This window comes from Apodemus sylvaticus, chromosome 5 (genome assembly GCF_947179515.1).
Source record: "Apodemus sylvaticus chromosome 5, mApoSyl1.1, whole genome shotgun sequence".
In the NCBI taxonomy this organism is placed as follows: Eukaryota; Metazoa; Chordata; class Mammalia; order Rodentia; family Muridae; genus Apodemus; species Apodemus sylvaticus.
In genome coordinates this window covers 139,160,012-139,303,789 of record NC_067476.1, presented here as the reverse complement: position 1 = coordinate 139,303,789, position 143,778 = coordinate 139,160,012, and the positions used below count along the sequence as shown (strand labels likewise).

The following is a 143,778-nucleotide window of genomic DNA, read 5'->3' as shown; positions in this document are numbered from 1 at the left end:
CTCCCTTCTGTCTCACTGATTCACCTGGGACACAGACACAAGTGACCTGGGAGATGTTCTCCTACTCTAGAGCCCCATATGACTCCTGCTGACCACACCAGCACAAATACAAGGCTCGGAGCCCAGACCAACCTGGGGCTGGTACCAGAGAGGTCTGGTACCTATGGATCTAATGGGCCGCAGACACCCCAGGTGTTTCTGGAATAGCCCTGCCTCTGTGCCAATGCCCCTGACCCCGATCTCAGAGGCAGAAAGAGTGGGGCATCCGAGGTTGCTGATGCCCACGCTCAGCATCAATTTGCCCACCATTGCCCAAGACCAGGACCTTTTGCACACTCGTCACACAGTGAAGAGACATACAAATATTGACCAGTGCCACTCTCAGTGTTTGCTTTCGACATGAATACTTCCTCTTCTTCAATGCTTCCAGCACCAGGGACACTTGGGTAACATCCAGGTGAAACAAAGGAAGCGTCTTCACCAGCACCTTCTCCAGAACCTGAAGCTTCCAAGCAGCAACGGCAAGCCCTATTGGCCAAGCACCTCCCATATACAAGGCACTCTGCCGACAGCCCCAAGAGGGGAGTCTCCTGATCAACCTCATGCCCTGAGCTGGGACATATTGAATGCTAAATACCATTGAGTAAATGAACTATTAGAAAGCCTTGTAAGAAATCGTAATAGGATTTGAGTTTCCCCTTCACTGAGCCTTCTCAGGGAGCTGCAATGACAAATCATCACACACTTAGAAACCCAAAGATCTATCATCTTTCCTCTTCCTTTTTAAATATAGGGTCTCATTCTAACACAGGCTAGCCTCCAATTTGCTCTGTAGACAGGGATGACCTTGAACTTCTGGTTATCCTCCCTCCACACCTAACAAGCTCTGGGAGTAGAGGTACACATCTCATTTTGTTGAGCACTGGGAGGTAGAACCCAGGGCTTTAGGGACACCCAGCAAGTAGCCCATTAACTGAACTATGCAGCTCTGAAGGTCAGAAGTTTAAACAAGTCTTACTAGGAGAGAGTCGGATGTCGGCAAAGCTGTCATCCTATGCTAAGGCTTCAGGACAGGGCTGTTTCTTGGTCTTCTGGCTCCTAGCCCCTCCTCCATCTCCAACCAGCAGGACTGGAATGTGAGTTTCTTGTTCTGACATGTCACCTATGAGGACCTTGGGGTGCCCCTGAGCCTGCTGGGTAATGGAGGCTACTCTCCCCATCTCAGGGTCATCTGACCAGCTGTTCCATCCGCTAGCTCCAGCTTCCCCTACACCATGCAACTTAACAGATCCATATGGTCAGGTCATAGTGAGCAGGCCACTTATGGGGACCTGGGATGCCATCTCCCATGGGTTCTTAGCGGGCAATTCTGAGTCATGACCATCAGGGAGTAAAAGTGAATTATCAACTTCACAACTGTAAAGATTAGGCTGTTTTCAGGCAAGAATAAATAAGGGAGAAGTGGGGTGGGGATGGAATCTAACCAGACATTTCCACTTATGGTGCTTTCTTTTTCCCTAGTAAAAAGGTGGGACTTTATTAAAGCAGCATAAAGAATGTTATTTTATGTGATGCATACACCAGCCAGTGAGTTCAGCACTAGGCAATCTATTCGCATGCAGTCTGAGAAAGCAGTAATCCCAGGAAGGTTGAGGCAGCAAAGAGTCTTAGAAGCAAGGAGAGGGGCTTGGTTGTGGGCACCTCCATTCTCACCCAGCCTCTGCCCTGACATGGCCCTCCCTGGCTTATAGCCTCAACCTTCCCACACTCCAAATGGAAAGTAAGACACAATGGCATCCTGTGAGGGGAGGTTGTGGTGCTTTGAAAACCTCGGCCCAGGGAACGGCACTATTAGGAGGTATGCACTTGTCAGAGTAGGTGTGGCCTTGTTGGAGGAAGCGGGCCACCATGGGGGTGAACTTTAAGACCCTCCTCCTAGCCACATGGGAGTCACTCTTCTCCTGTGTGTCTTTGGATGAAGATGTAGAACTCTCAGCTCCTCCTGCACCATGCATGCCTGGATGCTGCCATGTTCCTGCCTTGATGACAATGGACTTAACCTTTGATCCTGTAAGCCAGCCCCAATTAAATGTTGTCCTTATCAGAGTTGCCTTGGTCATGGTATTACTTTATAGCAATGGAACCCTAACTAAAACAAAGGTTCAGGAGACAGGTTACAGACATGGGGTTTATCCAAGTGCTCTATGAGGTCACAGAGCTGACAGTTCCACCTGACCCGGTAAATTCCATGTCACTTTCCAGGGAATACTCACTCAATGGTGGTGGCAGTGGCAGCCACTTCCTCCTCATTGACTTCCATAGACCTCCATCCTCATCCTCGGCCCTTACAAAAGAAAATCAATGCCCCGGACAAGGAACACTGGGGTCTTGTGTGCCCTACCTGAAGACTCAGCCCACAGTGCCAGGCCTAGGAGGTGAGGCCAGCTCCTGCCTTTCCCCAGCTCATTTAGAGTTCCTTGGGGGAATGCGGGCCTTGTCAACTGTCCTTACAGAAGTAGCTGCTGAGAACAGAGAGGAGCAAAGTAGCTTTCTCTAGGTCTCCTGGGCAATGGCAGAGGGCAAAGCAATCATTTTAGCATGTATTTACTGTGTCCCTACTGTGTGCTGCAGCCTGCACAGTGAGCAGGGAGTGTGGGATTGCACCAGCCCCACCTGCTCACGGCCCTGCCGTACCTCAGGCTTATGTTGGGAACAAGGAAGCAAGTATCTGTACCCTCTCTTTCCAGAGCCATCCAGTTGTAGGCAACAGGGATTCTCATTGAAATGATAACTTTTTCCAAAAACAGACCATGGGGAAAGGAAGAATTTCTTTAAAACCTGGGCATTTTAGTTCATCCTTTTGTATGGTCGTCTCCTCCCTAGTTTTTAAGTGGGTGTATGGTTGTTTTGTCAGGTGCAGTGTGGTAACATGGTACATATGATACATGTGTGATGGTGAGGTCAGGGTAAGGAGCAGGTCTTTGTGTTGGGAAGTTACAAACGCCTCTATTCTTGTTATTTTGGGGTGCGCTGATCACCCTGACATGCCACATAGGCCTCAGGAATGCATGAATATTATATTTGGGGAAGGTCAGTACTATGTTAGCACAGCCGGGCACCATGTGAGACTTCTATCACTATAACAAAGCACCTGTGACAATCAGCTTACAAAGAAAAAAGGTTTGGAAGTTCTAGGCCATAATCAAGAACCTAGTGTTTGTTTGTTTGTTTGTTTGTTTGGTTGGTTGGTTTGGGTTTTGTGACAACATGACATGGCAAAAGTATGGAGAGAGCAGTCACTTCATGAGCCAAGAAGCAAAGAGAGAAAAGGGGAAAAGTCTGGCAACCCACAGTCCCTTTCCAGGATATGTACTCAATGGCCTAAAGACCTCCTACTAGGCCTCTCATCTTAAAGACTTACTTACCTCCAGAAACCACCACACTGGAAACCAATTCTTTAACCCAGCTGGAGACATTTAGTATCCAAAATACAATAGCTAGATGTATGATTTCTTAGTAAAAACATGCATAGAGAGTCAAATTTAAAAATATTTAGGGATTGTTATCTTACAAAATGAAGATGGTTCTATCTCCCTAACCAAGAGGAGCCAAGAGAGTTCTCTGGTGTTTCCCCAATCCCAGGCTCCCGCTACACTGTGCTCTTCCTTCTTGTCAACAGGCTGACCTCAGGTGTAGTGTCATGGAGAACCATGCCTAGGGAGGAGGAGAGTAGGCATGGCCTCCTACGGGCCTCATTTTGGTCAAGAAAAAAAAATTTTTTGAGATCAGCCAGATCTCATTTGTCCCTGGTTCACAGCTTCTCAGTCTGGAATGTGGTGGCACCACAGTTCTTGTGCGATGTAAAATATGATTGTGAATCTTGTCGTCCTCAGGAGTGCCCAAAGAAGCTGTATCAGCAGAATGGCAGAGGCAGCCCCAGCAGACATGAGTGAGCAAGGACAGAGTCCTGGGACTTCACTGGTACCTGGTGTGAGAAGCTGGGGGTGGGGGCAGCAAAGATCCACATGCCAAGCCCGGGAATGCCAGGTCTCTGCAGGCCCATGTCCTGAGGCTGGCAGGGACCTTATAATCTGTGTTCTCTGCAGATGACCCTCTCCTGCTGCCTCTCCAAATGAACGCCCCAGGCCTCAGCCTAGCCCAGTTCGTACTGGGCTATATGTGTATGTATCTATGGAATAACTGGCTTGGCCACCAGGGTACAGGGGATGGGTAGCAGCTTCAAACCAGGCTTTTCTAGAACTCAGGCTGCCCTGGATGGCAGTGTATTCAAGGAGCTACAGGCTTCCCCACCCAATCTAAGTAGGGCCTCCTTAGAGGGGGAAATCTTGCTGATGTAAGAGGAACACAGTCCCCAGAACCTTCCTCACCTCGACTCCATTACCCACCCCTCTGTGCATCCATCATCCTTCCATTACCCACCCATCTATGCATTCATCATCCATCCACTACCCACCCATCCATCTGTCATCCATCCATTCATCCATCCCCTATCCACTCAACCACTGGGACACTCACCACTTCTCCCATATTTTCATCTATCACTATAGACAATCAACCCTCTGTCCACCCATCAGTTCTCTGGCTCTCCATTTTACCCTGAGCCCCACTTCCTAACTTAAACCATGCTGCACTCCAGAGATGAGCCCTACAAGAACACGGCCCTCTCTAGGCTCCCAGTGTCCAGGGATGACATTAACACACACCATCTTGTGTGCTACCTAGTGTGCCTAAGTGCCATCTTCAAGAGAGGCTTACTCATAGGGCATGAACTTCTGGCAGTTTACATGAGCTGAACCAGGGGCTATCCTGGGCTCAACCACCAAACTGAGAGAGTCAGGGTAGCCCCAGGCCCAGGACAGACAGTGAGTGTTCGCCATGGGACCCGGATGAGAGTACAACACCCCTGCCCCCGTCTCCTCTTCAGCTTGGCTCACCTACCTAGCCTGCTTCCTGAGGACTCAGGCCCATCAAGTTTTCCTAAACACCTGCAGGTAAGCAGGGGGGGGGGGGCATGGGGATGGTGACAGTGCCTTTGTTAATTGTTCTCTCCCTACTAGTCAGACCAGATGAGCCATCCTCAATCTGGCTTTTGTCACATTGCCCATCCCAGACTCGCTGTGGCTCTCCATTTCTCAACTCTCCAGCATGAACCTTAGCCCACCATTATCTTCCTAGACACTCTCATTCTGCTTCCTTCTGTGGACCTATGGGGCCTGCAAGTCTAGGGTTCTCAGTCCCCGAACACCACTACCCAGGTTCCCACGTGATTCCTTTGCCAGTGTTCTTCCTGTCCAGAATGGCTTCGCCCCATATCCGCTTGTCTCCCTGAGCTTGCTTTGTCTACCTAAATCCCTCTTCTGAGATGTCCACTCATTCCCCTAGTTAAACTTTACATCTTAAATAGCTCCTTCATGGCTCCTCTGGGAGCGTTGCCTCCCTCCACCACCACCATGGGCTTCCAGCCAGGCTAAGATTGCAAGGAGAGAGAGGTAGGTGAGTCTGGAGGGCCTAGAAGGAGGGGGCACTAGAGCTGCTCCCTAAAGGACAAGTTCTAAAAGGACGGAACCTGGAAGAGACGAGGCACAAACAGATGGAACCGTGGAGCAAGCACAGGGGAAGCTGTCAGATGATGCCGCTGGCCCTGACCGTGGCCATCCCTCTTCTCAGGTGCAAGATGCTCTGCCAGAAACTCATCGAAAAGATGGGCCTCCTGATCCTCTGTGTTTTTGGTGAGTCTCCAGGGCCCTGCCTGGGTGGAGGTGTCCCCAGGCTTGGGCCCAGCGTGGGAGAGGGGGCCCCGGGCTCTAGCACAGTCATGACTCTGTCACACATGCTGCCAGTTACTCCACCTGTCTTGCAAAGGCTTCCCTGCAGCTTAAGAGAAATGAACATTTAGTTGCAGGGGCCAAGAAATGCTTTGAAAACTTTATAAAATTAAAACAACAAATATGTTTTAAGGGCTTTTAAATAATAAACTCAAGCCAGCCTAGAGCTCATAAAAATGCAGATACGATCCACCCTGCCTTCTCTTACCCACTAGGCAGCCAGGCTGAAATACGAGGTGAAAGGAGGTGTGTGTCATTTAGCTTGTGTGACACACATATCACAAAGGACATCATTTGAGCATGATGCGGATATTACGTTGTTTCTATCTTACAGTCGAGGACACTGAGCTATGCAGAGATTAACTTCTCCCAAAATTACTCAAGCCTAACCTAGATGCCTCAATTCCTGAACCCAAGCTTTCAACCTTTGAGTTAAGTGGGTCATTCTTATTCTCGTGACCCACAGGCTTCTGGATGTTTTCCATGCACTTACCATCAAAAATGGAAGTCTGGCAGGTGAGTGTAAGGACCCAAGGCTGACTGACCTCCCCAAACCAATCAATATCCCCTCTGCAGTTTCTCTTACTCTTACCAAATCTGGATGATGGTTCGTTCTTGACTCATCCCAGATCCAAATAGCTACGGTTGCCACTCTAGCCACCATGAACCCCTCTCTCCTGCACATGTGGCTCTCAGGGACTGCACACAGTCATCTATCCACCATCAGATGGCTTCCCTATCTGTCACTCAGTCCATTTCCCCTTCTCTAGACCCCCCACCTAAAATAAGGCTGTAAGGAACCACACTGCTACCTCTACTCTCTCTGCTTTAGTGAGTCTCAACAGGCTGTTTTCTGATGAAAAAGAAAGAGAAAACAAGTAGCCAGAGCTCCTGATGGAGAAAGTCACAGAGAACTACAGAGACTGAGGGTCTGAGGGAACAGTCTCTACTGTGTTCTCTCTCTCTCTCTCTCTCTCTCTCTCTCTCTCTCTCTCTCTCTCTCTCTCTCTCTCTCTCTCTGTAATTCTTTGAGGTCTATCTGAAAGATCACAACCTCCACACATTCCAAAGGAGGTCACATTTTCCTCACTCCTCTGTTGTCTGTAACCATGAGCATCTCCCAACTGTACTGGCAACCCCTAAAGAAAGCAGACAGGGTTGGTTGATACAAGCAACAGCCATGTCCGTGCTAAGCACAGGGAGCTGCCATTATCAGTTTTTGGAAGTTACCAGATAGGAGTGTGTGAATAGAGGAAGAATGGATAGGGGGATGGATGGATGGATGGATGGATGGATGGATGGATGGATGGATGGATAAGGAGTGGGGAAAGCTTCAAATTTGGGTAGCTGGTGAGTGGATGGATGAGAGAGTAAAAATGAAGGTGGATGAGAGAGTAAAAATGAAGGTGGATGAAAGGATGGATTTACCACTATGATAGAGCACAGAGATGAGGCTCTCACCAGGCTCAGATAGACCACCTGACAAAGACCCCTCCTTCCTTCAATACTCCATCAGGATGACAGCATAAATGGTCCACTGCAGAGCCTGAGGTAAGAGAAAACTAATTAGTCCTATGTTCCTCTAAAACGCTCAGCTATAGTTGGAATCTGGGGTTTCTCCTTAGACAACAATACAGGGAAAACATTCAGACCAGCTTGGACTTAAATCCTAACTTCTGTGAATTGTATGTGACTGAACTTAAGCAAGACACCCCTTTTTTCTGGACCTTTGACTCATTTGTAAGATGAGGCATAGCTTTCTTGTTGTTCTGGGTATATAGAATTTTTTTTAAAGGTGAAACATCCTAAATAGTTCCTGGCTCACAATCAGTGCTCAGTAAATGGTTTCTGGGAAGAAATGATAACTAACAAGCTGTTACCTGGACAGTGTTCTTGCAAAAATTACTCATGAATGTTTTGGAAGGATTGAGCTGCACTTAAAAATATTCCAATCAAAAAGAAGAAAGGGAGCAATGTTTTAGTAATAAGAAGCTGAGATTTGTGAGTGGTAGACCCAGGAGAGTGGAAGGTTTTAAAGGTTGTTCTTTGAAAGCTTACTCTCAAAAAGGTACCAACATCATAAAACAGTCAGTTCTTGTTTACCTCCTTGATAAGGATGTACCAGGAGAAGGTACGACATCACACAGGGGAAATCCAGGACCTAAGAGGCAGCATGAACCAGCTCATTGCCAAACTCCAGGAGATGGAAGCCATGTCTGATGAGGTAAGTTGCTGCCATTAGGCCCTTTACCACCCAATGTCTCTGTTGATTCCCTGTTTTTTATACCCCAAGTTATCTGCTTCCTTGGTTTCATCCCTCATTTTGATCGAGTGTACCTTCTCCCCATGAATAAATTCCTGCAAAAGAGTAAAAGAGAGTTACATATGTGTGTGTGTGTGTGTTTGTGTGTGTCTGTGTGTGTGTGTCTGTGTGTGTGACAGAGACTTGTGTGTTTTTAAATACCCTTATTCTATCCTTTTACCTAATTGATAGTTGTGTTGGGTATAGAACTTTAGAAAAGAAAATTTCTTCTGAAAATTCTGAAGGAAGTCCATCATTATATTCTACTGTTACTGTTGCTATTGAAAATTGCACCATTCTTAACCTTCACCATTTGGGTCTAATCTGTTTGGGTTTTGGCCTTATTTTTATTCTAGAAATATCTGTAATTTTTTTGTGTCTGTTCAGTATAACCTGCCTAGGAGGTTTTACTTTTATTGAATATGTTCATTGGTATTTTTCAATAACTTCTTTAAAATCTTAGCTTTTATGTCTTAAAATATTTTTTCTTATTCATAAATTCTTTTCTCTCTTGTATTCTGATTGTATCTGTGCTAGACTGTTAGAGTAGCTTCCAAATGCTTCCCACATGATTCACTTGTGGTAATTTCCATTCTTTTTTTCTATTATCTGAGTTTTGAAAGTTTCTTCTTAACTTTTTTGAGATGCATTTGTAATAGTATTCTGTAAATAAAATCAACCATTCATCTTATATATTGAATATGAATTCTAAATATATAGTATATAGATTTTTAAATATATACTATATATTATCTATTTAGAATTCATATTCAATAGATCTTCACTTCATAGATTTAATTCTACCATCAACTCATCATTTGTCTGTTTTCTGCCTTTTCCTTTAAGATATTAAAACATAGTTTTTTTTAAGTATTTGTCATATCTTCAATATATGAATTATCTATGGTATTCTGTTTCTGTTTTTCTTTTTCTCATTTGGTATCTTGCTACTTAATGTCTAGTAATTTTAAGTGTTTTCTCAACATGATATAAAAGAACTCTGTTTACCTCACACAATTGCAATTATCAGTCAGGAAATTCCCTTTGCTTTGTAGGAGAGATGAAGCAAAAGTATCACTTCTTTCTTGGTAGGTATTAAGCTGGTTTAGGTAAACCTAGATTGAACTATTTTATAAGATTTATTTAGAAGTTTCCATCTTATTTGGATTCATACCCATTCATCTTCAAAAACTTACCAAAAATCTTAATGGAGAGTCCTAACAACACATTTGAGGGCTTCTAAGACTTGAACTTTATCTTCTAGTCCCACATGGATATAAAATCCCTGAACATGGTGATATTTTTCTTACCAGAGCATTTCTGTCTTCCTAGACTCTCTGATGCTGATCAACCTTCAGTCTTTCACCTTCATATATCAGCCTGGGGATTCTGACTCCACCATACATTCCCTAGTTTCCAAGACCCTCCTTTAAAATCAGGGTGGAAACCTCTGTGATTCTGTAACTCTTGCATTCTGCGTATTTACAAATCAACATCATACGGATAGTGCTTGGTTCTGCTGCTAGCTCCAGAAGAAGCCAAGCCTCCTTGGACCATGGCTATTGTGGCCTCTGAATGCTTAAGTGGCTGGACATATAAAAACCAATCCTGGATAAACACTTTTTTATGCAATCCTTTGTGATCAGGGTATCCAGAGGCACTTTCTTCTTAAGGATAAATCTTTAAAATAAATTCATTCTTTCATACCCCTGTACCTGTTGTGGTGAGGTCTAGCCAGTTAAGGTATCCTTAGGACACCATTCCTATTATCCTGATGGCAGGTACTGTATTTTTTTTAATGGTGATAATCTATTTAAGATCCAGCGCTACTCTTTCCCACAACTTTAAGTGTGCTCTTTTTCTGCACAAATTAAATATTTCTGCTCTGTTCTCTGTTCCCAATTCTTTCTGCAAGCCTAGCTAAAAAGCAGCCAGCAATAACTATGCCATTGCTTAAATACTGAACTTTCTTAGAACTTTCTCTAAATAGATAAACTATCCCATCACAGTTAAACTCAACCTTCCATCAAATGGAAGTTCCATCGAGTAAACTGTGGGGGAAACAGACACATTCTTTACCAGAAGGCAACAAGAATGTCCTTGGCCCAAATCCTGATAGAGTCTTTGTCCCATCTGAACGCTCAGAAGTCTGGCCAGATTCTTGTCTTCAATATTACTAAGCTCCACTTCTGCTGTAAGCCTTATAGCATTCTAGGGTTTCTCTGGTCCATATTGCCAAATTCTTTCAAATTCCTCCCACAAACCAATTTCAAAGGCTTAAGAACCATATGGTCAGGCTTAGCCACAACGACCTCATTCTTCTGGCACCAATTTCCAGTGTTTATTTTATTGTCATTGTAGACTGAATACACAATGTGACAACTTAAAAGGAGGAGAGTATTATTTTGGGCTCAGGGTTTCAGGGGACTCTACTTGCTTAGCCCAGAGTGCTTAGACAAAACACCATGCCAGTTGGTATCCATGGCAGAGGATGTTTAATTTACCTCATGGTCAACAGGAAGCAGAGCAAAGTAGCAACAGGAAGAGCCAGAGCAGAATATAGTGCCCAAGGATACACCTCAGTGACTTACTTACTCCAGTTAAACCCAACTGGTGTCACCTGCTTATGGGCCATCACATCCATCACATCATCACGTGAGCCTGTGGGGGAAGCTTCATGTTCAAACTCTCATCCCCATCACTCAGAGCACCCCCAGACGGCCTGTCATCTAACCTGACTTCTTCACATGTTGACTTTGTGAGAGAAACCCCAGAGACACAAGCAACGTTCTAAACCCTTAGGACTCAGTCACAAAGCATCTTTTCTGCCCTAGTCCAGTCTGATGGGCAGGGGTCCTTGTATAAACACACACACACACATACACACACACACACACACACACACACACACACATACACACACACACACACACATACACACACACACACACACACACCTCTGTGAGAAGGTATCAGCATCAGATTGAAAAAAAAAAAAGCTTGGGACAGGAGACCTTATTGCAGCTGTTATGGAAGCAGAACTGGCCTCCACTGCAGTTGTCTTAAAGGAATATCTAGCCATGGCTGACCAAGCACTGCCTGTACACAGAGCTTTCTTTGCAGTCTTCCTATATCCAGCCAGAAGAATGCTCAGAGGCCCAGAACCTGTAAGCTGCTGGCTCTGCTTCTCACAGCTGGGTGGGCTCCAAAACTTTATTCATATGTGCCAGGGCTATTCTTACCTTGAAAGTGGAGTGACAATTACCCAGTCACTCTGGAAAGTGATAGAGGATGACAGAGAACACAGTGGGCTGAGAACAGTTCTGCACATAGTAGGGCCTCACACAGTTCTCTAATCCCTTAAAAGAATTCCACAGTCATGGCTGCAGGGAGGATTTTTGCCCCATCTTACTGACTTGGGAGAAGTAAACTTAAAGGCACCACATTGCCCAAGTGCCACAGCGGTAAGGGTCTACCTTCTTCCAGAGGTCCTGACTGGAACCTTGCTAACTCTCCAGGACCTCTACAGGACATCTTGTACCATGAACTTGAAAGCTCACAACTGTCCCAAAGGGTAGGGGTGACTTTGTGTCTCAGGGCTTTCTTGTAGTACAGCAACTGTATCATCCTATTTGGGGCCATCCACAGCCTCTGAAGGTGGCCGAGGTGTCCAAAAACCACTTGTCATTTGCCAATGATGCATGACTGTGTTTTCTGCCTTCTCAGCAAAAAATGACCCAGAAAATAATGAAGATGATTCAAGGTGATTACATTGAAAAGCCGGACTTTGCCCTGAAGTCCATAGGTAAGTGACCTGCCTCCCTGAGTAGCCCACCACAGACCTATCTCAGAAACCCTTCATAAGACACACACACACACACACACACACACACACACACACTGATGCTGCTGCTGCTATTGTGAAGTGCAGCTTTAAAACTGACCACTGCTCCCACCTGGCTTCCTGATGCAGTTTCCCTTCACTGATGAGGTCTCGGGAGGGGGGTGAGGAGGGCAACAGGAGTCCATGGCAGTCAGAAATCAGCTTCAGGAGGAATAGAGGAGGTGGCTAGGGAAGAGGAGACCCCTTTCCTTGGGAGGCGTTTGGGTTGAGACCTAATGAGGGAGGAAGGACGACGTCCCAGCCAGGACAATGAAGGTGTAAGTTACCCATGGGACGGGGCTAAGAGCATTTTGGGATGCTTGAGGGTAGGAATGGGGCCCAACAGCAACTGGCCCAGGCTCCTCAGACCTCAATGAAATGTGAGATCAGAGGGAAGAGTGCCTCCGCAGAAACACCATTCTTCAAGCCAGCCCTCCACCTCCGTACCCTGCACGTACATGCAGTTGTTCCCAGCGTACCAGCCCAGTGTCTGGGAAAAGCCAATGCATTAGTTCCCTGGCACACAGCCTGGGCAAGCTGCTCTTACACTCCTTACTACAGTGTCCATTCCATTGCCCAGAGTGGCAACTGAGCCCCAAAGATAGCAGAAAGTCAGCCCAAGCAGGAGTGTGCCCTCAGAACAATCTCCCTCCATACAGGGGCCAGCATCGACTTCGAGCACACGTCAGCCACGTATAACCACGACAAGGCTCGCTCCTACTGGAACTGGATCAGACTGTGGAACTACGCGCAGCCCCCGGATGTGATCCTTGAGGCAGGGGCAGGGCAAGGGACAGTAGGAGATGGCCAGGAGAGGGCTAGTAACAGGAGCTGGCAGCGGAGGCAGGGCAGGGTTGAAGCTGGCAGCAAGAAAGAGGGATGGCCAAGGTCAGCTGGGGAGCGGTGGACAGGATGGTAGCTGGGGCAGAGGGTGGACAAGAATGGAGACCAGGAGCCATGCGGAGGGCTCTGGCAGGAGACGGCCATAGTAACCCCACCCAACTGTGACACTTTGGGGTCTGGGAACCCTCAGGCAACCTTAGGGTGGGGCTTGATATACTTCTTTTGCAAAGGAGGATTCCACGCCACAAGTCAGATCACTTGTGTATGCAATGCAATACTCAGTAGAGCCAACACTCAAACATTCACCCCTCTGCAGTCCTGCCTCACAGCTGGGGGAACTGAAGCCCAGAGAGGTTAACAAGCCTGCCCATGCCCCCAAAGCAACTACGAAACATTAAGTTCCCATCCTACCCATCACCTTGGGGCAGTGCCGCAGCCAAAGAGCATCTGTCTATAGGATCTATCCTCAAGGAACCCCTGGGTCCATCTACAACAGTGGCCTCCCAGGAGTGGGGAAGCCTCCTATTGGGGTGGACGTAGACAAGCAAGGTCCACTGGGCAATGAGTTGGCACTGAGGGCCTGGGACAGGACAAAGGAACAACAGAATATAGAGATCACAGGCCAGTGAGACAGGTGGTGCAGTCCAGGCAATAGAGAGGTCGAATCTGAATGGGAAACACTGGCTGCAGGCAGGTCTGAGAGAAAGCCCCTGCCAGGCTTCTGTCCCTGCAAGCGCGGCCAGCTAGCTCCAGCCTCTCATGCCGCCAGCCCTACCTGACTCCTCTGGGTTAGCGTGCTTTCCCCCAGCTAAGTGCTTTATCCCAGCCCCTGCAGGAGGCACCTCCTAGCCTGCTAGCCTAGCATCACAGCTCCAGATCAGGATGGGCATGGCATACTGTGTCTTCAAGAAACCCAGCACCTACTGGATGAATAGCTTCCCTGTGTGCTGTGGGGCCATCCTCCTCTTTCCATCCTGGGCTTCTACTTCTCGCTTTATGGGTCAGATCATGGCAGTTAACAGCAAGCCCGTTGCTGCGCCAAAGTACCAAGTTACACTTACAGCTCTGTACAATCCTAAGTCGCTCACTCCCCTGTTCTGTGCCTCAGTTTCCTCCTCTGTAAATGGAAGACACATCTAAGTCTAGGAGTCAGGGTGACAGTGAAAGCAGGTAAAGAATGTTGGGAGCAATGAATGAATGAATGAGGGAAGGAATGATGACTGAGCAGGTACTGAGCAGGGCACCTGCCTGAGCTGCTGGAGCCAAGCTCTGTGAGAGAGAATGGGCACCTCTGGGTGGCCAAGGACATGTGGGAAGCAGGGAAAGAGGGGCCCCATCCACGCAGCACAGCCTCCTCAAACCTGCTTCTTCTAGCCCAGTGTGACACCTGGGAACTGCTGGGCCTTTGCCGGTGACCGTGGCCAGGTGACCATCCGTTTGGCCCAGAAAGTCTACCTGTCCAACATTACACTGCAGCACATTCCCAAGACCATCTCGTTGTCGGGAAGCCTGGACACCGCACCAAAGGACTTCGTCATCTACGTGAGCACACGATGGCGGGGAGCCAGGCCAGGATGAAGGGACCGCCTTGGAAGGCGGAAGTGCAAACCTTGAGAGTGCCCATCCATAAAGCTGGGGGGTGTGGCTTAGTTAGGTTGGGAACTGCGGGATTGTGGCACATCCGGGACCAACATAGACAGCTATGTAGTCCAACTAAGGCTTTTCTGAGGAAAGAGAGCCCCCTGAGCTTCATTATACTGCGGCGTCCTGTGGAGTTATCTGTAGCATGGGGTCCAGAGAAGGACTGAGAAGCAGCCAGATCCTTACTGGTGACGTTAGACTCCAGCTTCCACCTCCCCGGGGACCTTGTTCCTTCCTGTCCCAGAGCCCCTCCCCCACTCCAGGAGTTTGAACGCCCTAGCCTGCTGTTTGGTCCCACAGGGCCTGGAGAGCCCGCCCAGGGAGGAAGTGTTCCTGGGAGCGTTCCAGTTTCAGCCAGAAAACATCATCCAGATGTTTCAGCTGCAGGTACCTGGGGGAGCATCTGCTGCGTATACCCCATGTGCGACTCCCCCAGTCCCCTACAGCCCCAAGAGGTGCACAGTTGTCATGGGCCTGTTTGAAAACTAAAGAGACACCGAGCAGCACCCAGTGCCCAGAGTAGCGCCCAGGGGAAGCCCTCTGGCCCCAGCTAGTCTTCCCTGATTTCCTGTCCCCCCAGGAGTCCACCTTGTCACACACATGGCAATCTCAACCTTGCCACATTTTTGGACTCCAGGCCTCAGGGTCCTTTCTGGAATTACCTAGGGGGATAAAATGTGCCCTGGATTTTGGTTTGGGTTTTATAGCAGAATTAAGGCTTGAACCTAGGCTCTCACATTTGTTTGTCAAGTGCTCTGCCACTGAGCTATATCCTTAGCCCTCTTATTTAATTTTGAGACGTAATTTTACGATGTAGCTCAGGCTGGCCCCACCAGTAGCTGGGATTATAGGCCTGAGCCACCAGGCTGGCCCTGCCTTTCTGCACTGGGCAGGGAGCTTCAGAAGCACCATCTCCACCCACGCTGGGCACAGGGAATGGAGGGGCTAAACCTCCAGAGAGGCCATGATTGCCAGGGACTGAGGACCCAGCCAGCTCCGAGAAGAGCTTTCATGTCCACAGCGATCCTGGTGAACATCTATTAGCACTCCCATCCTACAGAGGGGAAACTGAGGCCCAGAGAGGCCCACAGGCAAGGAACTGCTGAGGCTCCAAGGCTGAGGCAGCTTCCCTACAACACTGTGTCTGTGCTTTCTGGCCTCAGCACCTTCCATCCCAGCCCCCAAAGTACTGAGTTGTTGTGTGGCCTTGGGACTGTCCGTTCTCCACCCTGGGACTCCATTCTCACACCTGTGAAATGGGAGAGTTCCCTTCCCCCAAGGCCCCTCTGCTGAGCAGAGCAGAGCAGAGGCCTGTGGGGGAACTGCCACTCTCTGGCTCTGTTCCAGAACCACCCACCCAGGTGCTTTGCTGCCGTCAAGGTGAAGATCTCCAGCAACTGGGGGAACCCTCGCTTTACCTGCCTGTACCGTGTGCGTGTGCACGGCTCTGTAACCCTGCCCAAAGACTCACACCTAGAACCCCTACCCTAGAGTAAAGTATATTATTTGGTCCAAGCCAAGTCTGAATGCGCATGAACATGACCCCATGACCCCTCCCAAAGACTTGCACGTAGAACCCCGTCATAGAGTGTGAAGTATATTCTTTGGTCCCAGTCAAGTCTGAGTGTCTTTGGGCCATGATGAAGTAGAGAAGTCTGGCTTGGGATCACCACCACGGGTCATTGATTGCCTGCCAGGCACCCAGCCATCCTCATAACAGCAACCGGAACTGTCCCCTTTCTACACAGTGACCCATCAGAGTAATCAGGTGACTTACGGGAATTCACAGTTGGCGAATGGTAGTCCCAGGAACAAACCCCAAGCAGTCTAGCTCCTGCCAGACAACATCTCTCTGGATTCAAACAGACCTCTGTCCCTACCTATAGGTTACCTTCAGCAAGACCCCACCCTCATAGGGCCTCAGTCTCCAGATTTGTACAATAGGGACAGGCTGACAGCTATTTCAGCATATGAGGTGGCACATGAGAGGTCCCAACCGTGCCTACCCTGTGATGTTTCAAGATCTTACAAACTACCTGCTGTGTGCTGCTGGGTCAGATACATACCCACTCTGGACTTCATTTTTTCCAAGTACAGATATACCTACTTGGTCCTCAAAACTTCCTCTCTTGCCTGTGTATCCTCACCATGGCTATTTAGGCTGCTTCTGTGTTAGCATTTACTCAAGAGCATATAGAAGTACTAGGAATAGTGCCCACTGTTGCTGTCTACTGTGACTCAGACCATACAACCCCCAGCCCATATCACTGGGGTGACCATCAACTTCTGGCTGCAGGCAAGCAATAAAGACTCAGAACAGGGTTCCAGGAGAATGGAAGCAGTAGCACCTGGAGCCTGCACACAGACAAGGGCAAGAAGGCAAAGGCTGGCACGGGCCCAGCTGGGCATTAGCATGGTAGAGAAATTGGAATTGGCCTTGTATCCAGGGATGGCACCTTGGGTAGCGCTGCCCTGCTGGAGAGTCTGCCCCTGGGTCATGTGCCAAACCTCTGAACAACTTAGTTTCTCCAGCACCAGCCTCAGGGTCCTTGGGGTCTCCACAGTGGAAGGGACTCCTGAAAACAACTCTAACATCTCCCCTGCCTTGCCCAGCAGTCAGCCCAGCAGCAAATGTGTGAAACATTTTTTTCTGACTCCTTGGCTTTTCCCTGAAATAAGTTCCCATGGTTGGCCTTGAACTTGCTACACAGCCAACGATGACCTTAACCTTCTGATGCTCTGTGTCCTGAGTGGTGAGATTACAGGCACTCCTGGTTTGTGTGGTGCTGGAGATGGAGCCCTGAACTTAGTGTGTGTCGGGCAAGCACGCTACCAACCGAGCTACACCCTCAGCCTGTGTGCACTGTCCATGTATGGCAAACACGCAACTCTGAGTGAGTGTCACCTGGAAATGTGTCCCCACCTGGACTGGAGTGAGGAGCCCTATCCTTCCAGCACCTTCTTGGTGGTCCTTCTGTGCCCTTTCCAGACAGACCAAAAGAGGCTTGCGGCACAGCTCGTTAGATTTTCGACATCTTTTAATAAAGGTCATCTCTTGCTTCATCTAAATCCTGCATTTTTCCTGGCAGGTTGAGTCCTGGCTGTCTTAGATGTTCAGGACTGTTGTCAGCAGGTCTTCAACCCTCAGTGGCACTTTCCAAGGAGCAATTCCTACTGCTTGTCACCACTGTGTTTGTCCCACCTTGGTTCCCACCTCCTGGGATTCGAGTTCAATTCCTGAGATGCTCTAAGTGTGTCTCACATGATCCACAGACAAGCACCATCCACTGGATGTTCATAGCCCACGGGTACAGCCCTTTCCAGGGTTAGCCAGCGAGCTGTGGTGTGGGTGCCAGTCACCTTGCAGACCCCGCCACAACTCCTCACAGTTACAGAAGACTCCAGGGAGTTGGGGGGGGGAGGTTACGGAGCTGTGCACATAGAAGACAGTGGCTCACCCTGCTCCACCCAGCGCCCCAGACAGGAGGACACAGGCCACAGCGAGCGGACAGTCTGCACTACACTCAGCTCTGCCCAGGCAGCCGGGGTTGCTGATCCCCCTCCCTCCAGCTCGCTCCCTATCATCTGCCAGAGCCAATGTCCTGGGACGGAAGGCACAGGTCACCGTGCAGCTGGTGTGTCCGCCGAGGCACGGGGTAGGCCTTATTTTAGGGAACACCTCTATCGGAGAAACGAAAGTGGCCCCTAAGGCTCCCCCTGCCTTCCTTATCCCAGGTCCTCACCGCTCAACCCCACAAGCCTGAATCAGACACGTGGGCCATGAGCCAGGGCAGCAGGCAGGTGTCCCCAAGCCACTGAGACAGACCCGGAGGTGTAGGATGCCAAGTCACCCCAAGGCCCCCAGAGTGGCGCCTCTGATAAATCCAGATCGAGTTTGGGGATTTAGCTAATCCCCTTAATCTCTGGAGTGAAGCCAGTGTGATTGGAGCAGACTGAGACACACACTCCTGGACAGACAGGAGGCCCCTGGCTCCCCACTCCCCGCCCCTCAACCTTGCCCCCCCTCCTGTCCCCTCTCGCTGTTACCTTGAAGGTCACCCTCTGGCCTTCAGCTTCCCTGGCTGAACCTGAGGACCTGGATCCCTGGGTGTGGTGTGAAAGGTCCCTGGCAGCTGCTATGGTGAATGGTCTGCTTAGCAGGACTTGGGAGGTGGAGGCAGGAGGATTGAGAAGTTGAGGTCATCGAGGTCATCCTCAGCGACACAGTCATGTCAAGGTCGGCCTGGGCTGTATGAGACCCTATCTAAAGACAGTGACTGAGTTGCCTTGAACACAGTGAGGAGATGCCATGTCTTTGTCCGCATCTGAGCCCGCAGGCACCGATCACAGCAGGAAGTCCCCTCCCCACCACTTCTCTAGTCCCTGTCCCCTCCACGCCAGCTTTGGACAGAGACCCTGAGACTACTGATTACCTGCCCATCATTCTCACGGAAAACTCGAAACTCCAAGCTCCTCCAGGGACTGTGGTCACATGAAACAGCTTCTGCTCCCAGCAGCCTGTGCCGTCCACCCTGATACCCCAGCCCTGGGCAGCCCCTGGGGTTTCAGGGTCTCTGGTTCTAAGGAAGAATGACTGTGACCAAGAGAGATGAGACCCCGAGGCCTTCCCTAGGAAAGGCCAAAGGGACCCCCTGGCCCGCGTGTCCTAGGAGAGCTGGCCTAGACGGGGAGGCAGGAGTGAGTGCCACCTAAGAAAGGACACTGTAATAGTGCCACTGTGGAGGGCCAGGGTCCCTCTCCCAGAAAGGTGTGTGCCCAGGTGGGCAGGCTGCTTGGGAGGATAGGGCTCTGTGGATTTTCTTTCCTGGTTCTGAGATGGCCACCTCTCCTTTTGGAGGGATTCCGAGCCAGAGGCTGGATAAGAGTACTACTACCCATTTCTTATTTTAATCATCTGAATCACCAGGAGGGGCTGTCCTTTTTCTAGATGAAACTCAGAGAGGTCAAAACACCAGACCAGTGTTAGCCAGTCTGTATGGGGAGCCGGGAGGGCACCTAGTGAGTTTAAGACCAGTTCAGGGACCTGCCTGGCCTGGGAGGTCAATCCTGCTCTAGGTTCTACATGTGTCCCCTTTCCTCTGCTGTCCCCTGTAGAACAAAGGAGAGTCGTTCACCCTCAGATGTCCACAACAGGGCAACAATATCCCCACAGGAGGATACCATGGGCTAACAAAGAGCCTAGCCCAGGAACCGCTTACCTCTCTGGGAAGCCATTGGCCATCAAGGTCCCGTAGACTGCCCTAACATTACAGAGTATTGTCAGTACTCTGAGCTACCTTCCAAAACTTAATGTAGGGTCCTGTTGCTGAAGACACTACATACTTGAGTTGTCACAACTCAGAGAAATCAAACTGGTACCCACCCGGAAGCCTCATCCCTACTGGCTAGCTTTCACAGTACCGGAGGCGGCTGTACACACTGCCAGAGCAGAAAAACAGTCACCCCGTCTCACCCGCGTGTGAACCTGTGGTAAAGACTGGCCTGACAAGATGTGCCCACTGTTGCAACGGTGGCATCGATGTCATGAGAGTAACCAATCACTTGCTGGTTGGATTTAAGGTCCGCTCCACAGGTCGAAACACATACAGGCTCAAGAAGCTGTGGCAGGACAAGACACAAGCCCAGGGGAGAACCTACCGATGTGATTCTGTTAAGTGGGCCTAGCGTCAAACCAATGCTTCTGTACACACACACCTCTCGGCTCTCATTAGAGAAACTTCTTTTTGCAGCATATGGAGATTAACACAGACTCTCAACTAATCAGCACTCAGGAAATAAAATACCAGAGCGCTCAGGCCTCGGCGGGATGTCTGCGACATACTACCGCTTCCACAATGAGACAGTTGGTTGGTTTGTTGGTTTGTTTTTCTTTTCTTCTTCTTTGCAGGGGAGGTTGACAATCAATAAAAAGTTTTTTTTAAAAAAAAATATATGAATGAGCCAACTGACACTGGAAGAACTAGCAGCTAAAACAGACATGGTAGCTTGCCCACAATGCCAGCAAACTCAGGAGCTGATGCCAGAGAACAGCAGGTTCAGGACTCAGCCTAGGTTATGTATGGAGAGCCTAACTTATTAACAAAAATGTAAACACGGCAAAACAAAGACTAGTTGATTAAATTTCAAGGCCAGACTGTATACTTCACATATAGAAGCAATGGAAGCCTCCTTGACTCTCTCTTTCCCATAATTCCACTGAAGACTAAGTGTCGCACACCTCAGTATGAGTGGGTCACCCCAGAGGGCCTCTTTGGCTTCTCAGCATCCCCAACCTCTGAATCCAGCGTGCGCTGTGGGGTGAATTACAGATGCCCTCGGAGCTTGTCTCCTAGTTCATAAAAATGATCTGTGGGGAATGTAGGTCAGCTCATTACCTGATGAGAACAACAGCCACCAGGTGGCGCTAGAGGCCAGCAACTATGAGGCTGACCAACTCCTCCAGGTTGACCACAAAAGCTTATAACCACAAATAAGAATATGGAAACTCCAGGAATGCAGTGGGAGGGAAATGTAGCTGCCTATCTTGCCTGGCGTTCTAGTGTTGAAAAGGTCCAGATAATTTGGCTGAGCCAGGAGGCATAGAGCCATCAAGAGACACCAGAGAGCTATTGGCAAACAACCCTGAGAGCTGGATGCCCCCAGGTCAGTTGTCCTTGTGAGCCCAGCTCTGGTGCCTGCCACATCTCTGGTCTGACTTACTGTAATTTTTTCCAGAAAGGATATGGCTCCCTCATCTGGCCATGTGGAGGAACTGTAACACCCTTGGCTGGCTGAGCACAGAGCAATCCAAGTTTTGGCTTGATGCAACTGTGCCCTGAAGTCCTGTGCTTGTTATGTTAGATTGTCATCACAACAGCCTGTAACTGTTGGGCATTTGCCTACCCACAGCTACACCCCCTTCCCATCCCTGAGCGCTGCCCCAGAGTCAAGACAAAGACACAGACTGTAAGTTTTGCTTTTTTTGTAGCAACTGTTTTAAGGTTCAGGGGCTCAGTGGTTAAAAACACTGTTTGCTCCTCCAGAGGATCCCAGATTCTCAGCACCCACATGGCTACTAACAACTGTCCAACTCCAGTTCCAGAGGACCCTACGCCCTCTTCTTGCCTCTTCAGGCACTGCAGTGACACATGGTATACATGTTAGCAAACTGAACATACACATAAAATTTTGAAGAAAAAATTTTTTCCAGACAAAGTTTTTCAGAGGTGTGGCCCTGCATGTCCTGAAACTGTTGACCAGGCTGACCTCAAAGATCAGGCTGCCTCCTGTGTGCTGTAACTAAAGACAGGCACTAAAGACTGGCAAAGATTTTTTTTTTTAAATAGGCTCTGCAGTCAGTGTTCTTCCTGAGTTCAAACCCCAGCCTTACCCTGAACCACCTATGTGAACCTTGGGCAAAAGACTCAGTCTCTCTGTGCCTTGGTCTCGTCAACTGGCAGATTGGGACAATATCAGACCCGATGGCTAAGATTTGTCATACAGTAAGCACTCAGTGCCTGTCATTATTGTCACCACAGCTAAGACTGTTGCTTATTCCTACCTTTGTGAGAGCTTGTTCCCTGGGCCCTATGGCTCAGAGCCACACCCTGATCCAGGAGAACCCTACCCTGGAAAAGGTAAGGACTCCCCAGTGCAGCCAAGGCTTGAGTGAGAGCAAAGATCTTGAGAGGCCAAGATCTCCACAGAGGAGCCAGGAGGAACCAAGAGACAGAGGCTGTAGTCAGAGCCGTCCATCCCTGAGATTAGCCACGCCTACCTGTCAGTATCTCTGCCAGGGACAGATGGACACTGGGGCTCAAGGAACAGTGGTCTGGACCCCTGCAGGAGGTCTTGCTCACCTCCTGTGATAGTTGGTTCTAAAAGTCAACTTGTTACAATTTAGAATCACCTCATTAAGGAGCCTCAATTGGAAATTTTCTACATCCTGTGGGGAATTGTTTTATCATGCCCTGAATGTGGCTTCTCTTAGAAGCCCAGATTTGAGAGAGAGAGAGAGAGAGAGAGAGAGAGAGAGAGAGAGAGAGAGAGAGACTATTCTATTGCTGTATAGAGACACCATGACCAAAGCAAGTCTTGTATTAAAAAGCATTTAACTGGGGCTGGAGAGATGGCTCAGCGGGTAGGAGCACTGACTCTTCTTCCAAAGGTCATGAGTTCGAATCCCAGCATCCACATGGTGGCTCACAACCATCCATAAAGAGATCTGACACCTACAGTGTACTTACATATAATAAATAAATAAATATTTAAAAAAAGAAAGCATTTAACTGGGGACTTGATAACAGCTTTAGAGGGCTAGTATGTGATCACCATGGTGGAAGGGGAGCAGAAAGTGTGTGGCCCTGGAGCAGTAGCTGAGAGCTTTAAAATCCTGATCTGCAGGCAGCAAGCAGCGATCAAGAGACAGACTGGCCTGGCCAGGGCTTTTGAAACCTCAAAGCCCACCCCTGGTGACACACTTTCTCCAAAAAGGCCACACCTCCTAATCCTTCCCAAACCATTCCACTAACTGGGGACCAAGCATTCAAACATGAGAGAATGCCGTCTGGAGGCCGTGCTCATTCAACCCATGACAAAAGGGGAAGGGAAGACTATTCACATTACTTCGCCTTTCCTCCCGCTAAGGAGTTAATTTACTCCCACTGTTCCACTGCTGGCTCCTCTGCTGATATTAGAAGCAGTCTTTCTGGTCAGCTTCCAATGTGGGGTGAGGACCAGTGGCTCTGCAAGAACACTCCAGAGCTTTGGTGACAGAATAAGACACTTAGCCTCGTCAACTGAGTAACCACTGGGCTCTTGGTCTTTCAGCAGTCAACTGCTGTTGTTGACTATTCTATTGCACAAGCTGATTTAATAACTCTCTCTCTCTCTCTCTCTCTCTCTCTCTCTCTCTCTCTCTCTCTGTGTGTGTGTGTGTGTGTGTGTGTGTGTGTGTGTGTGTGTGTGTGTGTGTGCATGTGCTGGAAAACTCTAGTACAGCAAATTATAGAACCAGAAGTGGGATGTGGTCCATCTCCCCTTGGTTCACACAGTCTCCCTCACCTTTGCGGCTTGCTTAGTCTGAAGTCTGGTTACTGGTCTAGTGGTAATAATGGGTGGGGTCTGAGGAAAGCAAGAATTCACTGGTCTGGCGCCTACTTCAGGGAGGCATTGCCTGCTCTGCAGACACATAGGATTTGTTCCCTCAGGCAAGTGCAGAGAGCTGCAGCACTGCAGGAGGTATGAAGTGGGGAGGGGTGGAAATGCATCCTCTGTGAAGAGTGGGGAGATTGTCTCATTCAGCAGGGGGAGCCCATCAGACCCACCTCCAGCCTCCTCAGAGTCCTCCCATACATCCCCAGCCCCAGTTCACAGGATCCCATTCTTTTTCAATCAGTTTAACTGCAGATATCCTTTGGTGCTGAGAATTAACTTGCATTGCATTGTAAGTCAGCCAAAACATATGTTGTCTAATGAGGGTTTGGGTTTGGTGTTTGGAAACTTGGGATCTTTAAGTATTACAAAGATGACTGTCTTCCAGGGCACACTTAGAAACATTTAGATTACTTATGACCATGTGGAGTCAGTCAGTTTTATCACCACACTCACTTCTTTTTACCTACTTTGTCCAGAGATGTGAAAGGGAGCCAGTCAGTGACCCGGAGGCGCGTGGACTACGCTGGCCCGTTTCTGTCATGGAAGGGGCAGCATTTCATCCTTTCTGGGATTGATTCCTATTCTGGTTATGGATTTGCTTTTCCTACACACAATGCTTCCACCATGAGGCACAATAAACACTCTATTGAAGCAGAGGCTAAGACTGCCTCCTGGACACTTTGGGCTCATAGTGCCCTCAAGACAATGGTGTTAGGCAGTGCCATTGATCCACACTAACAGAGTGTAACTGGCTTATTTCTCCACACTGGAAGGATCTAGAAAATACAGTTAAAGTCACTGAAAAACTAGAACAACCCAATTCAGGAAGGATGATAGATAGTCTAGACCCTTTAAGGAATGAAGATTTGAGTAAACTCTCCAACTAAAAAGCCAAGACCTACTGAGGTGCTTACAGGGAGTGGAAGGAATGTGGAATAGGTCGTAGAAGATGGAGGCATAAATACCAGCTAAGGTCACGTGACCAGTTACAGAAATGAGGACTGTGACATGAATGTTTCTGTCCTATTCATAGAGAACATGCTTACACATACATTAAGTGGATGGTTGTATTTTCTTCTGTGTCAACATTATGTGATGTTGATCAAGACATCAGTGGTTGTGTTGTAAAATTATATAATCATATTTAAGTAAGTTATGGGACACTAAAAGGCTAAGCACTTCTCAAGGGATTTAGAAGCCAAGTTCTCTGGCGCCTAGAACATTATATTCTAAGCTGCAGTTGCTGATTATCGGAACAGCAGTATTTGGTCTTTTCCCTGCTGGAATTTCCTTTGCTTTGGTGTTTGTTCGTTTGCTACAACTTTCTTTTTCTCTTTTGGAATAAGGAACATAATTTATTTGGTTGAAAGAATGTAATTTGTTCCATATATATGTATATATATATATATATGTGTATATATATATATATATATATATATATATATATATATATATATATATCCATAGGAGCTTATAGTCGAGAACATCTGGGGACCTTTTAACGTTAGGCTATGTTTGGGGCTGGAGAGATGCCTCAGCAGTAGGAGTGCTCACCCAGGTTCGATTCCCAGCACCCACACAGAGGTTCCCTACCACCTCTAACTACAGTCCTGGGGCATCTGGCCTCCATGAGCATCACCCACACATGGCACACAGAAGAAATACATGCAGGCAAAACATCCATCGATACATAGTAATAACTTGTTTAAGTTAGACCATAGTTTACATTATAAAATAAACATGAGATTTTGGGGTTGAGGCGTGGAAGGCTGTGGTTTTTAAGGTGATGTGTCTCTGTGTCAAGTTGGCAAGGGATGGGCTGTGATGGTTTGTTTTATATGTCAACTTGTCACATGTAGAGGGGCCCATTGTCTACATTAGGTTACCCTGTGGGCACATCGGTGAAGAACTGTCTGGATCGCCTTAACTGGTGTGGGAAGACCCACCCCAGATGTGAGTGACACCTTCTCACAGCTGCCCAGATGGAGGAGAGGAAAGAGAAACTGTTCGCTCCTGCCTCTCACGCTGAGTTAAGCCCCTGCTTGTTGATGCCTGCTCCTTCAGTGATATTAGAACCAGCTTCTTCCAGGCGTCTAGCTTGGGTTGAAAGCCAATGCCTCTCCAGGAACCCCCACCCCAGGCCCTTCACGATAGATCATGACTGGGAAAAAGGGGGTTCTGGGGCACTCTCGTATAAGTCAGCTATTGCTGGACAAGTCTGCCTGCTGAGGCACCCGTTCTCAAGAACCAAGCAACTAACAAAAGCTGTCAGGTTCTCAGCTCCCTCCAGTGTGAGTGAGCTGTTGTTGGGCTATTTCGACAACATTGAGTAAAACCATATATAAATCGTGTGAATGTGTTCTATTGGGGCTGGGCCGCTAATGCAGTGTTTCTCAACCTGTGGGTCCCGACCCTTTTGGGAGCTCAATCGACCTTTCAAAGGTGTCACATGTCCGATGTCCTACATATCCAATATTTAAATTATGATTCTTAACAGTATTAAAATTATAGTTATGAAGTAGTAACAAAAATAATTTTATGGTTGGGGGGTTACCATGTCATGAGGATCTGTATTAAAGGGTTGCAGCACTAGAAAGGTTAAGGACAGGTTCTAGAGAACTCTGATATACCTCTATATGAGGAAGATGTTTCTAGATTAGTAATTACTTATGAATCTGTTTGCACACATGAAAGGGAGGGCAGTGCAGGTCAGTTTGCTCCAAAGCGGATGACTTTCAAGCTACTGCTAAGGCACAAGCCGCCAGTGCCCTGGGCCTCGTTCACAGAATCTATTAGCATAGACTTGCCTTCCTAAGCAACAGTCTACAATGTAAATGGCCCCTACTCTGGACTTGGAGTATAAGCTGGTCTGCCTCAGAGTACTGCCACCCTCAGGCACTGAGGCTGCTCAGAAGCCCCCAGGGCCACTTGGTATGCTAGCCAGGAGGAGAGTTTCGAACTTCTGTCCCAGAAACCCACTCCTACAACACCTGACCCAGGATCCAGTATATTCCACACATAAGAGATATACATGAGGGGCTGGGAGATAGCTTGGTGGTAAAACACTTGCCATGTGAGCATGGGGTCAAAGTTCAGATTCCCAGGACCCATAGACCAGTGAACTCTGGGATGAGTGAGCAACCTCATCTCTACATGAAGGAAGGAAAACGCCTCATCAACCTTGGGCCTGCATGTGCCCATGCACATATGAACAAGCATTGGCACACATATGTGTGCCTATATACATGAGAATACACACACATGTTCAAAACAAACACATATAAGAAGTTAAGAAATGTACATAAAGGGACCCTCTGTGAGGAGCTTAGCGACCTAGGTCCTCCAGTCTGTGGGTTGTAGAGACCCAGCCCACTCCCTGAGGCCTAAGAGGTTCTAGTTTCTTTGACCCTTCCTTCCTGTGCTACTGCTGAACCTCGAGCCCACTGCCTCTGGCTGGCTCCAAAGAAGGCCTCCGCTCTGCTAGTTCTGATGTCTGGGGCTGCTAAGAGGTGGCCTGGCGCCACATCCCTGGCAAGGATAGGCTCTGGTGACTCTGCTCTGCACAGTCACAAGCCATGTTCCCCCAAAGGGCCCCTGTTCAAGTTGGTGCGACCTCAGGCTTCATGGCCTTTGAATGGAATCTTCTGTGTCTAGGATTCAACATACGGCCCAGAGCTAGCCTTCTGAAAGGGACAGACCAGGCAGAGCTTGGGACAGGTGCTTCTGGCCAAGAAGGATGCTTCAAATCCAGAGTTGGAGCCATCTGCTTACATACTCAGATATCCTTGATACGAGGCACAGAGAAACTTCCAAACTAGAGCTGGGGGCTGATGGCCAAGGAGGACAGACATCAGGACAAAGGACAAGCAGTCACTCAGCACAGAATGACTTCTGTGAGGTTGAATCAGGCTGCTGAACTATCGCGCACCTACCATATGAAGCCACACAGAGCCCTAGTGGGGTCAGCCTGAGGTATGGGCCCCTCGGTCTGCTCAAGGCCTTTCCAGGCATTGTGAGCTGTCCTATAGCATAGCAGGGACCTAAGAGGGTGAGAGACATAGCCCAGCCATGTCACCTGTAGGACTCTAACTCAGGAGAATATTTATTTTCTTTTCTTCTCAAGAATTGTGCAGAGCCACAAGACAGCTGGAGTTATCCAGAGAGAAGCAGTATGGGAGGAAAGGGCTGCATCCTCCCGGTCCGGCAGGAAGTGAGCCAGGGACATGCAAGACCCTATAGGTCCCCTGCTACAGAATAGAGAGAAAAATGAGCACACCTCAATACATGAGGTGGGAGCTCCACTTCACAGAGGACATGAGGGTGGCTCCCCAGGGGTTCGGATGCTGCAAGAAGGAGATAACATCTGGCCTTGGGATCTCTGACCTCGTCGGGGTAGACCCAAGGTCTGCGGTGGTGTAGAAGAACTAGAATGGACCGGAGAGGCTGATGAAGGCCTCAGGAAGGAGGTGGAGGAAAGGGGCTTTAGGGAGGTAGACCAGTTGGACGGTGATTGTCCCACAGAAACCATGGAGAGGGAGGAGTGTGTGGCAGCAGGGGAGCTGCCAGCTGCCACGTCTGGGACCATCTGACCCCGGAAAGACTCCATATCACTCCGGATGTCACTGGCCACCCAGCGGATGTGCCGGCCTTCTTGATCCAGTATCTTGTGCATCAGGAAGTCAGGCTGTTGGATCGGCGTAAGATCAGTGAAGGACAGGCATTGGTAGATCTGAGGAGAGATCTGGGAGCAGAACAGGAGGTGAGACCAAGAGCGAGCTTGCAGCAAGGGTGTGCCCACCGGTCTTCCCATGCAGAGTCCAATCTCTAGTGTTGTGGCTGCACTAAAGACCACAGCTGTGGGCCCCACAGAGCCCTCAGCAGCCCCACCTCCTGACTCTCTCCTCCTTACACTTGTCTGTGAGGTGGTTCTGACACCAGGACTTTTCTGAACTTTCAAGCAAGGCCATGAGTTGGACCTCAAGTGGGGCCTGACACACACCTCCCTGGACCTGCCTTAGGTCTCCCCAAGCTGGGTAAGGAACCTCCAGGACCCTCTCATACAAACCTATACAATAGGCATGTAGTCTTTGGCATCATGAGAGCGCCCACAATGCCTAAGTCACATAGGTGGGAGAGGTTAGGCAGGGTCTGTGCAGGCAAGAGGTAAGAGTTTGACTGGCTTTTTAAGGTCTCTGATTCCCCCTCTCCACTCCTCTGTATCCCACTGTGCACTTGGTGTACCCATATGCCTCACACCTACTCTCTGTCATCTACACTCATGCTTTCAGGGCCAGTTCATCTGCTAGTGAGTAGCCAGACTATAATGGTGCCTAGGGGCAGCAAACAGAAAAGGCCAGAGGAAGACCACCCCTCCATAAGTCCAGTGGCCTGTGTCTTCAAAGACATGATCTCTGCCAACAGAAAACATCCCAACCTGACCAGTTTATGTCAGAAACAGAAGCCACAGGCCTGGTGGGGTCTGCTGGCCTCCAATGGCCCTGACATCTCGGAGGCCACCTCACTTCCTCACCTGCTGCCTCATCCAGTTAAACTGCGCTCTGGAGGTCAGGAGTTTGGGGTTCCGAACGCGCACCTTGGGCTTGTATGCTGCTCCCACAATTTTGCTTGCCTGCCAGAGTCACAAGGTAAGAACAGTAGCCACGAGCCAGGGTCCCCCTCCCTCACCAGACTGTCTCCACCTGCTTGTCCTTGATCCATCGATTCCAGCTCTCCTCGATGTCTTCGACAGAAGACTCTCTGGTCCACGGGGATATGAGGGACATCTGATGTAACCTGGACCATGCCTCAGTTTCTTTCTCAGCTTTCCCATGCAGAAGGGCCATCAGCGCGGCCTGTTCGCGCCGCTGGTACACCAGGGCTTCAGCCAATTCCTTGCTATGAAAAGCTTCCTTCACAACATGCGCTTCCCAATTCACTACCATCTGCACCCCAGCACCCCTGCAACCACCACCACCCCCCTGCATGCACATACACACACACACACACACACACATACACCATTCATGCAGAGGACCTTCCCTTTCTGGGCCTGACCTTCTCCAACCTTTCCTGCCCTGCCCCAAGCCCCAGAACTGTATGCAACATGAGCAAGACCCAGATGGACTGGCCCAAGATTTTCTGTGTTTTCTTCCATTCGAATTCAACTAGACCTCCCTGGTGGGATATTTAAACATCTCCAACCCAGGGAAGCTCTGTCTCACCTCTCTAATCTCCCACAACAAGCCTGCCCCTCCAAAGACAAGTACACCTTGGAGAAACCACAGCAACCGTAAAGATGCCACAGCTATCTGGAAAATTCCTACTCACATATCAAAACCAACTCTGCAAAGTTTCCTAGGAAGGCTTCCTCATCTAATCCAGTCAGGCCCACTGCTACACAACCACTGTTCTTACTATTCCCAATAATTATCAGAGGAACCTCAGCTATGAATGCACACAGCCATCTCCCCCTTGTGGCTTCTCTAAGGTTAGGCCTATGTGTGATGCCAATGTAACTGAAGGCCTTGTCATGAGAGGCACTGTGCCGCAATTCCAGTCATCAATAAATGAAAGAGAGGGGAAAAAATATTGAGGCTGGGTCCCTCTGTTGTAGCTCTGGCTGTTTTGAAATTCTGTAGACCAAGCTGGCCTTGAACTCACAGAGATCAGCCTGCCTCTGCCTCCTGACTGCTGGAATTAAAGACATGCAAAACCATGCCCAGCAATTAAAAAAAAAAAAATGTGAAGACACTGAAATCATTTGAAATTTGAAGAATAAGAATGTAGTAGGTGGTGGGAAGGAAGCCAGAGGAGAAGCAATATCTGGAGGAGCAGCCTCCTCTCCCCCACGCATCACACAGATGTCCCTCAGGACTTTGTTAGGCCTGGGCAGCCCCCCTGTGGTAATGACCTCTACAGGTGCCACTCTGCAGGGTTCCAGCTGGGCTGCTCTTCCTTGTTGGCATTTAGTCTAGGCTCCACCCCACAGCTGCCTGGCAACACCCAGGTGGGCCTGACTCACTATAAAAAGGGCTGCTTGCCTCCCTCCTCTCTCTCTCCTGCTCTCTTCTCTTCTCCTCTTGCTCTTGTTCCCTTACCCTCTTCCCTATCTGTCTCCATTCCCCTCCCTTCTCTCACCAGCCAGCCTCCTCCCCTCCTCTCTCCTCTCCTCCCCTCCCCCCTTTCTCTCCTCCCTCGACTCCCCTCCCCATGCCCTAAACTCTAATCTATACTATTCCGTGTGGCTGGTACCTCAGAGGGAAAGGAAGCCTCAGCATGGGGCCGGCAGAGGCACACCCCCTCCCGCCACACCTTACCACACCACCACTACACATATTCCTGGCCTTTCCTTTCTTTTTATAAAACACAACATTCCTGACTGCTTGGTTTGGGCACTGGGATGGCTAAATGGGGCCCAGGTTGCCTTCAGACCCTAAGCTTCTCACCCCGTGCCAGGCTGGGGCCAGGGAGCCCCGGGTTGGCTACAGGGACTCACTCCAGCTCCAGGAAGGAGTGCTTGAGGGTGGCGTCGGTTAGGTCAGGCTTCTTCTCCAAACTCGCTGCCTGCTCCAGCCTATCCGTCACCGCAGCCTCTTGCAGTCTGTTCCAAAGAGCCAAGCCAAATGTTCCTGTCATGAGACCAGACCCTGTTCAGAACCAGGACTCTGAACCCCACTGCCCTGCCCCCCATGCCACCCACTCAGCCAAACACTGAGTGTCTGCCCGGATGGCAGGTATCACGCTGGCGATACCAAATCTCTAGACTTGCCAGGCTCCAGTTCTAGGAAATACCTGGAGCTCAGGCCTAAAGTGTCCTGAACCCTGTGTAGGCTGATATGGGAAGAACACTGTGGAGAAGGCCCAGTGATCCTCAGTCAGGTTCCTGGCAGCTTATGTGTGAAATGACAAGGGCATAATAAGGCTGGGACCTGTCTAGGTGAGATCTGGGGTGGAGCAGAAGAAGAGAGAGATATTAGAGTCCTGCTCTGGTCCTGACATGGGTGACCAGACCTCAGTCCCCAAACCCATGTGACAGAGAAAGAATCAACTTCTGTGAGTTCTGATCACCACGTGTGTGCAGTGGCACAGGTACGTCATGTGTGTGTGATCCACCCCTCCCCAACACACACAATAAATAAATAAATAAATAAATAAATAAATAAATAAATAAATAAATAAAGGCCATTCTCCTGCTATGGAACTGTGAAATTAAGAAACAGAAAAGAGACAGGTTGTAAAATCCCATTTTGGAGAAATTACGAAAGAGCTAGAGCAGTAAACATTGCTAGCATTTTGTCTAGGCTCCACCCCACAGTTACCTGGCAACAGCCAGGTGTGCCTGACTCACTATAAAAGGGGGTGCTCGCTCCCTCTGCTCTCTCGCTTTGTTGCTTCTACTCTGTCCTCTCACCTCTTCCCCCCTCTCTCCATTCCCCTCCCCCTCTCTCCACATGCTCATGGCCGGCCTCTGCTTCTCTACTCTCTCCTTCTCTCTGCCTTTCTCTGTCTCTACTACCCTCTCAACTCCCCTCCCCATGCCCTGAGTAAACTCTATTCTATACTATACAGGTCCTGTGTGGCTGGTCCCTCAGGGGAAGGGATGCCTCAGCATGGGCCCACGGAGGCACCCCCTACCCCACTCCTGACTACACCTCCACCAAACATATTCCTTCTCTTTTTATAAAACACAACAAATACAAGAGCAACTAAAAATAACAGAGAAGTCTTTGCAGGAAACACGGGTCTGGACATCACTCTTGTCAAGAGTTCCTGGTATGTGTCTTGGCTTCGAGAGAGCCAAGCTTGGCCTAGACGGAAGGATGCAGCTGTGAGACCAGCTGAGCTCTTGCCAGCCCCACAGCTGGCAGGCTGAGTCTCCATCCAAAATGTACAAAACCCTGTGAGGAGTGCGGTGAGCACTCAGGGTCATAAAGCTGAGCTGGAATGAGATGGAGAGAGAGAGACAGAGACAGAGACAGACAGAAAGATACAGAGAGAGAGAGAGAGAGAGACAGAGAGAGTCCCCAGAAGAAGCCCAACCAAGTCTGCTTTGAAATACCCAAAAATATGGTAAACCAAGTCTCCCTAAATCCACTCTCCAGTCCCTCCAGCTCAAACCCAGCTGAAAGAGGTGAGAAAACACATGCTGGGGGGTGGGGGGTGCAGGGGGGAGAGGAGGGAGCAATGCCACCTCAGTCTTCAAGGATCAATTGCACACATCCAGGAAAACCTCACTGAGTTCTGTTTTTTAAATGTTCATTGGTAAACTGTCATTTTGAGCTCCCTGAAAAGCCAGCTCTGAAAGTGGGGTGACCCACTCCCAGCTCCCTGGGTTGTAACTCAGGTGTATTTATCTTAAAAGATCCCCTGTCCTGGTTCACACTGGGCCCCTGACTCTGCAGGGAGAACAGGAAAGCAGCAAAACAGTCCAAGAAGCCCACACAGGCAGCATTGCTCTGACAGAGCCAGAGACAGAACCACATAAAGAAACAACTGGTCACTCTTCCTGGTGAACAGACATGGAAAATCCCTCCACCTGCTCAGAGAGGGCTTCCTCAACCAAGCCAGTGTTCACTGCATGAGCATGAGCACCAATTCAACTCCCAGAACCAATGCTCAACAGTGTGCTCCTAAATCCTCCCTGTGTGGGCAGGGTGGGGTGGGGTGGGGTGGGGTGGGGTGGGGTGGGGTGGGGTGGGGGTGAAGCTGAGGAAGGCAGATCCCTGGGGTTGGCTGGCCAGCTGACTAGCCAAGTGGCCGAGCACCAGACCAATGAGAGGGTCTGATTCAAAAGACATCTGTCCTCCACGTGCATGCACTCACATGTGCACATTCACAAACACACACAGCACACAAGAACATATCTTAGCGAGCCAAGAAAACAACCAGGGAAAGTCTTCAGACGTTGGTCTGAGTAATGACTCCTTGGCCGCAAGTCCAAAAGCACCACCAACAAAGGCAAACACAGAGCAGCAGAGCTCTGGAAAAGCAGGATTGCATGGAACTAAAAGCTTCTTGGCAGGTTAAAGGCGACCTATGAAATAGGAAAAGACACCATACATCTAACACGGGCTAGCCACTAAAACACGCAGTTCCTTCTGCCTAAAAGCAGAAAAAGCTGACTTTAGACCAAAGGACTTGACTGGACATTGATCCAAATGAGATATGCAAGTGGACAGTGGGCTGTGGAAGATACTCTGCTCCTCCACACAGGAAGCCGGCTACACCTCACACTCATCGGCATGGCCATCATCAGAAAGACAGGAACCGGGTATCAGAGAACATGCAGAGAGACCAGAGCGCTCGTAAGAATGTAAACCTGGGTAACTACTCTGAAAGCTGTCACACTCCTCAAAATTGATTATTAACATGTAAACAACCAAAAGATGAATTCGCCTATAATGGGATGTTCTTCAGCCTTAGAAGAGAAGAGAATTCTGTGACTAGGACAACTGGGATGAAGCCTGAAAACACAAGGCTCAACGAAGTGAGCCCGACACAGGGCAACCTACAGAATCTCATGTCTAAAATAAACTCACAGAAACCGGCCGGGCGCCGCGGAGAAGAGAGATGCAGCAAGAAGACAGAGCTCAGGGCTGAGCAAGTGTAGCTGACGTAGTAGATGGTTGGGATGAGTTTCCCAGCTTGAATGTTTAGAGAAAGAAAACAGGGGCAAGTGCATCACATGATCCAGAATGAACAAAGTCCAGAAATAATCTGTGAATTTAGAAGCCAGGCCAAGAATAGTGGTGCTCACTGGGACCCAGTATGGAAAGGACAAAAGGATTGAGATAGTCCAAGGCCAGCCTGGGCTATCATAGTGAAATGCTATCATTAAAAACAAGACAACAGTAACAACAACAACAAAAGCCAGGATCCAGAAAGATGGCTCAGCTGGTAAAGTACTTGCTACAGAAACCTGAAGAGTAACTAGTCTCAGATCCCCACCACACACACTAAAAGTCAATACAGCAGTGCACACCGTGCCCCGTGCCGGGGCATGGAAACAGGCAAATCCCTGAAGCTCATTGTCTAGACCCTGCTCGGCAAATCCATGAGCTCCAGGTTCAGTGAGAGACCCTGTCTTAAAAATAAGGTGGACGGCAAGTGGAGACCCCAACGTTGATCTCTGGCCAATACAGGTGAGTGCACCCAGGTGCATGGACCCACAAACATGTGCACACAACCTGTATACACCTGTACACACGCTGCCACACATACACATATACAGAAAAAGGGAAAGAATGCCAGGGCCTGGCGAGCGGCCCAGTGGGTGAAGGTACCTGCCACCAAGCCTGCTAATTTGGGTTCCACTTCAGGGACACACACAGTGGAAGGAAGAAGCACCTCCCACAGTTGACCTCTGACCTCTGCATGCATTCCCTGGCATGTGCCTCCCCTAATACATAAATAATTGAAAAAACACACATTTTAATTGGGTTGGTAGTAACAGAAAAGCTGGTGGCAACCAAGATAATGGTGGCTGTACAGATATATGTATGCTCTGGAAATTCAAAGTGGCACGCTTTCAGCTTTTGAGCTTTTCTTTATATATAACACCAGAACTCTTACTTATTTTGTTTTATTGGGTTGGTTTTGGGTTTGTTTGTTTGCTTGCTTGCTTGTGTGTTTGTTTGTTTGAAACAGGGTCTCTCTCTGTTGCCCTGGCTGTCCTAGAACTCACTCTGTAGACCAGGTTGGCCTTCAAGTCTGCCTCCCAAGTGCTGGGATTAAAGGTGTGCTCCACCACACCTTATGGCTTATGCTTATTTCTTAAGAGAAAAGAGCAGGCCCCACCAGATAGACAGTTCTCTAAAGCTCACCAACGCAAGCAAAGCCAGGTGGATAAGGGAAAGCATGGGAGGAGGGCTGACGGCTACGTGGAAACAACTGGGCAGATTGGCATCTTGCAAGATTCTCTGAGCAGCTGTGAAACCCTTCTCCCCACAGGGCATGAGGGTAATGCCAGGTGTGTTCTGTCAGGGACAGGGACATCAGCAGCAACCCTACCTATGGTATCACCAGAGAGTCTCCAAGCCTTGACATCCCGGTCCTCACTTGCACTGACAACCAGCCGGAAGGAGTCCACATACAGGATATCTGTCACGCTGTCAATGTGGCTACTCCAGGTAATCAGAAGTGGTGGGGGAACCAGAGAAATGCTCTGTCCTTCCACAACCTGTAGGGGGCAGTAGAGAATGTCTTACACCACGTTATCCCACAAACAGCATGGAGGTTCTCAACTTGTGGGTTGCGATGCCTTTGGGAGTCACATATTAGATATTCTCTCTATCAGATGTCACATATTAGATATTCTCTATATCAGATACCTACATTACGGTTCATAACAGTAGTAAAATTACATTTGTGAAGTAGCAATGAAATAATTTTGTGGTTGGGGGATCACCACAACGTGAAGCGCTAAAGGCCGGGAGCCTCCTGGTGGTGTCACAGAGTAGGACTCTGGTGATGGCTTCAAAGTCTTGAGGGTCTCAGGGCTTTCTAGCTCTCTAACTGTACTGAAATGCTGATGATAACTTCTAAATCATCCTAGAAACTTTCTTGCTCTTTCTGAGGGTGAAAGACTAATGACTTAGGTGATTAACATTTATTCTATCTCAGCTGGAACTGCTGGGCTCTAACTTTCAACCTGCTAGTCAGAAGTAGCAGGGAGAAAAATGGGACACTTAAAGAAGTGGTTAATGAGTTTATTACTAAGTTGTAAAGAGTTTCCTTTGAAAGCAATCTAAGGGGAAAAGCGGAAAGATCCTAAGTGGAGAAAGGGAAAAGTTCTTCTAAGAGGGGAAAGGCAAGATTCTACTCTACCTGGGGAAGGGGAAACATTTCTGCTCTATTTCCTCTTCCTCTCTTTGTCCTCAGTACTTACACATCCTTCAGAATACATGGTCGCATGTTACAAAGTTCATCACAAGTTCACACAAAAATCAAACCATACATTGAAATAGAAGTTTACAACAGAGAATGTTTACATGAATATCCATTAGGAGTAATTATCTAGCTAAACATTTATCACTTGTCTCAGGTCTACAAGTTCATTAAAAGTTTAAAACCATAACTAAGTTATTAGTGAAGTTTTATATAGATAAGCCCAGTCAATATTTTATCTTCTGTCCTAGCACCTATAATAAATCCTAGTTCCCTTTTTATGACCTTTGGTTAATTGTTTTACAACCTCCTGGAATGTGCTGAGTAGAAGAAAGTCTGGTTATCATCTAAGAGCAATTAACTGGTGACACTTGGGAGGCTGGCAGAGTTCTCTTTGCAGTTTTGACTATCAGAAAAGGACCAAATAGCAGTCACATTATAAAAGAACTTAATAATCACAGATATAATTTTAAGAATTCTTATAGGATCATCATTAAAACTTAAGTCATCTATTTATCTACATAGCATCATAAGACAGTACATCGTCGTGGATCTGCAGAGATCTGCTCCAAAGGGATGTGCTATTACTTATTGATTATTATATATGTTTAATAATAACAGGAAAAGCATATTAACTGCAGGAATATTTCCTAAAATTAGTACCTCACTTAATGAGCCCTTGCTTAATGAGGGCTCACCTGTCACAGATTATATAATAATCCGAAGCAGGCCATTTCAGGACAATCACCTGCTAGTATGTTAGCTTGTTCCATTATGGCTCCTGACGATGAAGAACTATATTAAAGGGATGCAGCATTAGGAAGTTTGAGAACACTTGCCTTAGCAAGTACCCAGGACCCAGAGCAGCAGAGTCCAAGGAAGGGCACCTGGACACCAACCAATGAGCCAGCTCTGAGAGCTTCACATTAGCCTGCTACTGCTGGCATGCAAGCTGGGAGCCTGTGCATTGACTGTCTCATTGGAACCTCACAACCTTATAGGTCACAGGGCGTGTCCACCACTTTACTGAGAAGGAAGAATCAGAGATATTCAGAAATCAACCCGAAGCCACAGAACTAAAAAGTGATGGACCAGGATGTAAGCACACACATCTTCTAATTCTCTTCAGCCAGGCACGGAAAGGACAGACTGCATGGGGTGGATGGGGATCCAGATGACATTACACTAGGAAAGGTGCTACTCTGTGAGAGAAACGGACTCTATGTATCTGAGAAGTGACCAGGACCACGTGCGTGTGCACATGTGTGCATGCATATGATGCACATATGTATTTGCATATTTGCCTGTGTTCGGCCCATATGTATGCAAGTGCACATTTGTGTAGATGGCGCAGGTGGAGGCCTGAAGTTGACTTCTGGTGTCCCTGATCTCTCAGGGTCTCTTGCTGAACCCAGAGTTTGCCAATCCCAGCTGCTCTAGCTGAGCAGCTCACCCCAGGGATCCCCAGTCTCCCCAGGATCCCCATGCAGTGCCTGCCCAGTTGTTGGATAGGGGTCTAGGGACTCGAAATCCAGCCTTCGAATTTGAGCAACAGGTATTCTATCCATTGACCCATCTCCACAGCTCCAACTGTTGTGAGATAAAACAAGACCAAGGAAGGGACATTTCTTCGACCATAAACAGGAATGGTAAGCCAGACTAATGCAAACTATAACCCAACAACAGAAGACTGCAGAGAGCTCAGAAACCGTCCCAAGCATGTGTAAAACCCTGGACTACAAGAACAGTAGCAGGAAGTGTGGTTTGAAAACAGGGCCGGGACGCCAAAGGGCTGTCGAAAGAGAACCAACCACCGTCCCATCTGAAACTAAAATCAGAGCTTTTAGTTTGGATTTTTAGGTTTTAGGATATTAGGTCTCATGAAGCTTCCACTGGCATCAAAACCGTCTCACAGGAGACTCTCAGGAGAGTTTACAGATCTGGTGTTTGTATTCCCACTACCCAGTGGAATTCACCTGAAAAGGTATTTGTGCCTAGCATTCCGTCTGTGAAGCGTTCTGTCCCTCATTCCATCCCTTTACCTGATGTATTCACATAGCCCGAGTCTCCAGATTTTCTATCTCTTATTGAGTTGGTTTATATCTTCCTTAGATTTTATCTTTTTTTTTTTACAGTAAAAAATTAGACCCAGTCCGTGTTGGCACACACCTTTAATCCCAGCACTCAGGAGGCAGTGGAGGCGGGCAGATCTCTGAGGTCGAGGCCAGCCTGGTCTGCAGGGAGAGTTCCAGGAGAGCCAGGGCTACACAGAGAAACCCTGTTTCAAAAAAAGACAAAAACAATAACAAAAAAAAATTAGAAACTGTTTTAATGTCAATAACAAGCAACAACTCAAATAAACACAGGTGATTCCGCATAGTGGCTGTGGCCCTAGAAAGTCAACTGTTATCTTACTAGAAAGTCTAGCTGCAGTTTGCTGTCCCTGAGATGCAAGCATGGGATACCATGCATAGTCTATAGCTCACTAACAAAATAAAGGCTACAGCCATCTGAGACCCTACTACCTCTAGGAAAATCTCTTGAGAAAGCCCAGTGCCCTTCCAATGACAAGGACTCTTGCCAGCTTAGGCATGGGGAAGGGTCACTCAGCATGGCAGCGCCAGCGCCAGCAACCCTCAGCTAATGTGAGACTCAGCATCATAAAAGCTTTTCCTCTCAGATCAGGGGTAAGACAAGGATGCTGCTCCCATTCCTCTTCTACATGGTAATTAATGGTCCTGACCTGAGCGAGCAGGCAGGAGAGAGAAAGGCGAGGTACACTAATAAAAAGAATGGATGAATGCACTGTCAGCTGATTCGATGGTCTGACAGTCAGAAACCCTAAAGGCTCCACTCAAAGACAGAGATGGTGAAGAAATTCGGTAAAGATGCAGAACACAAAAACCAAGGCCAGTCTAAGCATTTTGTCTCAGCAAATAGCAGAGCCAGACATAGTGGTGTAAGCCTGCCATCCCAGCCCTCAGAGATAGAAGCAGGAGGACCATGAGTTCAAAGGTCAGCCTTGACTGCATTGCAAGTTCAAGAACACCCTGGGTTACGTGAGACCCTGTCTCAAAAACAGTAAAGAAGGAAGAAAGAGGGGAGGAGAAAGTCAACATGCAAAAGTCAGTAATATGAAATAAGAGAACAAACAATTCAGTATTGCAATACTTGCCTAGCATATAAAAAGCTCTGCATTCAATTCAGACAGACAGACAGACACAGAAATAGCAAGTGTTGGTAAAATGCAGAGAAGAGTGAATGTTCACACAGTCTGAGTAGACATGAAATCTGCACAGCCACTATGGGCACAATACAAAGATTTCTCAATGGGACCGCCACACCATCCAGCGGCCATATTTCTGCAACACAGACAAATGGAACTGAGATCAGACTGCAGAGCGTCTCTTCCTCCCTGCTGACGACAGTGTTACAATAGCCAAGATATGGAGCCAGACAAACTACATACTAACAGACTGATGGATAAGGAATAAATGGTGTGTATACACACGGACCCCTAGTCATCCTTCCAAAAAGAAAAGAAAGGAAAAGCTGTCATTTGTCCTAAAAGGTAACCTCATACAGCCTCATGTATTTATAGAATGGCAGGGGTATTAGTAACAGGATTCTATGTCTCTGGGATCGTTAATGTATATATGTGTATGTGTATGTGTATACTGACACATACACACATAAGTACATTAATGGATGCCATGAAAACAGAAGGAGGAAAGAGGAGGAGGCCAGCAGTTGGGGCGGGGGAGGGGAAGGGAGAGTAGTGGGGACACTATGAGCAAAGTACAATAGAAATGGGGGAAATATGATAAAATCTATTATTGCATACATTAACTAAAAATTAATTCCAATACCAATAGGAAAAGAAGATAGCAAAGTTTCAGTTGGACAGGAGAAATAAGTTTTAAGACCTACTGTTTAAGGTCAATAAAAAAGGCTTAAAATAGTCAAGAATATAATCAAAATTATACCCTTCGAAATAGCCAAGAGTAAATTTCAAATGTCTTATCACAAAAATAAGTGAGCAGGTGATGACTCTGTTAATCAACATGATTGGCATTCTCCTTTGTAAATACACATTACACTGCACCATATAAATGTGCATTGTTTTGATTTTTCTGAAAAAAATAACATTAATAAAATTTTAAGGGAAAAGACTATTTGGTGATGATCTAGTTGTACAGACCATGATCTCTTGTAAACGCCTCACCATAAAGCCAAGGCCACATGGACGTGAGCATGCTGATGTTCACAGACTTGATTCTATTAAACCCAGTGCCAGCAACCCCACAGGCTTAGAGGAGAGCACTGGCCCGCCACTCCCCAGAGCCTCTGAGGAGACCAAAGGCATGCAGCACGCACTACAGACAGTCCGTGAGCATCAGTAAGCGAGCAGTCAGTAAACACCACTAAGGCCATGTTATGTTAGAATCAGATATTCCTCATGTACTGAATCTATGCATGGCCAATTCCCAGCATATAGCTGCAATTTCTTCATGCTAAAACTAGCCTGGGTATAACACAGAGAGTCAAAGGCACATAGGTAACTAGTGTGCAGGGCAAACCTATAATCCCAGAACTTGGAGGCTGAGGCAGGAGGATGGTGAGGCCAGCCTAGGCTACATAGTTAAACCTTGTCTTAAAATATGTATGGTTGCAAGATGATTAACAAAACTGCAAGTATATGGAACCCTCTGTCTGACCTTGTACCCTGCTGGCAGGAATGTATCCCTCAGACACACTAACACACATGGGAAATAATACTCACTACTAAGATTCACTTTTAAAGTTAAAACAAAACAAATTTCCCCTTGAAAGGGATTTTGTTAACAGTCAATGGGTTACTATACAAATCTAGAAAGATTTCTAAAATGCATAATGGAATGGGAAAAGCCAGGGGAGGTATCGGTGCATGCGGTGCCACACCTTTGGGTAAAAATAAAAGGGAAATAACTGTCTACATGCACACTCATGTAACTCAATATCAGAATAACCAGAAATCGGTAACAGTGACTGCTTCAGGGACAAATTATTTCACAAGCAACCGTGCCTCTCTATACTGCCTGGACACCTTTAAATTTTTCACTTATGTATAATGCACCCATAAAAATGTTATGTATATAATAAATGTATTTAAGCATAAATACACAAACTAAACATGAATGTCCAATCCAGATGCAGAAAATGAGGTGCAACAATGGAGCCCTAGAGACACACCAAGATTCCTCCCAGACACCGCACACCCAGCGATAGTGAGCGCTTCTAGCAGGACAAACTCACTTCTTCTACCTTTAAGCTTTATATCAACAGAACTATGTAACACAATATACATGTCTTGGGGGTCTGAATTAATTGTCTGAAGAGTCAGTGATTCTTTAGTGAGTAGATGTAACCAGGTGCCTACCACTCTGTATATGAAACCCACAGATAGGCGGGCAGTAGTGGCGCATGCCTTTAATCCTAGCACTTGGGAGGCAGAGGCAGGCAGATTTCTGAGTTCAAGGCCAGCCTGGTCTACAGAGTAAGTTCCAGGACAGCCAGGCCTACACAGAGAAACCCTGTCTCAAAAAAAGAAAGAAAGGAAGGAAGGAAGGAAGGAAGGAAGGAAGGAAGGAAGGAAGGAAGGAAGGAAGAAACCCACAGATGATTCCAGCCCGGGCTGCTGTGTGTGTGAATTGTTTCCAGTGTGGAGCCGTTATAAATGGGAATTCTCTCAGCATTCTTCCTATGTTTTACATGAACCTTTAAGTGTAAGCCTACAGTGGGACTACCAGGTCTCAGGGCATGAATGCTCAGGTTAGGAAGCTACTGTCAAACAATCCCCCAAAGTGACTGCACTAATGGTCAAGACCTGCCTGCAATAACTAGGTCACTTGGCCTGTATCCCTGCAGACTCCGGCTTGTGTCGTTTTGGTTTGCATCACCCTTGTCTCCTGTAGTAATGATGACATCTGACTAACAGATTTTTCCACATAGGCCAGATAGCACGAAGGGAGCAGAGATTATTAATGCCCATGGGAAACCACTCCTGGTTCTTTTGTGTGCCCCAGAAGCACTTTCCCAAGCAACCATCCTGACTTCTTCCTACCTCCTTCTCCTCCAGTGACAAGTGTTGCTCAGAGTGGACCCGGAGTTGTTTAGGAATTAAGAGCCGAAACTTATTCTCTGTGTCAACGGAGATTGAGTTCCTACTGGAATGGAGTGGTTGCTGGCCAACAAAGTAGCAGTAATCCTTGATGTCCCAGATCTAGGTGCAAAGTGTGAGTTAGTGGCCCAGCATCCCCCATGTTCCCCCCCCACCCCCCGACCCAGCCCTGGAGCATATGCTGGGACTCCCTCCCACACTGTTCCTCTGAGCTTCAGGTGTGGTTCATTCTTACACCTCTGAGGCAAGTAACTACTCACTGCAGATGGGCCATAGGGTCTCCTAAGCCAGGAGCCTTGGTTAGCAGGTAGACTTAGATGGATGAGGGAGCCGTGCCTCCATGTCTCACCACAGAGAACAAAACTGTCTATGAGACAGCTGTTCACAGACGATGAGACATGTGGCTGGCCAGTGAGAGTTGCGCAGTAACAACGACGGATAACAGGATCCACTTCAGGGAGGGCGTCTTAGAGGGACCATTCAACAAGTCCCGGTTCATTTCACTGGCCAGTGGGAGGAGGAGGCAGACGAGGACCACATGCCCCACAGAGGCAGTCAAAGCCAGGCTGGCACCAGCCCTGCCTCACCTTGATGTTGCCTTTGCTGTCCCCGGTGAGGAGTATCCAGTCGTTCTCATCAGTGGCCATGGCACCCACCACGTTCCCACTGTCTTCAGGGTCCACGGGGAACTTCCCCAGCAGACCTCCATTCCCGTGGATGGACCAGGCGTAGATGAAGCCATCGATGCAGCTGCTTAGCAGGGCGGCCGTGTGCGGCAGGCGGGGCCTGGTCTGAAGAAAATGGATCTGCGGCAGGAGAGAGGTTGGCAGGACTCAGTGCTTTACTCTGGCCACTGTTCGGCTGTCACTAACAGACCCCGACGAGTCATCACACCCAACGGATGATGCCCCAGTCTCCAACGCTCCTTCCTTCCTGGAAGGAATTGAAGGACGGCATACTGGCCTGGGAGCTACTGGACGGCGGGGAATGTGCCTTTGTGTAACCTCAGGACCAACAATGGCTCCTGTTACCATAGTTTGCCAGTTTCCTGGCCAGCAGATGTTTGTTGGAAGGAGACACACATAAGTTTGTCTCATTCATCTCAAGTTTCCCGAGTCCTGTTTCTCTCTCATTGTGACAGGGGGGTGTCTCTCATTCTCTCTGAAATGTATTTACGGCAAAATGCCCATGTGCAGTCGGAAGATAACATGGTGCCTTCAGCTGTCTCCCTCCACCTCCACCTGGGATCCTGGGGATGAATTCAGGTTGTCCAGCTCGCATGGGGCGAGCATGTCTGCCCACTGAGCCGCCTCACCAGCCTGGGGCCTTGAGCTTTTTGTCTTACCTCAAAAACTGGCAATATTCTCTGATTACAGTAGGAACTTATGTTAAGTCATCTAGGGAGAAATTTAATTAAGAATTAGTTTCTAACTAGGAGATGGGGGTGCACTTCTTTAATCCCAGCACTGGGGGGTGGGGGGAGCAGAGGCAGACAGATCTGTGAGTTTGAGGCCAGCATGGTCTAGAGTGAGTTCCAGGACAGCCAGAGAAACATACTAAGACCCTGTCTTAAAAGCCAAATAAACAAAAAGAATTAATTTCCAAGAGAAGGTAATTACTATATTCCAATGTGGCCTTTTTATTAAAAGTATTGTATTTATTCTTAAACAGTGTTGTACATGTATATAATGTGTTTTGGTCATATTCGCACTTTCTTATGCTCCTCCTACTGCTTCTCCTCTTCTACTTCCCAACACACCTGGATCCTCCTACTTTTAAATCTTTCTTTTTTAAGATAACCTACTGAAGCCAGATGTGATGGTGCATGCTCTCAGGAGGCAGGCAGATCTCTGTGAGTTCAAGCTAAGATCTACCTTAGTGAAATCCAGTCCATCCAGGGCTATACAAAGAAACCCCTGGCTCAAAAAGAGAAGAGGAGGAGGAGGAGGAGGAGGAGGAGGAGGAAGAGAAAGAAAAGAAAAGAAAAGAAAAGAAAAGAAAAGGAAAGGAAAAGAAAAAAGAAAAGAAAGGAAAAGAAAAGAAAAGAAGAGAAAAGAAAAGAAAAGAAAAGAAAAGAAAAGAAAAGAAAAGAAAAGAAAAGGAGAAAGGCAAGGCAAGGCAAGGCAAGGCAAGGAAAGGAAAGGAAAGGAAAGGGAAGGGAAGGGAAGGGAAGGGAAGGGAAGGGAAGGGAAGAAGAAAGAAAGGGAAGAAGGGAGGGAAGGATGGAGGGACGGAGGGACGGAGGGACGGAGGGAGGGGAAGAGAGAACTAACCCACTGAGTTGCACTGAGGTTGCGTGCATGTTATTTGAGGTTTTGTAATGGCCAGTTCCAAAATTCTTAAGTATCCTGATTATCATGGAAGTCCTAAACAAGATGACCCTCTTCCTGTTGTCCCAAGTACCAGGATCAAAATAAACAGAAATCCATTAGATTCTGAATCTGAGGGTGAATTCTACTCAACATTTAAGGAACTCACAATACCAGTCCTTCTGAAACCTCACACAAGAGGGAGGAGGAAGAAGAGGAGCAGGAGGAGGAGGGAGAAGTGGAGGCAGGAATGTTTCCAAGTGCACTCTATGAAGCCAGTATTACTTTGATACCAACACCAGACAAGAACTTCATGAGGAACCTACACCCAGGCAGCCTTGGCCAACGCTAGTCTCTGCTTCAGTTCTTGCCTCCAGGTTCCTACAATGGCGTCCCTTGGAGTATGACCTGAGAGTTGAAAGATGAAATAAACCCTCCCTCCCTCTCTTTCCCAGGTTGTTTTTGGTCATGATGTTTTATCACAGCAACAGAGAAGTAACTAAGACCACTGGCATATCTCTGGCAGGATTCTTTCTGCTTAGGATAGCCTCAGCTGTCCACAATCTTTTGTGTTTACACATGAATTTTAGGATTATTTTTTTCTAGTTCTGCAATGAATGCATTGGAATTATGATGTTGATAGTGTTGACTCTGTAGGTTACATGTAGTAACACAGCCACTTTCACACAATATTAAATTCTGCAAATCCGAGAGTATAGATGGTCTTTCCATCGTCATTTAATGTCTTGTTCATTTCTTCTTTTTGGCTTCTTAAAGTTTTCATTGTAGAAGTCCCTCACCTCCTTGGCTAAATGTATTCCTAGATAATTTTTGAAGCTACTGTAAATGAGATATTTTTTACTTTCTTTCTCGGGAAATTTGTGTGTGTGTGTGTGTGTGTACAGTTTTCAGTTTTACTTACATGTGTGAATATGCACATGCTCGCCACAGCACACATGTGGAGGTCAGAGAACCACTTTCTAAAACTGATTCTCTCCTTCCGTGCTAGACCTCGGTACTACCTCAAGTTGTCAGGTTTGTATGGCGAGTGCCTTTATCCGGTAAGTCGTCTCATTAATTGACTACTGAGTTTTCAATGTTGATTTTTGTATCCTGAAACTTTATTCAAATTATCAGATCTATACGTTATCCATGACTGCTCTCAACAACCAAGGTAAATGACTGAATGTTTCCGGATGAAAGAAAAAAAGAAAAAAATTAAAGTTTATGTGAGTTCAGGGTTGGGGTGCTGGCTCAGTGGGCAGGTGACAGCACTGCTGCTCTACCAAAGGACCCAGGTTCAATTCTCAGAGCCCACATGGCCACACAAACTCACCTGTAACTCCAGTTCCAAGGGATCTGACACCCTCACACAGACATAACAATACCATACAGAAAAATAAAAATAAATCATTTTAAAAAACAAAATTTACACAAGTTGTAAAGGTCTAAGGAAGGGATTTAAGGTATGTGAAAAAACAAGATTTAAAGATAATAATATGATATTAATATTTCAAAGTTTTAACATTAATCAACGGATTTAAATTAAAGTATTAATTTAACCTTGGTAAAGCACTGGCTACTATTGTCATCAACACAGGCTCAAACATTTTTAATTTCCTTTGGTTGCTTTCTAAATATAAGCTTAAAGTGCTTCTCATTGTGCTGAAAATACCCATATGCAATCAATCTATATATCTAAAATGTTTCTCTCTTTTGGTAAACTTGAGAAAAAGTCATGCACACTAACTTGAGGGAGTGGAGACTTGGACCCATCTGTCACAGGTCAAACAGACTCAAGGATCCCTTGCCTTATGAGTGCTCCTTTAAATCAACAGTGTAAGCTTTCCCACCTCCTGCCTACCCCTGGCTGTGGGCTCTTTCCTTCCCCTGGTCTTGGTATTTGCCCCTGCCCCCCACCAACTACCAGAACCACAGGAGTAGAAGTTTCAAGCGTACACCCAAGATAAAGATTTTCCCCCTAAGCTCCTTAACTTTACCTTTGTCCCTTGCCTATATCCGTCCCAGCAGATTTCCACTCCGCTGACAGACGCCATCCAGGAGTCAGCTGTGGCCCCTGCAAACTGCTCCACCATGACCCCTGCACCTCATTATCCCCAAGTGGTCCTGGATTAAGCTACCAATGTGTGAAAGAGGACTGGCTTTCAAACCACAGCCTTGGGGCAGGGGTGGGGGGGCCTCCAAGGCTCTTCTTTGGTCTCCCTTGGGCCTCTAGCTCCCACCCCCTCCCAGATAATGACCCACATTCCAGCCTTCCTGGATCACCACAATGACCACCCCGGCTGAAAAGCAGCTTCTGAAAAGCAGCTTCTGAAGAGACTGCATTGTTCCTTACCCTCAACAAGAGGCAGGAAAGATGGGTCTCACAGGCTGTCCAAACATCCGGAAATGAGCTTACACTGGACTATGGAATGTCTGCCTAAAGGAGTCATTTCCCTTCCCTTTGGCTGCCTGTGGCACCTATCAGCATATCCAAGGCCTTGCCAGCCTCCAGACTCTCTCAGGCATCACAGTGCTAGTGATACATTTCTAAGGTCACAAGGCACACCGCCCTTCTCACCTTCTCCTCTACCTGAGGATACCTGCACACAGAGGTCCCTCCCACAGCTGCTCACCCTTCTTATAACCTGGCTGTTCTCACTCTGGAGGTCTGAACGCTTGGCCGTAGGGAGTGGCACTATTAGGGGGTGTGGTCTTATCAGAGGGGGTGTGGCCTTGTTGGAGGAAGTGTGTCACTGCACAGGTATGCTTTGAGGTCCTATGCTCAGGCTTGGTCAGGTGCTGAAGGGACCCTCCTCCTGGCTGCCTGAAAAAAACAGTCTCTTTTCATCAGTAATCGATGACTCCATAAAATCCATTGTATCCAGGTGAATCAATGGAAAAGAACTGAAGATCCAGAAATGAATCCACACATGGTCACTTGATCTTTGACAAAGGAGCTAAAACTAACCAGTGGAAAAAAGACAGCATTTACAACAAATGGTGCTGGTTCAACTGGCAGTTAGCAAGTAGAAGAATGCAAATCAATCCATTCTTATCTCCTTATACAAAGCTCACGTCCAACTGAATCAAGGACCTCCACATAAAACCAGACACACTGAAACTAATAGAAAAGAAAGTGGGGAAGAGCCTCGAGCACATGAGCACAGGGGGAAATTTCCTGAACAGAACATCAATAGCTTATGCTGTAAGATCAAGAATTGACAAATGGGACCTCATAAAATTGCAAAGCTTCTGTAAGGCAAAGGACTGTCAATAGAACAAAATGCCAACCAACAGACTGGGAAAAGATCTTTACCAATTCTCCATCCAATAGAGGGCTAATATCTAATATATACAAAGAACTCAAGAAGTTAAACTCCAGAGAAACAAATAACCCTATTAAAAATGGGGTATAGAACTAAACAAAGATGGTGGCGCACGCTTGTAATCCCAGCACTCTGGGAGGCAGAGGCAGGCGGATTTCTGAGTTTGAGGCCAGCCTGGTCTACAGAGTGAGTTCCAAGACAGCCAGGGCTATACAGAGAAACCCTGTCTGGGGGCAGCGGGGGGTTGGGAAGAACTAAACAAAGAATTCTCAACTGAGGAATACTGAATGGCTGAGAAGCACCTAAAGAAATGTTCAATGTCCTTAGTCATCAGGGAAATGCAAATCAAAACAATCCTGAGATTCCACCTCACACCAGTCAGAATGGCTAAGATCAAAAACAAAAATGTTTGCAGATGCGGGCAAGGATGTGGAGAAAGAGGAACACTCCTCCATTCCTGGTGGGATTGCAAACTGGTACAACCACTATGGAAATCAGTCTGGCGGTTCCTCAGAAAATTGGACATAGTACTACCTGAGGACCCAGCTATATCACTCCTGGGCATATACCCAGAAGATGCTTCAACACGTAATAAGGACAAATGCTCCACTATGTTCATAGCAGCCTTATTTATAATAGCCAGAAGCTGGAAAGAACCCAGATGTCCCTTAACAGAATAATGGATACAGAAACTGTGGTACATTTACACAGTGGAGTACTACTCAGCTGTTAAAAAACAATGGATTCATGAAATTCTTAGGCAAATCGATGTACCTAGAAAATATCATCCCGAGTGAGGTAACCCAATCACAAAAGAACTCACTGATAAGTGGATATTAGCCCAGAAGCTCGGAAATACCCAAGATATAATTCACAGACCACATAAAGCTCAAGAAGAAGGAAGACCAAAGTGTGGATGCTTCGGTCCTTCTCAGAAGGAGGATCAAAATAACCATGGAAGGAGATACAGAGACAAAGTGTGGAGCAGAAAGGCCCTGCAGAGACTGACCCGCCTGGGGATCCAACCCATATATAGTTACCAAACCCAGACACTATTGTGGATGCCAACAAGTGCTTGCTGACAGAAGCCTGATATAGCTGTCTCCTGAGAGGCCCTGCCAGTGCCTGACAAATACAGAAGTGGATGCTCAGAACCATCACTGGACTAAGCACAGGGTCCCCAATTGAAGGACCCAAGGAGCTGAAGGGGTTTGCAGCCCCATAGAAGGAACAACAATATGAACCAACCAGTACCCCCAGAGCTCCCAGGGACTAAACCACCAACCAAAGAGTACACATGGGGGGGGCCCATGGCTCCAGATGCATGGGTTGCAGAGGATGACCTGGTCAGACATCGATGAGAGGAGAGGCCCTTCATCCTGTGAAGGCTCGATGCCCCCAATGTAGGGGAATGCCAGGACAGGAAAGTGAGAGTGGGTGGGTTAGTGAGCAGGGGTAGGAGGCATGGGATAGGGGGTCTTCAGAGGGGAAATGAGGAAAGGGAATAACATTTGAAATGTAAAGAAAGAAAATATCTAACTTAAGAAAAAGCAGTCTCTTGCTGCTCTTGCTGCTTTTGGATCAAGATGTAGAACTCTCAACTCTTTCAGCACCGTGCCTGTCTGGACGCTGCCGTGCTTCCTGCCATGATGATAATGGACTGAAACTTTGAGACTGCAAGCCAGTCCCAATTAAATGTTTTCTTCTATAATAGTTACCTTGGTCATGGTGTTTCTTGACAGCAATAAAAACCCTAAGACATGATCCTGTCTACCTCTCTCTCTCTCTCTCTCTCTCTCTCTCTCTCTCTCTCTCTCTCTCTCTCTCTCAGTGTGTGTGTGTGTGTGTGTGTGTGTGTGTGTATTATTCCTACCTACTCTCTTATTGTTTTATTCTCTGTGGCATGTTCTATTCTCTATCTACGTCGCTGCCTCCACTACTCTCTCTAGCCTCTTGCTTTCCTGGTCCTGGCCATGTCCAGTCTGTTCTGAACTCTCCCTCTGGTTCTTCTTTCTCTCATATCTACAACCTCAACCATATCACAGGGGGGCAGAGATTTTATAACACTGCACTATCAGACCTGGTATGCAACTTTCCTAAACGGTGACTTTCAAAGTATATTACACTTTAGATAGAAACAAAACAAAAACTTAGATCAGTCCCTACACAACACTAGTAAAAAGAATGAAGTCAATAAAAAATGTGAGCTCTGACAGAAAAGGCTGTCCTACTGCTATTTTTTTAAATTAATACTGGACTACAATTTCAAACGCTTAGTTTGGTTTTGAAAGCAAAACCACACCTTTGTGTATATTCAGTGCACAGGCACAGAACAGAATTTCAAAGAAAGGAAGTCCGGCATGCCTGTGTTATTTTTTAATAACACAGGATGGTTTTTTTGGTTTATTTTTTATTTATATATGTGTATGACATGCACATGAATATGGGCACCTATGGAAGCTATAAGAGGGTGTCAAACAGGACATAGCATCATCCACACCACAACGGTGTCTCGCTTCTGAACCGGGGGGGGGGGGGGGGGGGGGAGGGGACTGAAGCCTCCTTCTCATCCCTCATGTCAGAAGAGCCGGAGCAGAGAATCCTCAGGCCTGTGGCAATGTGCCAAGAATTGTGGGCCAAGCTAGGGCACACACCAGATGTGAAGCTGGCAATGAGGCTGTGTACAGTCAGAAGGCTGGCTTTGGGCAGGACCAGGCAGGATGCATATGACTAAGAAGCATGGATAACCAACACTGTTCCTGTTGTACTCTGGCTCTAATCCCTCAAGCCCCTCCAACCCCAGCACAGTCCTCTCCCTGCAGGAGGAGATGCTGGGTCGACACTGAGCTCCCAGGCTCCCTCAGTCTCACACCCACGAGAACTCAATCTTCAGGAGATCCGGTGCACTCTTCTGACCTTCATGCATGTGCACATATAAACAGGCAGACAAGCTTATACACAGTAATAAAAATTAAATTATATTCCATTTTTAAAAGGTGTGTGAATCAGAGCTGGGAGTGTAGTTCAGTGGGCAGTGTCTACTTAGCATGCATGAAACACTGGTTTGATCCTCAGCACTGCATACCATACCAAGTGCGTGCTCTGTGTGTATGTGTCTCTGTGTGTGTGTGTGTGTGTGTGTGTGTGTGTATACATATATATATACTATTCCTACCTACTCTCTTATTTTTTTATTCTCTGTGACATGTTCCACAACACTTTGAGAGATAGGAGCAGGAGGAGCTGAAGTTCCGGGTTATCGTCAGCTACAGAGTTCAATGCCAGCCTGGTAGATGGGTATCTTAGTTAGGGTTTCTGTGATAAAACACTGCGACCAAGAGTTTATTTCAGCTTACATCATAGCTAGGATGTGAGTCTTCCAAAACTGGAAGAGTGCCCTAATGAGGGGTCCAGGCCAGAGAAGGGACAGGAACAGGAGGCAGAGATGAGCCAACCCAACTTGCACCCCACTATAAAGCACCATTCCCCAAAGAGGGCTTCCAACAGTGGATTCTAAAAGAGATACTTGCCGGGCGGTGGTGGTGCATGCCTGTAATCCCAGCACTCTGGGAGGCAGAGGCAGGCAGATTTCTGAGTTCGAGGCCAGCCTGGTCTCCAGAGTGAGTTCCAGGACAGCCAGGGCTACACAGAGAAACCCTGTTTCGAAAAATACCAAAAAACCACACACATACACACACACACACACACACACACACACACACAAGAGATACTCCTCTCCCAGCCCCACCCCCACCCAGGCCCTTGCAAACTTCTCCAGCATTCCAAATCCTCACCAGGTAGGCCCATGGCACACCCCACCCTACCCAGCCCGGCTGCCCGTTCCCCAGCCAAGCACAGCTCACCTTCTCCACTGACACACTGGATTGTAGCAGCAACTTCTTCCAGAAGTCTCCCTTTCTCTTTTGAGTGTCTTTCTGAAACGCTGGCTTACGAACTGACTTGTCGAGGAGCATTTTAGACAATCCAGGTTTGTGACTCATGAAATATCTCTAAAAATAAAACATGGCCTCCCAATAACCACATGGCCCTCCCTCCTACAGACTACAGAGATCAGGGGTAGGGGACGAAGAGCAATCAAAGAGATCCCACCCTGCAAAGGGGCCAGTGAGGTATCTGGTTTGGCCTGAGCACACTCTGAGACTAGGAGATTTCCATTTCAAGTGACCAGCAATTTTGAGCAGTAGGGGAGAGAGACTTGAGTTACCTTTACAGTAGACCCTTCCTTTGTCCTAGAAATGATGCTAGAGGCTAGAGGCTAACACCTACTCCTCTCAAGACAAGAGGAGTAGTTTCGGCCTAAACTAATCAGTCAAAGATGACTCCAGTGTCTAACAATAAAGTGTATTCAACGCACAGCACCCTGTAGTGCCTGACTCCTACAGCGCCCTGACTTATAAGCGCCTCGCAGTACAGCGCATCTCAGAGGTATGCGTGTCACAGCAGAAGTTCGTCTCAGCAGATCCTGCTGGAGCTGGCCTGCACTGCCCCACACCTGGGACTGGGGAAGCTAGCATCTCTCATTCAACTCTCAGGCCTCAGGAATGAGAATTGGACCTCGGCTGCAGAAGCACTGGACTGCTCCCTCCGTCCCTCTACCCCGGTGCTTCGGGTGTCTCCTGTACTCAGGCCTGGGAAAGCGTCCTCACTCCCGCAAGCCCACGATCAGCTGCCCTCCTTTAGCCCTTGCTCCCTTTCCACAACCTACACAAAGCCAAGCTGACCAATCATGGGCCTTCGAGGCTCGGTGGTAAAGACTATCTCCCTGCACTTTGCCCTTCTGCACGATGGCTTAGCCTCTGCAAAGGTGCCATTTGATTCTCCTACAGCTCACTCCAGGGCCAAGGCCAGGGCCAGGAGGCTTAAGAACTAAAACTATAGTCCATGACCTAACATCCAATTTAGGCATCTAGAATTCTGCTCCCTATAGATTCTATTCATAAGCTTTTAAGTCTCAGACCTGGTCAGGAGATGGTCTAGGAAGGGATTGTCCCTAAGCTTGAATGAGCAGAGTGGGATAAGCTACAGTAGGTTCAAAACAGAAAGCCACACTAACCCTTGACCCCTAACCCCTGCCACCCTTGACCTCTGACCCCTGACCCCTGACCCCTGACCCCTGACCCCCTCCATGAAACATGCTCAGAACAAGTAAGCTGAACTATAGGCACAAATGGGCTGGGCTCACTCCCTACCTCCTGAGACATATTCCTCTCTTGCTCTGTATCTTTCAAGTGTTTCATCACTGGAGGAGCTGACATCAGTCTCCGCTTCACAGGGGAGACAGTGGACTTCCAGGGCTTGTGTGCCCACTTTTGATCTTCATAGTCTAGACGGATTGGAGTTTTGGTTTGGCATATCTCTGTATCTCTCACCTGCGCAGAGAGAGGGGGCAGCTCCAGACCACAGGTGAGATGCTCAGAGCCTCCTCAAGTCCAGTGTAGCTATCACTGGCCTTACAGGGAACTCAGCATTGCTTTCCAGAAACTTTATGCCTTGAGAGGCCTCAGACCAAAGCTTATAAACACACCCCCGGACCTACCACTAATGCTTGAGGCAAGACAAAGCTCCTGAAAGAAACTGGGTCTTTCCAACTGAAACATGGACGGTGGTTTCCAAATATTTACTTAGTCACTTTTAATCTTGGTCAAGTCCACAGTATAAAATAGATAAAACACTGTGTGTTTTGTGGTGGGGGATGTAGTACCTATTAGAGCCCCTGAGCTCAGCAGGAGCTTCTACACACTAGTGCACCTGCAAAAATGGTGCCCTCTACCCACTGGAGCACGTGATCTCTAGTGCCATTCCAGCTATAGGCTGCTACAATGTATCAATTTAAAGACTGTGCTACAAAGTAGCCATTTAGAGACCGTGCAAGTTTTCTACACCCCCATCAAGAGCCTGGGAGACTTGTGTGACTTTTGTGCTCAAGTGGGGACGCTGTGGGTGGAACCTACTGCCAGCTTGGGACCTACTGCCAACCTGATGGGACTGAATCTCAAGTGCCTAGAAGAAGAGTAAAGCCGTCTCTGGGTGTGTCTATGAAGGTTCTCAAGGAGGAAACAACGGAGGAAAGACCAACCCTGAATGTGGGCCCAGCAGGAACAAAAGGGGAAGTCCATTTCTCTGGCACCCCTTTCTCTGCTTCGGGGTCACCCTGATGTGAGCTACTCTGGCTGGCCTGGCTCTCCTGTCACAGCAGACTGGAATGTCCAACACCTGAGTCAAGTTAAAGCTTTCCTTTTTTAAGTTGCTTCTGTCGGATATTTTGTTACAACAATGAAAAGCTGACAGTGAGCCATCTTCAAGGAGGAAGTAATCTGTTGAAAAGAGCCACATTACCACCACCAGTCCCTGGAGCAGGACTGTCACAGTCTAGATCTACCCCCTTCTTGGCTGTATGCCCCGAGAAAGGCCTTTAAGCTATTCAGGCCTCTGTCTCTCCTCTGATACATAAGGATGCTCATGGTTGGGGATGGTTTGGGCACTGTGTATCCAGATGTTGATTACTACGCGCAGAGACCTGGCTGCATCCAGATGTTGACGCTGTCAGGCATCTCCTGTCTCAATGCTATGCATAAATAGTTCTCTATCACCTCTATTGGTTAATAAAGATCTCACCAGCCAACAGCTGGGCAGGAGAGAATAAGGTGGGACTTCCGATCCCAGGGAGAGGGTCTCTAATGAAGACCAGAGAAAGAGCAATTCGCCATGAGGATTTACCATGAAGTTGCAAAGAGAAAGTCACCATGAGAGGACAGGTGGAGCAGGAGCAGCCAGAGCAAGACTAAGATGGCAGATAACACCACGTGGCTGGGAAGTGGACCAGGCCAACATAATTGGGCTAGAATAACTCAGCATCTGCCCAGCTATAGTGCAAGAGGCTCATTCATAAATCTACCAGGTCTCCAGAAGTTTCTACCCATTAGTGTACCTGCAAAGAGGGGACCTCTTCTCACTGGAGTAGGTGACCTCTAGAGCCATCCCAACTATAGACTGCTACAATATAGCAATTTAAAAAGACCTGATACAATGTAACCATTTAATGCAGCCATTTAGAGACTGTCCACGTTTCCTACATCCCTATCATGAGCCTGGGAAACCTTATGTGACATTAATGCTCAAGTAGGGAATCTGTGGGTAGAACCTACAGTTTATATCTACCACCACTTCAGAGCAAGAGCAGGGAGAGAAGACCTCTTTACTTTTACATTTGGCACCCAACCTAGGACATGTAATCCAGGCTCTACCAATCACTATCCTTGCTACCAACCCCCACCCCACTGGAGTACAACTCCCCATCTCTCCCTCGGCTCCCAGGTTCTTCTCTCTGCCCTCCTTGACTCTGACCTGCAGCCCAGACCAAAACATGAAAGGAGATTCTTTGGAGTGAAAGGCACGTAGGAAACTAGAAAAATCCATGGCCCTATGCCTGTACCTTCTTTGGCTGAAAAATCCATGGCCCTATGCCTGTACCTTCTTTGGCTGTAAAGGCAAGGGACTCTTGGAGGCATTGAAACTCAAGATAGGCTTCGACGTGCTGACGTTCCAGAAGACAATGTCCCCGTTGTAGGAAGAGGTCCCGAGGAACTGGTTCTGATACTTGTCCATGCTCAGGATGTCCTCTGTGTGGAAGCTCTGCCAGTGGTAGCAGGAAAGGGCCTGTGTGGTCTTCTGGAACCTGTGCACATGGCCGGAGGCAGAAGGGCCAAGAGCTCATAGGCTGCAGTGCTCTTTGGAGGAAACCACTGTCTTTAGGATTCAGAGGCTAACTCAGAGCAGCACTATCTCGGGGGTCAGGGGGAGAAGAAATTGTTTAAAGATCCCCCCTCACTGACATCCTAAGAATCCACTATGAACCAAACATAAAGGCTCTGCTCTTAAGGTTTACAAAAAATGAGTCTGATATCCCCTGACTAAAGGTTCAGTTTTAAACAATGGGAAAGGATAGCTGTGAGCAGGCCTCCCGCAATAGAAGGGACCTTGTATATGTTGGTCCCTCGTCCTGGAATGAGGATCCCATCCCAAGTGCCTACCCCTCCTGCTCCCCCTCAGCTCATATCTCACCCTGGGCTCCCTGACTAAGCTGTTCTAACCATACCCTAATCCTAACTAAGGTTTCTGCTCCTCACAGGAAGCCCCTGCTCTTTCCCCACAGCTGTCAATATACTCTACAAATCAAATTATCCTATTATTTAACAGAATCTGAGTGTACCCAAAATTCCCCTGTCAGAACCTAATCCTCCTGTGGAGCCTTGGAGGGGGTGGGGAGACATCTGGTTCATGAAGACGGAAGCCTCCTGAACTGAATGATAGAGAGACCTTAAAGAGGTCCCTCACCACCCCACCCCCAACACAGAGACTGCAGCACAATGATAGTTCTGTATAAATGAGTAAAGGGTCCTCACAAGACCTCACCTGCTTTGGCCTAGGATCCTTCAGCCTCTATGAGTGCAAGAAACAAGCTTTCACTGTCTCTGTGTCACCCACTCCGTGGTTTTATGCTATAGCAGCCCAAGTGACTAAGACAGAAACTACAAAGAGGAATGAGGTGCTCTTGTAACAGAGACCTAAAAATGTGTGTGAAGCCAGCTTTGAACCCACGCACTGGATAAACTGGGCACGGTGCTGAGGGCTGTAATCCCATCACCAGGGAGGTGAAAGCAAGAAGATCAAACTCCAAAGTCATCTGCACAGGGAGTTCAAGACTAGCTTGGCTATAGGAGACAGAGGGAGAAGGGGAGGGGGAAGGAAGAGAAGGGAAGGGAAAGGAAGAGAGGAAGAGAGGGGAAGGGGAGAGAAAAAGAGAGAGAGAGAGAGAGAGAGAGAGAGAGAGAGAGAGAGAGAGAGAGAGAGAGAGAGAGAGAGAGAGAGAGAATGTATTCCTCCTCCAGTGCTGGAGATGGAACCCAGGCTAAGCATACACTCTACCATGAGTTACCCTCCTACCCCATCTTTCTATGACCTACGTGATCCTAAGTTTCTGGTAACAATATGGATGGCAATGACCATTCTGATATCTCAGGTACAAATGAGGAGCCTGCTGCAGGAAACCAGAAGCAGAGCTCTCCTTGGTACAAAGCGACAGAGAACTTGGCTGGGTTGTGTTTGCATCCTAGAGCTTTCTGGAAAGTAGAGCTTGCAAGCCATGAGACCAGGTATTTGTTTGGTCGAGGGAAATAATGTTAAAACAAAATTGTTGAGCAAAGGGGAAGACAGTCTGGGATTGCCACACCATGGTAGAGCATTAGCCCAGCACATATCAGCCTGGACTTCATCCCATAGCACCAAAAAGGGATGGGGGTGGAATGTGAGGCTTGAGACCTTCTCCTCTCAGCCTTAAGGGCATGGTCCAGAATATTTGATGAGAATACCGTGGGTCAGCCACTTCACAGAAGCTGGGTCCGATGCCCTAAGACCAGTGGTTCTCAACCTGTAGGTCACAACCCCTTTGGCAAATCTCTATCACCAAAAATATTTACACTATGATTCATAACAGTAGTAAAATTACAGTTATGAAGTGGCAACAAAAGTAAGTTTATGGTTGGGGGGTCACCGCAGCATGAGGAACTGTGTTAAAGGGTCGCAGCATTGGGAAGGTTGAGAGCCACTGCCTAAGACAATGTAAGAACGACTCTAAGAGCAATTCAGGCATTTGAACTGACCTTCCTGCTGCCAAAGGGTCTCAGAGATGAGGCCGCCATACAAGTCAGACCTCAGCACCCCTGCCCTCAGCACCACACTTCAGAGTCTCTCATCCCACCTGCAGTAGCATGTTCTTTGGCCAGGTCATGCATAGCTCCTGAAGGTGATAGTATGACCCAAGCTACACCTGCAGAGATAGGAAATCTTGGCTGCTTCCATCATCTAGATTCTAGTGGGCATAGTCATGGGCTCAGGACTACAGCCCCAGACAGCCACAGGATCCATGCAGGGAATAGAACTATCACTGGGGTGTCACCTGGACCTAGGGCCACCATGAGGGCACAGCCTCCCAAAGCCAGGAAGCAGGTTGTCTGGAGGCTTACATGTCCAGCTCCTACAAAACAGAATTCTCAAGAGCCTTATAGGCAGAGCACCAACAAATAGGATTGTTTTGGAGTCATAAGATGACTCAATGGATAAAAAGGCACTTGCTGCCAATCATGATGTCCTGTGTTCAATCCCTGAAACCCACATGGTAGAAATAATAAACTGACTCCCACAACTCTCCTCTGACCTCTGCATATATGCCATGACACACATACTAGAAAGATAGATAGATAGATAGATAGATAGATAGATAGATAGGGTGGGACTGGAAGATGGATGCATGGATGCATGGATAGATGCATGGGTACATGAATGGGTGCATGGATGGGATGCATGCATAGATATATGGATGCATGGGTACATGCATACATGGAGGGATGCGTGAGTGCATGGATGGGGTGCATGTGTGCATGGCTGCATGTATAGATGCATACATGGAGGGATGCATGGTGCATGGATGGGTGCATGGGTGCATGGATAGATGCATGTGTACATGAATGGATGCATGGGTGCATGGACGGTATGCATGCATAGATATATGGATGCATGGGTGCATGCATACATGGAGGGATGCATGAGTGCATGGATGGGGTGCATGTGTGCATGGCTGCATGTATAGATGCATACATGGAGGGATGCATGGTGCATGGATGGGTGCATGGATGCATGGATGAATGCATGGGTGGCTGCATGGGCAGACGCATAGGTGGGTAGGTAGGTGAGCGGATAGATGATATATCTAAACTTCATTTCAATGAGTTTTAGACTCATTTGGGATCTGCCGTTACTTTCTTCCCTCCTATCTCCACTCATCTGCCCTGTACCCAGCTCACTGTTGGATTCTAGAACTACATAACTAGTCTATGTCACATGATTACAGCCCAGAGAGAATCTGCCTCAGGATAGACAGTCCACTAGGCCTCATCGACATCTGACTTAACTACTTAGATGAGTCTTTGGACTTAGATACTTCAGTCGATACTAACCAAATGTTACCCTCAGTACCACCTCCTCCCCCTCCACTAGTTGCTGGCCTCATCCCTCCCTCCCTCTTGTTCCTGTTTCTTGGGGGAAGTGTCAGCTCAGAGATGATTATGGAGCTCAGTCCTTCCCGGGGGCCAACACTGAACAGAGCCTGAGGCCTGAGGGAATGCATCTTGCACGTGAGGACGTTACTTTTGGGGAGCCAGAGGTAGAACACTCTAGACTGAATTTTCTTATTCTCTCCAATTCATGTATTAAAACCTAACTCCCAGTGTGAGTGTATTAGGAGGTCAAGCCTTTGGAAGGTGCCGAGGCCACATGGATGGAGCCCTCTTCAGTGGGATTATAGCCCTCAATCCTTCTGTCAGGTAAATTTATAGGAAAGGAAGAGCTTTGGGAAATGGGAAGCAGACTTCACCAGAAGCCAAACTTGCTTGTTAGACTTGAGTTTAGACTACCCAGCCTCCAGGACAGTAAGAAATAGATCCCTGTGCCCATCTTGTTATAAGAGACTGTTCTATTCTCCTCAGAATGAGAAGCTGCACGCAGATGGAGGCCGTCACTCTTGCCACAGCCATTAGCAGCAGAAAGCACCTCACCACAAGCTAAGCGAACAGATGGGTGGAAGCTGGGGGTGGGGGTGGTGGTTGGCAGCTCCACGGTAGCGGGTGTCCTGGCAGCTACTGCAGCTGCTGGGAAAGCTCAGACACCCGGCAGCGGAGCCTCCCACTCCCCTACTGCTCACGTGAAATTGGTGATCCTCTTACTCCACCCGGTCATGTAGAACACTTTGTTCATGTGGACGATTCCACTAATCTGTTGGAGATGAAGAAAACAGAGTTCTGGACTCCTAGAGTGCACACCTTTGAGCCCACGGATCTCCTACGTGAACCCACCAGATCATCAAAACTCGACGAAGCTGAGAATTCCCACAGTCGATGCCACTGTCCGGCTTTCAGGGTTTCTGCTAAAAATCTAACTGCAAGAGGCTAGAGACCATCTCACCTGATCTATCTGAAAGAGGCAGATAATGCGGCTGCCCAGGTCCATCTTACAGAAAAGACAGCACACATACACCAATGGCAGCCAGAGGTCAACCTTCAGTGTAGATTTTCAGTTACCATCCACTTTATTTGGGGCAAAGGGCTCTCGCTGGGAACTGGAACTCACCAATTAGGCTAGTCTGGCTGGACAGCAAACCTCAGGGGTCTGTCCCCACCTCCCCGGCATTGGGATTAGAAGCCTCCACCCTCAGCTTTTTATATGGACGCTGGGGAATCAAACTCTTCTACCAGCTGAGTTCTCCCTGGCACGCTCACCTCTGGCAGAATTCTTGACCAAATACTCTTTCTGCACAGGTTAAAGGAAGGGGACTCAAGTCCCTAAGTGACACTTCTGGCTCTGCGCTATGCTAGATCCCTAACAAATATGTTCTGCCTCAGGTCGTCCAAATGTCCAGAAATTAGATCAACCTGAACTATAGAAGGATTTCTGGTGATGAGATACAAGGCAGAATTCCTTGGGAACTTGGGAAAACATTACTTATCTTCCAAAAGGACTCATTTGCCTTCCCTCTGGCAGGAGGGACATGTGGCTACCTGAGGCGCCCACCAGCCTTGCAGCATCCACAGTGGCCTCCAGGCTCCCTCCGCAGCACAAGTGCATGTTACACATCTCAAAGTCCTAGCCCTTCTCATCTCCCTCAGGATACAACATACACACTTGTTCTCTTTATAATGGCCCACTCCACTTTCTGTTCTCTCTCCGTGTGACTCTGTCTGTCTCTGTCTGTCTCTGTCTCTCTGTCTCTTTGGCTCTGTCTCTCTCTCTCTGTCTCCTCCTCCTCCTCCTCCTCCTCATCATCATCATCATCATCATCATCATCATCTCCTGCCACCCGGTATCTCCACTCTTCTCTTCCCCTTCCCTAGCCCGGCCATGTCCAGGCTGCTGGCCACGTTCAGTTTATTTCCTTCTCTCTCTGCTCTGGACCCTTCCAGATGCCTCTGGCTTTTCTCCCTCTCTCATGCTACAGTAAAAACCTAAACCATACCATGAAGTAGTGATGTTGGCATTTTCTTTACTGTGCGCTCACATAAGATTTCAAATAGAAGTGAGCACAGGAACCTCCAAATCCAACACCCCCACTCTTAAAAACACAACCCAAAGCTCCAAGGTGCAGAAGAACGATATGCCCTTGTACATTTAAAATACAAGAGCAACTTACATCTGTGGAACCCTTGCTAGAGGCAGGTGGACTCAAGCAGGATTGAAGGCAGGCAGCCCGGCCATGCTGAGCAGCCTCTCAAACACACAGAAAACTGTGCAGCCCAGGGTCCCCAGGAGCCACCCCAGCTAACAGGCCCTCCTGACCTCCACTTTGTCCGGGTTGGGAAAGGTCATCAGGCACTCCCCAGTGTTGTAATTCCACATCTGCATTGTGCCATCACGCAGGCCTGTAAGCAGACACCTCTCCGACTGGTCCAGAGCCATGGTAGTCAGCTCGCTCTCCTGGATGCCGGACACCGGTAGCTCCATCTTCTTCTTGCCCGTGCTGATGTCCCACACGCTCACTATGCCCTGGAGGCAGCCGCTCACCACCTGCAGGCATAGCACATACAGGTGCCCTCCCTCTTTGCATGGCAGGAAGGACCTGCCATGTGGGGGCCTCTCCCCTCCACTTCCCCAACCTCACCCCAGCACCCTGTGCCTGAAAACAGACCCTCCCGGGCTCTGTGACACAAAACTGCAGCGACTGCTCTTTTTTAATGGAATCAATTTCATAAAACCCTCATGAACTCAAAAAATGGCACTGGAGAACTCAAGTTCCCGGGAGAGACACACCTATGTTAGAGAGTACACTACACAGGGCTGCTTAGAACTGCGTGACTGTGGACTGTAACATGCCTAGACCCAAATCATCCCAGGCTACCTTGGGTTCCCTCGACAGCCATTCACTGCCCACCTCTGTCTGACCTGGCACCCTTCCGACTCCGAGGAAGCATCTTTCGCCTGCCTTAGCTTAGCAGACCACCAGCTTTCATTGACAACCTAAGGCTGAGAAGGACATCAGACAGCATCTGAGGACACGGCAGAGTCCCCTGCTTTACTGCCACTCCTCTACCCGATGTTCCCGCCAATATATTTGTGGAAATGCCTTGGCCTATGGTTTGCTTTAATCCTGTGACTATAAACACCCGTGTAAACACTTCAACATCACAGCCTGTAATTAGGGGCAGCCTAAACCCATGTTCCCAGACTGCGGTTATTCACATCTGGTTTCGTATTCATATTCATCTTCTTCCTGGTGGGTGAGACTCATGGTTTGAATCAACACACTCGTCGCTCTCTCCAGAGAAAACACAGTGTGGTAGAGAAGATGCCAGAGCACCTGAAGTCAGGGCCAAAGTGGGAGAGAGAAAGCCAAGCAGACAGCAGACTCCTGACCCCTCCACAGAGAAGCACGGAGGACACAAGATGGCCGTGGCCTACTGCCTTCATCCCGCTCCAAGGCAGTTGCCCGTGAAGCTACGGTAGACCAACATTCCTGCTGAGAAGAGCTGGGTGTGCTTACAAAACAAACAAACAAACAAACAAACAACCTGCTTTGCAACCCCAGAGAGTCCTAAGGCAGCTGAACACAGGGACAATGATGCTAGGAACCAGAATAGGAGAGTCCTGGCCTCACACAGCTAAAGGCCGCTCCTGCCCCGACAGCCGCCCTGCCCCACAGCCCAGGCCAGACAAGATGTGCCACTGGGAGTGGACAGAGCCTGCAGTCCTTTCCGTCCACACTCCTCAGAGCATCTGTATGCCCAGCTGTCCTGCCCACACTGACCCATCTCCTCAGCCTAGGGCACAGGCTGCTGTGCCCTTCCCATAAGAAAGTCTGCAGCTCCCTCAAGGTGGTACTCTAGGGTAGGTCACAGGGTGGCAGCCTTAAGGAATACCCCACGCCAGTGTGTTTCCTTGCTAAGAGGACTGCCTACCCAGAGCTGATCTAACTGACAGCCCACAGTAGGCATGCTCACGGGGTCAACAATCCAGTGACCAGATCAGAAAGCTTAGTCAGATCCCATGCCAACCAGTCCACAGGACTTCTTCACGTCTAGATTCTGGTGTCGCCAGGACTACAAGAGCGCTGACCATTTCCAGAGTGCCACGTGAGCTAACTGCTACTCGAATGCCAACTCAGGCACATGGAGAGGTCTGGATCCTGATGCCGTCTGTCTCTGGTACTCCTCCCAGCTGAGGTCCAGCCCTGCCCACTCACCTGCTTAAAGATCTTGCTGTAGAGGACCGCACACAGGGGCGTGTTGTGAGTCGTCATCCTCCCTGTTTTCATGGGGCCCTGGGATTCCAAATACCCTCTGAGGATCCCAATCTGTGGCGTGAGGAGAGATTGGCGGATGAGCAGTCAGATGGGTTCTGCCCTCTAGGACTAAGTACTTGAGGAGAAGCCTGCAGAGACTATGATGTCAGGACATCCCAGATCCCCCAAGGTTCCTCAGCAACTCAAAATTCTGTTGCTTCTTCTATCTCACTCCAAAGTCTCTGTTTCCAGGCCTGGGATTCCCTCATGTTGCAATATCCTCGAAGCCCAAGCCCATGGTCCCCTCGGCTTCTGAGGTACATCTTTACTCTGGTGTTTCCTTTGTAATCAGCCTGACAGACATGAAGATAACTCTGAAGAGACCTTTGTGTCTTTCCATCTGGCTATGGGACTGTTGAAGCTATGGATTCCCGAGAAATGAGAATTTCCCCCGAGAAATAAGAATTTACCCCAGGATCTCATGCATGGAGAAGAAAGGATGCCAGGCAGCAGGGGTTTTGCCTCCTAGGAAAGGGATTCCACAGAGTTCTAACAACTCCTCAGACCATCTTACAGAATGAGCCTGGAGTCCAGACAATGAGAGGGCAATGGGTGGGTGTGACCACCCCTTTGGGGACTGTTTAGATATGAACACCCTTGGCCCTCTATTGAAACTTGGATCTCCCTGCAGGACCTCAAAAATGGCCCTGAGGGGTCTGCTGTCCTTTTTGTTCCTCTTCCCAATGTGACCACACCAAATAAATCTTCTTTCTTTGTTTTCCACTATTCATTTGGCTCTTTTCACTGGTTTGTTGAGGGCCTGACTCAGCACAGATTGTGACCCACTCAGGAAAGCCTTCCATGACCAGCCCAACCCCAACTCAGATGATAACTTCCTGTGCCCATGAACTCATAGACTCCAACATTGTCAAACACAGCCTTGCATTCCTACTGAGTTAACTTTGCCTTAGTAATACACTCTCACATCCCCACAAAGCTGAGGGTTAAATGATCTCACAGCCCCACCCAGAGAGCCTATACTAATGCCCAGGATGATTGGAAATGAACTTCAAAGGTTTGGTCATGGACTGGAGAGATGGCTCAGCGGTTAAGAGCATTGACTGCTCTTCTGAAGGTCCTGAGTTCAAATCCCAGCAACTACATAGTGGCTCACAACCATCTGTAATGAGATCTGAGCCCTTTTCTGGTGTATCTGAAGACAGCTACAGTGTACTTACATATAATAATAAATAAATCTTTAAAAAAAAATAAAAAGGTCTGGTTATTTTTTTAAAAAAATACTAATAGCAAGCCTGGCACTCAGCAGAAATGTTAACATCTACCCTTCTTTCAATAAACTCAGGGCAAAGGGGGAGAGCCAGCCGTGTGCACAGAAGGACACCTGTGAGCCTTGACAAAGTGGGCCAGCCAGCATGGGTACAAGGCCTCAGTGAAGCCTTCTAGACAGAAGCTCCTGCTGGGCTCCACCACTGGACTCCCACGTGGCACCAGGTTTCACCACAGCTCTAGAGCCAGCACTCCCCTCTCGCCGTCCTCAGAGTCAGGGCGGACTCACAGGCAGACAGGTCACAGCTCACAGATGTTCTTCCTGACAGGTTTCTCCCTGCCTTCCTGAAGTTCATGACTACAACTGATCAGGCCAAAGGATCATGGAGGGATGACGGGAGAGTCCAAGGGACGTGTGAGTGGGGACAGAAGAGGAGGGGTAGGGGTGGAGAAGAGGATGGGCTGGGGTCCAGTCCTCAAGGAGGCTCAAGTACCAGAGCCTCACAGGCTCCTAGACAGCCTCACAGCCCCTGCTAGCTCTGCCCTGCTCCTAAGATGACACTCACATTGTAGGTGCTACAGATGAGAGTGCTGCTTCTGTGGAAGTAGGCGCTGGTGATGGGGCAGTTGCCCAGGGGAAAGAGCTTCCCGCAGAAAGACTGGAGGCATACATAGTCCTGCAGATCCCACACGCGAATGTTCTGTAGGGGGATAGGCAAGAGGCAGAAGGGTCTGAAGAAGCAGCCAGCACCCTAGGCCCTGGGGATGCCCCTGTGTGCAAGGCCAACCATGTATAAAGTGTCTATCCTGCTGCCACAGTACTGCCCAAAGAGGCGAAACTAATGCCCTGGAGATCCAGGTCCTTCGTGATAGTCAGGGCAGCACTCTTTCCTCCACCTCCCTATGCACCTGTGTCCTACTTGCACCCCTAAGCTCAACAAGCTAAAGGCAAAGAGCAGGCAGCCCACATCCTGCCTCAGACCTTCCCCTGCTCCCCAACTCCAGGCCAGTTCTAGACTCCTCGAGCTGGGCCCTGCACCCACCAAGGCAGCTGGAGGCTCATGGGCACCTCCATGACTCTTCCAGGGCACCTCCCGGTGGGCCTATAGCAAAGTGTAAGCCCAGGGGCAGGACTCAATAGTGGCCAAGCTACAGCATCACTGCAGGGTGAGAGTCTCTTCCCAGGGAGCAGAGATAGAGGTATTGGGGACAGAGGGTGACACCTTGTCCCTGGAAATGCTGATCAGGATGCTGGCATTCCTGCTGTTCACAAGGAGGTGTGTCACCGACGTCTGATGTCCCTTCATCAGCCACACAGGCCTTTTTGAGACCAGGGGGTTCCACAGGCGGATGTGGGGGTCATAGCCACCAGTTGCTGGAGTCAAGAAATGAGTATCAGTTCCCAGGGCCTACACTGGGGCATTCTTCCAGGGACAGGCCTCAGACTCCAGCCAGAGTTGGGAGCTGGATGAAGGTCACTGCAATCTGTTACTGTCCCTCTCACCCTTTCCTGTCTCATCTCTGACAGGGCCTGGGTCACCCTACCTCCCTTGTAGATCAGCAGCAGAGGAAGTCGCCAGAGGCCAGGCCCTACAGAGCTTTGTCCTTGGCTCTGAAAATCCCTGGGCTGCTGCCACCTGCACCCCAACTCTGCTTCCAGGGAACACAGAGATTACGTACCCAGAAAGTTCCTATCTGGACAGTAGTCAAAGCAAAGAATTCCTTTTCTTAAATTCAGTGATGATAACCTAGGATAGAAAGATCAGGAAGGGAAGCTGCAGGCCTGGGAGCAGCAGCCTGGGCCCGGGAAGGGGAGGAGCTAAGAGCTTGGTGGGGAGGCAGTCACCATCTGAACTTGTGTTGTAGACCAAGCGGCCTTGAACTCCCCAGTCCTGAGATCAAAGGCGTGCACCACCGTGTCAGGCTCCCCAAACTGTTTCTTAAGCCCTCGCCTTGCTAGAGCACATCGAAGCATGTACTGCCCACCCACTGGCAAGCCAGGGATCTGGGCCGATGAGATGGCTTAGCAGGTAAAGGCACTTGCTGCCCAGCCTGATGACCTAGGTTCAACTCCTGGGACCCAGACCATGGTAGGAAAGAACTGAGTCCCACAGCTGTCCTCTGACCACCGTCACATTAGTACAGTGGTATAAGCCAGCATCCCTATAATCAATACATGATTTAAGAGAGAGAGAGAGAGAGAGAGAGAGAGAGAGAGAGAGAGAGAGAGGCCTCCCTCTGTGCATTTATGTGCAGAGGAATGTCCTAGAGCAACAGTCACCAGGAGAGGAGGGAAGGGATTATTTCAGAGCGACTCACTCTGCCAGCCCGGCTCCTTGTCAGAACCCAGAGTCACTGAGATTCCTACAGACCTTGTCTCCAGGAGCTGCACACAGGGGCAAAGAAACGGATAGAGATGGGAGAGAACCGTGGTCAACCATTAGGAAGGCTGCAGGGGAAGCAATGAATGCTGGGCAGAGAGAGGGAACCGAGGGAGCCTTTTGGGACAGCCTCTCTGAGGAGGGCGGTGGGAGACTGAAACCTGCAGGGTAATTAGAAATGCCTAAGTGGACCTCGGGGAGAGGTGAGGCTTCACAGCCTGGGAACAGCAAGTCCGACTGAGCAGCAAGAGCTAAGGGCTGGCAGAAGGCGGGGCCTGGACTATGAAGGATGCATTCAGGGCCCTGCCTGGAGGGGATCTGCAGATGGCTGTGACAGCAGCCAGAGGGGCCTAGTGAGCAGTGACAATGACTTCAGAAAGGGAGCGGTGGAGATAGATAATAAGAGAAAGGAAAGAAAGCGGGATGGGGCACTTCACACTCTCCACCCCAGTTCCTACAGCCCCAGGCCCTGGTCCCCTGCCAGCTCCACTTCTGGCTTCAACCACCTCATGAGCTCAGGTAAGACCGGCCAATAGTGCCACCTGCTGGCATGATGTGGTACTGCACAGAGAGAGGAAGGGAGAGGGAGGGGGAGGGAAAAAGGAAGAGGGGAGGGGAAGCAGGGAGAAAGAAAGAAAGAAAGAAAGAAAGAAAGAAAGAAAGAAAGAAAGAAAGAAAGAAAGAAAGAAAGAAAGAAAGAAAGAAAGAAAGAAAGAAAGAAAGAAAGAAAGAAAGAAAGAAAGAAAGAAAAGAAAAGAAAAGAAAAGAAAAGAAAAGAAAAGAAAAGAAAAGAAAAGAAAAGAAAAGAAAAGAAAAGAAAAGAAAAGAAAAGAAAAGAAAAGAAAAGAAAAGAAAAGAAAAGAAAAGAAAAGAAAAGAAAAGAAAAGAAAAGAAAAGAAAAGAAAAGAAAAGAAAGAACACAGCCAGCAGAGGGCAGCAGAGGACCTGGGGCAGGAATGTGCCTAAACTCTGGACCTGTATATCTAGAGCAGGAAGATGAGACAGACAGGTAAGAAGGAGAAGATATCAGAACCAGCCTTCAGAGACCACAATGAGGTGACCCTCTGGCTTCTTCCTGCCGTTAAATGCAATAAAATTAAAAATTCTAGCTAGGCAGTGGCGGTGCATGCTTTTAATACCATCACACTGAAGGCAGAGGCAGGCGGATCTCTTGGTTCATGGCCAACCAAGGCTACACAGAGAAATCCTGCCCCCCCCAAAAAAAGGAATCTAGAATGAAGAAATTATGTTGGGATTGTCTCAAAGGATAAATGTACACGCTTGTGAAGTTTTCGGCATCATGGCTTGCTGTAGAGAGAGAAGACGGGCCTCGTGCCAGCCTACCTAACTCATTCTGAGGTTGATCGTTTCTGTCGTTCGTTTTCACTGTGTGGTTCAACATACGCCGCACAGAACATTATCCACTCAAGGAATCCCTGGGACAAATGCAGCAGGCACTGGCCTTTCATGGGTGAGACACCTGAGGGCCCCAGAGTGAAGCCACTCTCTCACTACTCCAATCAGAAATGTTGAGTGGCATGGGCCTGTAATCCTAGCCCTTGCATGGTAGAGGCAGGAGGATCAGATGTTCGAGACCAGCTCAGGTTACTTGAGATCCTGTCTCCATGTCCCCTGAGAGAGAGACAGAGAGAGACAGAGAAAGACAGAGAGAGACAGGGAGAGAGAGAGAAAAAGGACAAGTCATACCTTTTGTCTACCTACTTAATAAATGCTGGAAATGCTGGGGTTGACTTGGTTTTCGTCATTTGTTTTTGTTTGTTTGTTTGTTTGTTTTGTTTTCTTTTTATTAAATGGGTGGATAAGACAGACCTACTGGAGCTGGTCAGGTGGCTCAGTGGGGAGAGTCCTTGCCACACAAGCCTGAGGATCTGAATTTGAATTCCTAGAAGCCATGGAAAGTTGGGCATTGTAGTGCACACCTGTAATCCAGTCTTTCCACAGCAAGCTATGATGCCAAAACAGAAGGGCCTTCAGGGGCTCACAGACCATCCAGTCTCTGGATTCAGTGAGAAACAACAAAGAGGCCTTTTCTCAAACAGTGGGTAGGGGGTGAGGACTAACAACCAAGGCTGTCCTCTCGCCTCCGTATGTGAACTAAGGCATGCATTACACACACACACACACACACACACAGAGAGACAGACAGACAGACAGACAGACAGACAGAGACAAAGACAGGCCTGTTACCCTTTTGCCTCTGGTATAAATTCCAGAATCATGATTAAACAGAAAGCAGAGCTAGGTCCCACTTCTAATGTCGGCCTAGAAACACAGGCTGCTTCCTGGGTCCCAGCCTAAGCCTCAGGACAGCGCAGTGCTGATGAGACACTAACCCAGAGGCGGGTCTTCTCTCAGCAGGGCTAGCTGCGTGTGGAGAGGGAAGCAGCTCTGTCTAAGGCTTGCCCGAGCTCTGCCTCCCTCTGCCAGGTGCGCCTTACTTGGGTTTCTCAGGTTCTTTGACTGGCAGTATTATCAGCACCAGAGAGGACTTCTCGACAGCCGAACACGAGACGACTACATTCAGCTGTGGGATGTACTTGACCTGCTGACACCAGTTGGGGTGGAGACCCTGGGAGAGAAAATGGCTGTTATCAGGAGACCTCCTGGGGACAGTCACGTTCCATATTCTACCCCTGGGACATGGCCAGGGCCAGATAGGACTGGAGATCACAAAGTCTATGGCTCTTGTCTTAATGACCACAGCTTGGGCAAAGTGATGTGGCCCAAAGTCCTAGGCAGGTCTCATGGCCAAGGTGTCTGGCCCATCCCTGGCTCAGAAACTGCTTTAAAACATCAAGTCTCCCATCATCTGGATCCCGGGTTTTTTAAGAGTCTCTTAGAAGGTGCAGAGACTGGCTGGTCAGGATGATATCATTCTTCCAAGCAGGAAGAAGGAGTGAGGTGCCTGGGTCCCAGGCTGTCTTCTACTAGCTACCTCCACTACAGGAGCCTGCGTGTCTGGGTCCATTCCCACACTCTGCGTTTGTCAAGAGGGGCAGAATGCACACTCCGCCAGGACTGTGGGAACGGAGATGGCACTCGGATGGCAGAGAAGGCCGGTGGGCCCAGGCTCCCGCTGCCCTCTGTGCAGTCAAGATGTTGTCAACTTGACACAAACCCTGGGAAGAGCATGCCTCGGTTGAAGAATTGCCTACATCACACTGGCCTGTGGCATCATTTTCTTGATTAATGATTGATGTGAGAGGGTCCAGCTCACTGTGGGTGGTGCCAGCCCTGAATCGTGGCCCTGAGCTGTGTTAGAACACAGGCTGAGCAAGTCATGGAGAGCAAACCAGTCAGTAGCACGCGTCCGTGGTCCTGCCTCAGCTCCTGCTTGAGTCCCTGCCCTGACCTCCCTCAACGATGGACGGTGACGGAGTCGTGTAAGTCAAATTGATTTTGCTCAGTGTTTTATCTCAGCCACAGAGAACAAACTGATGCATCCGCACTCTGGCCCGGCGAGCACCTGTGCTGAGCCTTCCAGTCTGGACATTTCCCCCCAGACTGGAAATGAGACTCCAGGCTGGGACAAGAAACGGGGACAGCAAACAACAGGGATGGGGCAGACAAATAAGATTATCAAATGTTCAGTCAGCACTTTACACATGCAAGCCACCAGGTTGGGTCTTATGTCACTATTTCCTCTAATGTCTGTCACAATAAGGATACCTAAGACCAGGCACTTAATGAGGCCTGGGATTCTTAGTAACTCCAAGGGCAAAGGTCATCCAAATGAAATAACCAAGGATAAAAAGAGGAGGAAGGGAGCTGGAGAGATGGCTCAGCAGTTAAGAGCACTGGCTGATCTTCTGAAGGTCCTGAGTTCAAATCCCAGTCAACCACATGGTGGCTCACAATCATAATGAGATCTGACACCCTCTTCTGGTGTGTCTGAAGTCAGCCACAGTGTACTTACATATAATAAATAAAATAAATCTAGAAAGAAAGAAAGGAAGGAAGGAAGAAAGGAAGGAAGGAAGGAAGGAAGGAAGGAAGGAAGGAAGGAAGGAAGGAAGGAAAGAAAGAAAGAAAGAAAGAAAGAAAGAAAGAAAGAAAGAAAGAAAGAAAGAAAGAAAGAAAGAAAGAAAGAAAGAAAGAAAAGAGGAGGAAGGTGGCTTGGGGGTGCACACAGCAACCCCGGCACTTGAGAGATGGAGGTAGAATGCAGGTGTTCACAGTCTGGAAACATGAACCCCCAGTCTCAAACAGAAAAAAGAGAGTGGGGGAGGGGGAGTACTGCAAATATCACTTCCTGTGAAGTTTCGTGCCCGTTCTCCAAGTGTGTCATTTGTTCCTCAAATGCGCCAAGAGTCACTGGGCCCTGGGTGCTGTTCAGGAGCTGGAGACAGAACAGGAAGCACAAGTCACCAGGCCCCCTGTCCTGGAGGATGTGTCACTGTGGTGAGGATGGCAAGACAAGGACAATGGGTAGATACTTCAAAGATGGGACTGATAACCTCTTCTGGGGACAGGGCTAACAGCAGAGGCAGCAGCAGGGCATTAGGACCTGAGGTAAGGGGGCAAAAGGTGAGCCAAGCAGAAGACCTCTGCAACCCAAAGAAGCGGCATGTGCTAAGGCCCTGTGGTAGGAGGGGGCTTGGGGAATTCATGGGAAAGCAAGGGAGCCTGTCTCAGCCACAAATGAGAAGAAAGCAAATAGAGGGCAGAAGAAGATGAGGGTGTGGCTCAGTCGGCAGAGTGCTTGCCTAGCATGCACAAAGCCTCAGCCGGGTTCAATCCCCAGCACAAATGTGGTGACATGTGCCTGTAACACCAGTACTTGGAAGATGGGTGCAAGATGATCAGAAACTCATCAACTATGTCATCCTTGGATACATGGCAAGTTCAAGGACAGCCTTGAATACATGAGACTCCGGACTCCAGGGAGGAGGGACGGGAACGGACAACGGAGCAAGCCAGAGCCTTGATCAGTTGTGTTTGATGCTCAAGTTAAAGACTTGGGATGGTTTCAAGTACGACTAGAAGCCTCTGGGGTGGCATAACTATATTCTAAGGCAGATTTGCTCTGCTTGCTGAATTAGCTAGCACTGCATGGACAGAAGAGAGTGGGGAAGACAAATAAAATAGCAAGGCAGCAGCTGTCCAGATAAAGGTTACATTCTCTGCCTGGGGGAAGCCAAGAAGGCAGTGACATTCAGAGCTAGCCTGGGACACATACACCTTTGTCCTAGAGATATGTGGACAGGATGCAATCACTTCCTGCACTCTGTTCTTGAAGACCAAGACACCCAGGGCTGAGGCTGGCCTAGAGGGCAGATCCATTTGGGGCATTTATTTTTGACTAAGTATGTGGATAATTACAGGCTAAGGGAAGACACAACATACCTTCATTCGGAAGCTTCTATACAAAGGAGCCTTCTCATTTAAGAGCTTCCTCAAGGAAACAGTGATCCAGTGATCTGACAGGGAAATGACCAGAATGCTCATTAGCAGCCTCTCCTCTGCCAGCTTAGATGGCATCTTCACTGACGGACATCTTCCATTCCCGGAACACCAGCCAACCAGCCTCTTCTGGGAGCCCCATGTAACTTCACGAGCTCGCCAGTGCCTCCACCTGTCCCCTGCTACCCAGCCTTTCCCTGCAAGTCCACAGCGCAACAGTGACCAGGGTCTACACACTCTCGGCTGCTGCCATCTGAACAAGTTGGATCCCCAGGAGTGAGTTCCAGAGAACGAACACAGACTTCAGGCTGTATTCACTCTGAGAGTGATCCGCTGAGGGGCTTGCCACCGTGTCTGGGAATACATGGCCTTCTTGGCCAGAAAGCAAAAGTCCCGAGAAGTACAGAGTGCACACATGTATCATGAGCAAGTCATACATGCCGTGCACCCCACCCACCCACCGACTGCCCTGCCCTTGTGAAAGCACCCAGTCAGCAGCTGATGGGCCCCGGGAAGAGCAAGCTGATAGAGATGGATGAGTCCAAGGGACGTTTGTTGGGTCAGCAGCTGTTCAAGGAAGTAGGTCAGAAATGCTGAGGTCAGAAATGCTGGTCAGTTTGGCTTAAGGTCTGAAAGCAACTCAGGGATCACAGAGAAGAAACACTGGAGGGCGTGGGTGTGGGGCATCTGTGTAAAGGCTGAGCTTGCTACACAAGGAGGATCCAACCTGAATCCTCAGAGCCTATGAAAAGCACACTTGTTCCCAGAGCTGGAGGGGTGGAGACGGGAGGGCTCCTGGAACTTGGTGAACCCACCTGGGATCCTACTAAGAGATCCTGTCTCAAAATACAAGATGGACAGTCCCTGGGGAACGACACCTGTGGTTAGGCTCTGGTCTCTATACACATTTGCACACACATGCATAAGCATCCAGAGAACACATACACACATACACACACACACACACACATACACACACGAACATGATTACACACAAAAAAGTTGTGGGCCAGAGAAGATGCTGCTTGTGGTTGCTAACATGGAAGCTGCAGCCAAACAATGGAGCTACAGCCTCTCTCTCCCACTAAACTAGGAGGTCCTGGGAGGCACTTTATGTACCCAACACTTATTCGACACGCCCTATAGCAGAGTCAAAAATTAGGTGTAGCTGTCCCTGCACGCATTTGAGTTAAGTGACTGATGGCCAGAAAGGTTAAGCAACTGTCTTCAGGTCACACAGAGGTAGTCCACACTTCTTAGCTCTGTTCACCCCCTCACCATGGCTTCACATTTTTTCCCCAGCCTTCAATTAGTAGGTGGCCTGGAAGGGGTCCCACCCAACACCCCAGCCTAATTCTCCGTCTCGGTTCATTCACCACTCATCAAGAGACCACCACAACCCCTAAGCTAGTTCCCAGGGTGGCACAAACATGACAGGGACATGGCAGCCACCAGGAACTGATGGGTCAAGGACGAAGTGCTAACTGGAAGTGTACCTCAGTGCTACAAAGCTTGTCTGACATATGGAAGGCTCCAGAATCAATATCCAGTGCATGCATGCACGCATACAAACACACACACACACACACAAAAAAAAAAAAAACTAGGGCACTAGTATTTACCTCTTCCCTTCCTTAATACTGAATATCAAGAAACAAGCTTAACAGGGTCCTTGCCAAGGTCTGGGGACCCTTGGAGACCTCTTTAGTCCTAACAAAGGCTGCTCTGGAATGGAAGGGAGCAGGGGTCTGGGCTCCTAGGGTAACTAGAGTCCTAACACCACACCTAAGGTTCCATCCTAGATGTGATACAGTCTCCAAGGCAGCCCCCAGGCCCGTGACCTCCGTTGACCTTGCACCCTTTGGTTATGAAGCTCTGAACACTTCCTCAGTCAATTTAGGGACCATCCCAGCAAGTGATGACACTGGAGACTCTGAACACACGGGTTAGCTTCAGATCTCAGTTGCCACTCCCCAGCCTCAGGGTGTGTGCAAGTAGCTTCAGCTCCCTAAGCCTGTTAATGGGCAGTAACCAGTCACCATTCCTCGTGGGTGGAGGCGACCGCACGGATCAAGAGCTCGGCAGACAACTGCTTATTCACAAAGCTGCAGAGCTGGGTGGTCCCCTGGCTCCACCACACCCACCGTGGTCTTCCCAGCCTACTTTCACCCATTCAAAGATAGCTCAAAATCAGGTAGAGCAGAATTGCTCTCAGAGCTATCAGGTAGGGCTACCTACTATCCTGGGCCTCAGAGAACAGGAGGCACGTCCCAAGGTCCCAGCCTAGCACTTCATTTTTCCAGAGATGAGAAAGTCACACAGCCTTCAATCCTCAACTGCAAAAGCTCTCACCTCAAAAGACTGTCCACCAGCTCAGACCCTCTGGCATTCTCCTGCCTCCACCACACTATTCCCCCAGCCCCAGGAGGCAGGACGCCCTCTGAACTCCAAGGAACCTCCTCTCCAGAGATTCAGAGAGGAGGCAAGAATGCCTCAGAGACCGTGGCCGACTTAGTGCCCACATCTACCCACTCCCTGGAGCCCTGCCCATGCCTTTTAGCTACCCCATTTGGAGGTCCGGGGGAGGATCTGTGGGTTGAACAGTCCACCAGCCACGTTGTCAGAGATGAAGATGACAGCATTGCCCTTGGTGTCCCCATAGCAGAACACGGCTTTGTGATAGTCGGTCCTGGGGAGAGGTAAGGACAGAGAATGCATATTAAAGGAGAGAGGAGACTGATCTCTGCAGAAGAAGGCTGTTCTTTCATCAGAACAACCAACAGCAGCCTCCCCAAGAGAGTGGAGACTGCGCCAAGGCCCTGGGTACATGGGGTTTTATGGGGAAGAAAAAGGAGCTTTGGGGTAGGAAGAGTTTTGTCAGCAGAACTATACTCTCATAAAGAAGGTCCTCATCACACTGGCATCCTGGCCAGGAGTCTCCCGGGAGGGCCTAGTGACACCTTGGCCCCTAGCCACTGACCCCCTGCTCCTAACTGCCCACTGATAGTATCAGTGTATCAGATCTTCCTGCATGGAGTTTTCAGGCTGCTTGAGGCTTTTAGGCTATTGACTCTTCACTTCTGTGGACCCTTCTGCCAAGGTCCTGTCACCTTAGGGACAAGGGCGGTTCTAATAGACTTCCAGCTTTGGTCTGGGTCTCAACCCCAGTGGCCAAGCACACCCTAATCATCACTGAACCAAAATTCAGGTTCCGTTTCAACCATTTTTACTTTCTAGAGACCTCAGTGCAGCAGAGTGAGCCTCTGCTAACACTTGAGAAATGGGGTAAGAAAAGAGGCGGGGGCGGGAGGTGAGTAAGATGACTCTAAGAGTAGAGTGACCGCAAGTAGTCACTTGCACTGTAGGGAGAGAGTCATCGAGGGACAATACAGGGACAATATGGCGATGAGCTCAGAACCAGCTCTCCTGGTGCCTCTCTGGGGTCAGTGATGTGGCAGCTGCCATGATGCTGTACCCATCTCCTGCGAGACTTACCAATAGTCCATGACCATGGCACAGCTATCCAGATCAATAAAGGTGAAGGCCCGGATACATTTGTAGCCACTGATATCAAAGAACTCTGGGAAAGAGAAGAGAGGGACATACGGAGCTGAGAGCCACGATCCAGGCTCGGGAGGTATCTGGAGGTGGCAGCGACCTCCCAGAACTCCCTGCCATCTCTCTGGCTCTGTAGCCCACCCCACCCCAGCCCCCACAGCCATAAAGGTAAAGGCAGCAGCTGCTAACCAAGCCAGATCCCACTGCAAAGTGTCCTCTGATCCCCGCTGCAGCCAGAACGAAACTCCAATGCAAACCTCAGCCTGTAAAGTCCTACAAGGTCAGACCCTCCACAGCCCATGCCTGGTCTGCAGGCCCTGCCCAGCCACCAGGCTCTAGGCACACCAGATTGTTACCACTGTAGATGCATCAAATCTTACACTTCTGGGTCCTGCACAGCCCACCTTGAATACCCCCAGAACCCTTCCAGACCACCTCCGCGGCCCCCTTCTTAGAAAGGCCTCTCCCACTTCAGCTAGGCCCGCTGGCATTCTCCCACCTGGCTGTTTGCCTGTCAATCTCCCTCACCACCTTTATCTTTACCTCAAGTTTATTTCTCTTATTTGAATCTGGGAGCTGCCCGGCCCGGCCTGAGAGCTGTGTGAGGGGCACGGAGCATGTGTGGGGGGCACCTGTGGAATCTTCAGCATCTAACACAGTGCCCAGGGCTCTACCTTGCTGAGTGACCATGGCTGTGATACACAAATAAAGGAACAAGGGCTGAGCCCTGTTTATGTGGGTAGCAGACAACTTCTGGTCCTTATGGTCTCCGCTAGTCCGACCGTGTGTGTGTGTGTGTGTGTGTGTGTGTGTGTGTGTGTGTGTGTCCTTTTAGGTATTCAGAGTAAATAAAAACCGGATACATCTTCATATCACTCAATGTGCCTTATCAGGGCTAGAGGTAGGAAGCCCCTTCCCTCAAGCAGATCAGAGACCAGGTAAGCTCATGACAGGCAGGTTCATAGGAAGAACTGATTAGAGTGGCTTTGTGCAGGCTCTCCGCATCTCTCACTGTCTGGTACCAGCCTACCAGGCTTGGATCTTCTGAAAACATTATTTTCATCCTGCCCAAAACCTTCCATGGGGTCGTGACACATAGCTGCTCCTGGTAACGCCCCCTGCCACACCCACACATACACCTTGGAAGTCTGGATCCTTCTGGCAGGCCTGGCCTCAGTTCAGTAAGTCAAATGAGCAGCCTCCCATGTTTGAATGACAGGCCCTCAAGCGTCTGCTTCCTAGAGGACCCAGCCGCTCAAGAAGGGATATGGGACACAGAACAGGGCTGACTGGGCTGAGCTACACAGGACAAGGCCCATGCTGGTACCTTTCACAGTGCCCCTAGCCTTGACCAAATGCCCTGAGCAGACCACATCTGTTCAGTCCGCAGAACTTGAGGGCACGAAGTCATGGGGCCAGGTGCTTGGGGTTGAGGGTAAAGGGAGGGGCCCCCAGGAATCATGGGTAGCGGCAAACTCTGTTTAAGCCTTTGCCTGTGACTGGCTGCTTCTGGATGTGTCACAGTTCGTCCTCTTGACTAAAGAACCTATTGTATGCCAAACAGTTTCACACAGCCAACCAGTGACCCACACTCACCCTAGAGATACAGAGCATCGGCCCGTGTTCCCTCTGGATACACTAAGGCCCTCGAAGGTAAAGAGCTGCTCAAAGTCACAGCCCTACCCAGTGGCAGGACCAGGGTTGAAACCTGGGCACTGGCTGTCTCAGCTACTCTCCATCCTTCTATTTAGCTCTGCACCATGGGCTGTGGGTACACACGTGAATGCCCTCTCCATGATGACCTGGAACATGTGACCAATTGGACCCTGTATCCGCCTACCCACTGCCACTAAGCCTCTGGGGTGGCACCAGGCACGGAGATATGGATGTGAGTGACTCAGATGCAGTCCCCACTGTCCAAGCTGCAGTCTAGAGGAGAAGGCAGACATCGAACACTCATGCTGACAAAGATCACACTCTGAAGGGGCGTGGCAGGGAGAGAACCTTATCTTGAGTGATTTTTTTTTAAAGAGACGCCCGACTTGGTAGTCATGGAAAGCTCTCTGGAGGAAGTAACACTTGCGATGATTCAAAGGAAAAGTGGAAGCTCTGGGGTGGGAGGTAGGGCAGAGCATTCAAACTGACTGCCCATCAGGGGAGGCAAGAGAAGGCCGCAGGAACCTTAGCACAACAGGAGGAAGGGTCTGGTCCAGAGAAAACAATGGACAGCAGGGGCCAGACCTTCCTTGGGCCACACTGAGGATCTTCCAGCCTGTGCTTTTTGGGGTGAGGGGTGTAAAGGTTTTCTGCAGGTTCAAAAGTCCATTTGTAACTATAGGGACCTTCAGAGGAAATGTGCTAAGCAAGAAGAGGCTTCAGGGTTATGCCGGGGACAGCTGAAGGTGGCCTGGGCTGGAGGCAGCACGGAGCAAGGGGTAGAATCAATCTCGAGAGACGTGCATGGGCTGTGGTTTAAAATTTGAACCGTTCAGTACCCGTAGTCAGCAGCCACTGACTTACCTGCCTACAAAAGCAGGCACCAACCCAAGCGACCGGCCCCCAGTGCCTCAAGTCCCAGAGGACTCCCATGTGTGTTCACTGTTGCTCGGCCAACAGGTCTGAAGCGCTCACTAGAAGCCAAGGGCAGGCCCGGAGAGCCCCGGGGACTCACTCACCTATCTTCAGCTCAGTGGAGGCGACTGCGATGAGGTTCATGTTGTGCAGATATGCCACATCGATAACCCACATCTGCTGGTGGCCGTACTGCTTGGTCTGGGTAAGCTGGCAGGAGAACAGAGAGGCTCAGGCCGTGGAAGGCTGACAGCAGAGTGCACAGGGGGCAGGGATCTTTTCTGCCACATAGGACCCTGAAGCGAGCACAGTCCCGGCATGGAACCTTATCTCAGTACTAAAAACAGGGCCTTGGCTAAACTCCTCCCAGCTGTTCCCACCTCTGTAAAATGGTTCTAACTTTCATGATCCCAGTGTCTTTTTTTTTAAGATTTATTTATTTATTATATGTAAGTACACTGTAGCTATCGTCAGACACACCAGAAGAGGGCATCCAATCTCATTACAGATGGTTGTGAGCCACCATGTGGTTGCTGGGATTTATACTCAGGACCTCTGGAAGATCAGTCAGTGCTCCTTAACTGCTGAGCCCCATCCCAGTGTCTTAAGGCCAAGTCCTCCTCCAAAGCCTCTCATTTGCATGACAGTGAGCGTTCCCCAGTGGGTATTCACCAATGGACCTGGGAGCCCCACCCTTCCCGATATCTAACCCCAAACCAGCTCCTCCAGGAAGAACCTCCAGAACTCTCAAGACTTCCCAGGGAGGCTTCCTCTGTCTCGGCAGCCTCCTTAGGGGCACAGACGTAACCACAGAGCAGCCACTGCCAAGGGATTGGGCTAATAACACCTCCTTCCATACACATGGGGAGAAAAGGAAGACAGGGTATGCCACAGGAACACTACACACACACACACACACAGAGAGAGACAGAGACAGAGACAGAGACAGAGACAGCAACACACACACACACATACACAGAGAGAGAGAGAGAGGGAGAGAGACAGACAGACAGACAGACAGAGACAAAGACAGAGACAGAGAGAACAGTAATGAAACCTCCACAAACCTTAGTCCCATCCAGGTCTCTCCTCCCACAAGGACCAGCCCCCTGCCAAGTGAAAAGCACCTCGTGGCTACTCAGGTGTGAAACCCTTCCCAGTCCTGACGCTGCTCTGCATAAACCTTGCTGGGGTCGCCCCCCTCCAGAAAGCAGGGCTTTCCTTATTTGCTGCAGGATCCTCTGCTAGCCTGACAGCATCACATGCATAGCAGATTTGCCTGAATGTGCCATTCCTTACTACACTAGGCCTTGAGCTGACAGCCGAAAGCCCACGATGATGTTGGCCTGGGTTCCTCTGCACTCACTGAATGCTTCGACCTACTCAAACTTGGTCCACGGCCCATACCACTGTTAAGTGCAGCACAGCCTCGGGAGGGGCTGCTACTCCAGGACTCCCTGGGCAGATGAGGAATTAGAGATGTCTCAGCCAGCATCCCATGGCTGGTGGGTGGTACAGCTAGGATTCTAACCCCAACCCAAATACCATGACTTCCTGTCTGGTCCAGACAAAGATTTCGATCAGCAGGACTGAGGGACAGTGTGAGCATGCCTAAGGCTGGGCCCTGATACCAAGGCAGGAGGACAATGCTCACTGATATGGGGACACTTAGATGAACTGTTTTAGGGGTGCCTAGTGGGCATTCAGGCTGGACTGTGCTTAGCAGATGACAAGTGTGAGGCTCTCCCCAGGGACACAAACACACACACACACACACACACACACACCATGGTTAAGCCACCACATTCTTGACCCAAGTCCTGTGACCTTGAGGGCCTGGCTGCTCAGGACAAGTCACTCAGGGTGCCACAGCAGAGGCGCTCCACCAACCCCATGAGGGTCCTACTCACCCGGAAGGATTCCATCATTGAGAAGGTCTCGGACCAGAACTGCAGGACCCCATCTTTGGTGACAGTCAGGAAACACCCCATCTTTTTGAACCGTTGGGTTAAAAATGCCACTTTCACAACCTCACTCCCGTGGTGCCTGCAGATGGCGAGAAACGCGCAGATACGACTCAAAACGGAAGTATCTGCATGAACTAAGAGCCACGGAAGAGGTAGGTCAGAGGTCAGTGGGGGACAGCTACACATGTGCATGTGCACATACATACACACACACACACACAAAGAGCAAGAAACTGCAGGTCGCTCCAGGGGACATGGAACTCTGTCCCTTCTCCAGATGGACTTCAACTGAATCAACGAAGGCCACAAGAAAATAAACCCCAAATGGAGACTAAGGTGTGACTCAGTGGTAGTTTGCCTGGTTATGTGGGGCCCTGGGTTCCACCAAAACAAACCAACCAACTGTGACATGGGATGAGATGGAGTCCAAAGCTGACCCTGAGAAAGGACCAGCCAGGTCCCTCCCTTGGTAGTGGGCGAGCAGAGATGGAGAAGAGAGATCTCCACAGTTCCTTTCTCAAGAACAACAGCCCGCAGGTGGCCACCAGGGTATAGCATGTGGCGGTAACTTGAGACATGACACTTTCTAGCCATTGCTTTCCTGCTCTAGGGTAAAGAGTAGATCAAGGCAATAGAAAACCAAGGGGCAATGAGTTGTTAGGCCTTATGCACCGAGCTCTTCATGGCCAGGATATTAACCACAGCAGACAGTTCAAGGGCAGGCCTGGCCTTGCAGACTCTTACCCTACAGCCTTCATAGCGAGCCTCAATGCTACCTGCCACTGGTTGCTTTTCTGCCAATATTAGCAAGGCTGGCTGGCTATTAAGGCACCCACTCCTCCATTTTCATCTGCCCATCTTGGATCAGGGCCAGGCAGGGCAGGTTATCTCACTTAACAGGGAATTGCCTCTCACCCAGGCCCAGCATAGCGAGAACTAAAACCCAGCACTTTCAGCCCTTCCCCAGGACATCTTCCAAGGCTTGAAAATTTCATAAGCTGACCTGAGGCTTAGGGGGAACCTACATCAGTGTGAAATGCAACTCCAGCTCATTTCTCCCTGCCGGTCCACCAAGGAAAGGGCAGGACCACCTGATCCAGGTGCCCCGTCTCCTGGCACCGGCTTCTTTTTCTGTACTGAATGAGACCGACATTCTCAGCTCGCTCTCTCTCACTTCAACTCTGACCCTTCTATGAGGACCAAAGACTGTGAGGATTAGAGCCGTGAGCCGTGAAGCTAATACAGCTCTGGGAACGGCATTTTAGGGAAGTCTGTTTCCTTGTCCATGTGGTGACTACGCCTCTTCCTTACTGGACAGTGAAGGGACCAAAGAGGGTGGTGTACGGGGGTGTGTCCAGCTCAGATCCAGTAATGGAGAGCTGGATTTTAAGAGGCACCCTCTCATAAAATTAATTAAACATTGTTTGGCTATTCTGGCTACTTTCTCCATCAGATCCGACAGCCCTCTGGGTTTGTAAGCTGTAGAAATATATCAGAGAAAATAAGGAAGAAATGTCCTGAGATTTTTTTATTTTTAGTTGTTGTTGTTGCAGATTTTAAATATTCTTGAGATCTGAAGAAACAGAAAGCACAGTGAAGGAGAAAGTACGTCAAGCCAAGTATTCATGTCAAAATTACAGTTATAAAAACTCTCATTATTCATATTTAATTGGCTACTCCTCAATTAACTCCCAACCATGATTTTCTTTTACAAGCTACTCTTCTATGATCTCCACTAAACCACCTTCTCTACTAAAGCTCTAGCCTGCCTGCCCTAGGCCAAGACAACCTCTAGATCTTTCTTCTGTAGCCTGCACTGGGTGTGGCTCCCTGAGGACAGCCACCTACAGCCTCCTTTGACAGACCACAAACGTGGCTCACCAAACTGTGCTGCACAGGAGCCGAAACCCCAGACACACACCCTAGGCTGCTGGTGCTCCAACCCAGGGTGGTTCCAGAAAAGGAGAAAAAGCCCAACAGGCAGCCCAGCTCAAGAGCCCGGCCCGCAGAGGGGCAAGCTCCGAGCCGGAAGTTCTTAACTTGTGGTATAACTCAAAACAGTAACAAAATTACACTTCTGAAGTAGCAATGAAAATAATTTTATGGTTGGAGTCACAACATGAAGAGCTGTGTATTAAAGGGCTACCACATTAGAAAGCTTAAGAACCACTGCAAACCAACAAACTAGCCCTTGTCCTTAGGGTATTAGAGAGAGGAATGCCAACAGGGGAGACAGGGCCACAGCACAGAAAGGAAGAGGTTGATGAAACTAAGCATGGCCCTTTGGACTCTTGAATACTTTCAGCTGAAGGTGTTTGCGAAGCAGTTGGTTTGGGCTGTAAGATCCCAGGTGGGGGCAATCTTTTTTCTTTTCTCTGTTCTGAAACAGGGTGCCATTTATTCCACACTGGTCTCCAACTTATCGTGTAGTGGTGGTGACCCTGAACCCAGGTCCTCCTGCTTCTATCACCTGGATGCTGGGATTACAGGTGTGCACCACGACTCTCAGCAACAACCTTACTTCTAAAAGGCCAAGGACAGAGAGGAGAGCGGGATGGGTGGGCTGACTAAGTCAATTCCAGATACTGTGCCCAACCCCTCCCTTCGTTTGCCCTGATTTCCCTGAGGCGATTTAGCTCAGTAAGAGGAGTGCTTGGCTCATATCCGTGCTACATACCTATAATCCAAGCACTCAAAAAATCAGAGGTAGAAGGATCAAAGTTCAACCCGCGTGTGGAGTTAGAGGCCAGCCTGGGCTACATGTCATCTCAAAGAGTAAACAAGCAAATTTCCCATAACTTTCCACTCTTCCTCAAACCCAGCATACAAGCACTTGGGGTTTACAGGTTCTAGTACTTTCAGTTCCCTGGGAAGGTTCCCAAAACTGTAAAAATCATATTATATAATATATTAAATGTCTAATCTTCTCTTGTAGGTCATCCGCCACAGAAGTCCGCCAAGGCCCAAGCTCCAGGGGACACGGTGGGTAAAGGGACCGACCACAAGGGAACTGAGTAGCAGCTCAGGCAGAACAAGACAGATGGGGACACTAAATTCCAACCACCACCCTCTCCTGAGGGCCAGTCAACAAGGCTCTCCCAGCCTGGCCGGGAGTCCATGAGTAGCTTCCTCCCAGGAGACTCCAGCTGCACATATGTGAGCCATCTGTGCCTCTGGGGATGAAATTGTCAGATTCGCTCAACACTGGCCAAAGAGAGAAGCAAGAGAGACAGGGCAGTGTGCAGAAGAGGTGGGGAAGAGCACGAAGACCAGCCCCACCTCTTTCTGCCTGTTAACCTGGGCGAGCCATCGGGCTGGCCTCTCTGAGCCTTGCCTCCCTCATCTGTGACAAGGGGACAAGCTACCTACCTACCTTTGTCATCAGGACCACCTACAGACTGTGAAGGGCAAGCTGAAGGGACAGGAGGCCATCCCGGACCTTGGTTGGGCCAGCAGGGTGGCTCATGCACTGAGGAAGGGGCACCCTGCAGGCTTAGTAGCAGCACTTTTCCATCACACCCCCAGCTGCAGGGAAGAGGCTCTTACAGGGGGATGACGGTCATGGGGAGGTGGAAACGCAGGCGGTACTGACTCTTCCGCATCTCCTCCTTGCCCTGGAACTCCCGCATCATGTAATCCACGTACTTCTGCTGTCTCAGAAAGGCAAAGCACAGGGAAGAAGGCGTTGGCGGGAGTCTTACCATTTGCCTTTAGGGTCCCAAGTCCAGCATACACTGTCTCCCCGTGTCCCTCTACAGCCCCTCTAAGTGGCTCTGAAATCTGTCCTCTGTGCACTCACTAAGGAACGAACCAAGCAACCAGCCTGTGCTTGAATCTCAATGTGACAAGCACGGTGTGCAACCAAGCACCCCTTGGCTACGGCCACACCACCTGGCCACCACCCATTGGAAGCTCCTGGTCACCTCTGCTTCACACAGAGAATAGTCCAGCAGAGGCGCCGTGTCTGATTTGTCCAAGCCCATGACCGAGTTAAGGGTCCACAGTTATGTGAGTACATCTACCCTACAGATATCTGCAAATCTGGCCTCCAGTGACCAGCCTCACTAAAACATGGCCAAGGTCCAAATATATGAAGCCATAACAAGAAACGGGAGGCAGAGATAATGGCACATCTTAGTCCTAGCTACTCAGAAAGCCTAGACAGAATCACCTGAGCCCGAGAGTTCGAGACCAATGTGGAAAACATCTCATCACAATGAGAAAGGGAGGGAGGAAAGGAGAGACAGAGGGAGGGAAGGCGAGAACATAACTCAGTGGTGGAATACTTGCCTAGCATTCCTAAGGCCCTCAGTTCAACAAAAAGTGCCAAGAATCATTGTGTAGATGGACAAAGAATGCTGGGAAGACTATACCCAAATCACAAGAAGGTATTCATTGGCAGTTACCCCACGGACCTTTGAGGCACACTCCCTGGGTCTGAACACGGGCTCAGTTGACAGCCAGCTCTCTAACACTAAACACTGGACAACAGTCCCAAGGGCTCTGTGCCTCAGTTTCCCAACCGCTACCTGTTCCGGATCCTGTGAGTCTTCAACAGGGGAAGTCACAGAGTGCTGGGCATGGTGCCTCAGCGTCACCCCACATCCAGTCTCTCCGGCAAGGCTCGGCACATTTCTACAGGCTTAATACCATGTGCTCCCCTTAACATTGTGAGTTCTTCAAGGTTAGCGTCATTGCTGTGCTAGAACCCCTGACGGTTCCGGATTCACCAGCAATGAGCTGGCCTGTCCGAGTGACAAGAAAGAGCCATGATCTATCATGGGACTGACGACAATGCCCTACACTGGGTGGGAGGCTCTCAAGTGCAGGAGAGCTGCACCTCAGTGGAAATGCTTCATGGGAAGGTCTCGATGTGGGGGGCCAAGGAGCCTACTTCACAGAAGTCTCAAGGGAGATCATTCAGAGACCCCCAAGCTTCCTTCCGCCCGGCAAGGCCCCAGCCGGTACCAGAGTGCACGCTGACTTCCTAATACCTGCTGCCTCTCACTTTCAAGCCTCTGCTTGCTCCACTGAGAGCCAGGCCGGCCTTTCTAGCCTCTCCCAGGTGCTAGGCTGCAGGGCACCCTCCTTACCCAGGTGACAAAGCCGTTGCAGTCTGAGTCCACCTTCAGGAACAACACCTCGAGCATCTCCTCTGACATGCTGCTCAGCACCCCCTTCATGATCCGGATGAAACCTTCCTTCTTCAGGGCTTCGAGAGAGAAGAGCAGCAGTGCTTAGGTACAAGTGCACGGCCCTCACGGGCCACAGGCCGCAGGCACCTCACTCCAGACACTACTGCCACCTGCTTGGGATTGTCAGTTGGATCCCTCAAGGGAAGCAGGCATGAGAACTCCAGCCAGAAGCGGGTTACCTTAGGAGGCAGCCCCTCCCCCAACCCCGTACATCAGTGATGAGCTTAACCCTGTTCGCTCTCTTCCTTCAAGACTCCAGCACCCACCCTAGCACAGGCCTGCTGACTCCTGATGCTTCTGCAGTCACCCCATCATCTTTGCCCACACACAGTCACTCCTCATGAACACCTGCCACTGTGTCTACCCCAGAGCAGGAGGGAGGGGTAGACAGAGGTTCTCAAAAGACCAGGACCCACTTCTAATCAAGGGATACAGCCCAAAGAAACAGCTCTCCACAGAACAGGGCAGTAGCCAACGAAGAGCAGCAACTGCTACACAGGGAGGGAGAGAGAGAGAGCAGCTTGGAGCCATAGACCTGAATGGACCTAGGGCCTCAAACAACGCTGTCGGGGGCTCAAGCACTAAGCTTGTTCCCCAGCCCGTTAAGTACAGCTTTTGAAAGCAATTTTGGAAAACAAAAACTTTTAGTCAGATATGATGGCGTATGCCTGTAAGTCCAGCATGTGGGGGGCACAGGCAGGAAGTTTGGAATTCAAGGCCAACCTGGGCTACACAACAAGTTCAAGGCCAGCCTGGGCTACATAAGACCCTGTTTCAAAAAAGTCATCATCATCATCATCACAGCAGCAGCAGCAGCAGCAGCCTTTGCCTAGAGAAAGAGATGGGGGAAAGGAAGCAGGTAAGACAAGCATAACACTTTCTCCCTGAGCCGCTGGCCTCTAGAGCTAGAAGGAAATCTATTTGCAAAGGTATCAATTGGCCCCATCTAGTTTTTTGTTGTTGTTGTTGTTTTTGGTTTTGGTTTTGGTTTTTGGATTTTTGGTTTTTTTGAGACAGGGTTTCTCGGTATAGCCCTGGCTGTCCTGGAACTCACTCTGTAGACCAGGCTGGCCTCAAACTCAGAAATCCACCAGCCTCTGCCTCCCAGAATGCTGGGATTACAGGCATGCGCCACCACTGCCCAGCCTAGTTTTATATATATATATACTTATTGTCTTCAAAAATCATGTCTAGGGGCTGGAGAGATGGCTCAGCAGTTAAGAGCACTGACTGCTCTTCCAGAGGTCCTGAGTTCAATTCCCAGCAACCACATGGTGGCTCACACCATCTGTAATGGGATCCTCTTCTGGTGTGTCTGAAGATAACTACAGTGTATTCCTATACATAAAATAAATCTTTTTTTTTAAAATTACTTCTAAAACCCTTTCAAATACTGGAACCCTCGCCATGGCGGGAGGGCCCTGCAGCATCTGGATCCTCCCAGCAAGCATCATCACCTACCACATCCTTCGTACTCTGCTCCGGCCATAAGGACCTCTCTGTGCCCACCACAGGGCCTTTGCACAGGAAGTTCAAGCCACTCAACAAACACTAGCCCAAGGGTTTCTCTGGGTATCAGGAAGTGACAGTTCTGCCCTCTGCACCCTATGAATGCTGGCAACGCAAGCGGGGCTCTGAGGAAACCGAGGCTGCCTGCCCATGGTCACACAACCAGTAGGTTGGTAGTGACAGATAGGAATGTCAGCATCTGTCCCCACAGCTCTCAGGCTTCCCCACCATGGTGCCACTGTCCCTGTCATACGAGACTGCGGCTCAAACAAAAGCCTGAGCAACATGGACCTGCCGGGAGCAACGCCCATCTCAGGGACGTAAAGCTGGAGCCAAGAGGCTTACGTGTCGTGAGTGGTGTGCCACCGACCTTCTGTGCCCGGATGGGGACAAGGGCAGCTTAGGAGCACTGCAGGCCTTTCAGGGAAGACAGGTGAAGCAGGACTGCCTCTGCCCTCACAAAGCCTCAGGAGCGGGGAAGGAGGGCCTCCCATGCTGCGAGAACTCCCTGGCTTGGAGGACACACGGTGAATGGGAAGGCACTGACATGGCCTCCTCTCTGCCCCCAGGACTGGTATTCAGGTGCCTGGGAAATGACGCTCTCGATAGTCTTGCTGAAGGTGTCTAAACAGAAAAGCCAGACTGGTTTTCTGATTTTCTAACTTTCCATCAATGCAGAGGGAATTGTCCTTCCCCAAACTAACACCATGACTAAATATTTTTTCTTTTTCTTTCCTTTTTCTCTTTTCTTTTTTAAAAAGCTCGGGCTAGGAAGTCAGTTCAGGGGTAAAGCGCTTGCCTTTAGCTTTACCCCTGATGAAAGGGACGAAAGGGTGAGGGTGAGGATGAGAGTTCAATCCCAGGGACCTACGTTCAAAGCCACACGTGGCAGCATATGCCTGTAACCCAGTCCTGGGCATGACAAGGACTGCCGGATCCTAAGGGCTTGCTGCCCACCAGCCTTGCCAAAGCAACAAGCCTCAGAACTGGTGAAGAGACCTTGTCTCAAACAAATAAGGGAAAAGCCACAGAAGACATCCTGAAGTCAGCTTCCAGCCCTGCCATGGGCACATTACACTTTCTGTCTCTCTGGGTCTCTGTCTCTCTCTATCTCCTCTCTCTGGGTCTCTTCTGACTCACTCTGTCTCTCTCCAAACACTATAGTGTAGCTGTGAAAGTCAAATGAACAGGAGAGGGGATAGACTCTAACATCCACAGCCTAGCAACTCAACTCTGAAGATGCCTTTACTCCTATTTGACTTTCAGGAGTATCATTCCAAAGGGCAGAAATCAAGCTGCCAGGAGGGAGAAGGTCTGGCATGCAGAGGGTATCCTCAAAGCATCATTTATAGCCCATGCAATGTAAATAAGCCAAACGGAGGGATAGCTCCAAAGACTTAGACCCATTACATTAGCAAGGCTTGTCCGGCAGGCTCGGAGGCACCATGCCAAGTCCTTCGGATATAAAGGAAGTGGAAAAGAAAGGCCTGTAATAACACGCAGTCCCCAGCTCAGGGCTGTTCCACTTGACAGTGGTGTGCATGCAAACCCATTTCATCGCTGTTTCTTGCCTTCACGAGATACCTCACACTTTATTTTAGCTGGTTTCACCCAACCAGATGCTACGGACTGTGTTCTGAGCACATCTGGGTAAGGGAAGCTGAGCTAGTGTTTGCTTGATTGGGTGTGACATGCTTCCTCAGCTCAGATGTTCTACTCCAAATTAGTGTCTGAACAGTAAGATTCAGAGATACTCACAGAGACTCCTCCCCCAGGATGGGCAGGTCCTGCTGCTCACACCCTCCTGCGCTCCCCTTCTCCTTAGGATGAGACCTCTGACTTGCTCTTAGACAACAGGGCATCACGCCATTGCCTACAGCCCCATGGTCACACGATTGTGACTCCTGTGAGTGTTTCTCTACGTTTGGCTAAAGCCTTGTCAGCTGCTATGTTAGCAAATCCCACATGTCAGCCACTGTGGGATGGCTTCTGGGAGCTGAGGGCAACTTCCTTGCAATAGTCAGAAAGAAATGAAAGGTCACCACACCACAGTTTCAAGGATCTGAATTCTGGAAGAGTGCATGTAGGCTTAGAAGGAAGTCCTTCCCCAGTCAAGCCCCAGACGACACCATAGCCCCAGCTGACAATGGAACTGCAGCTTTTTGAGGTCCTGACCAGGAAGGCAGCTCAGCCCTGACCTTGATCAAGACTCAAGGAAACTAGGGGGTCACAAAAATATGTTGAATTAAGCCACTGAGATCATGGGGCTGCTGTCACACAGAAATGGGTAACAAACTACAGACTGAGAATGCTTAGAAGAAACACAGCAAAATGCTGCATGGAAGACTTGGGTATCTGGACTAGCAGGATCTTAAAAAAAAGTCTTAGATCCCCAAAGAGCCTTTACTATCCTTGCACAACTTACCCAGACACAAGTTTTTGTTTGTTTGTTTGTTTGTTTGTTTTTTCGAGACAGAGTTTCTCTGTGTAGCCCTGGCTGTCCTGGAACTCACTCTGTAGACCAGGCTGGCCTGGAACTCAGAAATCCACCTGCCTCTGCCTCCCAAGTGCTGGAATTAAAGGCATGCACCACCACTTCCTGGTCAGACACAAGTTTTAAACAAGACACCAGACATAAAAATACACCAGGTCAGGCTGGAAGATGGCTCAGCGGTTAAGAGCACTGACTGCTCTTCTGAAGGTCCTGAGTTCAAATTCTAGCAACCACATGGTGGCTTACAACCATCTGTAATGGGATCTGATGGCCCCTTCTGGCAGGAAGGTGTACATGCAGATAGAGTACACATATGCATAAAGTAAATAAAATGATTCTTTTAAAAAAAATGCACCAGGCCTGAACCCTCCACACATCCCTGGTACCCAGGCAGGAGTCACAGAAGCCATCCTTTGGCATGACTGTACCTCCATTCTCGTCTGCCTCCTTCTCAAACACCTTCTGTAGATCAGCCAAGGGCATCTCGGAAAACTGCTGAGCGCTTTGGTGGATTCCACTGCTCTGGCTGACGGAATTTGTCACTGGAAAGGATCTGGAAGTCTCCTTGTGCTGAGATCCACCTGGTTGGGCCATCTGGGACAAATATGACCACAAGAACTGAGTTCTCGGAGCCAAATGTGTGTTGTGTCAGAACATCTTATCCAAGGGGAACCGTTAAGCAGCTAAGTGGACAATGTCGCTCGCTGCTGAAAGCAATAAGGTTTAAAGTCCTTCTTGTGGTGCCGGGGAGGTAACCACTGTCCTCTGAAGGATGCTGTTTGGGTCAGCAATGTTAAAGAATATGGGCTCATTTTTTTGTTTTGTTTTTTAACTTTTTGTTTGTTTGGTTTATTGAGACAATCTCACCAGGCAGCCCAAGCTGGCCTTGAGATCCTCCTGCCTTGACCTGCCAAATGCTGAGATTTCAGCAGTATACCATCCCGTCTAGCTTAGAACTCGCTAATGGACTTCAGCTCCACCAAAGGTGCAAACATGCCTGGGCTCTCATGAGTGTCCACTAACTCCCTCACCATCTACACATGTTTACTGAACCCCAGGCACTTTGGGTCCAACAAGGGACAAAGCAAAGAATCAATCCTGCCTCACAGAGCCCGAAGACTCGACAGCTAGCATCCACCCCAGGCCGGTTAGGAACAGCAGTACTGCCTCGGCCCTTCCCTTTCCTCCCCGCCCCTTCTTATGTTCCTCTTGTTCATTCTTCATGGTCGCCATCTCCCAGTCCCTGTGGTCCTGACTTTGCCTCGCTCTGACACACTTCACGGCTGCTCACTCCACTTCCCCTTCCTAAGTTTAGCATCCAGAGCCCTTCACAACCTAGCTTTGCTTCATCCTCCCGAGGCACACGCCGTGCCGTGTCCCACGCACACCAACCGCACCCCACCAGTCCAACAGAACACGTTTTCTACTTCTCACACTGAGTGCTTTGTACAGCACTCCTCACAGCTAATCCCCACTAGGCCAGCACCGTCTCCGAGGAGCTCAGTCCTAACATTCGCTTGAAAGCCATCACTACCACCAAACATTCCCCGGGCTGATCATTTCTGCTACTCTGCCCTGTCTCCCATCTATATGCGTAGACAGCAGGCATGAGAGGAAGCCACGACTGCAGAGTCCTGAGCGCTGGGTTAGAATCACACCCGGCTCTCCCACTTACAAGCTATCCTATCTAGGGCATTTCTCATCGCCTCTAAGCCACAGATTTCTCCACCTAAAAAAAAAAAAAAAAAAAACAGAAATCCACGGCACCTGCCTGCAGAGTTTTGAAGACCTAAATGACACACAAAGCCACATGAAGCCCAGGAAAGTGGCTTCACAATAAATGATGGCTCTCGTGACATCTCAATGAGACTTAGGAAGGTGAGAGACACATTCAGTTAACTTCATCATAATTTGCATTATCTCTACATTACCTGGTCCCACGCACTGAACAGATTACGCTGGCTTGATAACAACGTATATAATCCACCTCACCAGTATTGCCACTCTGCTGGGCAAAATTAAGTATGGGCCATGAACAGACTGTGAGTTGATGTGCTCACGTGTGTGGCATCTGGCCCATGCTGTACTCTTACAGAAGCCAACCAAATGTGTGACTCTGAAAACCACACCTGAAATCCCAGCCAGAACCTGGGAGGCTGAGGCAGGGCCTCCAGATAGGAGGCCAGCCTGGGCTTCTAATGAAACCCTAACTTTGTGTACCCTTAATCCCAGCACTCTGAAGGCAGAGGCAGGCAGATCTGTGTGAGTTTGAGGCCAGCCTATTCTACATAGTGAGTTACAGGCCAGCCAGAGATGTACAGTGACACACTACATTAAAAAAAAAAAAGTCAAACAACAACAAAAAAACAAAAACAAAAAACAAAGAAAGAAACAAAAAAAAAAACAAAGCAGTAGGCCTGGAGTTATCCATCAGTATTACAACCCTTGCCTTGCTTACTCAAGGCCTGGACTCCATCCTTAATATGGGGGGTGGAGAGGGAGGCAGGAAGAGGAACCTGCCAAGTTACTACTTGGTCCGATATCTAAGTTTGCAAGCCTGGTACAGAAGCTAGCAGACCTATGCTGGAAACATTCTGGAAGCCAGTGGACTGGTGACATTCCTGTGGCTCCCAAATGTGGTCCCTTCACTCGCTCTGTTCCATTCTTACCTTTTGAGGTTGAGGGCTCTCTCCTGACTCCTCAGCAGACATTATTAGTCTTGGCCTAAAATGGATAATCACAATTGTTTTAACACAAGTCCACAGACCTGACCTAGCCAAGCACAGAAAGTTGGAAATGGTCAAAGGAGAGGATGCTGGGTGGTGGTGGCGCACGCCTGTAATCCCAGCACTCTGGGAAGCAAAGGCAAGCGGATTTCTGAGTTCGAGGCCAGCCTGGTCTACAAAGAAACCCTGTCCAAAAAAAAAAAAAAAAGAAAGAAAGAAAAGAAAAGAAAAAGAAAAAGAAAAGAAAAGAAAAAAGGAGAGGATGGTGGGCCCTTGTCCACAGCTACTCCTAGTATTTCATGAGCATCCCCTTTCCCTCAGAGACCTTCCATAAGTTTACAGTGGAGCCTTCCTGAATTGATGAGAAGAAACTGGCCCACTGAAGCCATGAAGATTCTCAGGTTCACTCCTAGCTTAAATCCAGAATCTGTAGCATTCAGGGGCTTCTCAAGCCATGTGGTGGTCCCAAAAGCCACTCACTATTGAGAGAGGCAGATCCAGAGGCAGACACACATCTAGAGTGGAGGCATGACCGTCCACTGCATATGCCCTCCCAAAACCTCACCAGGGCCCTCGGGGACAGGACCTTCTCCAGTGAGATCAGTGAGAACACATGGAGAAAGCTCTTTCACATCAAGGGCATGTTTCTAGAGAGAGGTCACAATATTGGGGCACCAGACATGCCGGGTCCCCAGATCTGATGAGAGTTGGAAGGCACTCTCAGAGAGCAGAATAGAGAGCCGGGAAGAAGAGAACGCCAAACCCTCGGGCCTAACAAGTAAGCCGTGTGGGCCCTGGACTCCAGGGCTCCTAGGAGGCATCAGGGAGAGAGGGGGTGTGAAGAGAAAAGAGTGAGAAACAAAACCAAGGAGAACGCGAGACCCTTCCGTATCTGGCTCTGGAGGCTGAATGGTAAGAAGGGCGTCGGCACATGAAAAAGGAGGGAGGCTGGCCAAGGTCCTCCCCAGTGGGGTCTTGACAACTCGAAAGGGAAACTAAGGGAAATGGCAGAAACTTCTCCAGAATTCTCCAGAAAAGGGAGCATGGAGGGACAGGGTCATGAAACAAGACAACCACTCAGCTGGAAATAAAACTCAAGTCCCTGGAAATCTGGGCACTGATAAGCTTAGGACATAGATACTTTTAAGGAACAGAAAAAAAGAAACACAAGAGACTGGATGTAGTCCTGGAAAAAGAGCCACTGGGGAACTGCAGGAACCTAATGCAAAAGCATATCTGTTAACGATACGAAGTGTGTTGGCACGTGCCTTGAAAAGGGCCTAGGAGGGTTGGAGAGATGGTTCAGCAGGTAAGAGCTCCCACAGAGGACTTGCATTCAGTTCCTACCGCCCTAGATGGCAACCCACAACCAGCTACAACTGCTGCTCTAGAGGGTCTGATGTCCTCTTCTGACCTCCTTGGGCACCACGCACGCAGTGCATAGACACACATGCAGATAAACCACTCATACACATAAAATACATTTTGAAAAGATAAAAATAAAAAGACCTGGGGAAATGTGCCTTAAGGTTAATGGCAGTTATTGGTGGCAGATGCAGAAGTGGGGGCACCTGTTAAACAGGCATTCCTCTAACACACAGAGAGATGTTAGGAGGAGGAAAGAAAAAAAACCGATTTTTTTTTTCCAGACTGGGACAAACAGCCATGTCCTCAGAACAGAACAAAGGGAGAAGGTGGCCCCTACACCCCTGGCTATCAGCATCTACCCTCTGGCTCGCTCTGTGGCAGTGTAAAGTGGGGAGGGTCCCACCTTCCCTTAAACCAAGGAGGTTGGGGTAATGCAGCCCATTGTGCTGGGGTCCCCCTTCCCCACAGAATACCTTGAGGAAGGGAATGCAGACAGAGCCAGACGGTTGAAGATGAATGTTTAGTGCTGGTAGCAGCAGGAGTGGTTGGTGTCTAAGTGTGAACACTGAAGGAAAAACAGCACCGTTTGTCCGGGACTAGTTTGTGAGAGAATGAAAAAAAAGGACTATGAATCTGGGGAGGTGGGGAGGAGGAGGTGGGGTAGGGCTAGCTTCTAACTATGAGTATCCCACTGGATGAAGGGAAGCAGTGCAGCAGCACCGAAGTGGGGGTGGAAAAATGTCCCAGCATGCCTTGGGCGGCTGTCACAGGAAACAGGACCTCAATTGGATGATGGGTAATATCTGCCAACATCCCTGAGTGAAGGGAAGATGGCTAGGCCCCAATGGGTCCTTCTTCCTCTACCCCAAAGGACCTGCCTAGTATAAGGCACTAGGTAAGGTGGGGCGGAAGTGGCTCAGCGCTCCAGCTGGTGACAGTTTAGCCAGAGACACCCTGGGATCTAAGCATTATCTGCCCTGTCCAGCCTGCTGCAGATGCCAGTTCAGACCTTGTAAGAACTGTAAGAACGGAGATACGGTTTGAAGCCCTTAAGAAGAACAGAGCAGAGCAAAGGGGGAGCACAGAGAACAATGTCTCCAGGAGGGGCTCAGGAGGCACAGCTGTGCGAGACCAGACGTTAACCTCGTCTGGGAAAGGACAAAAGTGCGCGTGGGTAGGAAAGGCGCTGGGATTAAGGCTGGAGGAAAACTATTCCCCCTCGCGGCGGCAGTCGAGGCGGCAGCAGAGCCCGGGCTACTGGTTGGGGAAGAGTAAATGGGAGGGGAGGGGCCGTGGTAGGCGGGGCCGGGAGCAGGCGGGCGAGGAGGGGCAGCGCGGGGGGGGGGGGGGGGCGGGGCGGCGAGGGATGGCCGGTTTCTCCTGCTCCTTCGCCTTGAACTACAGTGAGTTAGTTTCTTCTAACGCCTCTAGTTTTGGAAGTGTTCCCTTCGTCTTCTCTCTGGAGCTGAAGTGGATTTCCAGGTCTTGGCAGGGCCCTTGTTTTGATCTCTTTTTGTTGGTCAGAGATCTCTTTAGTGTTGGCACGTCGCTGGGCTCCATCTCACTCCTAAGCCGGACAGTTGCCGTACTCACCCAAGGCCTGCTTCTCAGTTCCAACCTTTTCCTGTTTGGAGGCCCAAAGCTGGCTGGGCTTCGATTTCTACTTGCACTCGCTCATCTCCCCTCTCTGTGGAGCCACGGAATGCACACTGGTGACCCCTGGAGTGGGTGATGAAGGATGAGGACTGTCCTGGTTCTGCCTACCAAAGGCTAGACGCAAATGCAGGGCCTTTCTAGGAGCTGCCGGTAACAGGGGTGAGTGGCCAAGTTAGATCTAAGCTTTTTGTTTTGTTTTTTAAGATTTATTTATGTCTGAGTACACTGTCACTGTCTTCAGGCACACCAGAAGAGTACATTGGATCCCATTATATTGATGGCTGTGAGCCACCATGTGGTTGCTGGGAACTGAACTCAGGAACTCAGTGCTGTTTTTTGTTTTTTGTTTTTAATGTTATTTTTTTAAGATTTATTTATTTATGTTATGCATATGAGTACTCCACCATTGCCCACTTCACGAGAGTGGAGGACACCAGATCCCATTACAGATAGTTGTGAGCCACCATGTGGTTGCTAGGAATTGAACTCAGAACCTCTGGAAGAACAGTAGGTGCTCTTAACTGCTGAGCCAACTCTCCATCCCTGGTTTTGTTTCTTAAGACAAGGTCTCAAGAACAAGGTAGCCCAGGTGATTTGAACTCCCTATATACATAGGCAAGGGTGGCCATATATGACTTGATAGTCTTCCCTTCTACCTCCAAAGTGTTGGAACTATGTATGTGTGCCACCACACCCACAATCTAATTTTTAATTGAAAAAAAAAAGGGTCCTAACAATCTTTAAGATTTAAAGATGCCTCTTTGCCATAGGCAGTGTAGTTGGTATTGAGTTTTAATACTCAGAGAATGGAGTAGTGGGTTAGTTCTGGGTGGCCCTGTCTCCTTAGCCTATGGAATCTTCGTTAGTTAAGTAGGACACAGCCAGAGAAAAGACAAGGTAGGAAGGATTCCCCTAAAGCTCTGGACCCAGAGCAAGCCCTTTTTGCCTAAATTTTACAGAATATTATGAGTAGAGTGGGGTATTCTCCCCAGACAAGCGGGCCTCGTCAAAATGGAGATCAAATTTGGGCCCCTTTTGGGGACGGGGGCATACTCCCAAGTTAAGAAGTCAATCTGGATTCCCAGGCGTCGAAGGTGAACAGGGATTGGAGAATACTGCCAAGAAACAAAAATTCTACCAAAAGGGAAAAAAAAAAAAAAAAAAACAGTCCAGATGTGACTTGTGTGAAGTCAGGCTGTATTCTTCAAATTTCAAATGACTTAATGCCTTCACATTTTTTTAATTGCTGGGCATGGTTTTGTACACCTTTAATTCTTCTAGCAGTCAAGAGGCAGAGGCAGTAAGTTCAAGGCCAGCCTGGTCTGCAGAGTTCCAGGACAGCCCAGGCTACAACAGAGGGACCCAGCCTTAATTTTTTTTCACTTTCATTTATTGATGACTGGAGTTGTGGCTCAGTGCCTCTCATGACAAGGCCTTTGGTTACATCTGGTACCATCACACACACATGAGACCATGTCTCAAAAATAAATAGCATCAGTAATGACAGAGGTAGATGGCATGCCGTGATATGATGACAGAGCCATGTATAAATCAAACCATGAGGAAAAACTACAAACCCAGACTGCAGGACACAGCTGGCTATACTCACGTCCATGAACACTGGATGTGAGCAGCACTTACCTGTAACTCCAGCACGTAAGAGGCTGAAGCAGGAGGATTTGTGATTTTAAAGCAAGCATGAGCAGCACAGTCAGTTCCAGGACAGCCTGAGCTATGCAGAAAACCTTCAAAGAGCAAAACGCAGAAGGGAAATGGCTCACTGGGTCAAGTAGTCAGGCTGTTCAAGATTGAGGACTTACTTGAGCTCAGATACCCAACACCCATGTAAAAGACTGACATTGAGACAAAGTTAACCCCAAAGCCAGGCAGAGGTCAGTAGAGACAAGAGGATCCTGGGGCTCACTAGACAGATAGTCTAGCTCAAACAGAGACCTCAGGTTTAGTGATGATGGTTTGAATATGCTTGGCCCAGGGAGTGGCACTATTAGGAGATGTGGCCTTAGAGTAGGCCTTAGAGAGGCCTCGTTGGAATAGGTGCATCAGTGTGGGCATTGGCCTTAAGACCCTCATCCTAGCTGCCTGGAAGCCAGTCTTTTAACTGCCTTCGGAACAAGAGGTGGAACTCTGAGCTGCTCCAGCCCCATGTCTGCCTGGATGCTGCCATGCTCCTACCTTGATGATAATGGACTGAATCTCAGAAGCTGTAAGCCTGCCCCAATTAAATGTTCTTTATAAGAGCTGCCTTGGTCATGGTGTCTGTTCACAGCAGTAAAACCTTAGCTAAGACAGAGACCCACCCGTCTCAAAACCTAAAGTGGAGAAAGATAGAAGACAACATGGACCTTCAGCCTCCACAGGTGTACACATCTGCACTCACACATGTACAAGCATACATAATCATGCACACTAGGCAGGGGAGGGGAGAGAGAGAGAGAGAGAGAGAGAGAGAGAGAGAGAGAGAGAGAGAGAGAGAGAGAGAGAGAGAGAGGAGAGAGAGAGAGAGAGAGGAGAGAGAGAGAGAGAACAAGTGTAAATGTGTTCATATAAAACAAAGAAGCTAAGAAAGAGGTGTAGCCTGAAGATGGGTCAAAGAACTTTCAACTGGAAGAAATATATGATTTTGCATTGGATGACAGACTGGAAAAGCAAAAATATCCTAGGGCCCAACAGTAGGTGAAACTGGAATATGGGCTCTACATAACTATAGAGTGCGTTTGTTTTCTGGTCTTAAGAATCGAGTACAGCCAGGCAGTGGTGGTGCACGCCTGTAATCCCAGCACTCTGAGAGGCAGAGGCAGGCGGATTTCTGAGTTCGAGGCCAGCCTGGTCTACAGAGTAAGTTCCAGGACAGCCAGGGCTATACAGAGAAACCCTGTCTCAAAAAAACAAATCCAAACAAAAAAAAAAAGAATCAAGTACTGCATAAGAAACATACCTGGTACTCTCAAGGATAGAGACCTGAGGTCTGTGGCTTGATCTCAAATGGCTCAGTAAACACAAAGCACACATCAGGGCAATAGTCCCAGTCTGGGCGAAGGGCATGCAGTCATGCTTTTCTTCCAGTTAGTGTGTGGGTACAAGCTGGTGGTGTGGGTATGGCTTAGTACATGGCCATGTACTGGGAGTGAAGTTTCATGGTGTGCCTGCGTGCCTATGGAGGCCAGAGGACAGCTTCTGTTGTTGTTGAAACAGGTTTTCTCACTGACACCACCAAGTAGGCTAGGCTGACTGGGCAGCAAGCCCAAGAACCTGTCTCCACTTCCCCAACACTGCGATTTTAAATGTGTGTTGTCATCATGCTTGCTTTTTTTCTTTCTTTTAAATGTGGGTCCTAAGGGTCAACCTTAGGTCCTGGGTATGCAATATTTAACAGCTAAGTCATTCCCCAACCCTTCAAAATTAAGCATTATAAGAGATGTTAAATGAGTTAATGCTGGAGAAAATGTGGAGCAAACAAGGGGAACACTCCTCCGTGGATGGTAGGAGTGCAAACTTGTACAGTCACTGTGGAAAAATCAGTATGGTGGTTCCTCACAAAAATGGGAACTGATCTACCTCAAGATCCAGCTATGCCACTCCTGGGCATACAGCCAAAAGATGCTCCATCTTGCCACAGAGAACTTTCCCAACCATGTCCATCGCTACACTATTCATAAGTCAGAAATTAGAAATGATTCTAGGTGTCCCTCAATGGAAGGATAAAGAAAATGTGGTACATTTTGCACAATGGAACATCACTCAGTTGTTTGATAAAAATGGTAACATCAAATATACAGGCAAATGAATGGTACTAGAAAAAAATCATCCTGAGTAAGGTAGCCCAAACTCTGAAGGACAAATATGGTATATATTCACTTACAAATGGATATTAACTATGAAATAAATTATAACCAAGCTACAATCCATACACCAGGGAAGATAGGCACAGAAAAAAGAACTGGGGTGGAGAGATGACAAATGGATCTCCCTGGGAGAAGAAAATGTTTTATGTGTAGATGCATATAGGGCAGGAGGAGAGTGAGACTGGGAGGGTCGGGTGGGAAAGAGGAGGGGAGATGGGATTGAGGGGAGGGGGGCAGCTAGAACTAAAGGGCATTTGAGGGGCAGGATGAAATGACGCCGCCTAATGACACTCTGCTATTCTCATACGCTGGTTCCTTATTCAGCCATCATCAAGGAGGCTTCCTCCTGCAACAGATGGGAACAGTTAAGAGACCTACCGTGAGCACTATACACAGGGAGGGACTTTGGAACACACAGCTTTAAAAGAGATGTCTCTATCACACCTCTACCCTCAGAGCTCAGGGAGCCCCAGGGGAGGCAGAAGGAGCTGAGCAGAGCTATGAATTCAGAAACAAGCAGCAAGCACAGGCCTCCAGGGTCTGCACCAAGTCCCTGCAGACACTACAGCTTTCAGAGCAGTACTTTACAGGACTCCTGAATGGGCGAACCAGTGGGTCTCTGACTCTTGTGCCTGCTCTTGTGGCTCTTTTAGTTTTACTTTGATTTGTCTTGTCCAACTTCTATATGATGGTTTTTGTTTTCTTGTTATATTTTGTTAGGAAAGAGAGAGATGTATTTAACTAGGAAAACATGCGCCTGTGGTCGTGACTGAGGCAAAGCACACGTGGGCTTGCAGACATTGTTCAAGAGCAAGAGAGGAGACTCAACAGAAATGCAAAAGGGCTTCAAGGCCCAGCTTGGGGAGAGCAGTGGCTTATCATTCGGGAATCTTTGCACTTCAATCCAGAACCAAAGAGGAAAGAGGAACAAAGAGAAAATGAAGGTGGAGGGGAGAGGAACTTGAGTCAGGAGGGAAGGAGGAAACAGGCAATTCAATTTATATTTAGAATCAGAGAGCAAGTAAGAGCTCGAGTCATACCCGCTGCTTTAACAGACCCAAGAGTTCTGTTCAGCACAGACTGGCTAGGAGGGAGAGAGCAGGAGGAGGTGCAGATGGGAAGCCGGAAGGGGGTAATGGCAGCACAGGAAGGGAACAACTGACTTGTTACACTGTAGCCGGGTAGCACTCCACAGTCAGGCAGATGGCTCAAGGCTAAGGACATCCATCCCAGAAATGAAGAGATACTTCTGTCCGAGTCGGGCCAAGGACTGAAGGCCAGGTCCAGTTTTCAGAGGGCATTCACCCTGACCCAATTCGATCTCCACAGCGAAGCTTGACCAGACTGCTACCAGGTCTCAACTTACTTCATTTGTAACTCTTGGCTGAGATCCCCCAGTCTAAGACCGCAGAGTCAACCAGTCAAATTTAGAATCAGAGAACTGAGGAAATTCCACACAAAAAACCATGAAGGGAACATCACTTTAACCCATAAACCAAACAGTCATTTCTCACCCAGTTTGAGGCCTTTTATTAATGAAATTGAACTCACAGAGGGCAGTGACAGCAGAGCCAGGACACCCATGAATACAAAGCAACCCACAGGACAAGCACTGGCTGGAGCCTCCCTTGCAAGGGCACCAGGGAGCTAGCTCTACAGTAAAGCAGCCTCACCAAACCAAAAAGGCCAACTGGTTCTCCCAGTTCAGAAAGCAAATGTCACAAAGGCTCTCTCACACAAACACACCCCAATTTCTGCGTCAGCCCATTATTTGAGCAGAGGTCAGTAAGAGCATCTGAGGCAGGGGATGACCTGGACTTCTTCTCATCACCCTTCACCATGGCAGGAATGCTGGAGCCAGCTGGTGAAGGTCTTTTGAGTGAGACTTCTGCTAGGGCCATGTTGCACCAGAGTGGAAGGAACTGAACATGACCAAGTGTCAGGACACCACCACCAGATAGGGCTTCCTTCTGGGCCTAAGCAGAGAAGATGAACACAGACAATCAACACATCCAATACACTGCTGGATAGGCAAGGTCACGTGGATGAAAGCCCTCAAAAAGGGGGGTGGGGCTCAAAAATCCTTTCAAATAGTTTGGTTAGGTATGAAGAAGCTAGGTATTTTTATTTGTATCTAACTTGCCGGGGGTGGGGTGGAGGGTGGAAAGCTAAAGCAGAGGTTAAGAGCACTGATTGTTATTCTAGAGGACCCAGGTTTGATGCACCTACATGGAAGCTCATTAGAAGTCTCTTAATTCTGATCACAGCAAATCCGATTAATGCCCTATTCTACCTCCTACTACATGGTGCAGACATATATGCAGGGAAAACACTTATGCACATTAAGTGTGTGGCCTGTGTATGTGCAGGGGCACTCAGGTCGGCTCATGAGGTTCAGAGGGTAACTTTCAGGAGCTGGCTCTTTCCTCCACTGTGGGTTCTGGGGATTGAGGTCAGGTTGTCAGATTTGTACAGCACACACCTTTACCTGCTGAGCCATCTCATCAGCCTGAAACCAGAAATTTATTTTTATAGTAAAAAAAGCACAAAATTGATGTTTTGTTTTGTTGGGGTTTTTTTGTTTGTTTTATTCCTATAGAAAGTTGATTTTTATGACTGTTTCTAATTTTCCAATGACACTAACATCATGGTAGGGTTTTTTAAGAATTAATCCTATTTTCACTATCAGTATTTAACATAAGTAAAACATGTTAGAAGATCACCTCCCCCACTGGAAGAAAAATCTGGTGGGAGGAGAAACAGACTCGGTTACAGTATATTCATTTTAGGAAAAGTTCAAGAGTCAAAATATAATCAATAACAAGTTTTGTTTTTTTAATGTGGGAAAGCATATAGAAGGAAAATCTAGACAAATCTCAGCACAATGATTCAAAGCCTACTCAAGAAGAATTCAGACATTACAACCTAGAGAATACCCTTGAAAAAAATCTAATCCAAAAGCATGCTGATCACCGAAAGGGCCCTCCCTCGGGCAGGAACCACAGCAGGCTCTGACCCTCAGAGCCACCTCTTCGCTCACATTCAGTAACACCAATGCTTTCCCCTCACTGTGGATTCTGAAACGTCATAGAACTCCATCTTCCAGCTCTGTGTAACTTGCCAAAATGTTTACTATGCAAGCCAAGCATGGTGGTGCACACCTGTAATTCCAGCACTCGGAAGGCAGGGCAAGTGGACTGCAGTGAGCTCAAGGCCAGCCTCATCCACATCCCAAGTTCCAAGCCAGTCAGGGCCACATAGTGAAACCCTCTCAAAATGAAGTAAAATTACTGAGGTGAGGTAACACAAACTTGGCATCTACACCTGTCTGTATAATAAAAATTAAAAATAATAGCTGGGCGGTGGTGGCGCACGCCTGTAATCCCAGCACTCTGGGAGGCGGAGGCAGAGGCAGGCGTATTTCTGAGTTCGAGGCCAGCCTGGTCTACAGAGTGAGTTCCAGGACACAGCCAGGGCTACACAGAGAAACCCTGTCTCGACAAAAACTAAATCCAAAAAAAAAAAAAAAATAATAATAATAATAAATCACACAGCTTACTGTCCTCAAAAGCAGTTAAAAATTTCAAAATAAAACAACACTTGTGGGGCTAATTATGTGGCTTGGCTGATGAAATATTTGCTTGGCAGACATGAAGGCCTGGGTTTGATGTTAGGCATGGTAATACATGCCTCTAATTCCAGCATTCAGAAGGTGAAGGCTCTAACGTTCAAAGTCACCCTAGAATACATAGTGGGGTCAAGGTAAGTCTGAAATAGTTGAGACCCTGCCTCAAAACAATGAGAAGATTTAAGGCTCTGGATTAAGGAGATTAGAAATGGGTCACCTAGACAAATTAATGAAGCTACATGGCAACAATGTTACCAGAAAGCCCCTAAGATACAAGAACATTAAATCAAAGAGCAGAGAAAAACATTGACCTTCACAAGTTACAACTAGGCAGCACTAAAGCCATCTAGGTCATGGGTTCTTGCTATGGCCAGTTCAGTAAAAGCCCAGAACCCTCCTGGTCTTTGAGAAAATCCTACCCACCTAGTTAGAACACAACTCCAACACTATGAAAAGAGGCAGTAAATATAATGAAGATACATGAATATCATGTTGTTCAGTTCTGCAAGTTTATAAACTATGAAAATTCAAAAGTATGACATCATCATTCACAGAAAGTAACAGAACAGAAAAATAACCGTGATTCACGGCCAATGATCACAAGCTATCATTTAGCTTGGCTGAAAGCAGTTCCTTTCACTCTCCCTGCTGACAACAGTGAGATTTGGGTCACAAACACACTAGCAAGCTAAGCTGGCCAGGCTTGTCAGGCTTAAAGCTCACAGCCTGATTTGTGAACTAAGCAAGCAATGAATTAGGGGAAATCACCCAGAAAGCTCGCCACACTAACACTGCTGTAAGCTTTAAAGAAAAGCTGCCCTGAGGAGACCCATGGTTATAGCAAAAGAAAGCTGCTCTGTCCTCACTTTACATCCTAGAGGACAATTCTTGAATCATGGATGGTCTTTTTAAAACCAGTGAACTGGGAGTCAACAATTCCTCATTTACATGAAACACGGAATGTGTTCAGTCCTTCCCTGGGAACAACAGGGTGAAAGCTGCCTGAAAACAGAGGAGCCAGATGCCACCAGCCACCAAGCTGAGGGAGAGCCAATACAGAACTCAGCACTTCACTTCCAAAACACCCACAGCCATCCCCTCAATTGTCAGAGCGTAAAAACGTTTTTTTCTAATCTATCAACAACTTCTAGCCATGAAATAATGACTCCTGTTTCCAAACAGCAGTGTCTTCACTTGCCTGTTAATTTCCTTTGATCCCAAAAAACATACGCAGAGTGGGAGGCCCTTCAGCCAATATCAGAGTCCTCAATTTGCAAACAAGAAAAAAAAATAAAGTAAGGGGTAGATTAGAACTCTCACATCCGATGTCTTGCTGAAACACTAAGCCTTAAAGCTCCCTCTAGGCAGGGCCCAGGTCTAGGCCACCTGAAGGGCATACTAAAATGCAGATTCATATCTCCCAACTCAACAACCTCTGGGGATGAACTGCTAAAAGTTCTACACCAAACAAGCTCCCAAGAAATTGGGAAGGAATCACACCAATTTGGCCTGAAGACCCTATCCTGAGTCCAAATCTACCAGTAGCCTGTTCCTCTATATACCACAGACCTTGCCAACAGCATGTTCAGGCTGTACCATCACCCTAACCTGCTTAGTCACACTAAGGCTTTATAGTTTCCACTTCACCTCTTACCTAGTAACTTCTCAGCTGACAACACCCATCATACATCCCTTCTTCTTAAAGATGAATGCAGATGGTGCTGAATTCTCCCCCAAACTAGTAATGATCCTAGATAGTATCGTGCTGTCAACCTCCAGGGGCAGTAGTAAATATAAACTTCACAAAAATCACTAAGTTCTGCTTCCAGAACAGCCATTACTGTAGGTACTCTCAAGATCAGATAAATTAACTTTCTATTTAACATTTCAAGACACAAAACCAGGAGCAGATCACATTCTCAACTCCTTCTTAAAGGTATAGGACTTTACAGAATAGGAAAGAGGCAACTACTTTACTTTCTGGGTTAAGAGTATGCTAACTTCCTTTGTAAATGCATTTTCAGGACAAGGAAACAATTACCTCCAATTAAATCATCTGCCAAACACTGTCCAGCTACATTGCTAACAGCCATAAGCAGCTAGGTCAGGCTTTCTGCTTCTGTGATGAAAACCTTCACAGGGTAACAGGAATTGAAAACAGTGGAAGACTGAAAAATGTAATATAATTTTTTTTTAAATAGAAAGAATTCAAAATAAGAAATTTTACGCCAGGCACAATGGCACACACACATAATCGTTCAAGAGGACTATGACAAATTTGTGGCCAATCAGGACAATAGTAAAAGCCCTGTCTCAAAAACCAAAAGGAGGGAGAAAGAGGAAGAGGAGGAGGGAGGGAAGAAAGGAGGGAGGGAGGACAGAGGAAGGAGGACAGAGGAAGGAGAGAGCCAGATTGGTTAGTTTGAAAAAAAAATGAGGGATTTAAAAGATTAGACCTATTTAAGAAAGCAGGAATCACTTCTCAGACTTCTGTCTAAGCTCAGCTGAAGATGGACACATAGCTATCTTATCTCTAGAATTAAAAGCTTATACCCAAGGCAAGACACATTTCAGAAGACAGGACACTCTTGAAATACAGAATTTTATTTAAAAACTGTTTAAAGTAGAAAAAAACCCTGTCAAGAAAGACCAGGTGGAAAATGGGTTCCCAATAAAATGGAATTTGGGGGCAACAGAAGTCTGAAAGGCCACAGAGGAGAAACAGCACCGCTGTCATTTGAACAATGGCTAGTTACTTGCTTTTTTGTTTGTTTTGTTTTTTGTTGTTTTTTTTGGCATTGTTAATCACTGAATCTGGATTTTCCTCTGAATTCCACAGAGCATGCACTACATAACAATCTGCCATAAAATACCTGTTTTCTACACACAGCATAAGACAAGCTACCACCAGAAACAAATCAATACAAACACATCAGGGGCTGAACAATCTCAGTAGTGGGTAACACATTTTGCAGAGTTCTGCCAAAAAAAAGGAACTGAATAGGTTGTGGGTAAAGCAAATGAGGGAGAATTAAAGAATGAAGTATTTTAAATATTAATATTTCAGTCACGGTACTGTATATTCTTTAAAAAAAAAAAACATTTTAACATTTAGTAACACACTAGAGAATTTTATCTCCAAAGAGATAGTGCACTGGCAAAGTACTCAGGTGACAGTGGGGAGCTGTGAACAGCAGACAGCGAGCACCGTAGCCTCACAGAGCCCTAGGTGACACTGGCCTTCACTGATCACGCCTTTGCCAGAGGTCCAGCAAGAACTTGCAGCACGGTCACCTGCCTGCTGTATTTACAACCTCAGCAGCAAACTTAAGGAGCCAGAGGAGTTCCCAGAGGTCAAAGGGAGCAGAGAAGAGAACCTGTTAAATGTAAACTTAAGACAGTGCACTGGGACTCGATGCCCATTCAAATCCCAGAGATATGGGCAGGTCCCAGAAACACAGTACAGGGGAATTTGGGGGGCAGTTTGAAAACTCAGGATTGCTGATGGGAAGCTGAGCTCTTCGCCTCAGGCTCTGCAGGGCCTAGTCACCTCTAGTCACCCAGGCAACCGTGCTGCTTGCTTTTAGAGTAGGGATGCGACTGGTCAATGACACAAGATGGCCTTACAGAGCTTTTCAAACTTTACTTCTGGGCCAAAGTCTACATCTGAAAGACTCAAGCAGCCTTGAAAGGCCTACGACAGCAGGCTCCAAAGGGTCTAAAGTCTGCCCTTCCTTCCCAGACACAATGTCAGACACATAAAATCTCCTGTCATGTTACACTTTATATTTTGAAATATGGAAGCATATTTTAAATACTCTTAAGGCATTTATTTATTAAAACGTTCTCTGCCAGAATTTCACATTAGCTTAGAATTCAATTCAGTCTTTACACTTCTGAGGTTGTCACCTCTTGTATTATAAACCCCTTCTCCTTCAGTCAGTGTGACCAGCATCCACATGAAGAGCCCCATGGTTGGCCTCTTGTTCCCCTGGTGAACCAACTAGATGTTAATACTGCTCTGCTACAAGGCAAAAGCTCCTAACTCAAACTCATCGGAAAAGGTGAGACTTCTGCAAAGTGCACTTTGAAGAAGAGGTACTTTTTGCTTATGAAAAGAAACCAGTGAATCCTCTAAGATTAATAAAAGGGAGTATTTAACAGTTAAGCACATGATTTGGAGTGAAGACTTCGGATGTTGCTCTGCTGGTCCAGGCTGCTTAATACTCTTCTTGTTCCTCCTGTGGGCCCCCTTCATCAGGTATCACAAAGCCTTCCTGAAATGGGAAAAGGAAGAGAGCAAAGTTATCACTTAGCACAGTGCCAGCTTCTCCCACGCCCCATTGACCTCACAATTTAAGCCTCACATGTAGGCAGTCCTCCCTGTCACCTACACATCTGGCACTTAAGCAGGACCAGGTGACCACTATTGTATTCTTTAGACAGTAGCATCCATTTCATTTTTGTTTTGATTTTTGATATAAGGTCTCCTACATAGCCCTTGCCTGGCCTAGAGCTCAATTCAATATAAACCAGACTGGCCTTAAATTCACTGTCCTGCCTCTCTGCCTCCTAAGTGCTGGATTTAAAGGTGTGTCCACCACACCTAGCAACAGCACCATTTCTTTTTTAATTTTTGGTTTTTTGCTTTTTTCGAGACGGGGTTTCTCTGTATAGCCCTGGCTGTCCTGGAACTCACTCTGTAGACCAGGCTGGCCTTGAACTCAGAAATCCACCTGCCTCTGCCTCCCAGAGTGCTGGGATTACAGGCGTGTGCCACCACTGCCCGGCTAACAGCACCATTTCTTAATGCCAAAAACTACACACAAAGTATTCTCATTCTAAATATATGTTTAAAATGTGTATTCCCTCAAAGTATCTCTAACTCCAAGTCCAGGAATGGTAGCTCACACCTGTAATATCAGCTCTCAGTGGGCTAAGGTCATGAGGCTCAGGCCAGTCTGTAGCTGCAGACTTGAGTTCCATGGCAGACCAGGGTAGAATGAGACCCTACCTCAAAAAATTCCTAACAGAGCTCCAGTAGCAAAGCACTTTATTATACACCAGACAAAACTGGATTCAATCCCCAGTTGAGTAAACAAAAACATAAAAAGTCAATGACATTTAAGGAAGCGGAGTAGTATACACATGTAATCAAATCCCAGGACTCAGGATGTGCAAACAGGTCAAGGCCATCCACTACAGAGTGAGTTCAGTCCCAACCTGTTAAGAAAGCCTTGATCAAAAACAAAAACACCTGAAGTTGCCCATCAAGGTCAGTAGCCTAACCTAAGTGCCACAGCTCATGCCTAATTCTAACACTTGAGAGGCTGAAGCAAGGGGACTGCTAAATTCAAGGTCACCTCTGACTTTGCTATCTACCTTGACCTATCTAAAAACAACAGGCGTTATATTCCGCATGCATTAACTCTTCAGTGAACTCAGGTACTGAACCAAAGGACCTGCTACAGTACAACAGACTGGCCTAGTATCAATGAGGACTGGGGAGCCAAGGCCCTCCCTCTGCTTACTATAGGACATACAGCACAGAATGGCCACACTGCTCTTCCATAGAAACACATCTATTTGTCTTTTCAACTAAATCTGTCTAACTTAAATTAGCTGAGATGTACTTTCACTGTAAGACCAAAGACTCCTATATCTTCATCATCTTTTCATTACTGAAAATGAGTACAGTACGACAAAGACCTTGTGAGGTGTGCATAGTTACAAACACTGCTGAACAGTGGACATGACCAGGTATCAAACCCTAAACATACAGTAAAGAATGTCAGTCTTTTCTGATGAACTAATATCATGATTAAAGGCTATGTAATAAAGAGGAATCCAAACAAAATCTTAAAAGGAGTCAGACAAGCTCATGTCCTAATAAGGACAACACCACCTGCAGGTGGAGTGCCCCGCTGCAAAGGCTGGGTGGTCTATAAACTACAGAAGCTGGGCCAACAGGCCACTTCCTGAGCTTATTGCTTCCTCAAGCAAAGATACAGAGACTCCAGGCTAGCTAGGGAAGATGTTCTTTGGCTAACTGGGAGGGAATCAAAGATGAAATTTTCTGGTAAGCCCTACATTGGGATACAGGTACCAGCACCAAGTGAGCTAAAACCAACAATGTTATATTTCTTTCTTAGGTGGCAGAATAGAAAGAAACTCTCTCTAGGTAAATACGTACATCTGTGGCATAAAGAATATCTACAATCCTCTGCAGTACAGGGTCATTTTCCCCCTCATTCTCCTGGCAAATCAGTTCAATGTTCCTTAGCTTTCCGAAGTAGAAATCTCTCTCCTTCTCCAAGTCTTCAACAGTAAGCTTCAATACTTTGACCTGTACAAGATATTGAAAACAGTGAGCACTGGTGAACCAATAAAACATCAAACCCAAAAATGATGTGGTCTTTGATCAAAATAAAACATAAGCAAAATTCCAGTCCAGTTTAATAGCAATTTTCTTCAGCCTCAGATAAATAATATATACTACGTCATGGCAACCTTGACTATGAGTTCCCAAGAAAGGGCAAGACTATACCTTAGAGCTGAGCGTGGTAATATATGCCTTGGATTCCAGCTCTCTGGAGGTAGAGGCAGGCTGATCTCTGAGTTTGAGGCCAGCCTGGTCTACATAGTGAGTTCTAGAAAAGCTAGGGCTACACAGACAGGCTACCCTGTCTAGGAAAGGGAAAGGGAAAGGGAAAGGGAAAGGGAAAGGGAAAGGGAAAGGGAAAGGGAAAGGAAAAGGAAAAGGGAAAGGGAAAGGGCGAGCACTCCTTAAACTATTAAGGAGCTTTTCTATGAGATGGGATCAAAACGGGGAAATTTAAGGCTGACTGAGACGGAAGTAGAACCCACAGCCCAGCTTAGCAAGATGGCCAACAATCATAACTGAGTCCTTATCAGGAAGCTGGTTGCTCAATCAAGTTCAAGACCAGCTACATGTAGAGAGGTCAGCGGGCTAGGGGTGGTTCCACTCCCCCTTAAGTTCCAATAGAGAGCTTTGATTTCCACAAAGACGCTATTAAAAAATTAAACTAGGGGCTGGAGAGCTGGCCCAGCACTGACTGCCCTTCCAGAGGTCTGGAGTTTTTAATTCCCAGCAACCAAATAGTGGCTTACAACCATCTGTATGTAATGGGATCCAATGCCCTCTTCTGGTACGTCTAAAGACAGTGACAGTGTACTCACATACATAAGTAAATAAATCTTTTTTAAAAATTAAGAAATAAATCTTGCCAGGCATGGTAGCACACACCTTTAATCCCAGCTCTCAGAAAGTAGAGCCAATTGGATCTCTGAGTTTAAGGCCAGCAGCTTGGTCTAGGTAGTGTGGGCCCTGGACAAGGGACTGAGGTGCACATTTTACACATCAAAGCAGACCTGGTCTCCAGGTTCTCCCAGCATCTCTCGGTCCCTACCTGGCAAAACCTGCCTCAACCAACTTTGCAGCCCAGGGCCTGAGCTTCCCTTCCCCAAGAGGTTCCTCCCTATATAATCCAGACATTTTGTACACTCTGTCTCTCTCTCTCTCCTCCCTCTCTTTCTCTTTTTCTCATTCTCTTTTTTTCTGTGTGTGCCTTTTCTCTTCCCACCCTGCAAGGTGACTCTCCTGGCTTCACTCCTTTGGCCAGCGAACTCACCGGAGAGCAGCTTCCCAATAAACTTGTCTTTAATATATTCTAATCTGACTTGAATTGGCTCATTTCACTGGTGGAGAAATAACCTATTAGTGACTTTCAGACCAACTTACTAATATATACCAGAGCTATATATACTGAGACCCTGTCTCAAAAAACAGATGATCAATTGATAGACAGATAGACAGACAGACAAAATAGATAATAAAACAAAATAAATCTTGTGGCTGGAGAGATGGCTCATTAGCTAAGAGCACTTAGTACTGTTGCAAAGGATATAAGTTTGTTTGCTACTTAGTTTCCAACCCAGTAAAAGAAATCTCAACTCAATCAGTAACAATACAAGCTATAAGCCTAGATTGGGCAGCTCTCCCACTACACTACTCTATTCCCATCTATATTACCCACATAACTTGCGGTTTCTCCAGGCCACAAGCTTCTCTCCAGCCTCTCCTTTGATCCCCTGTAACTCCTCCCCTTTTATGTTGATCCTTCTCTCCTCCCCCAAACCCTCAGCTCCTCCTCCTTCCTCCTGCCCAATCATTGGCTCAAGCCTTTATTTTAAACGTTAAGGTGGGGAGAAGGTTCACAAGGCAACTCCTCATCTGCAGCCCCTCCCAGGAGTAGAATTAGTACCAAACACAAGCCCAGGGCTCTCCACACACAGGCTTAGTTCCCAGCACCAACATGGTGGCTCCCAACAACCTAAAACTCCAATTCCAGGGAATAGTTTCTACCACGTCTATCCTGTGCACACAGGTGTTAAACAGAAACCCTCACAGGTGCACACAGTAATCCCAGAATTTAGGACTCAGGCAAGAGGATGACTAGTTCCAGGACCACTTAAGCCACAGTCTAAGAACTTTCTTTTTAAGTAATTATCTCCAGGATTACTTAATATGCAATCCTTGCATATCAACCAAGGATGAGTACTACAAAGTGGTTTGTGTATAAGACAGTGCTGTTCTCAGCCTAACAAACCTATCTGGCTCCATTTCCCCATTTACCAATAGCTACAAATTCAAATGCTTTCAGGGAAGTCAGACAGAACATGTAACAAACAGAATGGGGTTCAAACTCTGGTAACCTGAAGAGAGCTTGAAATTCTTCATATTAACTTTTTAAAAAAACGTATTCAAGAGCCAGGTGTATTGGTAAATATCTGTAAACCAAGAATTTAGGAGGCTGAGGACCAGGGTAGCTAGGACTACGCGAAACTCTACCAAAAACAGAAGGGAAAAAAAAAAAACCTATCAGACCAAAGTGTTTCTGTAGCCAAGTACAAAGAAGCTGGGTATGAGTATATAATCCTCACTTTCCAGGATCAAAGAAGAAACTGGTTAGCAGAAACTGGTCAGCCTCCCACTTCCCACACCCCTGATAGAGGCCCACAACTACCCAAGAGCTCCAAACTTTCTCTTCAAAACCACAGCCTGCCCAATCTCAACTACTGAAACCTATGGCACTGGCCACCCAAACCAACTCATCCTGGTTGCTTGGCTAGAAAGGAATTTTCCCCAGAGACTAGTTACATATGCCTCTGCAGCATATAGGGTTCTCACTTTCTATTACCCTTATCTTGGATTGGATCATAGGCTAGCACCAAAGAAACTTTCTCTAACTTCAAGAAACCTGTATAGGTCCAAGCAAAGTCTTCTATGTTTGAGATTCTCTCCAATGTTTTACCATCAAATTTCCCAGAGCAATGATGATAAACACCCATCTTCAATGCAGGGTGCCCCAGAAAAGAACATCACTGCATCTCAGACAAGTGAAACCCTCTTCCTCAATTTGCCATTCTGTACAAAACCGAGGCTATGAAGCCAGATGCAAACCCTAACTGCACTGTGTTCATCTGCAAAACCTCCAGAGGTGGCCAAAAAGCTGACACATTTAGACTGTGGCATGAGAAACTATACAAATATTAGGTAGTTTCTATATTTCTGACCACTCTCTCTTTAGGCTCCTGTATTTTTTCTCTACAACTGCTTCCTCTAGAGCAGTGGTTCTTAACCTTACTAATGTTTTAGCCCTTTAATACAGTTCCTCAGATTGTGGCAATCCCCAAAAATAATTTTCATTGCTACTTCATAACTGTAATTTTGCTGTTATGAATCATAATGTATGTTTGGAAACACGTCTGTCAAAGGAGTTATGACCCACAGGTTGAGAACCACTGCTTTTACCTTTAGGGAAGTCTCCTTTTTCTTATTGATTTCTTATTTCTCACAAGCCAAAAAGTTCAAGTCAACATGAATCTCTAAAGGTCCCTGCAGCCTCTACTCCGTTCTATCCAGACTTCAATACTATCTTTTGTTCAGTGGCATTTATCTCAATGGAGTCTGCACCAAACCCCATTCCACACATCTCAATTACTGTGAGCAAAGTATTAGCTCCCATCAGGTATGATGGCACACATCTGCAGTCTCAGCCTTTGGGAAGCAGAGGTTGTAGCACTGCTACAAGTTCAAGGCCAACCTAGCCAGCATAGTAAAACCCTGTCTCAAAAAAACAAAATAAAATAAAAATAAAAATCTACCTACAAATGATCAGGCCCTCCTCATGTTTGAGGTGTTTAGTAGAGAGGCTGACTGATAACCTAAGTGAGGTAATGGTGGAGTTGCTCTCAGTTCCTCCTTGTGCTCATCATGACGGAGACTGTCTAGAACACAGGGTCAATTCCAGCCATGGGGCCTCGGCTGAGCACTCTTTGAGCTGTTTTGTTCTCTGCGACTGCCTCCTCTGAGATTTTAGGGACGTCCTCCTTTCCTGTAGGACCTTATGTTTCACAGCAACAGTGCCTGACAGGTGATTGAATCAAAATAATCACCAAAAGTGACAACAAATATAAGGTTAATACAAAGAGGATCAATGGTCCACATTTTGTTTTTCTGATCTACTTCCTGTCGCTGAACTGTGAAGCACTGAACCAGAAGAGCAGCAGGCCTTTCCTAGCACTTCCATTGTCAAACTCCAGAAAGCAACTGTTATCTTTCACTCTCTGAATCCCAGAGACCCTAAGAGCATTCCAACGAGGTTCAAGAACTAATTATGACCCACACTGAGCCACACCAGGAGATCCACTGGCCTCTGTACACATATCAGACACACATACACACACACACATAAAAGTAAATACATCTTTTTTTAAAAAGTTGATTTCCAGACAGACATAGGTTTCTTCAGTACTAAGGAAGCCTAACCCCTGTTCTACTCCACAGCTCATGGCCTACTCTGAAGCCAAAGGCTCACACATGTCAAGAGATCACGTCTGACCAGGCAAGCAGAGAGGCCTTGCCTCTCCTATGTGAAGAACGCGAGGAACCGACAGTGACAGTGAGAACGCAGAGGTGCATACCTGCTGCATCAGCTCGGCTGCTTCGTCATCTCCGTTGCCCACACCAGGGTTCTTTCGCACCATCCCAGGGCCAGCCTTAGGAGCTGCAGTAGTCCTCTGTGTTGCAATGGGTCTCTGTGGGGCTGAGAGGAGACTAACCACTTTAGGAGAAATGTCAAAAACTGACAAATACACAAAAAGAAGTCAGTGATCAACTAACTACTTTCCACAGACAGGTCAACAAAGGGAATCGATACTAGAGAGCCCAGATATAAACAGCACAATACCCCCAACACATTGGCCCTAAGTAGTTCTTGTCCTGGCAGTAGACTTAAGTAACAATTTTGGCAGGCTCCTTCATGCTGGGGATAATCTTCCTGTGAGATATTCACTCTGCTGCACTGAACAAAAGGTGCAATCATTCTGGTATATACAACACTGGTACACCTTAACTCAAGCAAGGTAGCTTCATGGATCAAAGGCAAACCATGTATCAAGAGCAGATAGATCACAATCCCAGCTGGTACTACAGTCCTCTGTGCCCATCTGGAAAAGTAGCTCCCTCTACCTCATCACCTCCGACTCACTGGACTATGTAGGGGAAGGAGCTCACAAAGGCCTGGAGCAGAGTCCACCCTTACCACTCGAACTCAAGAACTCATCTCTTAGATGTCCAAAGGTCAGGAGAGATTTACAGCTCTCTCAGTGTTTATAGCCAAAGGCAGACAAAATAGTGACAGAAAACGATCTGAAGTTAACATCACTAAGAAAAGGCTCCACTTTAAGATAAATGTAACACTCCTCACTTTGGTTACTCCTCTAACAATTATTCTATAAAACACAGATATTATGCCAGGCTTAGAAATCACTCATCTTCTTAGCACCCCAAAATCTATAACCACAGACCTTTGTCTACAGTCATAGGCATTTCCTTTGAAGCACTCTGGTACTTGTGTGGTGAGCTTTTTAGGGTACCACCTTGGCAGGTACCTGACACTGGCCAAGGACAAGAAAATGTGCTGCTTGGCAGGAATCTGACATTAGGGTGGGACAAAGGAGGAGGTTTCAGTCACGGTTATGACTTAAGGCTAGGACAAAGCAGACTCAGACATCCTGATCATCCTTAGAAACAGCGATCACCAGAGTAACCACGGGTCTTTGTGTTTAGTCTGGCTTCTTGTTTGACTGTTGTCTTGTTTGTTGCTTGACTATTGTCTTGCTTGTTCCTCACTGTACTACAGTCCCTTAATACCTGCATGTAATTAAAATAGTATAAAAGTGGATTGAAAAAAATAAACTCGCATTCAGTCTCAAAAGTGACTGAGACCATGCTGCAATTTTGTCTGTCATTTTCTTTTCAATCCTCACTCCTGCGCTGGAGGCCCTGTTGACTGACTCAGCTGGCTTGGTCATACTTGCTTATCCTGAACATTGAATGTTTACTGAAAGACAACTCAATTGTTGGTAGCATCTGAAATATGCTATATTCAAGATTACCTGCATAGTTGCCACTCTCAAGAGCTAAGGAATAAAAAGTATACTTTTCTGAGGGCAATCAGAACCCTCCGACACTGCTGTTGGTATGGCAATAGCCAGCTGCTTTGGAAAAAACAGGTAGTTTTGTGAGCACTTTCATGTAGTCCAGGAATGTGGACTCTTGAGTATTCACCAAAGAGCATTGAAAATGCACTCCATAGAAACCCCCGCTGACCCTCACAGCGGCTCTACTAGCTACAGTGAAAAGTCTCAAAACGAAGCTCTAGCACAGATGAACTTTAAATCATTACACTAAGACAAATACAAAGACAAAGATTACACATATTCTATGCTTGTATATATAGGAAATGTCCCAAACCAGCAAAGCTATAAACAGAAAACAGATCAGTGAGTACCTAGAGCTAGGGACAGAAGGAAGGCTGGAGGAAATGAAAAGTGATCGCTGCTCAACACAAATGGATTTCTTTCTGGGACATCAAAATATCCTGAAACCAGTTGTGGTAATAACAGTTATAAAATTCTTTGATTTAAAAAAAGGGGGGGAGGAAGAGCATATGCATCTTTAATCCCGCACTTGGGAGGCAGAAGCCAGCCTGGTCTACACAGTGAGTTACAGAATATCCAGAGCTACACTTAGTAAGACTTGTCTAAAGAAAGAAAGAATTAAAAAAAAAAAAAAAGTAAGTGCTTTTTTTAAGCTTTACTGTTTTGCTGGATTTTAGTCAGTAAAATGTTTGCCTTGAAAATCTCAAGACCTGAGTTGTATCCCCAGAATCCGTGTAATAATAGTACATGCTTGCAATCCTAGTGATGTGGAGGCAGAGACAAGCAGATCCCAGAGGCTCCCTGACAAGCCAGCCTAGCCTATTAGACCAATTCCAGACCAATGAGATATTTCAAAAAAACAGATGAATGGTACCTGTGAAATACCCAAGGCTGTCTTTGATCTCCAAGTGCACCGACATACATATACACAAGCGAGGGGGCTGAAGAGACAGTTCAAAAGTTAGGAGCACTTGCTGCTCTTCCAGAGGATCTGGCTAAATTCCCAACACCCACATGGTGGCTCACAAGCATCTCTAATACCAGTTCCAGGGAATATAAGACCATCTTCTGGCCTCTGAGGGTACCAGGCACATGATGTGATACAGATCTACACTCAAACAAAAAACCCATACACATAAAAAAATGAACTTGCTTTTAGGTTAAAGAGGTAAAGGTATGTGAACCTTTTCAATAAAGCTATTCAAACAAAACTCCAGTAAGTGGAGCAGGTGGAACAAAGCTCATCCTTGGCTACATACTGAGTTCAAGGCCGGCCTAGGCCAGAGACCCTGTCTCAAAAAGAGACTTCCATCTTTAGCAGGGAGTGGTGGCTCACAACACATGCACATTTTCTATGAATATACTATTAAAAAAACATCAGGGCAACCCAACAAGCCAAACATAAGACTCTCTCTATAAACTACTTCCCCCTCCCTCCTAGCCCCTGCTAACAGAAGAGCAAACTATAAGCAGTTCTCACGCTAAACCTCCATGAAGGAAGCCAAAATCAGGCCCAGAACGCTGGCCTACAGACTGATGGCACAATGATGCAGATAGCCTAGAAGAATCCCTCAAAGACTGAGAAAGCTCTTGAGATCCTAATCTTCAGACCTAACTGTAACTTACTTAACTCGTGGGTGTTTATAAAGTGCCCCAATTTCCCATGTAACTCAAGCTCTTGTGTGTGAGCTAGCTTAGGGAAATTCTACTACAACCAACAAAAGCTCTTCAGTAAAACATCATACAGCCTCTCATCCAGACCAGAGGCAAGTGTTAACTTCCCCCTTTACAGAGGAGAAGACCTGGGGACAAGGGTAAAAAGGCTCCACAGAGCTGCAGAGCACAGATACATCTCTGCCACATGCCAGAGACAACATCCCTATCAAAGCACACAACAATGCTCCTTACTCAGAGCCACAGCATAATTCTGTGTGGAGCACCTATGCCCAAGCACCATTTTTTTTTTCTTTTTAAGAATAAAAACTTCTGGTTCAGTGTTGAATGAGTGGAATTACTGGAAGTGGTTCTGTTTACCTGCACTACCGGAGCCAAGAGGTTTCTTCGGTTTACTCAAAGCTGGCGCAACAAGAGAAGGAGCCACTGCAGTTTCTTGACCTTGTCTGGCAGCTACAGGATCATATTCTTTCCCATCATAATTTGCATCAAAAAACTTCTTGAACCATTGAACGAATTCAAAATTGTCCTGAAATTTTCCTTTTACTAATTTATCCACAGGAATTATCTGCAGAGAAAAATCAAGACCGTTCAGAACAAAGTAGAGGGCTATGACAAACATCAAACCTGTCCACTCATCAAAACAACACAAAGTTCTGGCAAAAGGTGAAAATACTTTAGATCAGTTTGCTAAGATCAGTTTGCATTCAATACAGTACCAATCCCTAGCCAGTCCTACACACTCCTGAGAAAAAGTGTTGAAGAAAAAAGGAACAAGGACCAGGATATGGTTCAGTGCCTACCTGGTATGTACAAGGCCTTGTACTGAATCCTCAGCACCACCAAATAACCAACCAGTATCACCAAAGTCATATACACATATCAAGACACAAATGAGAGGCAGCAACATCACTATACCATGGAGAGAAATTCCCTGGCTGAGTGCAGTGCCACACATTTGTGAACACTGGGAGCTAAGGCAGGAACATGTCAAACTTGAAGTTAACCTAGGCTACACAGGAAGACTCTATCTAGAAAGGGAGGGGAGAGGCTGGAATGATGGCTCAGAAGTTAAGAGGATGCTCTTCCAGAGGACCTAGATTCAATTCCCAACAACCACAAAGCAGCTCACAACTGTCTGTAACTCCCAACTCCAGGAAATCTTACACCATCACACAGACTACACATGCAAGGAAAATACCAATGCACATAAAATAGAAATAAATATATTATTAGAAAGGGAAGGTAGGGACTGGAGAGATGGCTCACTGGTTAAGAGCACTGACTGCTCTTCTAGAGGTCCTGTGTTCAATTCCCAGCAATCACACAGTGGCTCACAACCATCCATAATGGGACTGATGCCTTCTTCTGGGTGTGTCTGAGAATAATGACAGTATACTTATATAAAATAAATCAAAAGAAAGAAAGAAAGAAAGAAAGAAAGAAAGAAAGAAAGGAAGAAAGAAAGAAAAGAAAAGAAAAGAAAAGAAAAGAAAAGAAAAGAAAAGAAAAGAAAAGAAAAGAAAAGAAAAGAAAAGAAAAGAAAAGAAAAGAAAAGAGGGGAGGGAAAATAAGAGGAGGGTAACAAGTCAAGGTGCAGGATCAAGTACAGTATTTTTATAGAAGTAAATCTAGAAATTAAGATAGACATCATTCTAGTAAAAATTAAATAATATTTAAAATAAAACAAAACACTAGTCTGATATATGGCCAGTGAGATCGTAAAGGTACTGTGACACATGCACTCATGTGACATGTGTCACACGTGTGCTTGTGTGTGTATGCACGCGTGCTCTCTCTCGCTCGAACGCTCTCCCCCCTCTCTCTTTCTCTCTCTCTCTCTCTCACACACACACACACACACACACTAAATAAAATGTGCTGAAAGAAATTTTTATGGCTGGAAAAATTTCTAAATGATTGAGGGCACTTGTTGCTCTTGCAGAGACCCCGGGTTTGGTTCCTAGTACCCAAATGGTGGCTCAACGCAACTTCCAACTCCAGGAGACCCAACCTCTTCTGACCTCCACAGGCATCAGGCACACACAGGATACAATGCATTAATGCAACTAAAACAGTCATACACATAGAATAAATAAATCTTTTTAAAATAAGCTGTTACTCACTGGTTCAGATTTACAGGTTGACTGCCCCAAAGCATTACTAAATTCAGACAATACAGAAGACAGTGAGGGAAGCAGGGAAGAAGGGTAAGGAAAACCCGGTTCCCTGTAATCGTGCTAACTAGAAACAAGAAGTAACATAAATCAACAAGAGATAATGTCCAAAACTACTTTAAGATAGCCAGGCAGAGTTCCTCACACCTATGATCCCCATCACTCAGGAAGATAAGACAGGAAGATCACAATGAGTTCAAAGCCAGCCTGGGCTACACAGTGAGTTCAAGGCCAACCTGAGCTAAACAGACTTTCAAAAATAAATTTTAAAAAAGCTAGCAAGGCGCTGGGCGGTGGTGGTGCATGCCTTTAATCCCAGCACTGTGGGAGGCAGAGGCAGGCGGATTTCTGAGTTCGAGGCCAGCCTGGTCTACAGAGTGAGTTCCAGGGCAGCCAGGGCTATACAGAGAAACCCTGTCTCGAAAAAAAAACCAAATCCCAAAAAATAAATAAATAAAAGCTAGCAAGGCCAGGTGGGGTGGTGGCATGTGCCTTTAAGCCTTTAATCTCAGTACTTGAGGGGTGGAGGCAGAAGGTTCTGAGTTTGAGGCCAGCCTGGCCTACATAGTTAGTTCCAGTACAGCCAGGGCTATACAGAAAGACTTGTCTCAAAAAGACTATGAAAAAAGGGAGGAGGGCAGAGAAATGGCTCAATGGATAAAGATACAAGCTTCCAAACCTAATGACCTGACATCCCAGTTGTCTGCAGATCTACAAATGCACTTGCATGTGCACGGACGAATGTACATACACGTGTGTGTCTACACACACACATATACATACATACATACACACACACACACACACACACACACCTCTTTGCAAAAGAAAACTAAAAATTAAGTAAAAATGTTTAAATATAAGAAAGTAACCTAAACAAAGGAATAAAGTTTACTTACTTTGTCAACACCCATCCTCTTGAAGCCTGCTTGCAGTATTTTGAAGTTCTGGATATATTCATGTTCTAGTTTAGCTTGGAATTTCACTTTCTTCAAGGCAATGGAACCAGGGAAGAGCATGTCCATGAATTGACAGTATGCAGCCCCTAAATCAACAGTAACACAAAACAAAATTTCAATAAGCTGTGGGTCACTGAGTGCTACTTTCCCCAAGACAGAATTTCACTATACAGCCCTGGCTGGCCTAGACTTTGCTATGTCGTCGAGGCTGGCCTGACTCTGACTCCTGAGTCTGGGATTAAAGGCGTGTAGGTCACCTACATCTACTTAACCCAAATACAATTTTTTTTCGAGACAGGGTTTCTCCATGTAGCCCTGGCTGTCCTGGAACTCACTCTGTAGACCAGGCTGGCCTCAAACTCAGAAATCCGCCTGCCTCTGCCTCCCAAGTGCTGGGATTACAGGCATGCACCACCACGCTCAGCTGCAAAATAAAATTTTAAGAATCTATTAACAAAGGGCTAGAGAGCTGGCTTAGCAGCTAAGAGCACTAGGTCCAGCACAGGGCCTAGGCTGGATTCCCAGCACTCACAGAGCAGCTTGTAATTGTCTACAACAATTCCAGGGTCTCCAATGTCTTTTCCTGGCACCGACAGTACCTGGCACACATGTGCTGCACAGACATACATGCAAGTGAAACACTCATACACATAAGTAATAAATAATTTTTTAAATATATTAACAAAATGGGGTCTTATGTTTGGTTTTGGAAATAAGATCTAGCTGACCTGGAAACTTACTACAGAGCCTAGGCTGGCCATGAACTCATAACAATCCCACTGACTAGAATAATAAGCCAAAGCTGGTTTTATCTGACAAATTCTGCAACATACTTTCAATCTGGAAAATAGGCAGAAAATGAAGGTTACTATGAAAATCTAACGCTTGTTAGAAACTGTCATAAATGCTAGAAAGAAAAATGCTCAGAACAATAAGAAGAAAAAGAGGGGAACACATTTTCTAAGTCTTCACAAAGATAAACACTCACTTCTCTGCACTGTGGCACACACGTGACCACAGACACCCATCATATACACACAGGTTTTGTTTTGTTTTCTTTTGAGACAAAGTCTAACAATGTAGACCAGGCTAGCCTTGAACTCACAAAGATATACCCGCTCCTCACTCTTAAATTCTGAGATTAAAAACATACGCTACCACACCCAGCACAGTATTAATTTTTCTTAGAGCTAAATAGTAAACAAATACTAACAAACCACTTATCATCAAGAATTACCTGCCTCTCAGTAAATCTGCTCAAAGAATAATTGAGTTTTAGAACTCAAGAGTCCTCAAAAATAGTACAACTTTTAAAAACTAAACATGGGAGCTGGGGATGTAGCTCAGTGATAGAGCTACAAGGATCTGAGTTCAAGTCCCAACACAAAGAAAAAAAAATTAAAAGCAAGGCCAAAAATATGTGGACCAGTAAATACCACAGAGGCTAAAGACCAAGCCGTAGCATTACACTGAGCTTCTGATTCCCATATGTGGCTGTTTACCACATTAGAAGCCTATAGGCTACCATACAGTTGAAAAAAGCAGTATTTTCTAGAAAAGGAGTATTACAGGTGGCTACACTCTCACTGGCCCAATCAGTGTATGTCTATATAAAATTTAAAAAATTAATTAATAAGATTCCTGTGATGATCTGTATATGTTTGGAACAGGGAGTGGCACTATTAGGAAGTGTGGCTTTGTTGGAGTAGGTGTGTCACTGTGGGGGTGGGCTTAAGGCCTCATCCTAGCTGCCTGGAAGCCAGTATTCTGCTAATGGCCTTCAGATGAAGATGTAGAACTCTCAGCTCCTCCTGCACCATGCCTGCCTGGATCCTGCCATGCTCCCTCCTTGATAATGGACTGAACCTTTGATCCTGTAAGCTAGCCCCAACTAAATGTCCTTGTAAGAGTTGCCTTAGTCATGGTGTCTGTTCACAGCAGGAAAATAATAAGACAGCCTCATTAAAAGAGGTAGTGATAGAGCCCAGCAGTAGAAAGCTTCCCAAGGGTTTGTTTGTTTTTGTTTGTTTGTTTGGTTGGTTGGTTGATTGATTGATTGATTGATTGATTAGAGACAGGGCCTTGCTATGTAGCCCAAGCTGGTTGAAACTCTCAATAAATCCTCCTTTCTGCATCTCTCAAATGCTGAGATTACAGATATATATCACCATACCCAATCCTTCTGTCCTTTTCATAAATAGATAGGAGGGAAAAAAAGTTAAAAGAGGAGAATCCTTTCCAGTCTCTGCCTGAACAACAAATGAAGCTGTGACTAGGGCAAAGGTTGACAACTCAAGCACAGCTTCAAGAAAACTGAGGAGGACCTTGCTTCAGTGGCCCATCAACCTTCAGCAAGCAGAGTCCATTCCAGGTTTTGGCTTGACAATGAGGACTGATGGGAGGAGACCGAGGCAAGCAGTATCAGGATACCCACTGGCTGTCACAGCTCCACTCTAAGGCTCCGCTTGTGAACAGAGACCACAAAATACAATGCCAGGGCACTGATCTCAAGTGTACTAATATTCAACCTGGTTCAGTTCAGAGCACTTTTGGAAAATAAAATGAAAATCATAGCCAATATTCCCAATCCTGTGATACATATCTGTAATCCCAGAAGCTAAAAAAAGTGGATCATGAGTTCAAGGCCAGTCAGAACCCAGAAAAGGCCAGATACAATGTAATCTGTAATCCTATCATTCCTAAAGCAGACAGGAAAGGGTCACATGGAATATCTGGAAGCTGAGGGCCCAGCAAGCCTGGAGTCCATAGAGTAACAGAAAAGAGCGAGACTCTGCCTCAACAAGGTAGAAGAGAACCCTCAAGGCCTGCCCACTGCCCTCCACATGCATACTAGAATCCTCACACCTATATATCACACACAAAATAAATAACTCCAGTGCTTTAATATTAACATACACAAAATACACAAGACTACTAAAACTGATATAGGCTTCAAAGAGCATATGCAACTTGATCATCTTAGATATAAATATAATCTTCGAGAGAACTGGGGGTTGGGGGCGGTCCATTAATGCAGACCTTAAAATACAAGCTGAAGCTGGGCAGTGGTGGCGCACGCCTTTAATCCCAGCACTTGGGAGGCAGAGGCAGGCAGATTTCTGAATTCGAGGCCAGCCTGGTCTACAGAATGAGTTCCAGGACAGCTGGGGCTATACAGAGAAACCATGTCTAAAAAAGAAAAAAAAAAGAAAAAAGAAAAAAAAAAACAAGTTAAAAATATTTTTAACAAGGAAAAATAGTATTTTGATTTTAAAATAATAAGCAGAATTGTATAATTTGCTTTTTCTTGTATATTACTCACTTTAACATTCTGAGGGGTGAGAAACTAGAAACAAACTACACAGCCAATCCACCAAGAGAAGAAATTAAGAGTACTTCCACAGGATACAAGGTGGAAAAAGCAACTCTGGCTCCTTCTGAACAAAAACAAGCCTACTGTCAAAATCATTTTGCATGACTACATTTCCTACTTTGATGGTATCTGCAACATACTGTGACACCTAGTGCTCCCGACTGGATGCCTGACAGATCTCAGATGTCTCCTGAATCAGCCTGCCAGTGTCACCACCATCTTCCTCACTTCTTACTCAGTGGGCCGATGGGGAGCACTTCACATCCAGCAACACATTAGTAGGGCAGCTGGTGCTTCTAGAGGAAAACCCGTCCCTGCCTTCTAAAGACTGTGCATGGTAAAGATTTCTGGTCCTTTTGATCTGATGCTTATTAGGAGTTTGATCAACAAGAGTCAGACCCGGTACTGAAGGGTTTTAGACACACATGCTGTAAAGCTTCCCCTTCTCTGACTCCAGTCTGCAGCTTATCCTGTGTGGTCTTAAGCTACAAGTGAGAGCTGCTTCAAGACACCAAGGAGAAACACAATGAAAGCACCTACACACTCCCAGAGCCATCCATCCCATGTGGTTTTCAAGAGCACAATAGCACTGAACACAAGTTTACTAACACATCACTTATGTCTTGCACTCACTACTTTCTACTAAGGAAAAATACCTTCTCTGGCTAAGAATAGTGACGGGAGCCAGAAAAAGCAAATACTTTACAGAGTTTATGGTAAACAGTGTTATTATAATTAATTATATACAATTATATTTGTTCAATTCTCTTCCAAATGCTTCTTTAAAATGCAACCCATGCCATGTGTAGCCAAGACTACTGCCCAAGTTCACAGCTGAGGAAACAGTACAAAAGACCATCAAAGAATTCACCCAAAATCACATGGCTCAGAGCAGACTAGAGGCCTCTTCATGCTATGACGTTTAATATTACATGTAATGATATACAGATAATTCAAAGACATGAAAAGCAGAGGCAGGAGGATGACCACAAGTAAGACGCCAACTACCCTTTATTACAGAGTAACACTTTGTCTCAAATAAATAAAAATAATAGGATGGGGGTACTAGAGAGACTGAATTAAGAGCACTGGCTGCTCTTTGAGAGGATTCATTTCCCAGCACCCACACCAGGCAACTCACAAGCATCTCTAACTCTGGCTCCAGGGGATTCAAATGTCCTCCGAGCCTTCATAGGCATCTGTGCACACATGATACACACACAAATACTATATTCAAACCCAGGCTCTACTATGTCTAAGCTACGTCCCATGGGCAATCTCCTCATCTTTAAACTGAAGAACTATCTATTCACTTCCAGGGTCTGACACACAATCAACACTATAACAGGGACCCTGACAACAGCCAAGCAGGCGAGTCAAGACTACTACCCAAATTCACAGCTGAGGAAACAGTACTAGAAGACCATCAAAGAAGTCACCCCAAATCGCATGGCTCAGAGTAGACTAAAGGCCTCTTTATGCCTTGATGTGTTCATGAGAGCTCACTGCCTGAATAAGAAAAGCCTGGGCCAGATTGGGGCATGCACAACTCATCTACACAGGAAGAGAAGCATCTTCTAATTAAGTGAGAATATTTTGGACTGTTATTTATAGACAGAAATAAATTTTAGGGAAAAACTGCTGGTGAGAAAGCAGTCTCCAATGAAAGCAAAGATGACCTCACTCCCACGTTACTCAGAGATCATGGGGCAAACAAGTGCTTTATAAGACTTCACAAAATGGTGGCACAGCAAAGAAAAGCTGAGAAAATTAACAGGAGACAGAGGACAGTAGCACAAATCTAAGGCAGCCTATTCTATAACAAAATAATATTAATAAAAGCCACTCTTGGGAACCACTAGTCACTGTATTCCTCATGTATTGCCTTCCTCTGGACAACAGGAAAACAGATTGGACCTCACACAGCAAAGAAGGCAAACAAATGAAACCAAGACAAAGACTAGGAGCCCTTCTATCCTCGAAAAAAACAAAACAAAAAACAAAAAAAAGAGTAAGTCCAAAAGGTGAACCCCTCAGGAAGCAGCTAAGGAATGGCAGCCTCATTAGATCAACCCAAATGGCAGGCACCAGTCAGTTAAGAAAAAGTCTGTAGAAATAGGGTGAGAGGTTTGAAGAATACGGGTTTTTCATTTGGAAAAAGGCTCAAATCCTTATTGTGTTCTTGGTTCTATATGCCCAATTCATTACTCAAATTCTCTAAGCCATCGTTCCCATCTGAAATTGGAGGCACCTGTACGTTCCTCTTGGAAATACACAGAGAGCTAAATGGAGATGTTTGAGAGGCATCATTTATAGAGTTGAGCCCAGTGGTACAGGATAGCTGTAATCCCGGCTTCTTAGGAAGCTGAGATAGAAGAATCATAAATTATAGGCTCCAGAGTGAGTTAGAGCCAGACTCAGAAATTTAGGAAGACACTGTCTCAAAATTTAATTTAGAAAGGGCTGGGGATCATGGCAGTACATCTGTTAACTCCTGGGTTTAACCACTAACTAGTTCAAAATAACAAACAGTTATTTCCTAAAAGAAGCAGGATTCTGATTCTAAGTCATTATTGACACTTTCCCCCAGTAGGGACTGAAACCAGAGACTTGGGCATGTTAGCAGTATTTTCTTTATCCAGAACTACATCCACACCCACAAGACAAGAATTTCAGTAGTTAGAAGAAAATATCCAATCCTCCCTCTCTCCCTCTCCCCTCCCCCACACCATGAGGGGTTTTTGTTTGGTTGGTTTGGTTTTGGTTTTTAAGTAAGATTGATTGATTTTATGTTGAGCTCTATCTGCATGTATACTTCTGAGGCAGAAGAGAACAACAGATCCCATTACAGATGGCTGTGAGCTACCATGTGGTTGTTAGGAATTGAACTCAGGACTTCTGGAGAGCAGATAGTGCTCCTAATTGCCAAGCTATCTCTCTCCAGCCCCTTGGTTTTTCTTTTTTTGAGAGAGGGTTTCACCATGTAGCCCTGGATAACCTGGTGCTTGTTATGTAGGTTATATAGACCAGGCTGGCCTCAAACACAGAGATCTGCCTGCCTCTGCCTCTCAAATGCTAAGATTAAAAACATGTGCCACCACATTCAACTCTGGTGTATGTGTGTGTGTATGTATGTATGTATGTATACGTGTATGTGTGTGTATGTGTGTGCGTGAGTGCGTGGGTAGGTGGGTGGGTGCGTGCGTGTTTTCATATTCTTGAACTCATCTACAACTGTAGCAGATCCAGTTTTAACAGCAAGCTGACAGGCAAGCTGGGGAGATGGCTCAGTGGGTAAGAACCCTTGCTCTACAAGCACATGGAATATATCCAAGTTTGAATCCCCAACATCTATGTTAACAAACAGGCATGATGCACTTGCCTATAACTCTGGCATTAGGGGGTAGACTGGCAGATCACAAGACCTCAGCAGTCAGCCTGCCCCAGACTGAAAGCTAGTCAGACCAATAAGTTTCCACCTCCAGGTCAGTGTCAGACCCTCTCTCACAGCAATTCAAGGGGGAGAGCAACAGACAAGACACTGATGGCCTACATACACACACAAACACACACACACACACACACACACACACACACACACACCCTGGCATGCTCTTTAGTGTGTCCTAAGCTAGCAGAACTAAGTCAATAAAAAAGATGAATGTGGTAACTCACATTTATAGTCCCAGCACTGGGTGAAGACAGAAAGATTCAAGGTCACATTCATACATAATCAAGTTTGAAGCTAGCCTGAGCTACCTAAGACCTGACTCAAAAAGAAAAAGGTCAGTGATCAGTAAAAGGTTAAACTGGCCTCAAAGATGGCTTAGCAGGTAAAGGCACGTGTCGTCAAGCCTGACAACCCTTGGGATATACATGGTAGGAGGCACTTGATGGTAAGTTGCTGTCTTCTGACTTCACACAAAAACTGTATTCCACTCTTACCAAGACTACAAAATAAGTAACTGTAACAAAAACTTGTATTTAAGAAAGACAGACAGACAGACAGACAGACAGACACACACACACACACAGACAGAGGGCTGAAGAGACAGCTCAGCAGTTACACGTCCTGGCTGCTCTCCCAAAGGACTCAAACTTGATTCCCAGTACCCATATGATGGTCACAACCATCTGTAACTCCAGTCCCAGGGAGGAGATCCCATACTCTCTTCTGGCCTCCATGGACACGGTGTACACATGGTACACAGACATACATATTAGCAAAAATCCATACACAAAAAATAAAACATAAAAAAAACACCAAAGATAAGCATTCGTGATAAATAGTAATTACTGAGAACATAAAGTCCATTTCCTTTGCTCCAGTACCCTACTTCTAGAGATCACTGAGGAAACAGGTGATCTATGAAGCCGGGAGTGGTGGCATAGGCTTGTAATGACTGCACTCAAGAGAAGCAAGCAGGAGGACCACCAAGGGTTTGAGGACAGCCTAGGCTATGTAGAGTGAGTTCCAGGTCTGTGAGCTACAAAATGAGATCCTGTTTTACATAAATAAATAGCAGGGGGAAAAAGGTTAATATTAAAGGGTACTTAACCATGCCATAATAAAAACAAAAGGGAAAAAACAAAAATCAACGACCAAAAATGAGTTCTAGAGCAAATAACTACAGTAAAAACATGGAAAGAAAGAGCGTATAGCATATATACTTTTCAAAATAATCACTTCTAAGTTATTCTTCTGACACTAAAGAATAGCTCATGAAAAGCTGGAATGTATGATATATACATACAGACAGTAACAAAAGAAAATTGCAAACTCTGAGTGATAGGACTCCTAGAACTCCTCCCTCCCGTGACAGTGACAATCTCTGAGTGATAGGACGCCTAGAAACCGTCCCTCCCACCACTTTCCTACACATTGTCCAATTCTCACGCAGAAACATGTTTTGCTATTCTTTTCCCTCATTGCCTCTGGGAAATGGTAGCTTTGATGAAACTTGCCCTGAACAGCAGATACTTGACTCAGTCTTTTTCTTCTTAGGAATATAAAACATACCTGATGAATAATATAATAATAGCTGGCTGGGTATACTATCCAGTGATAAAGCACTGCCTTGCATATGTAAGGCTCGGCGCTCAATCTCAGGCAACAAAAAATAAAAAGGAAAATTAACACAAGAACACCATCACAGCTCTGTCCGTAGACAACTCTGAACTGAACTGAGTGTGCAGCTGAGTCGAGGGACAGACATAGCCTCGGCATAAGGCAGTGGACATGCAGCAAGAAGCAAGCTCCTCCAAAAACTGGATTCATTTCTTTACTTGGAAACAGAGCACCATGTACCCCAGATTGGCCTCAAATTCACTAAGCAGCCAAAGCAAAACCTTGAACATCTGATCATCCTGCAGGTGGCTTCCACATCCAGGTTCATGTAGCCTTGGGAATCAAACCAGTGCTCTGTGAATGCTAGGTAAGTACCCTATCAACTGAGTCACACATTCCAGCACTCAGCACGGGTAAAGCTGAAATAAAAAAATCTACACTCTTTGAGGTGGTCCCATATAGAGGCCTACGCAAACCCTAAAGCCACATGTACTTTTAAAAAGTAGTCTCCTAAGCCAAACATGGTAGCCCACACCTTTAATCTCAGCACCTAGGAGACAGAAGCATGTGGATCTAGAGTTGAAGGCCTGCCTGCCTGGTCTATAGAACGAACTCCAGAACAGCCATAGCTATATAGAGAAACTATGTCTTTAAAAATAGGAAAGGGGGTGGGGGTGCTTACCTGAACACAACTGTTCTATCTTTGTCAGATTCAACTGCAGAGATTCATTGATCCAAGCCAGCATGTCATGTCGACTTAGGTTATCACTGGTGACTGACGTCGAGTACACATTCACTGCCATCTTCTACAACATGTAATAGAGAAAAGGCTCCTGTTACAGTAAGCATGAAAGTGAGGGCAAGCATTTCCCACAGTCAAACAAACAGTTCCCAGGAACAAACCTATTCAAATATTCAATTTTAAGCGCAGCCTTATTTCCTGAAGGGTGAAACCACACACTAGGATTCCAGTCATAAGTCAGAGTTCTATGAATAAAATTACCTGAAATTAATTTCCCCAAACCAGGCAGTCTAATAATCAGACCTCAAGTTAATAAGACTGACACACAATTACAGCCTCAAAAGGCACTAAGGGATCAAGCATGTACTTTATAAAAGGAGGCTGGTGCACAAACAAGAACATTCTGCTCAAAACCTAGTTCAAGGACTAGGGGTAGAGCATGTGTTCCACATGTTTGATGCCTGGGCTCAATCCTCAATACCACAAAAAAATTAACAAAGGTGGGTGTGGTGGTAACATACCTGTATTCAGGAGGCTGAGGCAGGAGGACTCAAGTCAGAGTAAGACCTTATCTCAAGTCCTCATCAACAGCACACAAACCTAGGGCTGAGCACACAGCTCACCAGGAGTGCTTTGCTGGCCTATGCACCAAGCCCTTGGCCAATCCTTGGTAATGCTATCCACTTCCACAGGCTTCTACAGCCTAGTGCTGTACATAGGAGAGGTCAAATGACAACATCTCAAAGTCCTACTATTCTTTGCTACACACCCTAGAAACTAGAGGGTGCCTGAGCACCAACCATTATGAGGTCTTTCGAAGACACTTGTTACTGACAATCCTCTTTAAGGCTCACTTTACTCTGTTCATGAAGAAAAGGAGGCTCTGAGTATTTACAGCCAAGCCTGCCTGCCCAGCCCTATTTTCACATTTCTCAGAAAATGCTGCCCCTTACCTTTCAGTCATACTTCTGAAATAATCTTTTTATTTTGGGATGCAGATTTTGCCATGTTGCCTCAAACTCCTAGGCTTATGTTATCCTCTTGCCCCAGGCTTGGAAGCAGTTGGGACTACATGCATTATAGTCAACTATAAATCTCATTTAAACCCTAGGAAATGTGGACTCTGAATTCCTGGTCAGTCATTCCCTCATTCTCTGTATTTTTTATTGTGTATTTTTGTGTGCACATATATATGCATGTGTGTGGAGGTCAAAGAAAAACTTTCAGGAGTTGATTTTCTCCTTCTCTCATGTAGCTCCCAGGAATCAAATTCAGTTGGTAAGGCTTGCTGGCAAGCACCTTTACCTGCTGAGCCATCTTGCCAGCCCAAACAGGTTTTATAGTGACCGGGAGATTTAGAATTGTTCTTATTTCCTGAAGATCAAACTTACCAATGGAGTAAGGGATAGAATTCACAGCAATTTAGAACAACCACGAGACCCCAGCCCTTAGCGCTCTTGGGAAGCTTCACTCCCTCCACCTAGTACCGAGCATGCAAGGGGCTCTTCTTCCCACACTCTTCTCCTGCAAGAAATTGCTGCAAGCCTTGAGTCACACAGCTCCAGTCTGAGAGTCACAAAGACTGAGTTCGCTAACCCAGTGCTCATCTTAAGAGCAGGGATAACTAGGTCTACAGACACATGGCAGTTTATGCTCCTGATATCCCTGTCTTTCCTGTTCCCTCCACAACCCCACACTTCACACAGTGCCTTGAACAGAATGAGTGCTAGGTAAATGCTACTTGTTTCCATCTGTGGAGGAAGAAAAGGTGTCTACATAAGCGTTTCAGAAAGCTAACCTTCAACACTCTATACACCCCCTGAAATCAGCTGACAGAACTAACATGCAAGAAAACAGCACATTTAGTTTCTCACTCCACAGGTAAGATATTCATCATGTTTCCAGAGCACTTCATTCAAACCTCTGGAATTATAATTATCACACTACAATTGACATTATTCCTCCATTTCTGAGCCTCCCAGACCAGATTTAGGCCAGGATGCGATAGGAGGACCTCGGCTCGAATATGAGTCCATTCCACTAGCTGTGATTTTGGGAAGTTACTGAACTCAGTGTACCTCAGCTCTAAATTAATACAGCCATCTAAAAGGGATCTCACAGAGAGCTATATGAAATAAGGAAAGGAACAGAGCTGGCATCATATCAAACAAAAGCCATAAGAACAAATGAGGTCAGGGTAGAGACGGCCTCTCTTTTCTTTTTTTTTTTTTAAGATTTATTTATTTATTATATTAAGTACACTGTAGCTGTCTTCAGACACACCAGAAGAGGGCGTCAGATCTAATTACAGATGGTTGTGAGCCACCATGTGGTTGCTGGGAATTGAACTCAGGACCTTTGGAAGAGCAGTCAGTGCTCTTAAGCGCTGAGCCATCTCTCCAGCCCCGCCTCTCTTTTCTATCTTCAGTGCTAAAAACTGTGCCTGATATCTGCTGCCAACACCTCTCAAGATCCTCTGCAAGCCCCTCAAATTAGTCTATCTCAATCTGTTCCTTCACAGCAGCCAGAAAAAATTTTCTGAATCACAAATCACATGAGGTATTTCTCTCCTGTTTTTAAACCTTGGATGAACATGTAAATGCATACGGTGTGCAAAATGCTATTAAGTACCAATGAGAGCCATCCAGACTGGATGATGTGATCCCAGACTGAGCACTTACCATCTAGCTTGTGTGTGTGTGTGTGTGTACATGTTGGGTATTGTGTGTCTCATGCTATCATAAAATAAAAGCAGCCGATAAAGCCACATGTGTCTCCTGACCACACCCCAGCTCAGAAAAGGTTAATGGCCCTTCACCATAATGTAATTTCAAACTCTTTCATTAGTAGTACATTAATACCAGGTCCCATGTGCTCCACAGGCTCTGTGACCACTAACTACATGGGATTAGGCACCCTGTGGATGTGCAATAAACATCCACTCACTCAACCAATTAATTGGCTCTTCCAGGCAGTCAAAACAGAGCCTACCTCTCCAGCAGAGCGCTTTCTCACTTTCTGGTAAGAATGTCTGAGCCAGAAGTGAAGGCCCATGCCCATAAACCTAGCTCTCAAAAAGCTGAGGCAGAGAGACCACTCCAAAATCAGGACACGCTTGGGACACATGGTACATTCTAGGCCCACCGAGGGTACAAATAAGATCCTGTCTCAAAAAAAGTAGCAAAAATGTCCACTGCTTAGCCTCAGTCAGTGTGAGACCCTTGAGTTCAACACATATGCACCCTTTCGGGGCTCTCTGAGCTAAGCAAGGTACAACCACAAGGAAAAGCCCCTTTCCATCTATTCAAGTATCTCTCCCTTCAGTGACTCTCGCCAGAGTCTCCCTAACCGGTCCTAGACTGCTTGTTCACACAGTATCTCATGACCTAGCTCTAGCTAGAAGACCTTCAATTTTTGATTCTTCTGCCTCTACCTCCCAAGTGTAAGGACTACAGGCATGTCCACCACACTCGGCTCCCCAAACCAGTCCAATTCAAGGCAGGATAAAGTACACCCTTTTCCTGTCCAAGTACCACTCCTCCCTTGCCAGGAGGGAGGTAGCACTAAAAGAGCTATGTAACCCTGAATGAGAAATGTCTCCTTTCCTCAGAAATGGTTCACCTGTAAAATGGGTAAGACCCTACCTTCCTCACAGAGCTGTGGTCAGGATTAAGTAAGAATCCTAGCGATTTACCCTAACCGAAAAGCACACCTCCTCCCAAGCTTCTAATATGCTGGCACTTTGACACCACAAGTCACACCTGTATGAAGCAGTTTCTAGATGGAGAAGAAGGGGTAACACACAGGATATGACTCTGGAATTGAGTTACTTCTGGGCAACACAAGGCAAGTCATTTCACTGCCCCAAGGGTCAGACTCGCCTCTGTAAAAGGGTGATGGGCAGTTCAGCAAAACAGTGGGGGAACTGCAAATCAACTCCCAGCACCACAGAGAAAACAAAATGAGCAAATTACAACAGAGGGGAAAGAAAGAATGAAGATAGCATCTTTTCAAGGCAACGTGACTATTAAATGACACAATGCTACATCAAGCTCTTAACACAATGCCTTATACACAAGTGCCCATTAAAGAGCTATCTTGATTATCTCTATTCAAGTCGTCCCATCAGGGCAGATATCAGGCCTAGCTTAACTTCCCTCAAAGGGCTGCCAGATCCTCATCGCCAAGGTGCAGAGGTCAGGCTGTACCCTGCAGTACTGGTATCACCCTTTAACAGTAATTACAGAAATTATCTTGGCCATGTATTCATTTTGCTTCCTAGCTCTTTACCCACAAAGCAGACTCTTAGAAAGCATGTCTTTGCCTGTCTACTCCCTGATGAGAACGGGGCCTAGCATTTACTAGGCACTCAAAAACCACCCGCGGACCGCCTTACTTCTGCCAGGCACCACGCTAAGACCTTTCTATGCTTAATCCTACTGTCTCCATTTTACAGATGAGGAAACTGAGGCACCGAGAGGCTGAAGCGCCTGCCTAAGATGGCACTCTGGGGTCCAACTCCGCGGACCAACTCCCACCCATTATGCAACGACGTCTCCAACACCGAGGGTCCCCACCGCGCCCCTCGCGCGCGCCTGGCGCGCGCCCGCGTACACACACCCTCCGGGCCCAGCCGCAAAGCCAGGACTTCGCCGGTCGCCACTAGGCAGCCCCCACTTCCGGCCCACGCCCCGCCCCCGGGACAACGGAGCGCGCGCCCCCGACCCAGGCCGCGCACCGGGTCACGGCCCCGCCCTTCCCCCCCACTGCCCGCGCGGCTCCGCACTGCTCACGAGGAGCCGCCTCCCGTGAATTCCCGACTGCTGCCGCCGCCCGGGCCCGCCAGCCGCCTCACCGGCTCTCACAGGACCCGCGTCCGCTGTCCGCGCGCCCGGCTCCGGTTCCGTCTTCGTCTCGTTCAAACCGTCGGACCCCGCCCGCCCGCGCGCGATGACCTCACACGCACCCCGCCGTGACGCGCCGACGCAGTGGCTCGTCATCGCCCGCCCGGCCTTTTATAGAGACGGACTGGCCCGCGAGCCGGAGGCGGGGCCGAATTCTTGATGGACAGCTGGCGTGCCCGGGGGCGGGGAGCAAGCCCCGTAGCACGTGGTCAGTTACGACCAATGACGTGTGGGCCCTCTCAGGAGGCGGAGTCCAGTTGCACATTCTGGTTTGCTATAACCCATAAGATAATTGCTTTGACCAAGATGGATTAATGGGTAGGTTCAGGAGGAAGGTTAGTTGATAAGAGTGCTCGCCTAGCATGCATGAATCCCTGGTTTTGGTCCTCAACACCACAGAAGCCGGCTGTGCAGGAACACCTGTCTTGCCAGCGAATCGTTTTGTCATCATCCCAGACCCTCTCTCTGGAAGTTCAGCCTGAGGTACACAAGACCCTGTCTCTGATAGAAGAAACTGGGAGTGCTAGGCCTCTCCAGTACACTTGGACAGGAAAGAGAATCACTGTAAATTCAAGGCCAGCCTGGTCTACAGTAGCAGGATAGCCAGAGTTACACAGCGAGATCGGGTCTCAAAAAAGAAAAAAAGGGCCGTCTAAATGCTTTAGCAGGTGCACGCCCCCAAACCTGACAGCTTGAGTTCAAGCCCCAGGACCCACTGAAAGAAGGTGAGACCCGAGTCCTGCAAGTTGTCCTCTGACTAACACATATGTGCGGTGCCACTTCGCATGCCTACACACACACACAAATATACCCACAAATAAATTAGCCTGCTGTGTTGGTGTGAACGTTTAATCCCAGGACTCAGTTGGTAGAGACAAGTGAATCTCTGAGATCAAGGCCAGCCAGAGAGCTACACAGTGAGACTTTGTCTTTTAATAAGAGAGGATTAGGCACCTGTTTCTGTTAGAATTACAATCACTGTGAAGAAACAGGACCAAAGCAGCTTGGAGAGGAACGTGTTTATTTGGCTTACTCTTCCAAATATCTGTTTGTCACTGAAGGAAAGCAGGGCAGGAACCTGGACCCAGGAGTGGATGCAGAAGCCATGGAGAGATGTCAGCTACTACTCACTCACTCCTCATGGCTTGCTCAGCCTGCTTTCTTACACAACCCTAGACCTCAGCCCAGATGTGGCCCCACCCACAATGGGCTGACGAGACTCACACCCCCCCCCCATCAATGACTAAGAAAACACTCTTCAGGCTTGCCTATAGGCTTTATCTTACAGAGGCATTTTCTTAATTGAGGTTCCCTTCTCTCAGGGAATGACACATTAGCTTGTGTCAAGGTGATATAAAACTGCCCAGCACAGCACCTTAATAAAAAACAAAGTCACTGCTGAGGAGCACCTGCAGTATCATCCGGTTTATTCTTAGCACTGCAAAAGACATTTCCTTACTTTTTAATGCCTTTATCTTCTGCTTTCGCAAGGAGGCGATTTCCTGCTCTAGCTCCAGACTGCGTCTCAGTGCTTGTGTGTAGGAAGATGCACTGCACCACTTCACAGCAGAGGATGCAGGCTCGGAGCACAGAATGCTTTCTCTGCCACAATACCACTTATCTATAAGCCTCATAATTCTTTTTGAGACAGGGTCTAATATAGCCCAGACTAGTCTCCAGCATCCTATGTGGCTGAGGATAACCTTGAACTCCTGACCCTCCTGTCACTGCTTTTCAAATGCTGGGATTACAGGCTGGTTCCACCAAGCCCGGCTGCCCTTGGGGAAAAGCCCCGGGCTTGTATTTTGATGCTAATTCCACTCCTGGGAGGGGCTGCAGACAAGGTGCCTTGGGAACCTTCTCCCCCACCTTAACTTTTCAAATAAAGGTTAGAGCAAGAGGAGGGAAGATTGGGCAAGAGGAGGGAAAGTGGAGTTGAAAAGTTTTGGGAGAAGAGAGAGGGAGGAGAGGAGGATCGACAGAAGAGGAGCTTGCTGGGACTACAGTTGTGTATTACCATGCCCATTCTATGTAATCTGGGGATCAAACCTAGGGCTAGGGCCAGGCCAGGACTCTGTCAACTGCATTCTCAGCCTGCACACTGCCAGTTTCCATGGTAAGTAGAATTCCAAGCATATTACAAGAGACTCGACTTCACTTTGCAGCATGGAAAGATGTCCCAGAGTTGGCACTGGTCCCAAAAGGTGAGCTGCTACCCTTATAAAAGGGTTTATAGAGAGAAATACAAGCAAGAGGAAACGGCAGAGCACGCTGTGATCTCAGAATTTAGTGGGTCAGGAGGATAGGAACTCCATGTACAGCCTAGATTATGTGAGCCTCTCTTTTAAAAAATTAACATTATAATGAAGCATCAATAACAATAATCTATCCAAAATATTTGTAAATCCTTTGCGGCAACATTGATGATGCCATTTTATGTTAAAGACAAATCCTAAGTAGCAAAGCTAGTAGATCTGAGTTCAAGCCCTGCCTCTGCTCGGACTTGAAATTAAATGAGATATAAACTGACTAGGATCATAACAGCAGAGTAGTTGTCTAACATGCACACGGCCCTGGGTTCCCTCTCAAGCACCCCTGGGAAAAAATGGATCTGTATAAAGTTTTTCTTCTTTTGTGCATTTAATTTTTTATGCAGGTGTTTATGTGTGCACACGCCTGTTTGTTTGTCTGTGTTCCAGTGTGCATGCAAGTGCATCTCCAGGTACGGAGGCCCAGGGTTGATATCAAGTATCTTCCTCTTTACTGTGCAGACTGAAACAGGGTCTCACACTTGAGCTCAGAACTCACCAATTTTCTAGTCTAGCCAGTCAGCTTACCCTGAGGAGCCCCTCAGCTCTGCTTCCCAAGTGCTGAGGTTACAGATGGGCTGCTTGCCCACCAGCCCTGTGGGTGCTGAGGAGTCAAACACTGTTCCTCATGCATGGGTAGCAAGTGCTTGACCCTAGCCCCATGTAAAGTTCTTTCACCTAGCACATAGTAATTGCTCAATAAATGTTAATAAGGGGGCTGGAGAGATAGCTCAGCAGTTAAGGAGCACTCACTGCTCTTCCGAAGGTCCTGAGTTCAAATCTCAGCAACCACATGGTGGCTCAAAACCATCTGTAATGAAATCTGATGCCCTCTTCTGGGGTGTCTGAAGACAGCTATGGTGTACTTAGATATAACAATAAATAAATCTCTAGGCTGAAGCAAGCAGGGCTGGCCAGAGTGAGCAGGGGTCCTGAATTCAAATTCCCAGCAACCACAGGATGGCTCACAACCATCAGTACAGCTACAGAGTACTCATATACAATAAATAAATAAATTTTTAAATAAATAAATGTTAATAAGGTCTGAGGCCTTTCCCTTCATGTCAATTACCAAGTTGTACAACTTCATCATTTCATTCTCTACAGACATTTACTTAGGATGTGAGGTCATTAATGTGGGGATGAGATCAATGGGAAAGGTCAGCAGTCCTTTGAGGGGATGTGATGGTACACACCTGGAATCCTAGCATTTGGGAGCTGAGGTTGGAGGACTATGAGTTCAAGGCCAACCTGGGCTACGAAACAATATCCTCCTACCTGGGGTGAGGTGGGGATGTTTCTAGTACAGGAGTGAAATATCGACTCAGTTCTAGAAGCACAGGGAATCTCAGGAGGTGCCTGAGTCAGAGCTTGTAAAATAAAACTCACCTAGACGCCATGACAGCTCATATAGAGAAAAGAGAGAAGCTTGCGGCCTGATTAGTCCGCCATTAATCTGTAGTGACAATTTGATCATCTTTAGAGTCTAGTCATGACTGTGTGGATAGGACATTTTACAAGAGGTTTAACTGAGGAAGGAAGACACATGCTGAGTCCTGGGGTCCTGGACTGAACCTTAAGGGACGAAGAAGATAGCCTAAGTGCTGGCATTACCCTGTCTCTGTTTCCTCTGCAGTCGAGATATAAATGCACTGCCACACCCTTGCAGCTCTGCAGAGAGGCCTGTGACAAGAGACGTGACTAACACAGAGAGCTTATCTTCATCTCATTACGTGTCAGTCAGAAAATACGTGGGAAAGAGAATTCCATCTGTCAGAGAAAGGGTTTGGAACCTGGGTATGGTGGCCCCAGCCTCTAAGCCCAGTACGTTGCAGCCGAAGGCAGGAGGATCACAACTGGCCAATCTGGGATGCATGCTACTCGGTCCTGGTACATGTGCACGCACATATACACCCACATGAACATACACCACAGCATTTTTGTCCCTGTTGCTGCTGCTGCTGCTGCTGCTGCTGCTGCTGCTGCTGCAGACAGAGTCCACTATGTAGCCCAGGCAGGAATTCACTCTGTAGACCATGCTGGCTTCCATCTTGCAGAAATAATCCTGCCTCTGCCTCCCATGTGCCAAGATTACAGGCTGTCATGATGTATTACATAGAGAGATTTCAAAACCCACACTCAATCAAAAAATAGGAACGGGAACTTGGTGTCATGTAGTAAAGGGCTTGATGTGCAAGCATGAGGACTTGTGTTCAAAGCCCCAGCTTGCACATAAAAGCTGGCCATGGCAAGAAGTACCTATAATCCCAGCACTGGGGAAGAGACAGAGTAACTCTGGAACTTGCTAACCAACTATTCTACATAAATCTGTGAGCTCCAGCTCCAGGTGGTGTGTGATTGAGGAAGACACTGATGTTGACAGGCACATATGCACACACATGCACACTTACACAGCAGTGGGTATTGATCTATCAATTGATGGCAGAGCAGAGCATTTCTACAGAATGCTTTTCTGTGGGAGTTTGAACAGTGGGCATTTAGTGACTTTGTATAATTTCCCTACAACTTTACTGTAACTCTAAAATTACTTTAAAACTCCAAGTTTGGGGGCCAGTGAGTCAACACAATGGGCAAAAAAAAATCACTTGCCATCAAACCTGATGACCTGAATTCCATCCCCAGGACCCACACCGTATAAGGAGAGAATTGACTCCCACATAGAGTCAATTCTCATAGAATGGCATCCACACATAGGCTGTAGCTGTCACCACACACACACACACACACACACACACACACAAATACATAAAAAATAGAGCTGGCTTGCTGGTGATGGCATATACCTTTAATCCCAGCACTAGTAAGGCGGAAGGAGGCAGATCTCTGAATTCAAGGCCACCCTGGTCTGCAGAGTGAGTTCTAGGACAGACAGGAGTACACAGTGAGACCCTGTCTCAAAAAACAATTAATAATAATAAATTTAATTTTTAAAGTTTTTAAAGAGTTTTTAAAACTCAATAAATGTTGACAGGAAAAGAAGAAAAGGAGGGAGCAAGATAGGAAACGAGAAAGGAGAGAAGTGGAAATGGATGAAACGTGGAAACTAGGAAAGGTAGCAAGAAGTGATTTTTTTTTTTGAGACAGGCTTTCTCTGTGTAGCCCTGGCTGTCCTGGAACTCACTCTGTAGATCAGGCTAGCCTCAAACTCAGAAATCCGCCTGCCTCTGCCTCCCAAGTGCTGGGATTAAAGGTGTGTGCCACCACCGCCCGGCAGCTTCTCTGAATCTTAAGTTCCACCAAACCAAGCAAGACAAGTCATAGGCAAAATCAAGGAGCAAAGATAGACTTGGTTTTGGGGATGAGACTTCTACTTGCTACCCCTAAGCCCAACAGCTGTGTGACCCCATGAAGGGGCCTCTCCCAGCTCTCGCCCCTGTAATTGCAGTAGTCAGGCCTCCCAGCAGTTGCTAGGAGGGTTCAGCTGCAGGAAATAACAGCTCTCAGCCATGCTTCCCAGACAATCATCTGAGCCACATACCAGCTCTGCAAGGCTGAGAATCTGTAGCCCAATGGAGAGACCCTAAGAAGACACCAGAATACCTTGATCACACGGAGGTATGGGCCGGCAGTACAGGAACCCAGATCATCTGGTTCCAGAGAGGAATGCAGACCCAAGAACACCCCAGTGCAGACCCCTTAACCACTTAGCTAGAAAACAAGAAGGATGTAAGACGAATGGGGGAGTCACGTCACGTGCCTGCCGCACACCCCACCACCATCACAAAGCCATGGGATTGACCAGGTCTGAAACCCAGACAAGATCCTTGCCTTGCATCCAAAGCCTCACTTCTTCCCTAAGAAGGGACACCGAGACCACAGTGCCGGCTGTTGCCAGTACTGGCATCATTAGGCAGCTGCTGCACATCTGGGCAATAATGTCCCGTCCTTTCTAAGGACGCCATGACTCATAGTCATTGCTTGCTGCCCTCATTACCACCATCCTCATTGCCATTAACACCAAGACGATGGACAGCTTTCTTTTCTTTTCTTTTCTTTTCTTTTCTTTTCTTCTCTTTTCTTCTCTTCTCTTCTCTTCTCTTCTCTTTTCTTCTCTTTTCTTCTTCTTCTTCTTCTTTCTTCTTCTTCTTCTTCTTCTTCTTCTTCTTCTTCTTCTTCTTCTTCTTCTTCTTCTTCTTCTTCTTCTTCTCCTTCTTCTTTTTCTTCTTCTTCTTTTTTTAGACAGGGTTTCTCTGTGTAGCCTTGGCTGTCCTGGAACTCACTCTGTAGACCAGGCTGGCCTCAAACTCAGAAATCTGCCTGCCCCTGCTTCCCAAGTGCTGGGATTAAAGATGTGTGCCATCACCGCCCAGCTGGCTTTCATTTTCTTAATGTCGACTATCACAAGGGTAAGCCTTGCTGCCCATCAAGCACCAAAGAATTTTCTCCAGATCTCTCCCACAAATGTCACTAACCTCAAAGGTACACAGAGTGTACCATTCCTACCTTTCAATTGTGAAGTTAAAAACTCCAGAAAATTAAGACATCCGCTCCACGCAACACAGCAATGCATCAGACCCCAGTCACAAACCCACAAGAGCACAACAAAAAATACCAACTTCAACTTTTGTCCCAGTATCTTCATATTCATATTCTCCTATAATATGAATTATGACACAGCCTTGGTCACTCAAATTCAAGCCTAGCCCACCCTGAGAAAAGTGACAGATTACAACAGCCCCCCAAGTCCTCCTCCATCTGCCCCACAAGCAAGCCGAGACACCCCAGAGCCCCTCACCTGGAGGGCCTGTCGGTCTCTTTTCTTGAGGTTCTGAGGAGGGAGCTGTTTATTCTGCTTCATCCTGTCCTGGCATTTGGTACAGTGCCGCACACAAGATGGCTCGGTTGTGTGGCAGCCATCCCTCGGGTCTGGAGTCCTCAGGGAGTAGTGGATACAAGCCCCATCTCTTGCTAATTGCCTGTTGTGTCACCATGGCAAATCTCCCCAGGGATGCTCTAGCCAGGGCAGGCTTTCTAATAACCTCTGTAGTTTCCCATCCTTCCACTTGCAAAGTTTCTTCTCCACCCTGTCTGCTAGTAGTTCCCTCTGAGTCAGACCCTGTGAGACCCTGACCTATGATGGTAGTATGACAAGCCATGCCACCCCACGAGGCACAGAGGATCAGTGTGAGTTTGATAGGGGGTCACATGCACCTCAATATACTACTTATCTTCTATATGCTAGTAAGTGAGCTACATTCTCCCTGGCCCCTTCTTCTTAATTAAAGGCAGGAGCATGTCATGATGGGCTCTGGATGTATGACATCTCATGTGATGGTTTGTATATGCTTGTCCCAGGGAGTGGCACTATTAGGAGGTGTGGCCTTATTGGAGTAGGTGTGGGCATAGACTTAAGACCCTCATCCTAGCTGCCTGGAAGCCAGTCTTCTCCTAGAAGCCTTCAGATGAAGATGCAGAACTCTCAGCTCCTCCTGCACCATGCCTGCCTGGATGCTGCCATGCCTCTGCCTGGATGATAATGGACTGAACCTCTGACCCTGTAAGCCAGCCCCAATTAAATGTTGTCCTTATAAGAGTTGCCTTGGTCATGGTGTCTGTTCACAACAGTAAAACTCTAATTAAGATAGAAATTGGCACCAGGGACGAAGGTATTGCTGTGATAGGCGTGACCATGCTTTTGTTTAGAAGATTGTGGATTCAGGAACTTTGGATTTGGAAAGCAGTGGAATGCTTTAAATGGAGCTTAATGAGCCAACCTAGTAGGAATATGGAAGATTCTGTTGTTGAGAGTGATGTGAACTGTGCAGACCTGACCCAAGAAGTTTCAGAGGAAAAGAATTTCAGTATGTGGCATAGAGACTAATTTTGTGGTATTTTGGTGAAGAATGCGGCTGCTTTTTGCCCTTGTCTGAAGAGTCTACCTGAGGCTAAGGTAAAGAGATTTATGTTAATCACATTGACAAAGAAGTCTCAGAAAAGCTCAGCAGAGATTTTGTTCTCTAGTTAAGTCTCATGAAGGGGTTATGAAGAGCACCTGAGGCTTGACACTGTGAGAGGCCATAGAAGGCCACTGGAGAAGGTGCAGCCTCAGTTACAGTTGCTGGCCCAGGACTGAAGGGGTCATGCAAAGGGTTTGAAGCTTGGAACTATGAAGAAAGCCTATGAGAGGTGAAGCCTAGTTGTAGGGGAAGACCCCAGCGTGTTGGAGATGCCAGGACCAAGGCGTGATCACCACCACAGCAGCTCAGTGGAGTGGGTCAAACTGTGTTTAGAGTGCTACAGAGGGCAGAGCTGAAGAAGTGGCGCCAGCCCTTTGGAGGAGCCCAGAGGATCATGTGTGGATCCCAGTCACTGAAACAAGAAGCTGTAACATTGGTGTTGCCTTGGAAACTCCAAGATGTTCGAGATGCCAAGAGCCATGGGCTTTCTGCTGAGGAAAGCTGCTAACAGGGAGTGGAACCAGCCCAGGAGAAAGAAGTTTGTTGCTGTCAACAAAAATAAAAAAGGAGTTGGATATCTGAAGACTGCTTTGACATCAGACATGGAGATGCAGAGTTTGGAGTTTGGCCAGCTGTTTGCCTGTTGTTTGGGTGATTACAGTTAAGTGGTTAGATGACTCTCAGAAGAGACTTTGAACTTTGGACTTTTAACATTGTTGAGACTGCTATAGACTATGGGGACTTTGGAAGTTGGACTAAATTTAATTTTTTATTATGCTGTGTTTAGGTACAGCCCCCATAG

General features: G+C 47.4%; 3 protein-coding genes across 4 annotated transcripts; 1 reads left to right on the top strand and 2 right to left on the bottom strand.

Annotated features, from left to right (window-relative positions):
* Positions 1 to 2,361: 2,361 nt before the first annotated feature.
* Positions 2,362 to 16,006, top strand: Sun5 (Sad1 and UNC84 domain containing 5). The gene is made up of 13 exons (XM_052181719.1): positions 2,362 to 2,435; positions 3,894 to 3,949; positions 4,107 to 4,181; positions 4,946 to 5,012; positions 5,689 to 5,750; positions 6,313 to 6,362; positions 7,363 to 7,397; positions 7,962 to 8,070; positions 11,875 to 11,953; positions 12,691 to 12,806; positions 14,249 to 14,416; positions 14,816 to 14,902; positions 15,863 to 16,006. Exons 1-13 carry the CDS (start codon positions 2,362 to 2,364, stop codon positions 16,004 to 16,006), a joined length of 1,122 nt encoding a protein of 373 aa, XP_052037679.1.
* An 11,785-nt stretch (positions 16,007 to 27,791) lies between these two features.
* On the bottom strand, positions 27,792 to 91,307 carry Efcab8 (EF-hand calcium binding domain 8). The gene is made up of 26 exons (XM_052181718.1): positions 91,191 to 91,307; positions 90,512 to 90,677; positions 85,979 to 86,097; positions 84,432 to 84,535; positions 80,829 to 80,964; positions 79,023 to 79,128; positions 76,285 to 76,369; positions 75,354 to 75,478; positions 72,733 to 72,806; positions 69,825 to 69,955; positions 66,665 to 66,732; positions 66,208 to 66,359; positions 65,551 to 65,685; positions 63,659 to 63,769; positions 61,759 to 61,986; positions 60,131 to 60,201; positions 55,846 to 56,050; positions 53,565 to 53,744; positions 52,218 to 52,364; positions 43,304 to 43,522; positions 42,660 to 42,818; positions 35,681 to 35,849; positions 31,167 to 31,299; positions 29,371 to 29,566; positions 29,202 to 29,300; positions 27,792 to 28,412 (listed from the first exon to the last, which is right to left on the bottom strand). The coding sequence occupies exons 1-26, from the start codon at positions 91,305 to 91,307 to the stop codon at positions 27,975 to 27,977; spliced, it is 3,873 nt and encodes a 1,290-aa protein (XP_052037678.1). The 3' UTR covers positions 27,792 to 27,974.
* Positions 91,308 to 105,907: 14,600 nt separating this feature from the next.
* Positions 105,908 to 134,820, bottom strand: Mapre1 (microtubule associated protein RP/EB family member 1). Of its 2 annotated transcripts, none has more exons than XM_052183981.1 (7): positions 134,701 to 134,820; positions 129,786 to 129,909; positions 120,603 to 120,748; positions 117,887 to 118,094; positions 114,332 to 114,453; positions 109,518 to 109,670; positions 105,908 to 107,601 (listed from the first exon to the last, which is right to left on the bottom strand). In XM_052183981.1, the coding sequence occupies exons 2-7, from the start codon at positions 129,904 to 129,906 to the stop codon at positions 107,545 to 107,547; spliced, it is 807 nt and encodes a 268-aa protein (XP_052039941.1). In that variant the 5' UTR covers positions 129,907 to 129,909; positions 134,701 to 134,820; the 3' UTR covers positions 105,908 to 107,544. The 2 variants fall into 2 exon arrangements, with proteins under 2 accessions (XP_052039941.1, XP_052039942.1); XM_052183982.1 differs by lacking the exon at positions 134,701 to 134,820 and adding an exon at positions 134,466 to 134,503.
* Between the last annotated feature and the right edge of the window lie 8,958 nt (positions 134,821 to 143,778).

Coding starts and splice junctions, on each gene's coding strand:
- Efcab8 (XM_052181718.1), bottom strand. CDS start 91,307: ATGAAGAATGAACAAGAGGAACATAAGAAGGGGCGGGGAGGAAAGGGA. Junction 80,965..84,431: donor CCCATGACCGTCATCCCCCT/GTAAGAGCCTCT, acceptor CGCCATCTGCAG/GCACCACGGGAGTGAGGTTG. Junction 31,300..35,680: donor ACTCTCTGGTGATACCATAG/GTAGGGTTGCTG, acceptor GTCTCATGACAG/GAACATTTGGCTTGGCTCTT.
- Sun5 (XM_052181719.1), top strand. CDS start 2,362: ATGCCCCGGACAAGGAACACTGGGGTCTTGTGTGCCCTACCTGAAGAC. Junction 5,751..6,312: donor CCTGATCCTCTGTGTTTTTG/GTGAGTCTCCAG, acceptor CGTGACCCACAG/GCTTCTGGATGTTTTCCATG. Junction 6,363..7,362: donor CAAAAATGGAAGTCTGGCAG/GTGAGTGTAAGG, acceptor ATACTCCATCAG/GATGACAGCATAAATGGTCC.
- Mapre1 (XM_052183981.1), bottom strand. CDS start 129,906: ATGGCAGTGAATGTGTACTCGACGTCAGTCACCAGTGATAACCTAAGT. Junction 120,749..129,785: donor GATAGAACAGTTGTGTTCAG/GTAAGCACCCCC, acceptor CTGTTGATTTAG/GGGCTGCATACTGTCAATTC. Junction 118,095..120,602: donor AGAGGATGGGTGTTGACAAA/GTAAGTAAACTT, acceptor TTTTCTCTGCAG/ATAATTCCTGTGGATAAATT.